The sequence below is a fragment of the Nerophis lumbriciformis genome, linkage group LG24, assembly GCF_033978685.3.
Source record: "Nerophis lumbriciformis linkage group LG24, RoL_Nlum_v2.1, whole genome shotgun sequence".
Taxonomy (NCBI): domain Eukaryota; kingdom Metazoa; phylum Chordata; class Actinopteri; order Syngnathiformes; family Syngnathidae; genus Nerophis; species Nerophis lumbriciformis.
Window position 1 is genome coordinate 20435001 of NC_084571.2, and position 132500 is coordinate 20567500.

The 132500-nt window shown below is 39.4% G+C and overlaps 5 protein-coding genes and 1 long non-coding RNA gene across 10 annotated transcripts in view; 2 read left to right on the forward strand and 4 right to left on the reverse strand.

Annotated features, from left to right (window-relative positions):
* Window positions 1–10791, reverse strand: part of LOC133620617 (3-oxoacyl-[acyl-carrier-protein] reductase FabG) — a 12832-nt gene extending 2041 nt beyond the window's left edge. The window contains exons 1-4 of the mRNA XM_061982213.1: window positions 10596–10791; window positions 4421–4594; window positions 788–966; window positions 625–718 (exon numbers count right to left, since the gene is read on the reverse strand). Of these exons, the coding sequence (XP_061838197.1) occupies window positions 625–718; window positions 788–966; window positions 4421–4594; window positions 10596–10619 (471 nt within the window). The 5' untranslated portion in view covers window positions 10620–10791. The remainder of the gene's footprint in view (window positions 1–624; window positions 719–787; window positions 967–4420; window positions 4595–10595) is intronic.
* A 520-nt stretch (window positions 10792–11311) lies between these two features.
* ppil3 (peptidylprolyl isomerase (cyclophilin)-like 3) lies at window positions 11312–19514 on the reverse strand. Its single transcript, XM_061982214.1, has 6 exons — window positions 19388–19514; window positions 19125–19199; window positions 14544–14637; window positions 13494–13561; window positions 13301–13419; window positions 11312–11537 (listed from the first exon to the last, which is right to left on the reverse strand). The coding sequence occupies exons 1-6, from the start codon at window positions 19445–19447 to the stop codon at window positions 11411–11413; spliced, it is 543 nt and encodes a 180-aa protein (XP_061838198.1). The 5' UTR covers window positions 19448–19514; the 3' UTR covers window positions 11312–11410.
* A 6381-nt stretch (window positions 19515–25895) lies between these two features.
* On the reverse strand, window positions 25896–64430 carry lrrc8ab (leucine rich repeat containing 8 VRAC subunit Ab). 2 transcript variants are annotated; one of them, XM_061981795.1, is made up of 5 exons: window positions 64288–64430; window positions 60434–60558; window positions 40781–42899; window positions 29679–30224; window positions 25896–26729 (listed from the first exon to the last, which is right to left on the reverse strand). In XM_061981795.1, exons 3-4 carry the CDS (start codon window positions 42890–42892, stop codon window positions 29949–29951), a joined length of 2388 nt encoding a protein of 795 aa, XP_061837779.1. In that variant the 5' UTR covers window positions 42893–42899; window positions 60434–60558; window positions 64288–64430; the 3' UTR covers window positions 25896–26729; window positions 29679–29948. The 2 variants fall into 2 exon arrangements, with proteins under 2 accessions (XP_061837779.1, XP_061837780.1); XM_061981796.1 differs by lacking the exons at window positions 60434–60558; window positions 64288–64430 and adding an exon at window positions 53171–53268.
* Window positions 64431–72747: 8317 nt separating this feature from the next.
* Window positions 72748–101050, forward strand: hscb (HscB mitochondrial iron-sulfur cluster cochaperone). Of its 2 annotated transcripts, none has more exons than XM_061981798.1 (6): window positions 72748–73245; window positions 73323–73419; window positions 90998–91087; window positions 91160–91304; window positions 96082–96129; window positions 96208–96346. In XM_061981798.1, the coding sequence occupies exons 1-6, from the start codon at window positions 72905–72907 to the stop codon at window positions 96216–96218; spliced, it is 732 nt and encodes a 243-aa protein (XP_061837782.1). In that variant the 5' UTR covers window positions 72748–72904; the 3' UTR covers window positions 96219–96346. The 2 variants fall into 2 exon arrangements, with proteins under 2 accessions (XP_061837782.1, XP_061837781.1); XM_061981797.1 differs by having other exon boundaries at window positions 72756–73245; window positions 96275–101050.
* Window positions 91299–95392, reverse strand: LOC133620355 (uncharacterized). The gene is made up of 3 exons (XR_009817512.1): window positions 95296–95392; window positions 91793–91873; window positions 91299–91668 (listed from the first exon to the last, which is right to left on the reverse strand). It is a non-coding gene; the product is annotated as an uncharacterized lncRNA (long non-coding RNA).
* A 10132-nt stretch (window positions 101051–111182) lies between the features above and the next one.
* LOC133620619 (E3 SUMO-protein ligase ZBED1-like) lies at window positions 111183–114407 on the forward strand. Of its 3 annotated transcripts, none has more exons than XM_061982215.1 (3): window positions 111183–112927; window positions 113078–113188; window positions 113496–114407. In XM_061982215.1, exons 1-3 carry the CDS (start codon window positions 112754–112756, stop codon window positions 113892–113894), a joined length of 684 nt encoding a protein of 227 aa, XP_061838199.1. In that variant the 5' UTR covers window positions 111183–112753; the 3' UTR covers window positions 113895–114407. The 3 variants fall into 2 exon arrangements, 1 of the variants encoding a protein (XP_061838199.1); XR_009817537.1 differs by having other exon boundaries at window positions 111183–113188.
* Window positions 114408–132500: the final 18093 nt, after the last annotated feature.

The following is a 132500-nucleotide window of genomic DNA, read 5'->3' on the forward strand; positions in this document are numbered from 1 at the left end:
TTATAATGTTGGTCATTGATGGTGGTACTTGGAGCGCCAAGTTTGAGAACTACTGATATAAATCAACACAATCACTTAGCATTTTATCATTTAAGCAAGGTGTTTTGATGCTAGGCGATGGAGCAACTTTATGGATGTTTATATTATTTTATGTTTCACTTTTTTTCATATTGGTCTGTGGATTACTGGATCACTAGGAAGACGGTTGACAAAGCGCACCAACTCTTTTTAGCGTGGGACTTTTCAGGAGGAAATATAGTTGCGTTACCAACTTTTGTTGCTTCCTTATTTGTCATTATTAGTCTTTTCTCATGCATAGCAGCTGCAAGTGACTGTGACAGCTTGTAATAATTACGACTGTCAACTGGTTAAAAGTACCGATAGCTGTATCATTTGTCCAGAATCAGTCCTCCTGGACCCACCCACCCTATTAGGAACGGTACCTAAAAGTGCCGGTACTCAGACTACTCAGACAGTGCATTAAAAGTGATTTCTACTAAATGTGTGTGATTTGAAGAGGTTTTGAAGATGCTCCATGTCTTTGTGGAGCTCTACACTCTACAAACCCTTGAGTGGTCACCAGGTGTACCTGAGTAAATACTGGTAATGAGATGGTACCCATACCGATCTCTGTCCGTTGACGCTGGATACGTTGACGATGGAGCCTTTGGTTTTGATCAAGTGAGGCACACAGAGTTGAGTCAGGTGGTACACGGATCTGCAAAGCGGGAACAATAATACCTGACTTGACAACGTGGCATGGGCACGTCGCCATGGTGACACCGACCTGACGTTGATGTTCATGACCCTGTCGTACGTCGCCAAGTCCGAGGTCTCGATGCCGCCCATGGCCAAGACACCGGCGCTGTTCACCAGGACATCCAGTCGGCCGAAACGTGCGATAACGTCCTCCACCGTCCTCTTCACCGTGTACTCGTCAGTCAGGTCGCCTGGCACCAGCAGGGGCTGCATGGTGAAGGAGATGAACGAATCGAGTCTTTTGAACGGCTCTTTAAAGAGACCAATGAGAACCGTTTTTATGCACATGCAAATTCAGCCTCAGCGATTTCCCAACCTGCACGTGCTAACTGGACCAGAAAATGAGTCAGAGTTCAGAAAAAAATTGCAGCATTATACATGTATATACATATATGTACACATATATACATATACACAAATATACATATATACACATGTATATATATATATATATATATATATATATATATATATATATATATATATACACACACATGTATATATACATACACTGTATATATATATATATATATATATATATATATATATATATATATATATATATATATATATATATATATATATATATATACACATATATACAGGTAAAAGCCAGTAAATTAGAATATTTTGAAAAACTTGATTTATTTCAGTAATTGCATTCAAAAGGTGTAACTTGTACATTATATTTATTCATTGCACACAGACTGATGCATTCAAATGTTTATTTCATTTAATTTTGATGATTTGAAGTGGCAACAAATGAAAATCCAAAATTCCGTGTGTCACAAAATTAGATTACTACTTAAGGCTAATACAAAAAAGGGATTTTTAGAAATGTTGGCCAACTGAAAAGTATGAAAATGAAAAATATGAGCATGTACAATACTCAATACTTGGTTGGAGCTCCTTTTGCCTCAATTACTGCGTTAATGCGGCGTGGCATGGAGTCGATGAGTTTCTGGCACTGCTCAGGTGTTATGAGAGCCCAGGTTGCTCTGATAGTGGCCTTCAACTCTTCTGCGTTTTTGGGTCTGGCATTCTGCATCTTCCTTTTCACAATACCCCACAGATTTTCTATGGGGCTAAGGTCAGGGGAGTTGGCGGGCCAATTTAGAACAGAAATACCATAGTCCGTAAACCAGGCACGGGTAGATTTTGCGCTGTGTGCAGGCGCCAAGTCCTGTTGGAACTTGAAATCTCCATCTCCATAGAGCAGGTCAGCAGCAGGAAGCATGAAGTGCTCTAAAACTTGCTGGTAGACGGCTGCGTTGACCCTGGATCTCAGGAAACAGAGTGGACCGACACCAGCAGATGACATGGCACCCCAAACCATCACTGATGGTGGAAACTTTACACTAGACTTCAGGCAACGTGGATCCTGTGCCTCTCCTGTCTTCCTCCAGACTCTGGGACCTCGATTTCCAAAGGAAATGCAAAATTTGCATGGTTGGGTGATGGTTTGGGGTGCCATTGAATGCAATTACTGAAATAAATCAAGTTTTTCAAAATATTCTAATTTACTGGCTTTTACCTGTATATATAAATATATATTATTTTACACATAAAATATATAAATATAAATGTTTTAATCATAATTTCTAATTTAATTTTTTTCTAAAGAGTAGTAGTTCAAGCGTACAGACATTGGGTATGTACAAACCCCGTTTCCATATGAGTTGGGAAATTGTGTTAGATGTAAATATAAACTGATTACAATGATTTGCAAATCATTTTCAACCCATATTCAGTTGAATATGCTATAAAGACAACATATTTGATGTTCAAACTGATAAACTTTTTTTTTTTTGCAAATAATCATTAACTTTAGAAATTGATGTCAGCAACACGTGACAAAGAAGTTGGGAAAGGTGGCAATAAAAACTGATAAAGTTGAGGAATGATCATCAAACACTTATTTTGGAACATCCCACAGGTGAACAGGCAAATTGGGAACAGGTGGGTGCCATGATTGGGTATAAAAGTAGATTCCATGAAATGCTCAGTCATTCACAAACAAGGATGGGGCGAGGGTCAGCACTTTGTCAACAAATGCGTGAGCAAATTGTTGAACAGTTTAAGAAAAACCTTTCCCAACCAGCTATTGCAAGGAATTTAGGGATTTCACCATCTACGGTCCGTAATATCATCAAAGGGTTCAGAGAATCTGGAGAAATCACTGCACGTAAGCAGCTAAGCCCGTGACCTTCGATCCCTCAGGCTGTACTGCATCAACAAGTGACATCAGTGTGTAAAAGATATCACCACATGGGCTCAGGAACACTTCAGAAACCCACTGTCGGTAACTACAGTTGGTCGCTACATCTGTAAGTGCAAGTTAAAACTCTCCTATGCAAAACGAAAACCGTTTATCAACAACACCCAGAAACGCCGTTGGCTTTGCTGGGCCTGAGCTCATCTAAGATGGACTGATACAAAGTGGAAAAGTGTTCTGTGGTCTGACGAGTCCACATTTCAAATTGTTTTCCTAAGAGGAAAAGAACCATCCGGATTGTTATAGGCGCAAAGTTGAAAAGGCAGCATCTGTGATGGTATGGTGGTGTATTAGTGCCCAAGACATGGGTAACTTACACATCTGTGAAGGCGCCATTAATGCTGAAAGATACATACAGGTTTTGGAGCAACATATGTTGCCATCCAAGCAACGTTACCATGGACACCCCTGCTTATTTCAGCAAGACAATGCCAAGCCATGTGTTACATCAACGTGGCTTCATAGTAAAAGAGTGCGGGTACTAGACTGGCCTGCTTGTAGTCCAGACCTGTTTCCCATTGAAAATGTGTGGCGCATTATGAAGCCTAAAATACCACAACAGAGACCCTTGGACTGTTGAACAACTTAAGCTGTACATCAAGCAAGAATGGGAAAGAATTCCACCTGAGAAGCTTAAAAAATGTGTCTCCTCAGTTCCCAATTGTTTACTGAGTGTTGTTAAAAGAAAAGGTGATGTAACATAGTGGTGAACATGCCCTTTCCCAACTACTTTGGCACGTGTTGCAGCCATGAAATTTTAAGTTAATTATTATTTGCAAAAAAAAAAAAAAAGTTTATGAGTTTGAACATCAAATATTGTAGTGCATTCAATTGAATATGGGTTGAAAAGGATTTGCAAATCATTGTATTCCGTTTACATTTACATCTAACACAATTTCCCAACTCATATGGAAACGGGGTTTGTATAATAGTATAATGTTTTCTTATTTTTATTGTAGTTGTATTTATATTTTTTGTATCCATCGATGCATTTTATTCGTATACATTGTGTGTTGCTTCCTACATTGTTAAAATGCTACATATTTGTTGAGGTGAGGGAAAATTCAAACTGATGATGTCACTGCCAAACATGGATACGTGGCACCACCTTATGGAACGTTTACCATAAAAACACAACAACAAATGTTATTTTAGCCAATGTCTCTGAATAGTTCCCACCAAAACAGTAAAAAATTATTCTGTTCTACATTTTATCGTATAACCGATGATTGTTTCATTGATGAAAAGTTGCTTTCAAAACAACAACAAGGAAAGGCCCCTCAGGAACCAGCTCCCATCAAAGAGCCATAAGTCCCATCCTTATGGTAAATATGCATCAACTGGAAATAGAACACATCACACAGACCATCAGTGGATTGTCAATACCTCAGCTCCAGCGCCACATTCGGCACAGTCCTTGGCGACTTTCTTCAGACTTTCCAGGTCTCTGCCATTAAGCGCGAGCTCCGCGCCCATCTTAGCGAACAGGACAGACGTACCTGCACCGATGCCGGAGCTGGCACCTGTGATAAGGCACACCTTTCCCTTCAGGGAGGACACCTGCAACAACACCTGCATGCTAACTTTTGGCACCAATACAAAGCATGCAGACACAATTTTAAAACCAATCACAGACACGCTGACAGCCGATCAGGTGACAGTATCAACTTTTAAGTTTGGTTGCGACATCTTGTTGTCTCGTGCTTGATTCTTTGCGTGGAATGAAAAGAGAAAGTAAAAATGAAATAATAAAATAAAATAAATAAATAAAACAGGAAGTCTGGCACTTTTTGGATATTTGTAAACAGACCGTAGTCAGACCAATATGGTCTGTAAATGATGCAAGGCGCTCGTCCCCACCAAAGACTGAGAATACCACACCACCTTAGGTCACCATTTAGAGCACAGCTGTAACTTCCTGGCACTAAACCTGCAGAAAATAGTTCTTCTCAGGTTTCTCCATGTTTACATTTTCACACTTTGCACTATTTTCTTACATAATCCTTATTTTTGTACCTGCATTTTAACAGTTTATTGCTCAGTGTTCAATGTGATTTTTTATTTTGTTTACATTGTTTGATTGTTTTTGTTGACATTTCCTTTCTGCCTTGATAGCTGAGGGCATTCTAATCAGAGTTAGGTTACAATATAAATTAGAATGTTCACATTTCATATATTTTTCTCATGCTCCTTATTTGCAATTAGAAATATCAAAATGTATTGATATCGACCGATATAAAACACTTACATCGTGATACAGTTTCGCCCTTGTCCAAGTCTATTAAAGTCTATTAAATCACGTCTATTAAAGTCTATTACAAGTCTATTAAATCCGATAACGGAGCCCTGCATGTTGGCCAATACTGATATTGATCCGATGAATCATACAAACTTTTATCATTTTGTATTGAGGAATGTTAAAAAGTGAAATGAGTCAAACAGAACAATGCTCGGTATGAAAAAGGCTAACCTATTTATTATTAGGTGTCTGGAATGGACTTAGGCTGTCTTTCAGTTAAAGTGGAGAGGTAAGTGATTTTTGGCGACACAATAATTCCTTTAGTACTGCCCCTGAGGCAGTAAGTTAATATACGGACACATTTGTTATTGGATCATTTCTAATACACTTCTGCCTTGGAGACTGTGTAAGTAATATGGAATGGACTTAAGCTGTCTTTTAAGGTGAAGTGGAGCTGTAATTGTTTTTTTGGCGGCCACAATATTTCATGAAGTTAAGCTTATGACGCTGTAATTTGAATGATGCGGACACGTTTGTTGGTTTCTAATATGCTTCTGCCTTGGAGACTTTGTGTGTGTAAAGTAATATGCAATTATGATTATTTGATACTTGTACATATTGACAAATGTCACGTTTTACACTGCAATGTTGTTTAATTAAGGCAGTGCTTCTTCATTATATTCTGTTACGTATCATTTGTCAATAAAATTGTTATAAGTACACATCTGCATAACATTGTATCCTTATTAACATTAAATAAAACAAAAGAGAAAGACATAGATCAACTTACAACAAATAATAAAAATATTAACATTGCCTTTAGGTGCATCAATTTGCCTGAAATGAAAACAAATCTTATATAACAAAAACATTTTGTTGACCGCCTTCAGCCATATGATACTGAGAAATACAATTAAACAGACCCAATAAATAATAATGCATTCAAATTGATCAGCAACATTAACTCAGGAGCATAAAATATAAAACACTTTGACCTATGAAACTAAAACGAATAAAACTATTTGTGACGATTTTTCTTTTTAACAAATCAAAATGAGGAAGTCAGGATTCATGGCTACAATGAGCATGTTTTGTAGTGCTCAGCTTTTTTTGAAGCGTGATACTTCCTGATACTGATAAAGCATGTTCCCCGGGTCACACGCACCCTAACTATTTGAGAAGGTCTGAATTAAGGACACTTATTATGTATGTCTAGCTTGTGCGCTATTGTGTGCTGAGCTGCTGTGTAGCTGCTAGCTCCCTATAGCCTAGCACATACCTGGGCAAAATACGGACCACGGGCCACAAGCGGCCCATTAAGATTTCCAATCCGGCCCGCCAGACGTTCTATATCATTCTTTTAGACCTTTAACGTCAAAACTGTAGTCACCATTATGATGTGCAGTGATGTTTTTAATGACCGTAAGTCTTGAACTACAGAAAGTATTTCAATGGTCGAAATCTGCACTTTTGAGTGTTATAGGAATTATTACGGTAATCTTGGTCACAGCAGCTCAGACCAGGAACAAAGCAGAGTGGGCGGGGTTTGTTTTCAGAGCAGCCAGCCCCAAACACATGTGTCAGGAACAGATGTGGAAGCACATTTTTACAACAAAGATCTGCATACAAGTGATAATATAAGTGATAATATGGTAGGTGTTTATTACACTTTGCATTCATATTTTGTTACATTTTTGTTGTGTTTTGCTTCATTGTAAAAGATGTCTATGGGGGAGCTGGTCTGAGAAGTAAAATATGTTCATATGTTGTTAATATTCAGTGTTTTATTGTTTTTAGTTAATATTGTAAATCCCACTTTCTTTATTTTCATGTACATTTTGGGTGTCCCATTCAGTAAAAAACTGTAAAATTCCATTCCAGTTTTTTGAGGTGGTCTGTCATAACTTTTTTAGAACTCTATCGGACATTGTGACTTTTGGTATTAGTGTTCCTGAAAAAAAGGGAACCAAACACACATACTGTACAGCAGCTTTTTACAGCTAAATGTGTATATATAATTTATACACACATCCACATTTTTGATTGATTGATTGATTGATTTAAACTTTTATTAGTAGATTGCACAATACAGTACAACCATCCATCCATCCATTTTCTACCGCTTATTCCCTTCGAGGTCGCGGGGGGCGCTGGAGCCTATCTCAGCTACAATCGGGCGGAAGGCGGGGTACACGCTGGACAAGTCGCCACCTCATCGCAGGGCCAACACAGATAGACAGACAACACTCACACTCACATTCACACACTAGGGCCAATTTAGTGTTGCCAATCAACCTATCCCCAGGTGCATGTCTTTGGAGGTGGGAGGAAGCCGGAGTACCCGGAGGGAACCCACGCAGTCATATTCCGTACAATTCACCACTAAATGGTTAACACCCCAATAAGTTTTTCAACTTGTTTAAGTTGGGGTCCACGTTAATCAATTCATGGTACATTGGCCCCCCAGACACATTTTTTCTCTCAATGTGGCCCCCCCGAGTCAAAAAAATTGGCCAGCTCTGGCCTCGCATGTTTATTTTTTAGTAAATAACTTAACTAAAATGGAAGACTGGAGCAACTGTCCATGAAATATCATCCGATACTTTTTTTTTTTTTTTTTAACTGATCTCAGGTCGATGTAGATATTGGATTGGGACACCACTAGAATGAAGCCACGTAGAATGAAATGTGACAAGTCTTTGTTTTCTTTTTATCAAATAACTTATTTTAAGCGGTGGATATTTATATAATGTCAACTAGTACTTCAGTAAATGTTGTTAGATAGTTTTAATGTAATTGCTATAATTACATTTCAAATGTAGTCGTACACATAGACATCTTATAAGTAGATGCTGCTGTGACGCAAGAAATTCAGCCGCCATCTTGAAGTGGTGATGAGGAGCCGGCGGGTAGCCTAAACTGACAGTTGATTGGTAGAAAACAAAGATGCCGGGCTGGTGTTCAGCGTTTTCCTGCTCAAATGAGCAGACTGTTGAAAATAGGAATCGGTGGATTACTTTTCACAAGTAAGATTTAACATTAACGTACTATTGGTTGTAAGGCTGGGCGATATATCGAATATACTCGATATATCGCGGGTTTGTCTCTGTGCGATATAGAAAATTACTATATCGTGATATTCGAGTATACCTTCTCACGCAGTTGCTTTTAGCTGCAGGCATTACACTACAGGCTGTTCTCACTTTCTTGTGTCTCCTCACAGAGACGTAAAACAAGCACACCTTACATACGTCACATAGTGTCGCGCGTGCAACGTCATACGCCCTCGCCGAGCAGAGAGGTAGCGGCGTGAGTAACGTTAGCTGTGATGCTAGCAGTGCGGTGCGAGTGGTAATACGAGAGAAAGAAGGTGCCAATCTGGTAACAAATGGAGGAATAATTAATTCCCAAGAAAAACAGCACGGGGTCCATCGTCTGGCGGTGGTTTGGCTTCAAGCGGGAAGATGTCGAACAGACAACCGTAATATGTCAAGTATGCGGCCAAAGCGTTGCTACAAAAAGTATCAGCACTACTAATGCAGCATAATTTGAAAAGTCACCCGCTAGAGAATGAAGAGTGCTTGAAACTCCGCATGTCAACGTCTCCGTTCGGTGCCACACCAACAAAATGCAGAAGCAACCATTTCCACATCAACACCGTATGAAAAAATAGTCAACAACAGAAGGAGATAACGTCCGCAGGAACCTACCACATAGCGAAGGACATACACTATTTGATTTCCTAGTATGTAGCTCATTTTTATTTGACAATTATTGAAATATTTTGTGTGCCATCATGCACAAAAGTGCACTTTATTTGCTTTAAAATATTGTAGTGGTGTTCTGTACAAAAAGTGCACTTTAATTTAGTGTTGTTTTGATATTTCATCTTAGTGACATCATGCACAAAAGTGAACTAATAGCTTGTTTTAAAATGTCTCTGACAATCTTGCACTTTCTGTTTGGTAATGACATGAATGTTTGTGCCACTGCTTAATAACTGTTTAATAAATACACTTTTGGTAAATTGACTAAGTTGTGGTTTTCCTCTCTGCATGAAAGTTTAAAATGAGCATATATTAATGCAGTATGAACAAGAATGTTTTAATGTAGACACATATAATCATCATACTGCTGTGATTATATGCATCAAGTGTTTATTCAAGGGTAAGGCAAAATATCGATATATATCGTGTATCGTGACATGGCCTAAAAATATCCAGATATTAATAAAAGGCCATATCCCCCAGCCCTATGCGGAAGCACATTTTTACAACAAATATCTGCATAAAAGTGATAATATATTATATTGTAGGTGTTTATTACACTTTGCATTCATATTTTGTTACATTTTTGTTGTTTTGCTTTGTTGGAAAAAACGTCTATGGAGGAGCTGGTCTGAGAAGCAAAATATGTTCATATGTTGTTAATATTCAGTGTTTTATTGTTCATAATTCATATTGTAAATCCCACTTTCTTTATTTTCATGTACATTTTGGGTGTCCCAATCAGTAAAAAACTGTAAAATTCCCTTCCGTTTTTTTTAGGTGGTCTGTCATAACTTTTTTAGAACTCTATCGGACATTGTGACTTTTGGTATTAGTGTTCCTGAATAAAAGGGAACCAAACACACATACTGTACAGCAGATATTTACAGCTAAATGTGTATATATCATTTATACACACATACACATTTTTGATTGATTGATTGATTCAAACTTTTATTAGTAGATTGCACAGTACAGTACATATTCCGTACAATTGACCACTAAATGGTTAACACCCGAATACGTTTTTCAACTTGTTTAAGTCGGGGTCCACGTTAATCAATTCATGGTACATTGGCCCCCCAGACCCATTTTTTCTCTCAATGTGGCCCCCCGAGTCAAAATATTTGCATGTTTATTTTTTGTAAATAACTTGACTAAAATGGAAGAAAAGAGCAACTGTCCAGCATTTTTTCTTTTAGATGAAATAAAATCCGATAATTTGTTTTTGTTTTAACTGATCTCAGGTCAATATCGATATTGGATTGGGACACCACTAGAATGAAGCCAAGTCGAATGAAATGTGACAAGTCTTTGTTTTGTTTTTATCAAATAACTTCTTTTAAGCGGTGGATATGTATATAATGTCAACTAGTACTTCAGTAAATGTTGTTAGATAGTTTTAATGTACTAACTGCTATAGTAGAATTACATTTCAAATGTAGTCGTACACTAACAGTGAGCTCGGCTTCTTCCTACTACTTTTCCAACATGTTGAATCAAGCAAAACGTGTTATTTCTTATTACGCGTGTCTGGGAGCGAACAGTTACTTACTTTAAACGCGTCGCTGAAAGCCATTTGTGATGTTTTAATGTGTCCGAGCCAACGTGGTCACGTCGCTCTCGTGTCAGCACTTCTGGGGTGAGCTCAGCGTCGAGCTCTGATTGGATTATATTATGTGACGTTTATGTGAAACATGACCGAAGGTCACGTGCTGTATTGTTTCTCCTGACTGTCGACAAGCTTACAATTCGCTCGGTAAGCACAATAAATCATTGTTTTATTGACCTAATTATATCAAATTTGTAATTGACTTATAGGTCCTTTTAGGATATGTTGAAGTGCATGTGTTGTGGAATATATATTATAAAATAACAATCCATCCATCCATCCGCTTGTCCCCTCTGGGGTCGCGCGAGGGGGGGGGGACTCTTCTTATAGAATATGGGAACTCATTTGTGCACAAAACGTAAGTTAGTTTTAGATCATCCGATACTGTACACATGAATTATGTCTAACAACACGTAACCGACAAAGCCTTTAAGGTCTTAATAACAAATATTGTTATTTTAAAGTATGTTATATTTAATTCAAGCACATTCTCTGCATTTGACATTAACGCACACACAAAACAATGCCTAATGAAATTTCACACAACAAAAGCAGGGTACGCTTTTATTATGAATACTATATAATATATTTGTGTTAAATTTTATATTAAAACTTGAAACTGTGATTTAAATGATAAAAAGATGGCAAAAAATGACACATTTTCAAATGTACAGTTTATCAATAACAATTAAAATAATACAACCTATTTACTTTTAACTGAACATTATCTTCCTGTTGCTTTCTTCACGTGGTCAAATCTACCCAGCAAAGGGGTTGGCGTGGATCGTTACGTCTTTAATCCGACTTTCCGTCAACGGCCGGAATGTCTTTTCGTGTACAGGAAGTTTCTCCAGCTCATCCAGCGATTCCATGCCGTCGATGATCCTGAAATTGAACATGTGACATTTTCGTGAAAGGTATAACCTTGAGATGTGACACCTGCGAATGAATCGAGTCTTTTGGGAGCCGTTTTTTTATGCACGTGCAAATTTAGCGTCAACAATTGCTCACTCTTTTAAATAATATACAAAACCCAAAAGCAGTGACATTGTCACGTTGTGTAAATGGTAAATAAAAAGAGAATACAATGATTAGCAAATCCTTTTCAACTTATATTCAATTGAATAGACTGCAAAGACAAGATATTAAACATCCATACTGGAAAACTGTTATTTTTTGAAAATATTAGCTCATTTGGAATTTGATGCCTGCAACGTGTTTCAAAAAATCTGGCACAAGGGGCAAAAAAGACTGAGAAAGTTGAGTAATGCTCATCAAACACTTATTTGGAACATCCCACAGGTGAACAGGCTAAATGGGAACAGGTGGGTGCCATGATTGGGTATAAAAGCAGTTTCCATGAAATGCTCAGTCATTCACAAACAAGGACGGGGCAAGGGTCACCACTTTGTCAACAAATGCCTGAGCAAATTGTCCAACAGTTTAAGAACAACATTTCTCAACCAGCTATTGCAATGAATTTAGGGATTTCACCATCTACGGTCTGTAATATCATCAAAAGGTTCAGAGAATTTGGTGAAATCACTGCACGTAAGCGATGATATTACGGACCTTCGATCCCTCAGGCGGTACTGCATCAAATAGAGACATCAGTGTGTAAAGGATATCACCACATGGGCTCAGGAACACTTCAGAAAACCACTGTCAGTAACTAGATTTGGTCGCTACATCTGTAAGTGCAAGTTAAAACTGTACTATGCAAAGCAAAAGCCAATTATCAACAACACCCAGAAACGCTGCCGGCTTTGCTGGGCCCGAGCTCATCTAAGATGGACTGATGCAAAATGGATAAGTGTTCTGTGGTCTGACGAGTCCACATTTCAAATTGTTTTTGGAAACTGCGGACGTTGTGTCCTCCGGACCAAAGAGGAAAAGAACCATCCGGATTGTTATAGGCGCAAAGTTGAAAAGCCAGCATCTGTGATGGTATGGGATTGTATTAGTGCCCAAGGCATGGGTAACTTACACATCAGTGAAGGCACAATTAATGCTGAAAGGTACATACAGATTTTGGAGCAACATATGTTGTCATCCAAGCAACGTTATCATGGAAGCCCCTGCTTATTTCAGCAAGACAATGCCAAGCCACGTGTTACAACAGTGTGGCTTCGTAGTAAAAGAGTGCAGGTACTAGACTGGCCTGCCTGTAGTCCAGACCTGTCTCCCATTGAAAATGTGTGGTGCAATATGAAGGCTAAAATATCAGAAGGGAGACTGTTGAACAACTTAAGCTGTACACCAAGCAAGAATGGGAAATAATTCCACTTCAAAAATGTGTCTCCTCAGTTCCCAAACCTTTACTGAGTGTTGTTAAAAGGAAAGGCCATGTAACACAGTGGTAAAAATGCCCCTGTGACAACTTTTTTGTAATGTGTTGCTGCCATTAAATTCTAAGTTAATGATTATTTGCAAAAAAAAAAAAAGTTTCTCAGTTGGAACGTTAAATATATTGTCTTTGCAGTCTATTCAATTGAATATAAATTGAAAAAGATTTGCAAATTATTGTATTCGGTTGTTATTTACCATTTACACAACGTGACAACTTCATTGGTTTTGGGTTTTGTAATTATTTATATGGATTCATTTTTCAGGTTCATAATTGTGATGGGTGCCAACAATGCACATACTTTCCAAACACGGTGTACTTCATGTCCAGATGTGGCTGTTTGGCATAGGTGAAGAAAAACTGGGAGCCGTTTGTGTTGGGACCGTTGTTTGCCATGGAGACCACGCCTCTAACGTTATGCTGGGTGGGGGAAAAAACACAATTTTACACCCGCAAAGCAGGCAAAAAGTGAAATCAGCAAAAATCCCACAAACTTTTAAATGCTCGCTGAACTCATCTTCAAACTTGCGTCCCCAAATACTTGTCCCTCCTTTGCCAGTGCCTGCAAGATTTCACACACATGGATGGAGGGAATATCATATTAAATATTGTGAGTCACAGCATTTCCCACCTAGGCCTTCAGTGATGTCCTTCTTAGTCCGACTTCAATAAATCCCTCTCAAAATACAATCATTTATGTCGCCACATGACCATGGCTTGAAAAATACAACACACGTGTGCACTACTGTCCATTGAATCACCTCAATGTGTCACCAGTGTACAAAACGGGCTATTTTTTTGCGCATTTAAAAATCAATAAACCCGCATCCGACGTGGTACTGTCAAAACTAAAATAATTGTAAAAAACATTGAATGTGAAAAAATATATTTGAACTCACAATACCGCTCGTAGTTGGTTGATTCGAGTGGAAGTGGCAGGCAAACCATTTCACCGCCAGGACAGCTTAACTCGTTTCCGGGGTCGGCAGACCTCATCTCACAAGATCTAGTCTCTCTTTAAACATCCTTCTTGAAAATGCCCTTCCAAATATATATCTGCCACCTAATCAACATTTTGCTCTGCTTCTTTGTTGGTTAAAAAAGTGAGTGCCGCTGATTTCTCCGCTGGCCGGGTATGGCTCCGGTGCCACTTACTGCTTTCGTAAATCGCAACTTGTGATTGGATACTTGGGAGTGATAAGTGAGTATCCAACCACAGCCGCATTCCACGTAAGGCTACCTAGATGGGCTACTGTCAACAACTCGTGATCTGATCGCTACTGTCTGTTAATTACACTAATGTTGGTTCAGAAGGTCTCCGGCAGAATTCATACAGCGCTGGCAACAAGCTAGCTGAATTCTGATTGGATAAAAGCTTTAACTTAAAAAACAGCAACACTGGAGCCTAATATGACATGAAGACAATATGATGAATACTTGTATATATTTATGAAAAAGTAAATAAAAAATAAAACGGATTTTTATTAATTTATGATCATGATTTATGTTCGGCCTGACTGCACACTACTGGTGTATTCTCCTACCTGTCGGGTCTCCGGTTTGCACCATGAAGCCTTTAATGTTGCGGTGGAAGATGCAACCTTTGTAGAAGCCGCTGGCACACAGAGCCAGGAAGTTCTTTCAAAATAAAATAGTGAAAACATTAGGATGCTTTTACTAATTAAAGCTACTACGGTTGTCAAGAAATATCCATACTTTGATAGCAACAAGCAAGAACAAGGTTGTTTTATGGTACATTGCAAACATACAATGAACAAAAAAACCAGCACAAATGGAAAAACAAAGCAAAAAGGCATACAATGTTGATTTGAATAAAAACAAAACGCCTTTTTATTAGCCTCTTTCAATACAAATGACATGACGTTCATATTGAAATAATATTTGTTTTAAAGAGGCTCCACGCCACTGCTGTTCTTTTTACAATACAATTTACTATTATTTATGACCATATCTATAAGGACAATATTTTCTATTTAGGTATGCTGGGAGAATATAGAACACTACTGTTCTTTTTGTAGAGTCGCTTGGCAGCTGAGACTACAATTTCAATTATGTGTAAAAAGATGTTGATCTTAAATATTTGACACTTATTTCAAACAATTTTCAGAAATTTTGCCACACCTAGTGTGTGTGTGACAATCATTGGTACTGTAACTTAACTTAACTTAAAAGTAGTTAATTCAAAAGTACTTGGGTTTAGTTTTTTTGTTTGTTTTATCGTGGTATTGGATAAGTATTGGAAATCATTGAAACTCATAGGTTTTGACTACTCTAGCTTTTCATTTTGCCCGCCGAACATCAGCCAAATAGGCTTGACGAAACCATTCAAACTCGGGTTGATCGTGTATGCAGTACTCCCGCAATCCCCCAGGGGGCAACGGCGAGGCATATGCGTCACAGTGAAGCGTCAGTGGGGTGAGTAGAAGAAGACTACTCAATCAACCCTGGCAAAAAATCTAAATAAATTGCAAAAATCTGACTTTTAACAGCGACTGGACAGCAAAGTATGAATGCTCGAGTCATTGTTTCCTGTGGGACCTTTTAAGTGACGGACACATTGATCCAGACAAGCAGCTACAATGGTAGAAGTTTCATCACCAAACTTGGTCAAACATTATTATGTATCCATCCATCCATCCATCTATTTTCTACCGCTTGTCCCTTTCGGGCTCGCGGGGGGGTGCTGGAGCCTATCTCAGCTCGCAGGGCCAGCACAGATAGACAGACAACATTCACACTCACATTCACACACTAGGGACCATTTTAGTGTTGCCAATCAACCTATCATTTGTGCATAAACATATTTAGTTTGTTTTGTATTGAAATTGCCAACTTTGTGCTGTTTTTGTCAGAGTGTAACAATCAAACCTCCTTTAATACATGTAGTTCTAAATTTGAACAGTAGAGGGCAACAACGCGAATAGTGATAAGTCACATACAATGTTCGGTGTGTGAATGTTGTGTAATTCCTATACGTGTAAACATTTGTAGTTTACTGTGTGAATATATTTACACTAAACCTTCTATTTTATTTATGAAAAATACACAGGGGACGTTGAACTTTTGTTATGTTTATATTTGCAGTGTTATAAACCTAAACGAGGGAAGAAGTGTAAAGAAATAAAACGGAGGAAGGAAAATAATTCAAAAGAAGGAACATCAATCCTCAAGAACTGGAGGTTATTTTTCTTCGCACTGTTAACTAGCTGCGTACGCTGGAAACGTGTAGCGAGGGCAGAATAATGAACGTGTTGACAGTGCAGCGTGAAAGCCGATGGGTTTACTTTGCAATTAAGTCAACAGTCTTAAAGAAATATAACCTGCGGGAGGGAATTTTTGACGAAATATCCACATTTCACAGATGTCAAACTCAAGGCCCGGGGGCCAGATCTGGCCGGCGACATTATTTTATCTGGCCCGAAACACTTGGAAATGATGTGTCAATAGAGTACTTCATATTTTCTCACTAAATGAATTTTTTTTTTTCATTTTGACAGAAAAAAATAAATGTACTGCTTGAAATTGCATACATTTTATACTTTAATAGTATTCAATATTGCAACCAATATTACAGCATATTATTATACTTTCCAAACATATTTTTGTCTAAATAAAAACAAGTATTTTTATTTAACTTTACAGCAAACTACCCATCAAATTAATAAAAATGACAATACATTTTACGTTGTTCTTACAGCATATTACTGTAAATAAAATAAAAACTACCATTTTTTTGCGTTAAAATTCTGTTGACTGAGCTGCCATATTTTTACTGTCAAATCTTGTTTTTAACAGTGTATTACTGTAGAAAAACTGACAGCTAAGTTGCCACAATAAAAAAGGAACTGGTACTGTTTTTCCATGAACAATAAAATGGTGTAAAAATTCTGGCAAGTAAGTTGCCAACTTTTTCCGTAAAAAAAACAAAAAGCAAAACAGTGGTACTGTTTCTGTATTTACCATAAAATGTTGTAAAAAATAAAGAAAATAATGAAATCCAGAGGCATATTCATACAGTATTCACTGTTCCAAGCGGCCCTCTGATGGCAGCCATAACTGCCATGTGGCCCTCAATGAAAACCACTCGGACATCCCTGATGTACAAACCCCGTTTCCATATGAGTTGGGAAATTGTGTTAGATGTAAATATAAACGGAATACAATGATTTGCAAATCATTTTCAACCCATATTCAGTTGAATATGCTACAAAGACAACATATTTGATGTTCAAACTGATAAATTTTATTTTTTTGCAAATAGTCATTAACTTTAGAATTTGATGCCAGCAACACGTGACAAAGAAGTTGGGAAAGGTGGCAATAAATACTGATAAAGTTGAGGAATGCTCATCAAACACTTATTTGGAACATCCCGCAGGTGAACAGGCAAATTGGGAACAGGTGGGTGCCATGATTGGGTATAAAAGTAGATTCCATGAAATGCTCAGTCATTCACAAACAAAGATGGGGCGAGGGTCACAACTTTGTCAACAAATGCGTGAGCAAATTGTTGAACAGTTTAAGAAAAACCTTTCTCAACAAGCTATTGCAAGGAATTTAGGGATTTCACCATCTACGGTCCGTAATATCATCAAAGGGTTCAGAGAATCTGGAGAAATCACTGCACGTAAGCAGCTAAGTCCGTGACCTTCGATCCCTCAGGCTGTACTGAATCAACAAGTGACATCAGTGTGTAAAGGATATCACCACATGGGCTCAGGAACACTTCAGAAACCCACTGTCAGTAACTACAGTTGGTCGCTACATCTGTAAGTGCAAGTTAAAACTCTCCTATGCAAGGCGAAAACCGTTTATCAACAACACCCAGAAATGCCGTCGGCTTCCCTGGGCCTCAACTCATCTAAGATGGACTGATACAAAGTGGAAAAGTGTTCTGTGGTCTAACGAGTCCACATTTCAAATTGTTTTTGGAAACTGTGGACGTCGTGTCCTCTGGACCAAAGAGGAAAAGAACCATCCGGATTGTTATAGGCGCAAAGTTGACAAGCCAGCATCTGTGATGGTATGGGGGTGTATTAGTGCCCAAGACATGAGTAACTTACACATCTGTGAAGGCGCCATTAATGCTGAAAGGTACATACAGGTTTTGGAGCAACATATGTTGCCATCCAAGCAACGTTATCATGGACGCCCCTGCTTATTTCAGAAAGACAATGCCAAGCCACGTGTTACATCAACGTGGCTTCATAGTAAAAGAGTGCGGGTACTAGACTGGCCTGCCTGTAGTCCAGACCTGTCTCCCATTGAAAATGTGTGGCGCATTATGAAGCCTAAAATACCACAACGGAGACTCCCGGACTGTTGAACAACTTAAGCTGTACATCAAGCAAGAATGGGAAAGAATTCCACCTGAGAAGTTTAAAAAATGTGTCTCCTCAGTTCCCAAACGTTTACTGAGTGTTGTTAAAAGGAAAGGCCATGTAACACAGTGGTGAACATGCCCTTTCCCAACTACTTTGGCACGTGTTGCAGCCATGAAATTCTAAGTTAATTATTATTTGCAAAAAAAAAAATAAAGTTTATGAGTTTAAACATCAAATATCTTGTCTTTGTAATGCATTCAACTGAATATGGGTTGAAAAGGATTTGCAAATCATTGTATTCCGTTTATATTTACATCCAACACAATTTCCCAACTCATATGGAAACGGGGTTTGTAGTTGAATAGCCCGGATTACTGAAATGACTTTACTGTGATAACTTTTAAAATCTACAATTAAATTAAATGTTGATATTGTGCCAGATGAGTAAGTCCATTCTTGCTCTTTTGCTGTTAGATTTGAATAATACATATCAGCTTTTTTGTGATTATATTCAGCGATATCATCACAGAGCATTCCAATAATATTTCCCTGGCAGTAGCAATCAGTACTTAGCATGATTATCTTTATTAATATTTCATCAATGTTGTGGACTTTGATTATTAAACATGCATGAAGGAACTCTTCCGGTTGGCGGATTTAACCACCAGGAAGTACCGGTAAATGAATACAAAGTGTCGTGATTGGTGAATGAGTTCCTTCACAAGTAGTTGTATGTGGCCTTAAAGTAAACGTCAACAATGGCTGAATAATTGCACTCACCTCGCACGACTTCGGTGCACGTTCACAAAATAATTCAATCTTGAAGTCTCCTAGATCCGAGTGAAGAGTAACAGCCTGCACAAAGAACGACATAAGACATGCACTTTAAGCAGCAATATTACGAGTCAATCTTGTTGATTAACGCCAAACAACCCGTGCGGTACTTCTACACATCCTAACTAACAACCGAAAACGAGCATATACATTCACGAAAAGTAATGTCGCTAGTTTTGGTTATGAAATATTACATTCCAGCAAGTTACCATTTTCAACTGAGTGAGGTTGTGCGAGTGCGTCGGCGAAACGTGTCCGTGTGACAGCATCTACGGTTGATGCTTGGTTCCGGTTATATTAACACATCTTTTAAATGGCCAAAATAAATAACACCTAATTATAACATCCATCCATCCATTTTCTACCGCTTATTCCCTTTTGGGGTCGCGGGGGGCGCTGGAGCCTATCTCAGCTACAATCGGGCGGAAGGCGGGGTACACCCTGGACAAGTCGCCACCTCATCGCAGGGCCAACACAGATAGACAGACAACATTCACACTCACATTCACACACTAGGGCCAATTTAGTGTTGCCAATCAACCTATCCCCAGGTGCATGTCTTTGGAGGTGGGAGGAAGGCGGAGTACCCGGAGGGAACCCACGCAGTCACGGGGAGAACATGCAAACTCCACACAGAAAGATCCCGAGCCCGGGATTGAACCCAAGACTACTCAGGACCTTCGTATTGTGAGGCAGATGCACTAACCCCTCTGCCACCCATTCATAAATCATTTAAAGAGTAATTTGACATAGAGTACGTGAACTAAACACGTATTTTTTAACCTGTTTTATTGAATGTACTCAATAACAAGAATGAAATATTCATGTGTAAAAAAAAAACGATTCTAATAATTATTATCAAATGGGTAACATGGCTAAGAAATAATGCAAAGAAACAAGACAAAAACACTAACATCACTCACTCATGCACACACACGCTTTTTTGTGCTAATCACAAATAGTAATACTTTAACAATAAAGTAAAAAACAACTCATCCTAATGAAACACAATTTAATAAATCTATAAATAAGTACTTAAATGTATCGATATTTGATTTAATGCAAAGTGGACGGCGTGGCGAAGTTGGTAGAGTGGACGTGCCAGCAATCGGAGGGTTGCTGGTTACTGGGGTTCAATCCCCACCTACTACCATCCTAGTAACGTCCGTTGTGTCCTTGGGCAAGACACTTCACCCCTTGCTCCTGATGGCTGCTGGTTAGCGCCTTGCATGGCAGCTCCCGCCATCAGTGTGTGAATGTGTGTGTGAATGGGTGAATGTGGAAATACTGCCAAAGCGCTTTGAGTACCTTAAAGGTAGAAAAGCGCTATACAAGTATAACCCATTCATCATTTATTTATTTACATGTATTTATTTAATAATAATATAATAATTAGATGTATTTTCTCATGAACCTGTGTCTTTGCCTCATTAATTTATTTTATCCTTAAAACTCAGCAAAATGATTAATTAAATCATGAAATCAATAATTTAAATGTTCTGTTGAAATAATCAAATGCACTTTTACATTAACTCAATTATTGACACACTTAATAACACATGTATTTAATTCCAATGATTATTAATGACAGATATAATTAAATATCCTCAGTTTAATTATTTTTGTCCAACTTGATCCTGGCAGTCATTATTCAGAGCACTAAAGATGTAGAACAAATACACAATAGTATATAGATAAGAAAACAAAATATGCTTTCGAAAAACATTAAAAAAAGTGAAAAAAAAGATGTACAGGCATACAACAAAAACAGACTGTCAATTATTAAAGTATGTGCTTTAAAAAAAAACATTTTTAATTTATTAATATATACAAACAATGAATTTGAAAATAAAATTGTCCTGCACCCGAGCTTCTCCATTAAAAATAACTGCACATTGTCTGCGAATCAAGGGAATCCAGGCATTTTATTTCATCTCTTTTTGATTTCACTTTATTGGTAAATAGAAAAAAAGAAAATCTGAAGAAAAAAAACAACTTATATCCATCAAGCTGCTACATCAACAGACATGTTTGATTGGTTAAGCAATTATGTTGGTTAAGTTGAATTAATTTGACATAGTCCAGGAGTAACATCAGTAATATCAGCGCCCATCACAGAATATTAGTAACAAATAAAACATAAACATTGATTTTATTTGCACATCAATTCAAGCTTGGCTTTGGCTGAATGCAATAGTCATGTTTAGTATTGCTTCGTTTCATTGAATATTTGTGTATTATAGTAAGTGTGTGCATTTTTTTTGTACAAAATTTGATCTCGATTTAACTTTTCATTTCATACACTCTCTCTTTACCAAATGTGATTAAATCGTTGCGTCTAGCAACGGCGTGTTAGCCAATGACTTTGGCTCGGGGGGGGGCGGGACTTCCGGGGAAAGATGGGAACGTGACGTTGTTTACAAAAAGTAAAGCGTTCCAGTTTTGCTGAATGTGTTTGTATCGCATCTTGTGCAATAAAGACAAGACAAACAAAGAAGTTGTATGAGCTGACATTCCTGGAATATTACAATATTAACAAATATCCAAACGAAGCTTTTTCTGATTAATATCAACGGGAAAAAAACAACCAATCACGACATCAACAAAGCCATCACGTGACCGCTGATCAACGTAGTAGAAAAAGAGAAACTTTGCCGCGTTTCGGGGCCAAAAACGTCAATAAGTGTACATGAAACATCAACAGCACGTGGAAACAGAAGGAGTTAAGGCAAACTGGCCAACTATTAGACTGTACCTACTCGTCTTTTTCTCACCACGACTACAGATACTTCACTTCTTGTGCTTCTGGTGAGCGTCCAACACTAATGTACAAAAGTGTCTTCATTTCCGCTTTTTTTCCCCTCAACGATGGACGTGTTTCTACACTTTTATAAAACAGGCTGGCCAAAAAAAAGTGTGCGATTTTACAAGGAATTAGCCAAAGCCTTCAGGTGACTGCGCATACACCTCTACGCGGGTCCCGTCTTATCGCGCACGTCTTCATTTTTTGTAAACACACTGTAAAGTAAACATCTGCAGATTCGACAGGAAATATAAATAAACTGGCAGCTTTCTCATCAGAATTCTACCGTAAAATCTACGTTTTTTTTTCTACAAATAGCAAATTGGTACAAAGCTTTTTTTTTTTATAGAGAATTACTGTAAATGGAAACACACTGTTATTTGTCAATAAAATACCATATTACTGTGAAATGTATTTTACTGTGCATTACTGCAAGGAGAAAAATGCTACCAGTTTTACAGGTAAAATTCTGGCAACTTAGCGACCATTTTTTACCGTAAAATCTCCGGTCATTGTTTTTACAGCGAATCACTGTAAATTGAAAAACGGTACCGCTGTTACTTTTACGGTAAAACCTACCAATTTACAGAAAAATACAGTTAATGGAAAACCGGTACTACTGTTATTTATACGGTAGTATGTTTATTACCATAAAATACCCAGTTGTAGTTTTGACAATAAATTATTGTAAATAGAAACATGACGCCACGGTTATTTTAACGATAAAATTCTGGCAACTGAGATACCAGTTGGTTTTTTTTACTGTAAAATAAATAAAAAAATTCAGTGAACTACTGTAAATGGCAAAACGGTACCACTGCTTTTTAGGGTAACATTCTGGCGACTGAGGTACCATTTTTTTCTTTTTTTTACTATAGATATTTTTTTCAGTGAATTAAGGTTAAATTCTGGTGACTGAGCTATGTTTTTTTTTTAACCGTAAAATCTACAGTAAATATTTATCCAGTGAATTACTGTAAATGAAAAAACGGTACCACTGTTATTTTTCAATAAAATAGCTTTTTACTGTAAAATCTATGGTTGCTTTTGCTGTGCATTACTGTAAGTGGAAATATGCTACCACTGTTTTCCTGGTAAAATTCCGGCAACTTATATACCAGTTTTTACCGTAAAATCCCCAGTCGTTTTTACAGTAAATGGAAAATCGGTACCACTGTTATTTTTACGGTTGAATTTTGGCAATTCAACTGCCAATTTTTTTTTTACCATAAAATCTAGAGTCACCGTTCTTTTATAGTGAATCACTGTAAATTGAAAAACGGTACCGCTGTTACTTTTACGGTAAAATCTACCGATTTACAGAAAATACAGTAAATGGAAAACCGGTACTACTGTTATTTATATGGTAGTTTGTTTTTTTACCGTAAAATCCCCAGTTGTAGATTTGACAATGAACTATTGTAAATAGAAACACAACACCATGGTTATTTCAACGATAAAATTCTGGCGACTGAGCAACCAGTTTTTTCTTTTTTTTTACCGTAAATAATTTTTTTCCCCCAGTGACTTACTGTAAATGGCAAAACGGTACCACTATTTTTTAAGGTAAAATTCTGGCGACTGAGCTACCATTTTTTTTAACGGTAGAATCTACAGTAAATGTTTTTCTAGTGAATTACTGTAAATTAAAAAATGGTACCACTGTTTTACTGGTAACATTCTGGCAACTTAGCAACCAGTTTTTACCGTAAAATCTACGATCATCGTTTTTACTGTGAATTACTGTAAATGGAAAATCTGTACCACTGTCATTTTTACAGTAAAACTCTGGCAATTGAACTGCCACATTTTTTTAACCATAAAATCTACAGTAGCCGTTCTTTTATAGTGAATCACTGTAAATTGAAAAACGGTACCGCTGTTACTTTTACGGTAAAATCCACCAATTTACAGAAAAATACAGTAAATGGAAAACCGGTACTACTGTTATTTATACAGTGGTTGTTGTTTTTTTACCGTAAAATCCCCAGTTGTAGTTTTGACAATGAATTATTGTAAATAGAAGCACGACACCACTGTTATTTTAACGATAAAATTCTGGCGACTGAGCTACCAGTTGTTGTTTTTTTACCGTAAAATTAAAAAAAAATTCAGTGAATTACTGTAAATGGCAAAACAGTACAACTGTTTTTTAGGGTAAAATTCTGGCGACTGAGCTACCAGTTTTTTCTTGTTTTACTATAAAATAAAAAACATTTTTCAGTGAATTAAGGTTAAATTCTTGTGACTGAGCTACGTTTTTTTTAACCGTAAAATCTACAGTAAATATTTCCCCAGTGAATTACTGTAAATGAAAAAAACGGTACCACTGTTGTTTTTCAATAAAATAGCTTTTTACTGTAAAATCTATGGTTGCTTTTGCTGTGCATTACTGTAAGTGGAAAAATGCTACCACTGTTTTACTGGTAAAATTCTGGCAACTTAGATACCAGTTTTTACCGTAAAATCCTCAGTCGTTTTTTATCCCCAGTTGTAGTTTTGACAATGAATTATTGTAAATAGAAACACGACACCGCGGTTATTTTAACGATAACATTCTGGTGACTGAGCTACCAGTTTTGTTTGTTTTTTATAGTCAAATTAAAAAAAATTCTATGAATTACTGCAAATGGCAAAACAGTACCACTGTTATTTTTACGGTAAAATTCTGGCGACTGAGCTGCCAATTTTTTTTTTATCGTACAATCTACTGTAAATGTTATTCTAGTGAATTAGTGTAAATGAAAAAATGGCACCACTGTTATTTTTCAATAAAATACCATATTACTGTAAAATTGTTTTTTTTGCTCTGCATTACTGTAAGTGGAAAAATGGTGCCACTGTTTTACCGGTAAAATTCCGGCAACTTAGCGACCAGTTTTTACCGTAAAATCTCCGGATGTCGTTTTTACAGTGAATTATTGTAAATGGAAAAATAACACCACTGTTATTTTAACGATACAATTCTGGTGACTGAGCTACCAGTTTTTTACCGTAAAATTCAGTCGTCGTTTTTACAGAGCATTACCGTAAATAGAAAAACGGTACAACTGTTATTTCAACATTAATATCTGACGACTGAGCTGCCAAACATCTACAGAGTTTTGTTTTTACAGTGTACTTTTCATATTTTTCTGAATGATGTAAAGCTCCCTGGACGGCAGAAACAATGAACAAATACTAATGGCATCCTCACTGGGAACACTAACTACAGTACAAACCTAGGTGACACACCATGGTTTTTAGACCGCTTAACTGAAATGATTGTCAATATGACAGTGTAAGCATACTCAACATATAACATGATATCATGAAATCAAATATTGTGATCTGCTTAATAATGCCCTTCAAAAATAATCCACTCGTCATCCACCCCAGGAATATAAATCCACTTCTTACTGGGACGCATTAGGAAATGACATTAATATGAAGACCATGCAGGGTCATCGTGGCATCTCATTGGTTCCCTGACATAACATTTCAAAGAATACAGAAGAATGTCCCATTTTAGCACGCATGAATTGTAGAAACTGCCCTTATCTATGTGTGTATGTGTGCGTGTGTGTGTGTGTGTGTGTATATATATATATATATATATATATATATATATATATATATACACACACATATATAAACATATATACAAATATGTATATATACATATAAACATATACATACATACATATACACTATATTGCCAAAAGTATTTGGCCACCCAAACAAATGATGAGAATCAGGTGTCCTAATCACTTGGCCCGGCCACAGGTGTATAAAATCAAGCACTTGGGCATGGAGACGGTTTCTACAAACATTTGTGTAAGAATGGGCCGCTCTCAGTGATTTCCAGCGTGGAACTGTCATAGGATGCCACCTGTGCAACAAATCCAGTCGTGAAATTTCCTTGCTCCTAAATATTCCAAAGTCAACTGTGGGCTTTATTTCAAGAAAATGAAAGAGTTCGGAAACAACAGCAACTCAGCCACCAAGTGGTAGGCCACGTAAACTGACAGAGAGGGGTCAGTGGATGCTGAAGCGCATAGTGCAAAGACTTTCTGCACAGTCAGTTGCTACAGAGCTCCAAAATTCATGTGAACTTCCAATTAGCCCACGTACAGTACGCAGAGAGCTTCATGGAATGGGTTTCCATGGCCGAGCAGCTGTGTCTAAGCCATATATCACCAAGTCCAATGCAAAGCGTGGGATGCAGTGGTGTAAAGCACTATACTCTAGAGCAGTGGAGACACGTTCTCTGGAGTGATGAATCACGCTTTCCACCTGGCAATCTGATGGACTGACTGGACTGCATTGTGCCGAGTGTGAAAATTGGTAGAGGAGGAATTATGGTGTGGGGTTGTTTTTCAGGAGTTGTGCTTGGCCTCTTAGTTCCAGTGAAAGGAACTTTGAATGATCCAGGATACCAAAACATTTTGGACAATTCCATGCTCCCAACCTTGTGGGCCCCTTCCTTTTGCAACGTGACTGTGCACCAGTGCACAAAGCAAGGTCCATAAAGACATGGATGACAGAGTCTGGTGTGGATGAACTTGACTGGCCTGCAAAGAGTCCTGACCTGAACCCGATAGAACACCTTTGGGATGAATTAGAACGGAGATGGAGAGCAAGGCCTTCTCCACCAAAATCAGTGTGTGACCTCACCAATGAGCTTTTGGAAGAATGGTGGACAATTGCTATAAACACACTCCGCAAACTTGTGGACAGCCTTCCCAGAAGAGTTGAAGCTGTAATAGCTGCAAAAGGTGGACAGAAATCATATTGAACCCTATGGGTTAGGAATGGGATGGCACTTCAAGTTCATATGTGAGTCAAGGCAGGAGACCAAATACTTTTGGCAATATAGTGTATATATATATATATATATATATATATATATATATATATACATACATACACGTGCATACCCGTATCCACATACATATACATTATATATATATATATATACACGTGTGTATATATAAAATGTATGTGTGTGTATATATTAATATATGTAGATATATATATGTGTGTGTATATATATTTATACACACACACATATATATACATATATTAATATATACACACATATATACACACACACACATACATGTACACATACACACATACATGTATATACACACATACATTTTATATATACACATATACAGTACATATAATGCACATATACATATAATGTATATGTATGTGGATACGGGTATGTACGTATAAATATATATATATATAATGTGTGTATATGCGTGTGTGTATGTGTATATATATATATATATATATACACACACACATACATCCATTTTATACACACATATAGATACATATATATTTATATACACACATACATATATACACACATACATATATTCACATATATTAATATATATACACATATACATATACACACACACATACATACATATACACACATGTATATACACACACATTTTATATATACACAAATCTAATGTATATGTATGTGGATACGGGTATGTACGTATATAAATATATAATGTGCGTATATACTAATATATAATATATATATATATATACACACACATAATGTATATGTATGTGGATACGGGTATGTACGTATATATATATATGTACTATATACATTGTGTATATATATATATATATATATATATACATATATATATATATATATACATACACACATCCAATTATCCATCCATTTTTTACACACATATGTATACACATATATTAATATATATATACACACACACATTAATATGTATATACACATACATTTTATATATACACATATAATGTATATGTACCGTATGTGGATACGGTGTGTACGTACAGTGGGGCAAAAAAGTATTTAGTCAGCCACCGATTGTGCAAGTTCTGCCACTTAAAATGATGACAGAGGTCTGTAATTTTCATCATAGGTACACTTCAACTGTGAGAGACAGAATGTGAAAAAAAAATCCAGGAATTCACATTGTAGGAATTTTAAAGAATTTATTTGTAAATCATGGTGGAAAATAAGTATTTGGTCACTTCAAACAAGGAAGATCTCTGGCTCTCACAGACCTGTAACTTCTTCTTTAAGAAGCTCTTCTGTTCTCCACTTGTTACTTGTATTAATGGCACCTGTTTGAACTTGTTATCTGTATAAAAGACACCTGTCCACAGCCTCAAACAGTCAGACTCCAAACTCCACTATGGCCAAGACCAAAGAGCTGTCAAAGGACACTAGGAAAATAATTGTAGACCTGCACCAGACTGTGAAGAGTGAATCTACAATAGGCAAGCAGCTTGGTGTGAAAAAATCAACTGTGGGAGCAATTATCAGAAAATGGAAGACATAGAAGACCACTGATAATCTCCCTCGATCTGGGGCTCCACGCAAGATCTCATCCCGTGGGTTCAAAATGATCATGAGAACGGTGAGCAAAAATCCCAGAACCACACGGGGGGACCTGGTGAATGACCTGCAGAGAGCTGGGACCAAAGTAACAAAGGTTACCATCAGTAACACACTACGCCGACAGGGAATCAAATCCTGCAGTGCCAGACGTGTCCCCCTGCTTAAGCCAGTGCATGTCCAGGCCCGTCTGAAGTTTGCCAGAGAGCACATGGACGATACAGCAGAGGATTGGGAGAATGTCATGTGGTCAGATGAAACCAAAATATAACTTTTTGGTATAAACTCAACTCGTCGTGTTTGGAGGAAGAAGAATACTGAGTTGGATCCCAAGAACACCACACCTACTGTGAAGCATGGGGGTGGAAACATCATGCTTTGGGGCTGTTTTTCTGCTAAGGGGACAGGCCGACTGATCCGTGTTAAGGAAAGAATGAATGGGGCCATGTATCGTGAGATTTTGAGCCAAAACCTCCTTCCATCAGTGAGAGCTTTGAAGATTAAACGTGGCTGGGTCTTCCAGCATGACAATGATCCCAAACACACCGCCCGGGCAACGAAGGAGTGACTCCGTAAGAAGCATTTGAAAGTCCTGGAGTGGCCTAGACAGTCTCCAGACCTCAACCCCATAGAAAATCTGTGGAGGGAGTTGAAAGTCCGTGTTGCTCGGCGACAGCCCCAAAACATCACTGCTCTCGAGAAGATCTGCATGGAGGAATGGGCCAAAATACCAGCTACTGTGTGTGCAAACCTGGTAAAGACCTATAGTAATTGTTTGACCTCTGTAATATAACCTTTGTTGGCAATAAAGTATTGAGTTGAATTTTTGTTATTGACCAAATACTTATTTTCCACCATAATTTACAAATAAATTCTTTAAAAATCCTACAATGTGAATTCCTGGATTTTTTTTTCACATTCTGTCTCTCACAGTTTAAGTGTACCTATGATGAAAATTACAGACCTCTGTCATCATTTTAAGTGGGAGAACTTGCACAATTGGTGGCTGACTAAATACTTTTTTGCCCCACTGTACATAAATATATAATGTGTGTATATACTAATATATATATATACACTGTGTGTGTATATATATATATATATATATATATATATATATATATACACACACACACACACACACACACACACACACACACACACACACACACACACACACACACACACACACACACACACACACACACACACACACACACACACACACACACACACACACACACACACACACACACACACACCTTGAGTGTGTTGGCATATAAGGTTGCATACTTACTTCAATGGTCCATCATAGCGATGCATGACATGTAAACAAATGGCCCAACCTGTCAAATGTTCCTTTGGGATTATTAGAGTATTATTGCTAAAAAGCCTCATTAGTGACTTTGTGTACAACCTTACACATTAGAAAAACAACAGCGGGGAAGCTATGAGGCGATGAAAACAAAACTGGTGACCTTTTCCAGGCTCCACTGACACCATCCGGTCTGAGTGTTGGCATGGACTTGTCTCGAGTCAGCGAGTATTGATTAACTGACAGCCGTGCTTAAATGGCCTCCTTGTCCGTTCTCCACAGCTGTTCTTTGACCTCGGTGGGCAGGGTGTTGAATAGGTCCTCCTCCACCACCAGACCAGTTCTCTTCAGCTGCCGGCACTCGGCCAGCTCCACGGGCAGACACTCCAGACGGTTGCCTCTCAGCTCCAGTTGTGTCAGGGCCGTCAGTTCTCCGAAGCGTGACGGCAGAGACTGCAGGCAGTTGTTCCCCAGGTTCAAAGTGCGCAGTTTCTTGCACTGGAACAGCTCATTTGGAAGGCTCTCGATCTAGGAGATGGTGGATGGGGGCGGAAGTAAAATGAGAAGGGTTACACAAGTAGAAATGCACAAGCACAAAGTATCCCCCTGGACATCCTAGATCTTACAATAACAAAGTATCAACGCCTCATTTTTTATCATAGGACAGATATTATTTCACGCCCCCCCTGAAGCCAATGTTTATTTATCTATATGTGTCAAGATATACACTATTAGTAGTGATAGCGATACCACCAATTTTCTTTCCGATCTGATACCGAATACAATTCCGGCTGGTATCAGTGATACTGATCCGATACCTATACTTCATACCGTATTTTTCGGACTATAAGGCGCACTTAAAATCCTTTAATTTTCTCAAAAATCAACAGTGCGCCTTATAACCCGGTGCCCCTAATGTACGGAATAATTCTGGTTGTGCTTACTGACCTCGAAGCAATGTTATTTGGTACATGGTGTAATGATAAGTGTGACCAGTAGATGGAAGTCACACATAATATATACGTGTAGACTGCAAAATGATGGCAGTAAACACCACCAAAACTGTAAATGTTCCATTGAGAATATACAACATTACACACGGCGCTCAAAAATCTGTCAAAAATGTTTTTAGTACAACTTTGGTAAGCTATGAAGCCGCACAGCTTGATGGATTGTCGGCGCATTAAACATACGAGTATTATTATGGTGTGTGTGTGTATAAGGCCACAAAATGGCACCTATTAGCAGACATTATCTGGCGTTTTGTTTCGCAATTTTATGCAAAACCAACTTTTCTTACTTTCTGGTACCTGCTGATCTGTACTTGGAATCTGCATAAGTCCTGAAAATTGTAGTCAGTACTGACACGGTAATCATAGCTTCTTCTTTTTCTCTACCTTCTTATGTGGCATTCATGTTCCACTGTTGCCATTTCTAATATAAAGTAGTGTTAAGTTCTTACTTATACCTGTCAGTAAACTCGCCATGAAAGCGCTAAAACATACCGGTATAGTGAGTTTATATTATTCACCCAAGGAACTTTCGTTATTAGTTCCGGTCAGACGTTTTTTCACGGGACACATTTCCGGTGTGGTTGTTTCCGGATGAGGAGATGCTGCTCCATTATTGATTGAAGTAGTCTGAATGTCATTAAAACAGCTAGCTCCATCTTTTGACACTTCTTCCACTCCCATCCTTGCACGCTACACCGCTACAACAAAGATGACGGGGAGAAGACGCTGTTCAAGGTGAGCCACGTAAACAAAACGGTGCATCCTGAAGCGACCGTCAGAAAGCGACTTGAAGATGATCTGTAAAACATCATTTATGTAACATTTTGACCAAAGAACCACCATTACATGTTATGTAGACCACAAGGAAGTCTTTTACATTTAGAAAAAAAATCATAATATAACCCCTTTAATGCGCCTTATAATCCGGTGCGCCTATTGTATGAAAAAAGACCTGAATAGACCCGCTCATCGGCAGTGCGCCTTTTAATCCGGTGCGCCCTATGGTCCTCAAAATTCGGAACTTTCTTATACTGTGTTCCATTTAATGATACACATGATCTCAAATAAAGAAAGTATCGATATTGTGACTTGAAAATCGATATTTCAGCATCGATCAAGCTATTACCCTATTGACTCTCATGCCCTCCCCTCACGTATCATGGCGCACCCATGACCCCAATATAATACACTACTCTTTTCTTTAATTCTCAAAGAGATGTGTCAACTTCTATTCGGGGTCAAGATACCTTTCATTGGCGGACTGGGGGCCAAATCCGGCTTTGGAATAACACCATATCGGCCCCCCAGTTCAGTTCAAAACTTAGGCGATTAACATTTTTGTAGCAAATTCCTAAAAACAGGAGTGTGGTCCTGTTGTACAGAGGAACTTGGACCACATTGTCAGATCATTGCATTGACATTTTGACGCTGCTAGCAAACACAGAACACTGCAATCCAAACTTGTGATTTACATAACTGAGGCGTTCCTCAGGGCAAAGTCCTCCCTCTTTTGGCAGTTACACATTTTTTTGGTAATATGATTTATGTAGGGATGTAACAATATGAAAATGTCATATCATGGTTATTGTGACCAAAATGTTCAGTTATTAACCCGGTACTGTTGAATGTGCTCAAAAAGTACTTATACACACTGAAATCTTTTAACAAAGTTGTATTTTAAGCATTTGATAAAATAAAAAGTGGTATAGCTCGGTTGGTAGAGTGGCCGTGCCAGCAACTTGAGGGTTCCAGGTTCGATCCCCGCTTACGCCATCCTAGTCACTGCCGTTGTGTCCTTGGGCAAGACACTTTACCCACCTGCTCCCAGTGCCACCCACACTGGTTTAAATTTAACTTAGATATTGGGTTTCACTATGTAAAGCGCTTTGAGTCACTAGAGAAAAAGCGCTATATAAACATAATTCATTTCATAAAAAGACACAATAGACCACAGGTGTCAAACTCAAACTCAAGGACTCCAGATGTGGCCCGCCACTTCATTTTATTTGACCCTCGAAAGCCTGGAAATAGTATGCATCAATAAAGTACTGTAACTTCTCTTACTAAATGTATTCTTTCTTTCTATTTTGGGAGAAAAAAAAACGTACTCCATGTAATCGCAAATGATGTTAACTTAAATATTGTCTAATTATGCAAAAATATATGATCAAACATTCAAACCATTTTTTTATTAAAAATAAATACTAATAGTAATGATTTCAAAGCAAGTTATTCATCAAATTGTGCGATGTAAAAGTAGCAATAGATTTCATGGTAAAATTGTAAAACAGCATTTTTCTCTAAATTAAAAAAACAGTACTTTTTTTAATGTAATAAACTGTGGTGCCGTTTTGGCATTTACAGTAATACATCGAAAAATCTACACTTGTTGATTTGCGGTAAAAACAAAAACAAACTGCCAGCTCAGATGCCAAAATTGTACTGTAAAATTGCAGTTTTGTTTATTTACAGTAAAAAAACAAATGAACATTTTACAGTTAAATTCTGGCAACTGAGCTGCCTTTTTTTTACCGTAAAAACAGCAGTACTGTTTTTCCATATACAGTAATATACACTACATTTTGAGGTGAAATTATTGCAACTTGCCATGTTTAAAAAAAATCTATTAATAAAATGCAGAAAAAAATAGTGTAATAATAGAATTCACTGTTAGAAGCGGCCCTATGGGGACAAACATGACTGCGATGTGGCCTTCAGTGAAAACCACTTTGACACCTCTGCAACAGACAATATTTGTAGAATGAACATTCAATATTATTCTGGCTTCTTAAGAGACAATAATATTTTCATTTAAGTGTTTGGATATGTTTATCTTCTTCTGTTTTAATTTGTAAAGTTTACTTTTTTTAATGACAAAGAAAAAACAGGTCTTGGGGCGCTAACCTTCCAGTTTATGTGACGTCACACGAGTTCACTTCCTGTTATTATTATTCCTTTAAGTACACAGTACAGGCCAAAAGTTTGGACATACCTTCTTATTTCAATGAGTATAATATATCAGTATATATCATATATTGTACATATATTATGTAAATATTACGTATATATATTATATTTTATATTGCTACTACGGTACATTTTTAGTCTATTTTATACCTGCATTGTCCTTTCCATCCTTACACTTTCCATCCTTTGTAACTGAGCTACTGTGTGGAACAATTTCCCTTGTGGATCATTAAAGTTTGTCTAAGTCTAAGTCTAAGTCAATGCGTTTTCTTTATTTACATTGTAGATTGTCACTGAAGGCATCAAAACTACGACACCTGTGAAGTGAAAACCATTTCAGGTGACTACCTCTTGAAGCTCATTGAGAGAATGCCAAGAGTGTGCAAAGCAGTAATCAGAGCAAAGGGTGGCTATTTTGAAGAAACTAGAATATAAAACATGTTTTCAGTTATTTCACCTTTTTTTGTTAAGTACATAACTCCACATGTGTTCATTCATAGTTTTGATGTGACAATCTACAATGTAAATAGTCATGAAAATAAAGAAAACACATTGAATGAGGAGAAGGTGTGTCCAAACTTTCGGCCTGTACTGTGTATCGATCACTTTGTGCGAAAAGAGCACACCGTGTCGGTTTAATATACCGTATTTTCCGCACTATAAGGCGCACCTAAAAACCACAAATTTTCTCAAAAGCTAACAGTGCGCCTTATAACCCGGTGCGCTTTATTACGATTCATTTTCATAAAGTTTCGATCTCGCAACTTCGGTAAACAGCCGCCATCTTTTTTCCCGGTAGAACAGGAAGCGCTTCTTCTTCTACGCAAGCAACCGCCAAGGTAAGCACCCGCCCCCATAGAACAGGAAGCGCTTCTTCTTCTACTGTAAGCTACCGCCCGCCCCCGGAAGAAGAAGAAAAAACGCGCGGATATCACCGTACGTTTCATTTCCTGTTTACATCTGTAAAGACCACAAAATGGCTCCTACTAAGCGAAAAGGATCCGGTTCATAAAAAGACGCAATCTCTCCATCCGCACACGGATTACTACCGTATTTCACAGCAACTGATATTCCTGTGAACCGCACTGTGGAACGGGAGCACGTACGGTGAATATTCGCACCACAGGGAATGAGAAGTCATCCTTCACTGTGGTTCTAGCTTGCCATGCTAACTTCCACCCATGGTGATATTCAAAAGGAAGACCTTGCCAAAAGAGACCTTTCCAGCCGGCGTCATCATAAAAGCTAACTCGAAGGGATGGATGGATGAAGAAAAGATGAGCGAGTGGTTAAGGGAAGTTTACGCGAAGAGGCCGGGTGGCTTTTTTCACACAGCTCCGAAGGCGAACACACCTTCACTAAGACGGGCAGACAGCGCCGGACGACATACGCCAACATTTGCCAGTGGATCGTAAATGCCTGGGCAGATATTTCGGTCACAACTGTGGTCCGAGCTTTCCGGAAGGCAGGATTCACAGAACAACAGCGACACTGACTCCCGATGACTTCGACGAGACGGAACCGGCCATTTTGGATACCACGCTTGCGCAACTTTTCAATTCGGACACCGAAGACGAAGAATTCGAAGGATTTACGAATGAAGAATAACTTCAGAAGGTGAGCGCTATGTTTATTTTGTGTGTTGTGACATTAACGTTCGAGCAACATTATGTTACTATTGCTCTACACCATTTTGAATTTTACTATGTTTGTGATTGCACATTTGCGTACATTTTGGGACAGAGTTGTTAGAACGCTGGTTTTCAATATATTATTAAAGTTTGACTGAACTATCTGACTGTTTTTTTGACATTCACTTTAGCGCAGCGTTTTTTTGACATTCACTTTAGCGCAGCGTAGGCGCGGCTTATAGTCCGGGGCGGCTTATTGGTGGACAAAATTATGAAATATGTAATTCATAGAAGGTGCGGCTAATAATCCGGTGCGCCTTATAGTGCGGAAAATACGGTACACCATTTATTATATTAGTTGCTCAAACAGTACCGCAATGTGTTTTTTTAACTTTAGATTGGGGTGTGGAGTTTCTTAATGGGGAAAGACTTTGACATCTCCCGTATTCATGTTAGCATTTATGCTAACTAGCGAGCTAGCGCTAGCTTGCTTCTCCAGTTAATGAGCAGTGTCAATCGGTGAGTATATCAAAGTGTGGTTATCAATCACTGTTTTACAATAATTTTACTTCAAAACGGTACTAACCACCGTTTATGTTATATCCCTAGATCAGTGGTTCTCAACCCTGTTGGAGGTACCGAACCCCATTAGTTTCATTTGCGCATTCACCGAACCCTTCTTTAGTTTCAAATTCAAGACAAAGTTATATGTTTTTGGTAACACTTTAGTATGGGGAACATATTCAAAGTAACAAATATTTAATTTAGAGTTTTTTGGTTAGGGTTAGAGGGTTATAATGAGGCCATGCCGAATAAGGCATTAATAAGTACTTAATAATGACTAGTTAAGAGCCAATATGTTACTAATTTGCATGTTAATAAGCAACTAATTAATGGTGAATATGTTCCCCATACTAAAGTGTTACCATGTTTTTTTGTACTGGTGCACAAAATTAACTGTGCATGAACATCACCTTGTTCAAAGAAAAAAAACAACACAGTGCATAAACTCACAATAAATTACACACCTGCAAATCAGTGTGACTTCTGCTGTTGCCGTATCCGTAATACGCCGATAGGGAGAAGTTTTTATTTACACGATGAGTCGGGTGTGTTTTGACCTCCGCCGAACCCCTAAGGCCGACTCACCGATCCCCTAGGGTTCGATCGAACCCAGGTTAAGAACCACTTCCCTAGATGTATGTAACTAAGGTGTTGCTGTAGCTTGTTTACTTCAGCTGCAGTCAGTAGCCATTTGTTCAACTTCTTTAGCTATACTAGTGGTGTTCCTCAAGTTTCCATTTTAGGTCCTCTCTTTTTCATCATTTAGGCTATTCAACTGGTGGCAGAAGAGTTCAGTTAAAAAAACTTGTGAAAGACTCGCAGTTTTGTAGACTGTCCTTAAAAACAGCAAAGCGCTCCTGTAAAACTGACTAAATGAATAGACCTAGAACGCGGGTCGGCAACCCGCGGCTCTAGTGCTAGAGCTTGTTCAAAAATGTATGAAAATTAAAAAAGATGGGGGGGGGGGGGGTCTATTTTTCGTTTTAATATGGTCTCTGTAGGAGGACAAAAATGCCACAAACCTTCCTAACTGTTACAAATCCCACTGTTTATATTACACATGCTTCAATGATGAGATTATTTGACGAGCGCTGCTTTGTCCTTCTAATTTCGGCGGTCCTTGAACTCACCGGAGTTTGTTTAAATGTCCAACTTTCTCCGTCGCTGCCACAGAAAGACATGTTTGAAGCCACTCCTTTTTTGTCTCATTTTGTCCACCAAACGTTTTATGCTGAGCGTGAATGCACAAAGGTGAACTTAGTTGACTTGTTGGAGTGCTAACCAGGCATATTTGGTCACTGAATGACTGCAAGCTAAGCGATGCTAACATGCTATTTAGGCTAGCTGTATGTACCTAATGCATCGTTATGCCTCGTTTGTAGGTATATTTGACCTCATATAATTTCCTTTACTTATGTTCTCTGTGCATTTAATTTATATTTGCACATCTTATGGCACATTATCTGTATGTAATATTGGCTGCATTTCTGATAGTTGTTTGTGTGCCATGTTGTTCCAGACCACATCAAACGTTACCATGTTGTTCCAGACCACAGCAAACATTACCCAGTTTGCATATATTGTAATAAATCCATCAAAAGAAAACAGCCTGTAGTTTCCTTTAACTTGGACACACACATCTATACCTTTGGCCATTTTAAACCAGTAATTTCCAGGAGTTATCTTACCCTCTTAGCCTCTGTTTTACTAATGTTTTCCAATGTTGTAAATATGTGTAGAATAAATATTACATTTCAACATTTCTGTCAACAATTTTTTGCATCAGTCTCTGACACATAGCCATTATTGTAGGCTAAACTAGCTAATATATACATTTACATCAGGTGTTGCCTTCATTTTAACACTTATATGAGACTTTAATTTTTTTGTGGCTCGAGACATATTTTTTTATTTTTGGTCCAATATGGCTCTTTTAACATTTTGGGTTGCCGACCCCAAATCAAATGTCTAGTGTAGAGGATGCTGGTTCTGGGTGATATACAAATCTACTTGCCAACCCTCCAGAATTTTTCGGGAGACTCCCGAATTTCAGTGCCTCTCCCGAAAACCTCCCGGGACAACCATTCTCCCGAATTCCTCCCGATTTCCAGCCGGACTTAAGGCACCCCCACTCCAGGTCCGTGCGGACCTGAGTGAGGACAGCCTGTCGTCACGTCAGCTTTTCCTTCATATAAACAACGTGCCGGCCCAGTCACGTTGTAACATCTACGGCTTTTGGCGAGTGCACAACTGCACACACAACAAGAAGGAGACACAGTCATGGCGACGACGAGTGACAGAGAATAGAACGAGGACAATTCAACCCTAAACTCACTCCTTTCCTGCAAATTAAATTTCACAGACGCTGCCTGTAATAGAGTGATCTAAGTTGTTTGTTGCCATCTCCTGGTGAATGTTGGGTATAGTGTTCTGTGGTTACTTTTTGGTTGGCCAACGGTTTACGTTGTATTGCGCACCCTGACGGCAAGTGTGGGAGTCGGTTCTGAAGTATGAAGTAAAGAGACGTAACTTCATCACCTCGCCTGGTTATTGACTCCAACCAAGAATATTACACTGCCCCTAAGCTCCTTCAAAGGCTGTGCTACTGGCTGCAAAGCATTGCACTTTCCAAATACCGGTACAACAATGAGTAGAGGAGTGTTATGTGTGTATATGTGTAAATAAATGAACACTGAAATTCAAGTATTTATTTTATTTATATGTATACATATATATAATGTATACATATACATATATATATATATACATATATATATATAGCTAGAATTCACTGAAAGTATTTATATATATATATATATATATATATATATATATATATATATATATATATATATATATATATATATATATATATATATATATATAAATAAATAAATTAGGGCTGCAACAACTAATCGATTAAATCGATTAAAATCAATTATAAAAATAGTTGGTAATTAATTTAGTCATCGATTCGTTGGATCTATGCTATGCGCATGCGCAAAGGCTACGTTTTTTTGTTTTTTTGTTAACCTTTATTTATAAACTGACATTTACAAACAGCTGAGGAACAATAATCAAAATAATAGGGGTGTAACGGTACGTGTATTTGTATCGAACCGTTTCGGTACGGGGGTTTCGTTTCGGTGCGGAAGTGTACTGAACAAATTTCCACACGGACATATTAAGTAGCGTACTGCACGTTGTGTAAACAGTACTCAAAATGCCGGACATTTGAGGCATTTATCAGAATAAGAATGAAACTCCGCCCTGACAGCTCCGCAAAAGAGGACATGTCCGGTGAAAAGAGGACGTATGGTCAGTCTATCCAAGCCCGTTAGCTGCTAGCATGCTAGCACAAGAGGACTAGCAGCGATCGGTTTCACCGGACGTGAAACCGATTGCTGCTAGCATGCTAGGTCCTGACCATATGTCCTCTTTTCACCGGGCATGTCCTCTTTTGCGGGGCTGTCGGGCGGTGTTTCTTAAATGCCTCAAATGTCCGGCATTTTGAGTTAGGGTTGCGTGTATTTTCAATATACGTTCAGGGTTAAGAAGGTTAAAAACACAACAAAATGTGCGTGCAGCAGCATTCGTGAGGGAGGGGGAGAGACAGAGAGAGCGAGAGATTTATGATAAACGTGCATGCGTCGTCAGGCTCTGCTTTTTATCGATACATTTATCAGATTTATTTTTTTATTATCTATAGCAGGGGTGTCAAAAGTGTGCATTTTTGTAACATTTTCCTTGTTTTATTTGGCAAGTTGAAAGAACATGGCGCCAGTATGCTGGTTTTTTTTCAATAAAATACTGGAAAGGATAGAAATGTAGTTTGTCTCTTTTATCCGATTATTAATCGATTAATCGAAGTAATAATCGACAGATTAATCAATTATCAAATTAATCGTTAGTTGCAGCCCTAATATATATATATATATATATATATATATATATATATATATATATATACACAGTATATATAAGAAATACTTGAATTTCAGTGAATTCTAGCTATAAATATACTCCTCCCCCCTTAACCCCGGCCCCGCCCACCCCGACCACCTCAACACCCCCCCTCCCACCCCCCAAATCTCCCGAATTTGGAGGTCTCAAGGTTGGCAAGTCTGTATACAGAATAAGAATAACAATGAAGGGAGAAGTCCGGGCTCCCTCACCCCCCGGTCATTAGCTTTCCCGAAATGTGGCCCCCAACACAATTTAGAAAAACATCCCAGCAGTAAAAGATGACCCAAAGATTGAGGAACCCGGTTTTAAAATAAGGGATTTGCTTCCCCTTTTACTGCATATTTGGCAAATACATAAACTATGTATTTGTATACAACATTTTTGCTTTCACGGATTCATGTCCATTGGTCCAATACCTTCATCTATGAAACACAAGGATTTGACTTTAGTATGGAACAGATTAGTAACTCGGTTTCTGTTGCGTAAATAGTTTGCATTTCCAACAGGAAGCATGAAGGCTGAGAGATAGTGTGCGCTACCCAAATAGTGGGATATTTTGATATTGGCCAATAACTTTAACAAAGAAAAAGTGACCTGGTTCAGTGCTTTTGTCTGACATTATTCATAAATAAGCAAGACATCGCATTAAATCCTCTTTGTCGTAAACTGTGGTATTTCAAAATGTCACTGTTTGTTTCATTTTTATCAAGATAACAGCGAAGGAGCGACATTTTTTGTGTATGTCGACACAATGAATCATGTTTATCCCCGTTCTATTCATAAAATTCCACCGACCGTGTAACAAATTGCAGCCTGTCTCGTTCCAATCTACAGGGTTCAGGACAGATATTTTAGTTGCCTTAAAATGGAAATGACAAAATATGTTTACCATCTGAAACTTGGTGCAAACTGCACTTAAAAAGATAACTCATCAGATACTCACTCTATTGGCTGTCACTGCAAGGTACTGAAGGTTCTGCAGGGATCCAATGTCAGCCGGGATGTTGGTTAGGTTGTTATGGCTAAGGTCTAGGAAGCGGAGCTTGCGGCAGTAAAACAACTGTCCGGGGATCTTCTCAATTTTGTTCCGGTTCAGGTACAGTTTCTCCAAGTTGATCAGTGTGCCGATCTGAATGGGAATGTAGGCGATTTGATTATACCAGAGCTTAAGGCAGACCAGCCTGTGAAGGTGCTGGAAACTGATGATCTCCTCGATGGTCTTTAGGTTGTTGTCCTTCAAGTCGATCTCCTGCAAGTTGTGCAAGCTGAAGATGGAGTGCGGTATGCGCTCCAGATCGCAGCGGATCAGCTCCAGCTCCGTCAGATTGACCATTTTCTTCAGGCTATTCAGCACCATGAGCTTGGTGCCTTCGTTGTTGATTGACAGCTTCTGGAGATGCATACCCACGTCGGTCACAACTTGAGGCAGCTTGGTGAGGTTGCTCTTGAGACGAAGAACCTTGAGCCTCTTGAGTTCCCGCAGCCCGTCGATGACAATGTAGCGGTTGTTCTCAGCGCTCAGATTCCCGGTAAGATGGAGCTCACTTAGATTCTTCAAACTGTAAATCCACAAAGGAATTTCTTTGATGTCTGTAAATTTGATGTGAAGGGACTTCAAATTCTCACGCAAGAACGCCAACGCCGGGGCCTCAATCTTAGCTGGGGTGTGGTAAAGCCACATCTCTCGCAGGTTTACGAGCTGAGCAATGATCGGCGGGATGGTCACGTCCGGTATCAGCTCCAGTTTGAGAACCTCCAGCTCCATCAGGTCAAATACTGTGTCGGGAATGCCGCTGAGCATGAAAAGGTGCAGCTCCAGCTTCTCCTGGGAGTTCTTGGTTATCCTCTGCCTGAGCTTGTCTAGAGTCCACTCGTTGTTGAGGTTGAGCTGCCTCAGTTTATTTTCACTTACTTCCGAGAGGAACACAGCAAAGCGCTTGGAGTAAAGAGGGTCATACTGATCTATCATGTGCAACATGAAGGCAAAGTCGTTCTTGACATCGGGTATGTCGCTGTAGCTGCTCTCTTCCCGTATTGACTCAAAGGAATACTTCTTGAGGGAGCGTCGCAGCATCCAGCACAGAGTGTACATGCAGATCAGCCCATAGACCACCACTAAGCTAATGTAGAAACAGGCCAAAATTTTAAAAAGGGTAGCCAACGGATGAGCACAGCGATAAACACTGTAACCTGTCAGACTCTCGATATCGACATTACAGTCGACGCTGAACTTGATGTCATTCACATAATACCCTGTGTAGCATATTATCAAAATGAATTTGATGACCTTGATAATAGTCTGACGGATGTACAGTCGGTACACGATGTCTCCTTCTTCCACGTGTATTCTGAACTTTTTCACCTTTTCAAACAACGCTTTAGCCTGCTCGCCTTCTTTCTTGTCCAAAACTCCAGTGTCGGTACGGTCCACAATGCCCTGCTCCAGGCGTGTCTTTGTCCTTTGGAGCATCGGAACACTCGCCTCCACATCTTCACTGATGACGGACTCTTTGTGCTCCATTGAGCCGTTCATTTTCATTGGTTTCGGATCGCTTTCTTCGACCACCGTCTCTGACAGAGCCCTAGTGGTCCACGGTGAATCAAAGCACTTCAGTAAGATGGACACAAAATGTTCGAGTTTGGAGCTCGTCCGAGGGAACTTGAACCAGAAGTTGCTACATGCTAGGAAAATAAGGGTGTGGAGTAACACTAGATAAGGGAAATACTTGGCGAACCAGTGCAACCTGGTTTCGTAGCACACAGCGTCTACATAGTTGTACTGGTGGCGGTCCAAATCATACTGGATTCCTTTGGGCTCCAATGAAAACGATGGGCCAAACGTAGAATTTACGTTCTTCTTGCAGGTCTGATCCACCACCCATTTGCAGGGCAAGCAGATCATCTTGTCTTGGGTGACCTGCAGGGTCCCCCCAAACACCGAGATCATGAGCATGACGATGGAGATGTAGTCGGTGAACACATCCCACCATGGTTTCAGGATACGGTAGGCCGGTTGTGTGTCCACAAAGTACCGCAGTTCAGTGATGGGGATCATGGTTTATCTGGGAGGAAAAACACACATTTCAGTACAAAGAAATGCTAAGTCCACCTGAATGCTAATTTGCTATTCACCACGACAGTTTTCTTAAAAATGAGTGCAGAACGCCAAACTAACAAACATCTAAAGACTCCAGATGGTTCATTTGAAGAATGTATAAAGGATGAACACTGAAACTGAGATTCCAGGTTTTCCTGGCAAAGTGTTCATTCATAGACTTAATGGACAAGATACTGTTGCTCTAACAGGTCTAATTAATCTCTGAAATGTGGTGTCACACTGGCTTTCAAGCCTAAAATCATTAGTCAATTAAATATGAAGTGTAATTTTCTGTAACTTGGTGGTGTCTTTAATCATATAGATAAGAATAAAAGGAATTGTCCCCATAAATAAACAACAGAGTTCCAGTACAACATTCATCAGTTGTAGTGCTGATGAAAAACGGAGTCACGGCTGTACACATTTCCATGCTTAAGTTTGGGGAAAAGTAATGAACAAATACCGGTAATGCATTTTTAAATACCGGTATTACTTTTAGGGCAGGGTAAACTTATTTTTTCAAGCCAGTGTTGTATTAAACAAAATAGTTCAGCTTAAACTATCAATTTTACAAATGTACTCATGAAAAAGTCAGAGAAAAACACATTACAATGTACTTCAAAAATGGGATGCAACAAAGATTGCAATTTATCATTTACATTGAAAGTTTGGGGAGGAATAAGCCTCAAATGTCACTAAACTATAGTAAAGATCAAGAGACTGATGCTACTTTTAAATCTACAACATTGGAGGTGTTAAAGGGGCCCTCTTATACCAAAATACTTGTTTTTGTGTATCTAGAATCCCAATAAGTCCCCAAAATTTCAAATCAAACCATGGAATAATCGCGGTCAATATATAAAAAAAATCAATCTTGCCTCAAATGACCCGTTTACATCAGCGGATAGCTCCATATATGGTAAATGTTCACCCAAACAGCTTTGCGCGAGTCCGCCATTTTCATTCAATTGGAATCCAAAGTTGTAGCCGATATGTTCCTTATTTGTCTCTATCCTTTTGTTGGGCAGCAGACTGGTTCGTACATGCACATGTATGCTAAATTCCTTCGATGTAGCGTACAGTTCTAACTATACCTGGGCCAATATCAATCAATCAATCAATCAATCAAGCAAATACGGAATAAATAATTACAATATGACATTACAACAACTTGTCATCTTGCAGAAAAAAGCCATACCGATTATACACGGAGCAGGTTACAGAGATCACACAAACTTAATTTGAGCAGAATCTAGGTTAAAATGAGCGTCACTGTAGTGTGTACCACTGTAACCAGTAAAGGTGAAATGACCATGGGGTGGGAATTTACACGTTTTTCTTCTTCCTACTCCTTTTCGGGCTGATCAGTAGCAAAAATGTTTTATTAATACCGTATTTTTCGGACTATAAGTCGCAGGTTTTTTTTTTTATAGTTTGGCCGGGGGTGCGACTTATACTCAGGAGCAGAGGTGGGTAGAGTAGCCAGAAATTGTACTCAAGTAAGAGTACTGTTACTTTAGAGATTTATTACTCAAGTAAAAGTAAGGAGTAGTCACCCAAATATTTACTTGAGTAAAAGTAAAAAGTATGTTGTGAAAAAACTACTCAAGTACTGAGTAACTGACACATACACACTCATATCATATATATATATATATATATATATATATATATATATATATATATATATATATATACATACATACATACATACATACATATACATTGATATATACAGTATATAATTTATAAGTATTTATTTTGCTGTTTTTGTTTACATGTTAAAGGTGTTTTAATGAATATACATGCATGTTTAACATATAGATTCCTTTCTTTAATGAAGACTAGAATATAAGTTGGTGTATTACCTGATTCTGATGACTTGCGTTGATTGTAATCAGACAGTCGTGATGATAACGTCCACGTTTTCAAATGGAGGAGAAGAAAAGTTCCTCCTTTCTGTCTAATACCACATGAAAGTGGTGGGTTTTTGGCATCCTATTTGTCCAGCTTCCATATTCGTTTTTATACACTTTACAAGAAATATATTGGTGTCAAACTCCGTAGCTTGCTAGCTTGTTTACGCTGGCTTTCGGAGACTCTTGTTTTGAAAGCGCAGGCGCGATGGCGCGGCACTTTTATTGTGAAGACAGGAACGTCCGTGCGGTCAGTCTTGAGGCTTTTGACGGTACGGTTGAAATAAAACAAGTATCTTTTTTCCTTCACACTTTTGATTGATTGATTTGAACTTTTATAATTAGATTGCACAGTACAGTACATATTCCGTACAATTGACCACTAAATGGTAACACCCCAATAAGTTTTTCAACTTGTTTAAGTCAGGTCATGTGACCACCTGGCTCTGTTTGATTGGTCCACCGTCTCCAGTGACTGCATCTGATTGGTGGAACGAAGTGAAACGTCACCAGTAAGGCAGGCACTTTGAAGGTCTGTCTGACAGACCAAAACAAACAAAGCGTGCATTAACAGATCGATAAAAATTAGTAGCGAGTAGCGAGCTGAATGTAGATAAAAGTAGCGGAGTAAAAGTAGCGTTCCTTCTCTATAAATATACTTAAGTAAAAGTAAAAGTATGTTGCATTAAAACTACTCTTAGAAGTACAATTTATCCCAAAAGTTACTCAAGTAGATGTAACGGAGTAAATGTAGCGCGTTACTACCCACCTCTGCTCAGGAGCGACTTATGTGTGAAATTATTAACACATTACCGAAAAATATCAAATAATAATATTTAGCTCATTCACGTAAGAGATTAGACGTATAAGATTTCATGGGATTTAGCGATTAGGAGTGACAGATTGGTAAACGTATAGCATGTGCTATATGTTATAGTTATTTGAATGACTCTTACCATAATATGTTACGTTAACATACCAGGCACGTTCTCAGTTGGTTATTTATGCGTCATATAACGTACACTTATTCAGCCTGTTGTTCACTATTCTTTATTTATTTTAAATTGCCTTTGAAATGTTTATTCTTGGTGTTGGGTTTTATCAAATACATTTCCCCAAAAAATGCGACTTATACTCCAGTGAGACTTATATATGTTTTTTTCCTTCTTTATTATGCATTTTCTGTCGGTGCGACTTATACTCTGAAGCGACTTATACTCCGAAAAATACGGTATGTGTATTCATTTTAAGAAGAATATGGATGTTGCACATGTGTTGTAAATATTGTATACAGTGTATCGGCACAAAACAAACAAAACTATAAAACAATTAATTAAATGATAAATAAAAGTGAACTTGATAACTTTGCCAGCCTCGATAATTGCCATGTGCAAGCATTGTTACGGGCTGCAGGAGCTGGCATTCTTTGCATCGGTTTCAGCAGCTGCGAGTGTTTTGTACAACATGCACATAAACAGTAGTTAGTATTACCGTAATACAAACCCCGTTTCCATATGAGTTGGGAAATTGTGTTGGATGTAAATATAAACGAAATACAATGATTTCTCGCCCGGAAAAGGGTGGAGTGCCATCTCTGGGTTGGTGAGGAGATCTTGCCCCAAGTGGAGGAGTTCAAGTACCTCGGAGTCTTGTTCACGAGTGAGGGAAGAGTGGATCGTGAGATCGACAGGCGGATCGGTGCGGCGTCTTCAGTAATGCGGACGCTGTATCGATCCGTTGTGGTGAAGAAGGAGCTGAGCCGGAAGGCAAAGCTCTCAATTTACCGGTCGATCTACGTTCCCATCCTCACCTATGGTCATGAGCTTTGGGTTATGACCGAAAGGACAAGATCACGGGTACAAGCGGACGAAATGAGTTTCCTCCGCCGGGTGGCGGGGCTCTCCCTTAGAGATAGGGTGAGAAGCTCTGCCATCCGGGAGGAGCTCAAAGTAAAGCCGCTGCTCCTCCACATCGAGAGGAGCCAGATGAGGTGGTTCGGGCATCTGGTCAGGATGCCACCCGAACGCCTCCCTAGGGAGGTGTTTAGGGCACGTCCGACCGGTAGGAGGCCGCGGGGAAGACCCAGGACACGTTGGGAAGACTATGTCTCCCGGCTGGCCTGGGAACGCCTCGGGGTCCCACAGGAAGAGCTGGACGAAGTGGCTGGGGAGAGGGAAGTCTGGGCTTCCCTGCTTAGGCTGCTGCCCCCGCGACCCGACCTCGGATAAGCGGAAGAAGATGGATGGACAATGATTTGCAAATCCTTTTCAACCCATATTCAATTGAATGCACTACAAAGACAAGATATTTGATGTTCAAACTCATAAACTTTTTTTTTTTTTTGCAAATAATAATTAACTTAGAATTTCATGGCTGCAACACGTGCCAAAGTAGTTGGGAAAGGGCATGTTCACCACTGTGTTACATCACCTTTTCTTTTAACAACACTCAATAAACGATTGGGAACTGAGGAAACTAAGTGTTGAAGCTTTGAAAGTGGAATTCTTTCCCATTCTTGTTTTATGTAGAGCTTCAGTCGTTCAACAGTCCGGGGTCTCCGCTGTCGTATTTTACGTTTCATAATGCCCCACACATTTTCGATGGGAGACAGATCTGGACTGCAGGCGAGCCAGGAAAGTACCCGCACTCTTTTTTTACAAAGCCACGCTGTTGTAACACGTGCTGAATGTGGCTTGGCATTGTCTTGCTGAAATAAGCAGGGGCGTCCATGAAAAAGACGGCGCTTAAATGGCAGCATATGTTGTTCCAAAACCTGTATGTACCTTTCAGCATTAATGGTGCCTTCACAGATGTGTAAGTTACCCATGACTTGGGCACTAATGCACCCCCATACCATCACAGATGCTGGCTTTTGAACTTTGCGTCGATAACAGTCTGGATGGTTCGCTTCCCCTTTGGTCCGGGACATGATGTCGAATATTTCCAAAAACAATTTGAAATGTGGACTCGTCAGACCACAGAACACTTTTCCACTTTGCATGAGTCCATCTTAGATGATCTCGGGCCCAGAGAAGCCGGCGGCATTTCTGGATATTGTTGATAAATGGCTTTCGCTTTGCATAGTAGAGCTTTAACTTGCACTTACAGATGTAGCGACGAACTGTATTTAGTGACAGTGGTTTTCTGAAGTGTTCCTGAGCCCATGTGGTGATATTCTTTAGAGATTGATGTCGGTTTTTGATACAGTGCCGTCTAAAGGAACAAAGGTAACGGTCATTCAATGTTGGCTTCCGGCCATGCCGCTTACGTGGAGTGATTTCTCCAGATTCTCTGAACCTTTTGATGATATTATGGACCGTAGATGTTGAAATCCCTAAATTTCTTGCAATTGCACTTTGAGAAACATTGTTCTTAAACTGTTTGACTATTTGCTTATGCAGTTGTGGACAAAGAGGTGTACCTCGCCCCATCCTTTCTTGTGAAAGACTGAGCATTTTTTGGGAAGCTGTTTTTATACCCAATCATGGCACCCACCTGTTCCCAATTATCCTGCACACCTGTGGGATGTTCCAAATAAGTGTTTGATGAGCATTCCTCAACTTTATCAGTATTTATTGCCACCTTTCCCAACTTCTTTGTCATGTGTTGCTGGCATCAAATTCTAAAGTTGATTATTTGCACACACAAAAAAAAGTTTATCAGTTTGAACATTAAATAGGTTGTCTTTGTAGCATATTCAACTGAATATGGGTTGAAAATTATTTGCAAATCATTGTATTCCGTTTATATTTACATCTAACACAATTTCCCAACTCATATGGAAACAGGGTTTGTAAATTAAAATGATCGACAAACCGTGATTGCTAACCACACACTGATAAGATTATGGACCGACTAGCGTTAGCTTGCCAGCTAGCTGAAATACTAACATGAAAACAAGAGCCACTAATGTCTTTCCTCATTAAGAAACGTCATACAAAACACTCCTCTACTCATTGTTGTATTTGGAAACTTATACAAACACATTATTACCGTCTAAACAACTAAGATACAGTTTGCACATTGAACATAAAAACAGCGCTGTGCTTGCACAAAGTGATCGATAAAATAATATGAATAATATTAGTGATTGATACAAATAAAATCCATAAATTGTCATATTTATTGCAGCAATACAGAGGACATACACAATGTGCAAAAAACGGCTTGCTTGGTTAATGTTTGATGCTTGTAAATGCGGGGTTGCATAATGAGGAAGTGCTGTGTTTTTGTTGTGGCGACTGGCTAGCTGTGTTATGCTGTTGGCGTGTCGAGGTCAGCAATAAAGTTTAAAACCACAGACTTCTGTCAGGACGCTACATCACTTACGGTACTTTAAACCAGTGTTTTTCAACCACTGTGCCGCGGCACACTAGTGTGCCTTGAGATACTGTTTGGTGTGCCGTGGGAGATTATCTAATTTCACCTATTTGGGTTAAAAATATTTTTTGCAAACCAGTAATTATAATCTGCAAATGATGTGTTGTTGTTGAATATCTGTGCTGTCTGGAGCTCACCAGAGTAACTCTTCCATATCAGTAGGTGGCAGCCGGTTCTAATTGCTTTGTAGATGTCGGAAACAGCCAGTGTTGGGACTAACGTGTTACGTTATTTTCGGTGGTAACTAGTAGTCTATAGCGTTATTTTTTTATATTCAGTAACTCAGTAACTGTTACTACATGATGCGTTACTGCGTTATTTTACGTTAATTTTTATATAGTAGAAATTGAGAAGATCTGAGTGTGTTTTATTGCTGCGGTGTCGTCCTTCTGAATGTTCCTGTGTCATAAGGAAGAGCGCCTCTGTGTGGGTGTGTGTGTGTGGGGCAGGGGGGCGTGTCTGTGTTTACTAACAAGACATGGCGGAGCCGAAGCAGAGTTTCTTAACATGGAGATATTCTCACTATTTTTCTTTTGTCGAGCACAAAGAAAATAACATTTTAGTTAAATGTAAGTTCTGTCTTGGATCAAAGATCCTATCTACTGCCCAAAACAGTAATTCAAATCTGCTGAAACACCTACAAAAGCAACATGGTTTGACGAAGCTAGTAAAGAGAGACACACAGCGGCTGGATTTAAACGGAGGGACTGCTAGCCAGGACAACATTGATAGAGCCATTGCAGCGTGTGTGCTAGAAGACATGCAGGCTATTTCTACAGTGGAGTCACCCGCTTTCAGGCAGCTGGACACAGTGAACAGTGAGTACATAAACATGGAAAGCAAGCTAAAGAAAACACTCAAAACTCTGCCTATGCTCATCATTCATCACTGAAGGTACACACACTCTGTAAATTCTTTTATATACTCTTTCATTCTAGACTTCTAGAGTGTTTGATTATCACATCACTAAATGTATAGACTATAAAGTTCACAAACATAAAGAGGGATCCTAGTGGGCCAGGCCGATCTTTCCTTTTCTCTAAACTAAAACTAGGGAAATGCGTAGAGTGTTCTGGGCTTTAGTACAATGTTGATCTCATGCAGACATGATTTTATTTCACAATTCCTTAAGAGAAAAAAACGCCTGGTTAGGCGTGTGTATAGCAGTAGGTGTGCTGTATATAGTGACATGACATATAATCATGTCATGTGTGTCTTCCTTGGGTGAAGCCAGGTTTACAGCTATGTTGTGACATGTGACATGTTATTATGCGGTTTGTTACTTATGTATGTTATGTTGCAGCTATTTAAAATAGTTTTGTTAATTTGTTCTGGCCCAAAATAAATTGGCCCTTTGAAACATATTGTTGTCTTTGTGTGTTGAATGTAGACCACATTGCTTAGCAGAGTTCTAGTGATGCAAATGCATGTCAAGTTGATCAACAGATTGTATTATTCTCCAGTGCAATAACAGTACTGAAATTAAGGCTAAAAGGGCATTAATGGGAGCCTTAATTTTATTTTATTTTTTAAAAGAACTAACTAAATAGTTACTTTTCACAGTAACACATTACTTTTTGGTGTAAGTAACTGAGTTACTTTTGAAATAAAGTAACTACTAACTGTAACTAGTTACTGGTTTTCAGTAACTAACCCAACACTGGAAACAGCGGGAGGCAGTGTGCAGGTAAAAAGGTGTCGAATGCTTAAACAAAAAAGTGAGTGCCCCTAAGAAAAGGCATTGAAGCTTAGGGAAGGCTATGCAGAACAAGACTAAAACTGTACTGGCTACAAAGTAAACAAAAACAGAATGCTGGACGACAGCAAAGACTTACTGTGTAGCAAAGACGGCGTCAACAAAGTACATCCGAACATGACATGACAATCAACAATGTCCCCACAGGAAAATACCCCCCAAAAAAGAAAAAGCTACCAAGGTAGAAACGCAAAACAAGAACTAAAACACTAGAGCTATATTTATGCATGCTTGGTTATGGTTTAAAGTAATCTCCAACAATTGCGACAATGACTTGTTACTGTCAACTGAGTTTCGTTTTTGAATAATTTCTGCTGGTGGTGTGCCTCTGCATTTTTTCAATGCAAAAAATGTGCCTTGGCTCAAAAAAGGTTGAAAAACACTGCTTTAAAACACAGAGCACTTGTTGCAGGTGGCTAAGTCTGCATTCTTTTAGCATTGAAACAATGCTAGCTTCTTTTTTTTTTGTTACTGGTTGTTCATCGGCACCGGTGCTATTGTAGACCTGAGTTGAAAATGTATTGTCAAAATTTAACACGTCAACAACACCGCTAATGCTGCAGTGCTAGGCACTTCTTCATTATGCACCAATGATGGTTAACGCAAGTTGTCAGGTTCAAACACTGATGACATCTATTAGACAAAACAAGAAGCAAAGGAAATCAAACAGAGACAGGATTCAATTTAGCTCATGAGGAGTGTGCCGGTGTGCCTGCACCCTTGTACAGCGTCACCACATCGCTCTGACAAGGGAGTTCCATGCTTCCCTTTATTTGGGCTTTTTCTGATTACATAGCATTACTTTACATTACGCAGCTGCTCCTAAGGGTAGGTGGTCATAAACAGCTGTTGCACTCTGTCATAAACAGTTCAAAGAAAAGGTGCCTGGAGCTGCGTCAGGTCTGCTCCCTCTCCGCCTTGTAGATCTCTTCCTGTGGCTGTCAATAGATCAAAGAAACCGACACCTCCATGTCGCATCCCATCGCACACAGTGGAGTTTTACAAGCCTTTTGCTTGATCAGATGAAAGACAGCTTTTGTCTTCTCGCAGGGGACCTGAACTCAATAGAACACAAAGTTGTGTGATAACTTATATATAATTATTCTGACAGAAGTGAGGTTGCATTCATGAACCCCTGTAATTATGAAGATTTAATCTTAATCCTCAAGAAGGGTAAAAAAAAAAGTGTCAATGAAGAGCGTCTTTTCATGTCTTTCTTACCATCTCCGGGTATAAATTCAAAGTTGACCAACTTCTCGGTTTATGGCCACATTCTTATACGATCCAGAGGCATGATTTATAATCTAGAATTAACTTTCACTAGTTCAAAGGCGATGCAGCAGCTCACCATGTCAACATAGCAAAATAAGCTAGTTAGCTAATAGTTGCATGACGGCAGTCAGCGAAGACAAATCCATAAATTATCCGCACCGTTTTACAAGCTGTAGGGTTCAAGACAGAGGAAAAAGTAACGGCTCGTAGTCCGAAATTTACGGTAATTACAATCCTCACCCAGGTAAAAAAATATATATATAATTTTTTAATGAAACCAGAGTCGTTTTGTGTGACTGTCAAAGTTGACCAACTTCTCAGTTCATGGCCACAACCTTCTACTAAACAGATGAGAGGCATGATTTATAATCTAGAATTACAGCATCTTAGTATGTCAACAGCTGCATAAACTAGTTAGCTTTCTGTGATCTCTGCGCTACAAAAAGTAGTTCCATGGCGTTAGCACTGGTAATAACTATATTATAATTGCCAATACTTGGTCAATATGGAGGTCACGAGAATGGCGTATTACTGGCGTTTTTTTCAGGCATTGTGGGGCACAATGGAGTACACCCATTCGCTGCCACCTCATACTTGCAGTCTATTACGATTTAGAATGCATTAAATAAAGAAAAACGTGTGTTCTTGTCTTACATAGAGATTGTGAATGATAGGCAAAAGCAGGACAAAAGCATGTGGACCAGAAGCCAAAATGCAAACTGTATTTTGCCCCAAATGCTTCAATGTGTTTTTTAAATTATTAATCATTTTAATTATCATTTAGAGATTGATTTTAATGCCGAGACCCAGTTTTCTTGCATGAAACATCCACCTACACCTATCACGCACACAAAGGTAATACATTTATACTTAATATCGCTAACATTAGAAAAGGAAAAGGGTTCTACTTACACATTTTTTGCCGTTTTTGTGCGTCAGCACTCAATAAAATCATTGGAATCGACTTCCAGCCGAGCATGTTATGCGACACGGCACGCCAAGCTTCTTGAGAAGTGACTCCTCTAAAGATGATGTTCCGTTTTGGCACGTTTAACCCAAACAAGACCACGGCCAGAGGAGCCACCTTGTTCGCGAGCTCTCTATTCTTAGCCATTTCCTTGAATAATACCCAGAGTATTGTCTGTGGGGGCCTTGAGAAGCACCTCCCTCGGCTTTCAGGAGGAGATCCTGTTTACCTTGTAGAAAGTGCTGTCTCCAACCAGTTGTCTCTCTGGAATACTCCACTGTCACCTCCTCAACACACCTACCCTTAGACAATAAGAGTCAGGCGCCGACGTGAACTTTGTTAGGAAACTATAAAGACATGGACGCCAAGTATGGAAGTATTATTGGAGCAAAAGTATTTGCGCATCTCGATCTGTGTGTAAGTAATCAGATCCGCGTGTGCAAATGTTGTTTGTCCATACTTCAACCTGTGTGTGTCTGTGTATTTTGATTCGTGTGAAGAAGGAACCCTGACTGGTTGTCTTTTTATGCCTGACTTTTGCGACACTTTCTCCGTGCAAGTCTGAACGTGTAAAAAGACTTGTCTGTCTGCAACTTCCTTCTTTCCTTTCCCTATACCGGGGGTGTCAAACTCTTTTTCATTGAGGGCCACATCGCAGTAATGGCTGCTTTCAGAGGGCCGCTTTTTTTAAATTAATTTACAATATGCATGCGGGTAATAACCTGTGATTAATCATGATTAATCGAAATGCATATGCATTTGATTTTTTTAATGTATAATTTGCTTTAAAATCATAAATTAGCATTAACATAAATTAACGGCGTGGCGCAGTTGGGAGAGTGGCCGTGCCAGTAACCTGAGGGTTCCTGGTTCGATCCCCACCTTCCATCAACCTTGTCACATCCGTTGTGTCCTTGAGCAAGACACTTCACCCTTGCTCCTGATGGGTCGTGGTTAGGGCCTTGCATGGCAGCTCCCGCCATCAGTGTGTGAATGTGTGTGTGAATGGGTGAATGTGGAAATAGTGTCAAAGCGCTTTGAGTACCTTGAAGGTAGAAAACCGCTATACAAGTATAACCCATTATAAATAAAGGTGACAAGCAGATATTTAACTATTTGTTTTTATCTCACAAAAATAGTTTTGCAATACAGTATATAATAATTGGCATGATCAGATAATATTACAGTTTAAAATATGGATTTTTTTCTGTCAAAATTTAAAAAAGGAATGCATTTAGTAAAAAAAATAAAAAAATAAAATTTATTTTATTGAAACCCTATTTTCCCAGGCTTTTGAGGGCCACATATAATGATGTGGCAGGCCAGAACTGGCCCCCGGGCCTTGAGTTTGACACCTGTGCCCTATATGCACCGCTAGTCGGGGCCTTGCCTCATGTTATTCTGTGCTGAAGCCACCACATTCATAAAAAACCTCATGTTTTAGCAGTACCCTATTTTCCGGACCATAGGGCGCACCGGATTAAAAGGTGCACTGCCGATGCATGCTCTATTTTTATCTTTTTTCATATATAAGGAGCACCGGATTATAAGGCGCAATAAAGGAGTCATATTATTATTATTTTTTCTAAATGTAAAAGACTTCCTTGTGGTCTACATAACATGTAATGGTGGTTCTTTGGTCAAAATGTTGCATAGATGATGTTTTACAGATCATCTTCAAGTCGCTTTCTCACAGTCGCTTCAGGATGTGCCGTTTTGTGGGCAGTCTTATTTACGTGGCTCACCTTCGACAGCGTCTTCTCCCCGTCATCTTTGTTGTAGCAGTGTTGCGTGCAAGGACGGGGGTGGAAGAAGGGACAAAAGATGGAGCTAACTGTTTTAATGACATTCAGACTTTACTTCAATCAATAACGGAGCAGCATCTCCTTATCTGGAAACAACAACAAGGCCGGAAATGTGTCCCGTGAAAAACCGTCCGACCGGAACTCTCTAATAACTAAAAATCCTTGAGTGAATAATGTAAACTCACTACACCGGTATGTTTTAGGGCTTTCATGGCGAGTTTACTGACAGATATAAGTAAGTACTTTACACTACTTTATATTAGAAATGGCAACAGTGGAGGATGGATGTCACATAACAAGAAGATAGAAAAAAAGAAGAAGCTTATCGACTACGGTGTCAACACAGACTACAAAGGCGGAGACGCGCAATTTTTCAAGATTTATGCAGATCCCAAATACAGATCAGTAGGTACCAGAAGGTAAGAAGAATTGCTTTTGCATAATATTGTGAAACAAAACGCCAGATAATATGTCTTACATTATACACACACCACAATAATACTCGTATGTTGAAGCACAGTACAATCCATAAAGCGGTGTGGCTTATAGCTTACCAAAGTCGTACTAAAACATTTTGATAGATTTTTGAGAGACGTGTGTAATGTTCTATATTTTTAATGGAATGTATAAAATGTTGGCGTTGTTTACTTGAGTCATATTGCAGTCCACACATATATCTTATGTTTGACACCTACTCAGTGGCCTAGTGGTTAGAGTGTCCGCCCTGAGATCGGTAGGTTGTGACTTCAAACCCCGGCCGAGTCATACCAAAGACTATAAAAATGGGACCCATTACCTCCCTGCTTGGCACTCAGCATCAAGGGTTGGAATTGGGGTTTAAATCACCAAAAATGATTCCCAGGCGCAGCACCGCTGCTGCCCAATGCTCCCCTCACCTCCCAGGGGGTGATCAAAGGGGATGGGTAAAATGCAGAGGACACATTTCACCACACCTAGTGTGTGTGTGACAATCATTGGTAATTTAACTTTAACTTTGACTGCCGTCTACTAGTCACACTTATCATGACACCAGGTACCAAATAAAATAGCTTCGAGGTCGCTAAGCACAACCAGAATTATTCCGTACATTAGGCGCACCGGGTTATAAGGCGCTCTGTCGAGTTTTGAGGGGAAAAAAGGATTTTAAGTGCGCCTTATAGTCCAGAGAATACGATAACTTTTAAACTCAGGCCTCGTTCACAATACAGCTTGATTCCGAATGTTTTTCCCCATGCGACCTGTATTGGATTTTTTCATGTCAGTGTGAACAGTGCAATTCAAAATTCGAATGTGGAAATAAATAATGATAAATGGGTTGTACTTGTATAGCGCTTTTCTACCTTCAAGGTACTCAAAGCGCTTTGACACTACTTCCACATTTACCCATTCACACACACATTCACACACTGATGGAGGGAGCTGCCATGCAAGGCGCTAACCAGCACCCATCAGGAGCAAGGGTGAAGTGTCTTGCTCAGGACACAACGGACATGACGAGGTTGGTACTAGGTGGGGATTGAACCAGGGACCCTTGGGTTGCGCACGGCCACTCTTCCACTGCGCCACGCCGATATATATATATATGCCGGAACGCCATCAAAATAAGATGTGCGTCATAATTCTTCGATGGTTACAAAATAAATGGTTGACAGTGGAGAAGAAAACAGGAGAAAATAAAATGTTTTAGGATCTCACGTGAAAGTTCTACCACTCTTGTCTTTCTACTGCTCGCCCACAGACACGCTCTTCAAGCAGACATACAAGCAAAGTATCCTGTAAAACTGCCAGAGCCAAAATACTCTTCCTTCTTAGTCCTCTACGAGCAATAATTTGGATCAGAAAATGTTGACTTTGATTGCACAAAACACTTGACATTGCCACAAATGCGCTAGGGCCGAGACAGACGAGAGTTGAAGCCATGTTTACTTCTGTAAACACTGCAGTGCATGCAACGTTATGTCCACATTAGGGTCAGGTTGCACTCACATTAGAAATCTCATTTTTTGTAATGTGAACGGCCACTAAAAAGATCGGATTTGACAAAAAGCCCGAATTGCAGTGTGAACCTCAATTGTCAGAAGAATTTTGGTCATCTTCAAATAAGTTATCACAGGGTTACCCCTACATGTGCAAAATAAAAACCTGCACACCCTAATACATAAAAATGTTTTACATGAAAACAAATTAAAGCAGTATATTGTATGATTGGCTATACTATAAATAATCTATTTTGTACGTACTATTGGCCATGATAAGTTTGAAAAACATCTCAAATAGCATAAAAATGTCCCTTTATGCTTTATTTAAAAAATAAAAAAAACATGCATCGGAATCGCCTGTCAGCAGCGCTACAGCTGGTCACGCACCTAAACAAAGTTGGCACCCGGCAAAAGTAAGATGAGAAAGTTAAAGAGAAAAGGTATTTTAAGTTAAATAAGGCATTTCTTGTTCAAGCCTGTGTAATATATGTACATGTAAAAGATGCATGTTAGGTTTATCGGAGACTGTAAATTGTCCATAGATATGAATGTGAGTGTGAAAGATTATTTTTCTATGTATGTGCCCTGCGATTGGCCATGCTAATTTTGGCTAGCCTGTCAATGAGCTGATCCATCATATGTTAGCAATAAGCTAGCGGCATTAGAGCCAACCTTCCATCCATCCATCCATTTTCTACCGCTTAATCCTACATAATTGTTCCTGCATTTTTTCTGTTTATTCCAAACTATATTATTTTAACGTGATTCTTACATGTATGTGCACTTCATGTGTATACTGTAATATTATATATATATATATATATATATATATATATATATATATATATATATATATATATAGTACGTTTCTTAGTGTGCTTAGTTTAAAATGACTTTATTGTGGAGAATATTAATAAACCACCAAGTAATTATTTCATCTCGAATTCAAAAGGACTGTTTTTATATTTGCCAAATTGAATTCCAACATTCAGCGAGGGCAGAATATAGTGTAGTCTGTATTACCTTTTACAATAAGCAGCATCAATTGAAACATAAAGAACAATACAACAGATTATTTTTTTAATATACAGAAAACATTTGTTTAGCCTTTTTAAAGAAAATATATGCATCATTGCCATCAAAACTATCATGACGTCACATTGACCACGCCCCTAGTCACAGGTTTACATGATTTACATGACATCACGTCTGGCTCATTAAATATGCATGGTGGTCAAGTCAGCTATGTTCTCAATGGGTACCAGTCATCATTTAGCCTTTCTCAAAAAAAATGTCCTATGCTTGCGCTCTTTTCCACTATATGAACCCTTCAAATCGCGAAAAGTATAATTGTTTCTTCAGAGTTCCTCGAGAGATAATAAGAAGGGGGCGGAAGAGTGCAAGATTTTAGGAAACAATAACAAACGTGGCTCTGGAAGAAAACACTTGAGTCCAAGGGAGTAGAATAGTGACCACTTTGATAAAGGTTTGGTTGATATATTTTCTATATACTTTACAAGTTCAGCATTTCCCATGGAAGTATTATCTTGATATTGTTTGTATAGTTATTTTTAACAAACAGAAACCAGAAAGTTAGGATCAATGATACCTTGTCAGGTACTTCTACGCTTGTCAGAGTACATATGACGACAGGACAAGATCAAATATGGTCATGATTCAGTAATCATTACTTTGCTAAATGGATAGCCGTCAGGTACTAGTCGTCGCAGTTTGTTTACATGGACGTGCCCTTGTAAGACGCAACGTTGAATCATAAAATGTGACTTTATCCGAGCAAAAACGATGCATATTTATCCAGGAGAGTCGTGATACCAATTGCCTTGACCCAGCCACACACAAATAAGTTGTCGACTTCCATGCTTTTCCAAGTTTTCATCTGTTTAGTCGTGTAGAATGACGTCTGGAGCTCAAGATAGTTCGACATAGGGTTGTACGGTTCTAGTAATGAATCATATTCGGTACTATACCGCCTCTAAAAAGTACAGGTCCCCCACAACCCCGTCGTCGTCACGTCATGACATTGCTGGTTTTGCGAGCAGAGGAGCACGTTCGGCAGTGCACACACACCGAGTACTTGCAAGCAGACACAGAGTGTAGACAGAAAAGGGAGAACGGACGCATTTTGGCTTAAAAACCAACGATAAAGAAGAAGTTATAACACTGAAACGCCCTCAGGAAGAGGTGCTTTAAGACATGGCTAGCTAGCTAGCAGCTAACATCCATCCACAGTCGGCAACGTCTTAGGTTCTTCTAAATCACTAATCCTTGTCTCCATGGCGACAAAGTACGTTTCTTACAGGTATCATCCATGCAGGACGAGGAATAGCTAAACATGCTTCACTACACACTGAAGCTCACCGGCATCACAATGTAAACGAACACCATCTACACCTAACATCCACTGTAATGATACCAAGCACAGGAGCGTATCTAGTTGATACTACTATGATTACATCGATATTTTTAGCATCACAAAATATCTTTTTAAATGTATATTATGTTTATAAACTCAGGAAATATGTCCCTGGACACATGAGGACTTTGAATATGACCAATGTATGATCCTGTAACTACTTGGTATCGGATTGATACCCAAATTTGTGGTATCATCCAAAACCAATGCAAAGTATCAAACAACAGAAGAATAACTGATTATTAAATTTTAACAGAAGTGTAGATAGAACATGTTAAAACAGAAAATAAGCATATATTAACAGTAAATGAACAAGTGGATTAATAATCCATTTTTACAGCTTGTCCTTTATAATGTTGACAACATAATAGAATGGAAAATGACAATATGTTCCTGCATACGTCAGCAGACTAATTAGGAGCCTTTGTTTGCTTACTTACTAATAAAAGAAACGTTGTCTTGAATGTTCACTATTTTATTTAAGGACTAAATTGCAATAAGAATCATATGTTTAATGTACCCTAAGATTTTTGGTTAAAATAAAGCCAATAATGAACTTTTTTGTGGTCCCCTTTATTTAGAAAAGTACCGAAAAGTATTGAAATACATTTTGGTGCCGGTACCAAAATACTGGTATCGGGACAACCCTAATTCGACATGTCTGTGAACTTCACTGACTGTTAATCATTGTTTTGATAAAAGTATATGGCTCTATTCCATTGCATAATTTGATTTTTTTGCATGAAGATCTCTGCCCTTTGGTACTCAAGAGAGTTTGCGCGCTAATTGCTGCACAACAGCCATCTAGGCTTGGTTGACCACCACTTCCGGGAGGAAGTCACGTGACGGAACACAAGCAATGTATAGCGGCAATCTACGGAAATCCCTGTACCAGTGAAGAAGTTAGGTTTTCTCAGTGCGTTTATCACCGAGAGTCTAACATGGTCGCTTGGGCACAAAATAACACATACAAAAAATGTCATAACTCACCGGTTTCACTGTTATCTGGGCTCCAGTACTTGGTGTTGTTGCTGGTGGACTAGCCACTTTCTGTGCGTCCATGAAGGTTCATGGACCATCGCCCCTCTCGTTGCCATGGGCTTGGGGTGTGGAAGCTTGAGAACAAACAGGTATTTTACTCACTTGGCAGTCCTTGAAACATTGATTAAGTAAAATAAATCAAGTTGAAAATACAATGTGAGAGGCAGCATGTTTTAACGAGGAGTGCGCAATGAGTAGGACAAATCCATCCAACATCGGTTGTTGGATGGATTTGCCGCTGCCTGACCAGGGCTCATAAAATCAGTAGAGACTCCTCCCACCCCCACCAAGGACTGTTTTCACTGCTGGACTCCAGAAAGAGGTTCCGTAGCCTCCGTAGCAGAACCTCCAGGTTCTGTAACAGCTTCTTCCCTCAGGCCGCAAGACTCTTGATCGCATTAAAATAATCCCCTCAATTCCCTCCAAAAATGGATTAACTGGCTGGAATATAAAGACAATATAACATACATCCATAAACGTGGATGCATATGCAAAAGTGCAATATATTTATCTGTACAGTAATCTATTTATTTATACTTGCACCTTATTGCTCTTTTATCCTGCATTACCATGAGCTAATGTAACGAAATTTCGTTCTTATTTGTACTGCAAAGTTCAAATTTGAATGACAATAAAAGGAAGTCTAAGTCTAAGTCTTGTTAATGGAAAAAAAGCGTGGACGGTCTAGCTTAGGGGTGTCAATCGTACGGAACAGGAATTATCCGGCCCGCGGGATGCGTATAAAAATGAGCTGAAATTTTGCAATGAAAGAAACCGCTGTTCAAAATGTGTCCACTAGATGTCGCAATAGCAATTATTTGTATCTTTGTAGATCAGGGGTCACCAACCTTTTTGAAACCAAGAGCTACTTCTTGGGTACTGATTAATGCAAAGGGCTACCAGTTTGATACACACTTAAATAAATTGCCAGAAATAGCCAATTTGCTCAATTTACCTTTAACTCTATGTTATTATTAATAATTAATGATATTTATCTTTGTGAAAACACTGATCATCTTAATGATTTCTCACAATAAATATATATAGAAACAGATGAATATCAATATGCAACACTTTATTTTTATATTTTCTCGAAGTGCACATTTTTCAAATTGAACATTTTCAAATGATCACTTCTAAGACAGTCTTGTGAAATCACAATATCCCATTTTAACTAGCTAGCCACTAACATTTTTTAACAAATCATGAATTACTTTGCATCATGTTTGTACAAATAATAACTCATGTAAAATGCAAAAGTCAACTCTCAAATTTTTAAATAAATCATGTCACACTTTGAACTGGACACCAAATCTGTTATCTGTTTATTTGTCAATTAGTGGGAAGCCTGTCATTGCATGCTGTTAACGAGTGTGTTGTACTCTGGTGTGTAACTTATTTGACACTGCAACTCTGAGTGAGTCTTGCAGATGTGCATCAGTGAGGCGTGTTCTGTGTTTATTCTTGATGAAGTTCATGTCAGAAAAGGCTGATTCACAAAGATAAGGTGAATCAAACAGGCTTGCAACCTTCATAGCTGCTGCACATACACCACTGTACTTTTCTGTGTCAACAAGGCACCAAAAGTTTGGTGCAGCCTGGTGGGCTTTGAGGTGGAGGTCATTTTGCAGTGTTACAATTTCAATCTCCACCTGTTCAGCATCCAGGCTGAATGTTGCACTTAACTGCTCAGCAATGCATGATATGTCCACGTTCATGAAAGGATTAGAAATGAACGACACACATGGCTCAAGCTGATCCAGGTCACAAAACCTGTTCTCAAACTCTTGCCCAACTCTGTTTATGACCTGAGAGTACTTTTCTGCAACTTTGTCAAAAGCCTCAGATTTTACAGATTTTCTAGATTTGTCAGAATTTTTTTTTTGAATTTTAATCATAATAAGTTTGAAGAAATATTTCACAAATATTCTTCGTCGAAAAAACAGAAGCTAAAATGAAGAATTCAATTAAAATGTGTTTATTATTATTTACAATAAAAAAAATACATTTACTTGAACATTGATTTAAATTGTCAGGAAAGAAGAGGATGGAATTTAAAAGGTAAAAAGGTATACCGGTATGTGTTTAAAAATCCTAAAATCATTTTAAAGGTTGTATTTTTTCTCTAAAATTGTCTTTCTGAAAGTTATAAGAAGCAAAGTAATAAAATAAATGAATTTATTTAAACAAGTGAAGACCAAGTCTTTAAAATATTTTCTTGGATTTTCAAATTCTATTTGAGTTTCATCTCTTTTAGAATTAAAAATGTTGAGCAAAGCGAGACCAACTTGCTAGTAAATAAATACATTTTTAAAAATAGAGGCAGCTCACTGGTAAGTGCTGCTATTTGAGCTATTTTTAGAACAGGCCAGCGGGCTACTCATCTGGTCCTTACAGGCTACCTGGTGACCGCGGGCACCGCGTTGGTGACCCCTGTTGTAGATGATGCTACATATGTAAAACAAATAGGGTTAGGGTTAGAAACAAACAGTTGTACATTCAAAAATTGAAAATGTTGCAGACCGAAAGGGTTTAGGCTGAAGTTGAACACTTATTGCACCTAACCCTATAAACAATGTCAAATACACGATGAGCTTCCTAAAAATATGAAATTTACTTTGCACAACATATTATAAATACACAACATAAACACTGTTCAATTATATACACAGTAAATACATGTGAAATATCCTTGTACACGTGTTAGTTAAACCTTTGTACCAATTATATACTATATACAAACAATTATACTTCCATTATTATTTGTATCCCACATTTAGTTTTTAATTAACATTGATCATAGTATTAACTACTGTGTTGATTCACGAGTGACATATTTTTCCAAGACATTGGTCTTAAAGTGTTTTTTTTAAATGTGTGAATGGAACTGGAACATTTGAAGGAATGATCCAAGCTATTCCACAGATGAACACACCCGACATCTACTTTTTAAGGTCTTTCTTATGTTTTCTTTCTGAAAGACAGCTGAACCTATTTTTTTTAAAGGAATATCAGACCAACTGTAGGGACGGCATGGCGCAGTGGGAGAGTGGCCGTGCGCAACCCGAGGGTCCCTGGTTCAATCCCCACCTAGTACCAACCTCGCCATGTCCGTTGTGTCCTGAGCAAGACACTTCACCCTTGCTCCTGATGGGTGCTGGTTAGCGCCTTGCATGGCAGCTCCCTCCATCAGTGTGTGAATGTGTGTGAATGGGTAAATGTGGAAGTAGTGTCAAAGCGCTTTGAGTACCTTGAAGGTAGAAAAGCGCTATACAAGTACAACCCATTTATCATTTATTTATCATTTGAGTACCTTGAAGGTAGAAAAGCACTATACAAGTACAACCCATTTATTTATCATTTAACTACAAACACACACTACTTCCAATCATATCAGAACATTATACCCGATGTAATCAACCGCATTCTATTTTCAAACAAAGAAAACGATCTGAAGTTGTCTTTATTTTTAAGTTATCGTGCCGTGATTTTAACCAGTTCGACCCTCTCGGGATTTTTCTCCATGTGCCCCCTCATCTAAAATGAGTTCGACACTCCTGGTCTAACTGAAACCAAATATAATCCATGTATTTGATTAAATAATGTATTTAAATACAAATAGGCGCACACAGTATCAACAAGAGCGCGTCAAGGCGACCATCTTAGCCAGGGCGAGCTAACTAGCTAACATGCTACATGTTCTCCGCCCGGCTCTTTGTGTCCCCTGGACCCGCATCCTCGCCAGCGCTTAATCACCATGACAAGACGTGTGTGTGTGAAACCCCCTCGAAGTGTCGACTTACCGTGTTAAAATTATTTTTCTTTAAATCCAGCGCCGCGGGAAGCGTATATTCGCCTATTAGTTGCGTCCTCTTGTAGCTAGCGGCTAGTAGCGATAGCCGCTGTTTTCCCCGAACCCAGCACCCGCCCATCCGGTAGGTGGCGGTGTCCTGCCTGATAATAAGCGTAGAGGAAGAAGCCACTTCCGGTCATGCCCTATGCATTGTTATGATTGCAAAACAGCCAACAATCCCCACTTTATTTAGAAAAACTAAATTCATTATATTTAGAAATCTGTTATAATGAACAATTACAATCAGGCAGAGGTGGGACCAAGTCATTGTTTTGCAAGTCTAAAGTCAAGTCCCAAGTCCTGCATTTTGAGTTTCGAGTCATTTCAAGTCTTTTTAAACACAGACTAATATATTTACACAGATTGTGTATGCTTTTAAAACGCTGTATTTATTTATTAAAACAAGTGCATTTGAAATTGCAGGAAAAAAAATAGTGCTGACATTGCACTTCATAATAGCACTATTAACCAGTCATTTTAAACATTTAACTCATTCTTTTACAGAATAAACACATTTGAAAATAAAAGTGCAACTGTACTTATTTGCACTAAAGTGTTAACATTGTATTTCCATGGCATATTGCATTGTAACTAGTTCCACAGCAGTTTCTATCCTGTTCTTACCTTATCTCATTGATCTCATCTCATACTGTATGTGTGTTGATGTGTGCGTACACATGAAAAACATAGCAAATACATGAACATAACAATGAACAGAGTTGTACTTTTTAGATGTCAGGGCCCTATGCAATATGTACACATATTCTTAATATAGTAAACATTTTAACTAACCTTTATTTGACTATGTTTGTCTTTTTGTAGGTGGCTAAAATATGCGGTGCTGCTGACTGCATCTAACGTCACGTTACTGTGTGTGATACATTGACTAATGTAACATTATGTGTACCTCATGCAACCCTGCTTGAAAAAACTCACTTGACAAAAAGTATGAATAAGGTAGCAAACCATAGACATCTTATAAGTAGACGCAGCATTGGCTGCTGTGACGCGAGAAATTGGGCCGCCATCTAGAAGTTGTGATGAGGAGCCGGCGAGCAGCCTAAACTGACAGTTGACAGGTAGAAAACAAAGATGCCGGGCTGGTGTTCAGCGTTTTCCTGCTCAAATGAGCGGACTGTTGAAAATAGGAATTGGGGGATTACTTTTCACAAGTAAGATTTTGTGAAAAGAATATTACTGCAGAGTTGAGAAGGAGCAAAGATCTTCAATATTTGTATTTGAAAATCACAAAGAAATCTTCTGGGGGAGGATGACCCCCTACAGGGGTTTGGTTTACAAACTTTCAGCCCCACCTAAAACAAAATTCACCAGCCGCCACTGATTATGATGCATTCTCATTTTAAGCAAAGTATAAGACAATACTTTCTTAACAGTATAATTGTAACCAGGAATAAGCCTTCAAGTAACAATATTCAAACACTAACATTGTTGGGTAAGACAGAATTTGGTTTTATTCTGAATCCAGTGAAACAGATTGGTGGTTTTAGCTGATATAAAGACTTTCAGGTGTTCATATATGTTTATGTTGAAGTATTTGGCAGATGCTTTTATCCAAAGCGACATACATAAAAAATACATAGAAAACAATCAATGTAAACATTATCATTTACGGGAAGAATGTAATACAAAATATCAATACAAAGTGTCAAGACAGAATAAACTCTCTGCTGCTGCAGCAACAGAGATACAGTCTATAAGATATATAGATATCTAATGTATTCTTTCATTGTTTATGTAGGATATACGCATGTGTATATATAACCTAATCATATTGTTTCTTGAATTTAAAAATAGCTGACCGTTTTTTTCCCCCTTCTCTGGGATTATATTCCCAGTATTGATCTCGGACGTCTGGTAATTTATAGCATATCAATCAATCAATGTTTATTTATATAGCCCTAAATCACAAGTTTCTCAAAGGGCTGATATAAGAATATTCTATTACTATTAAGCAAACTATGAATAATAAAACATGTGTCCTTTTTCATAGCTACACGTATGACAAAAAAACACGTGAAAATCAGTGGTGTTCAGTGAGGTAAGATGAATTAAATGCGCTGACAGGTCATTGCTCCTGCCGTATGAATTGCACTAAGTGGAGCGGATCACCACTCCAAGATGGCGGCCCCGCGTCTCGTCAGCGCCAGTAGGCAGTAGCGGTCGATGCTGCGTCTACTTATAAGATGTCTATGATCCCCTCTTTATTTGGAAAAACTAAATTCATTATATTAAGAAATCTGTTATAATGAACAATTACAATCAGGGTGGTCTAAACTTTCTCGATTTCACTACACTAAACAACACCTTCAAGATAAATTGGATAAGACACTATTTGAAAGGTCCTACCTCAATTTGGAACTTCATCTCTCATCACGTATTTTCTAATCTTGGAGGCCTGAAATGTTTGTTATTGTGTAACTACAACATTGATAGGATTCCTGTTGCTCTTTCAAACTTCCACAAACAAGCCCTTCTGGCATGCTCTCTTCTGTGAATTGTGAAGTGAATTTTATTTATATAGCGCTTTTCTCTACTGACTCAAAGCGCTTTACATTGTGAAACCCAATATCTAAGTTACATTTTTAAACCAGTGTGGGTGACACTGGGAGCAGGTGGGTAAAGTGTCTTGCCTAAGGACACAACGGCAGTGACTAGGATGGCAGAAGTGGGGATCGAACCTGGAACCCTCAAGTTGCTGACACGGCCACTCTACCAACCGAGCTATACCGCCCCAAGTATTCTCTACAAGCACCATTTCTCACCTACCAAATACTTCATCTGGAACAATAAAGACATATGTTACAAAAGGAAATCTTTTTTCCTCAACAATTGGTTCAAGAATGGTATTATTTCAGTGAGTCAGCTTTTCAATAAGGAAGGTAAACTTTTTAATTACCAAGAATTTCTCAACCATTTTAAGATCCCTGTGACTCCCAAATAATTTGCCATTGTAGTTGATGCCATTCCATCAGGTGTTGTTATGTTGTACATTTCCTCTTTCTGTTGGAACAATTGTCAATGATCCACTTGACACTCCTGTAGGGAAACTATGTTTTAATCAGAAAAATAACAAAAATCTGCAGCTTATTCCAAAATGATTGTGTGTCTGTCTCCTATGTAATTGCGCTCTGGAATAATGTTATGAATGACATCTGCTGAGTCAAAACATGCGCTCTTCCTAACAGGTATTTACTTACCAACAAAGTCAAAGAGATTTCTTTCAAAATCCTTCATGATTATTACCCTGTAAAGACTGTGATGGTTAGATACAAGAAGGACATTGATGATACCTGCACCTTATGTAACATGCATGTTGCACCTTATGTAACATGCATCCAGAGACTGTCTAGCACATGTTTTGGACTTGGGAAAGCACTCCATCACTATGGCAGGGCATCTGTCCTTTCATCCTGGACAATATTCATGGAAAATTTGTGCTTTTGTCACAGTATGCTGGTGACGAACCCCAATATGCAGAGATGGCGGCAGGCATTGAGCAGGAAAACATGATTTAATGTTCATAAAATAAAAGTAAAAACACAAACCAGGAACTATGAATAGCCAAAATTGAAAACAGGAACCAGCAAACAAAAAAAACTGGAAACAGCTAATGGCTAACAAGAAAACACGAAACAAAAGAGCTAGGAGAAAGCAAACTACAAATAGCTAACAGGAACAGCTTACCGCTACGACGACAGGTACAAGGACAAGTAGTAGCACGACAGGTAGTAGCTGTAATGATATCGACAGGTAGAAATGACATCAACAAGTATTCGTGACATTGACAGGTAGACACTACAATAATCCAGCCCTGACTGGAGGGGAAGGCAGGTTTAAATAGCAGCTGGCTGATTGACACCAGGTGTGGCCAGGTGCCAATCAGCGGCAGCTGAGGGGAAGCAGCACTCAGGGAGACAATCAGGAAATAACTAAAATAAGAGCGCTGACAGGAAATGACAGAGGAAAAACCAAAACATAACTAAACTGTCAGGGACAAGCCTGACAGCCCCCTTCCCATAATGGATACCAGACGTTCTAGAAAATCCCCCCCCCCCAAAAAAAACAGTCCAAAGTCACGGGAGGGTGGAGGGAGGACAAGGAGGTGGGCCGCCAGGCCAAGTGTCCCCGCAACCAGCGGGGAAGAGTCAGGTGGCGACGGTGATTTGAACGCCGCTGCAATTGGCGAGGCGGTCGCCCATGTAACGACCACATCTGCTGGCCTACCGGAGACGAGGATGGTGGCGCCCTCTGCTGGCCCACCGGAGACGAGGATGGCGGCGCCCTCTTCTGCTGGCTCACCGGAGATGATGGCGCCGTCGGTTGCAGACCCACCGGAGATGATGGCGCTGTCGGTTGCAGATCCACCGGAGATGATGGCGTCGGCGTCTGCCGGCCCACCGGAGTTCATGGTGGCTTCTGCCAGCCCACCGGAGTGCATGGTGGCGTCTGCCAGCCCACCGGAGTGCATGGTGGCGTCTGCCGGCCCACCGGAGTGCATGGTGGCGTCTGCCGGCCCACCGTAGTGCATGGTGGCGTCTGCCGGCCCACCAGAGTGCATGTTGGCGTCTGCCGGCCCACCGGAGTGCATGGTGGCGTCTGCTGGCCCACCGGAGCGCATGGTGCCGTCTGTTGCAGACCCACTGGGGTGAGGAGTAGCTGTGCCTCCCCAGCTGCACAGTTACTCATAGCCCCCCCCCCCCTCAAGGGACGGATCCAAGACGTCCCACGAGAAGCCAACACAGGACAGGGATGGATGGGAGGGATTACAAAACGAGGCAAAGCATTTCCTCGATTCGGCCATCAATTTTAAAGCTTTGTTAAGCCTCTCTGCCATAGAAATGTCCGCAAGGTTCGTGTTAGGGGGCTGGATTATTCTGTCACAGTATGCTGGTGACGAACCCCAAGATGCAGAGATGGCGGCAGGCATTGAGCTCGAAAACATGATTTAATGTTCATAAAATAAAAGTAAAAAGGGATCGAAGGTCACGGGCTTAGCTGCTTACGTGCAGTGATTTCTCCAGATTCTCTGAACCCTTTGATGATATTACGGACCGTAGATGGTGAAATCCCTAAATTCCTTGCAATAGCTGGTTGAGAAAGGTATTTCTTAAACTGTTCAACAATTTGCTCACGCATTTGTTGACAAAGTGGTGACCCTCGCCCCATCCTTGTTTGTAAATGACTGAGCATTTCATGGAATCTACTTTTATACCCAATCATGGCACCCACCTGTTCCCAATTTGCCTGTTCACATGTGGGATGTTCCAAATAAGTGTTTGATGAGCATTCCTCAACTTTATCAGTATTTATTGCCACCTTTCCCAACTTCTTTGTCACGTGTTGCTGGCATCAAATTCTAAAGTTAATGATTATTTGCAAAAAAAAAAATGTTTATCAGTTTGAACATCAAATATGTTGTCTTTGTAGCATATTCAACTGAATATGGGTTGAAAATGATTTGCAAATCATTATATTCCGTTTATATTTACATATAACACAATTTCCCAACTCATATGGAAACGGGTTTTGTATATTTTGCACTCTATTTATTTATATTTATATCTAATAGTTAGAGTGTCCGCCCTGAGGTCGGACACTCAGGGCGGACAACAGTTCAGTGATTTTTATAGTCATACCAAAGACTATCAAAATGGGACCCGTGATGGGTCAAATGCAGAGGATAATTTCGCCACACCTAGTGTGTGTGTGACCATCGTTGGCACTTTAACCTTAACTTTAATACATTGTAGGAAATACAATAGAGAAAGGTAAGTACTGGGAAATAAGTTAGCAAAAGAGAAGGTTAGGTTAGCAGTGGAATATATTTTAGGATTGCACTCAGAACACATAGAATAGAATAGAATAGAAAGTACTGTATTGATCCCTGGGGGAAATTCAGCACCACAGTTCGCTCACAATAGACAATAAACATTTAGGTATTTTTACATGTGAATAATATAAATACAGTCTATTATACAGCATTATTCACATGTTAATAACATAAATACAGTCTATTATACAGCATTATGCTTCACGGTGGCAGAGGGGTTAGTGCGTCTGCCTCACAATACGAAGGTCCTGAGTAGTCTTGGGTTCAATCCCGGGCTCGGGATCTTTCTGTGTGGAGTTTGCATGTTCTCCCCGTGACTGCGTGGGTTCCCTCCGGGTACTCCGGCTTCCTCCCACTTCCAAAGACATGCACCTGGGGATAAGTTGATTGGCAACACTAAAAAATTGGCCCTAGTGTGTGAATGTGAGTGTGAATGTTGTCCGTCTATCTGTGTTGGCCCTGCGATGAGGTGGCGACTTGTCCAGGGTGTACCCCGCCTTCCGCCCGATTGTAGCTGAGATAGGCTCCAGCACCCCCCGCGACCCCAAAGGGAATAAGCGGTAGAAAATGGATGGATGGATTCACATGTCCATCCATCCATTTTCTACCGCTTATTCCCTCCGGGGTGGCGGGGGGCGCTAGAGAATAATATAAATACAGTCTATTATACAGCATTATTCACATGTGAATAATATAAATACAGTCTGATATACAGCATTATTCACATGTGAATAACATAAATACAGTCTATTATACAGCATTATTCACATGTGAATAACAAATACAGTCTATTATACAGCATTATTCACATGTGAATAACAAAAATACAGTCTATTATACAGCATTATTCACATGTGAATAATACAAATACAGTCTGATATACAGCATTATTCACATGTGAATAACATAAATACAGTCTATTATACAGCATTATTTACATGTGAATAATATAAATACAGTCTATTATACAGCATTATTCACATATGAATAACTTAAATGCAGTCTATTATACAGCATTATTCACATGTGAATAATATAAATACAGTATATTATACAACATTATTCACATGTGAATAACATAAATACAGTCTATTATACAGCATTATTCACACGTGAATAACAAATACAGTCTATTATACAGCATTATTCACATGTGAATATTATAAATAAAGTTTGTTATACAGCATCATTCACATGTGAATAACATAAATACAGTCTATTATACAGCATTATTCACATGTGGATAACAAATACAGTCTATTATACAGCATTATTCACATGTGAATAACAAAAATACAGTCTATTATACAGCATTATTTACATGTGAATAATATAAATACAGTCTTTTATGCAGCATTATTCACATGTGAATAACATAATTACAGTCTATTATACAGCATTATTCACATGTGAATAATATAAATACAGTCTATTATACAGCATTATTCACATGTGAATAACATAAATACAGTCTATTATACAGCACTATTCACATGTGAATAACAAATACAGTCTATTATACAGCATTATTCACATGTGAATAACAAAAATACAGTCTAATATACAGCATTATTTACATGTGAATAATATAAATACAGTCTATTATACAGCATTATTCACATGTCCATCCATCCATTTTCTACCGCTTATTCCCTTCGGGGTCACGGGGGGCGCTGGAGCCTATCTCAGCTACAATCGGGCGGAAGACGGGGTACACCCTGGACAGGTCGCCACCTCATCGCAGGGCCAACACAGATAGACAGACAACATTCACACTCACATTCACACACTAGGGCCAATTTAGTGTTGCCAATCAACCTATCCCCAGGTGCATGTCTTTGGAGGTGGGAGGAAGTCGGAGTACCCGGAGGGAACCCATGCAGTCACAGGGAGAACATGCAAACTCCACACAGAAAGATCCCGAGCCCGGGATTGAACTCAGGACTACTCAGGACATTCGTATTGTGAGGCAGATGCACTAACCCCTCTATCACCGTGCTGCCGCATTATTCACATGTGAATAACATCAATACAGTCTATTATATAGCATTATAATGCTGCTCCTCCACATCGAGAGGAACCAGATGATGGTGGTTCGGGCATCTGCTCAGGATGCCACCCGAACCCCTCCCTAGGGAGATGTTTGGGGCACGTCCGACCGGCAGGAGGCCAAGGAGAAGACCCAGGACACACGTTGGGAAGACTGTGTCTCCCGGCTGGCCTGGAAATGGCTCGGGATGCCCTGGGAGGAGCTGGACGAAGTGGCTGGGGAGAGGGAAGTCTGAGCTTCTCTACTTAGGCTGCTGCCCCCGCGACCCGACCTCGGATAAGCAGAAGAAAATGGATGGATGGATAATATAAATACAGTCTATTACACAGCATTATTCACATGTGAATAGCATAAATACAGTCTATTATACCGCATTATTCACATGTGAATTACATAAATACAGTCTATTATACATTTAAGTACAGTCAAAAAGGATAGGTTTGAAAACCTAGGTTACAAAGCATCATATACATATTTAAAAAAAAGACGGTTAAATAAAATAATATAGAGTAGGGTTCCATTTCAGTAGGTGGCGCTAATGCGCACCAGAAGGTTGCTTGGCAACCGCCATTAAACCAAAGAACAAGAAAAAGCCACTTCCGGTCATGTCTTACGTGTTGTTTTGATTGCAAAACAGCCGGTAAGTAACCTGTTTTATATTCCAAAATGAGGATATTAGGCTTCTTGAGAACGTCGGGTCTCACCCGGACAAGCTGGATCCGACAAACAAGTCCAGTGGGCGGCGTGGAAGCTGTTCAATGTATGCGCTCAGCAAGGAAGGACTCATGCCGCCGCAACGCCAACTTTGTAGGTTTTGGAGTAAAGTCAGAGAGGATGTGCGACTTGAAGAAAGTCAGGTCGTATAGAAGTTGCTCCACGCAGGCAGTGCGAGTGAAGTGTTGGAGTTGTAAATATCCTCTTCATGACTCACCTGTGTTCTTCTGCTCGGCCTGTAAAGTAGTTCAGCCTCCTGGTGACGACGCGTCCTTCTTCAACATCATGTCCTGGTGAGCATCTTCCCTTCACACCCTGCGTGACATGTCTCCTTTCTCTCTCAATTATTATTATAATAACTTTCTTTTAGTGACGTCTCATTCGCAGTGGACACTAAAGCACTGCAGAGAAGATACTTGCAGCTGCAACGCTCCCTACATCCTGACAACTTCAGCCAGAAATCTGTGGTAGGTTTAGTTTTTATAGCTATCATTTCTAAAAGTGATTCCCACCGCAGCTCTTCTTCTTCTTCTTGTAGTTTTCTGGCAGCACATAGTCCTTCTTGTAGTTTTCTCACAGCACATAGTTCTTCTTCTTCTTCTTCAGTTTTCTGTGAGCTTTCTGGCAGCACATAGCTCTTCTTCTTCTTCTTCTTCTTCTTGTAGTTTTCTGGCAGCACATAGTTCTTCTTCTTGTAGTTTTCTGGCAGCACATAGTTCTTCTTCTTCTTCTTCTTCTAGTTTTCTGGCAGCACATAGTTCTTCTTCTTGTAGTTTTCTCGCAGCACATAGTTCTTCTTCTTGTAGTTTTCTGGCAGCACATAGTTCTTCTTCTTCTTCTTGTGGTTTTCTGGCAGCACATAGTTCTTCTTCTTCTTGTAGTTTTCTGGCAGCACATACAGTAGTTCTTCTTCTTCTTCTAGTTTTCTGGCAGCACATAGTTCTTCTTCTTGTAGTTTTCTGGCAGCACATAGTTCTTCTTCTTCTTCTTCTTCTAGTTTTCTGGCAGCACATAGTTCTTCTTCTTGTAGTTTTCTCGCAGCACATAGTTCTTCTTCTTGTAGTTTTCTGGCAGCACATAGTTCTTCTTCTTCTTCTTGTGGTTTTCTGGCAGCACATAGTTCTTCTTCTTCTTGTAGTTTTCTGGCAGCACATACAGTAGTTCTTCTTCTTCTTCTAGTTTTCTGGCAGCACATAGTTCTTCTTCTAGTTTTCTGGCAGCACATAGTTCTTCTTCTTGTAGTTTTCTGGCAGCACATAGCTCTTCTTCTTCTTCTTCTTCTTGTAGTTTTCTGGCAGCACATAGTTCTTCTTCTTCTTCTTCTTGTAGTTTTCTGGCAGCACATAGTTCTTCTTCTTCTTCTTGTAGTTTTCTGTCAGCACATAGTTCTTCTTCTTCTTCTTCTTCTAGTTTTCTGGCAGCACATAGTTCTTCTTCTTGTAGTTTTCTCGCAGCACATAGTTCTTCTTCTTCTTGTAGTTTTCTGGCAGCACATAGTTCTTCTTCTTCTTGTGGTTTTCTGGCAGCACATAGTTCTTCTTCTTCTTCTTGTAGTTTACTGGCAGCACATACAATAGTTCTTCTTCTTCTTCTAGTTTTCTGGCAGCACATAGTTCTTCTTCTTCTTCTTCTAGTTTTCTGGCAGCACATAGTTCTTGTAGTTTTCTGGCAGCACATAGTTCTTCTACTTCTTCTTCTTCTTCTTCTAGCTTTCTGGCAGCACATAGTTCTTCTTCTTGTAGTTTTCTGGCAGCACATAGTTCTTTTTCTTGTAGTTTTCTGGCAGCACATAGTTCTTCTTGTAGTTTTCTGGCAGCACATAGTTCTTCTACTTCTTCTTCTTGTAGTTTTCTGGCAGCACATAGTTCTACTTCTTCTTGTAGTTTGCTGGCAGCACAATTCTTCTTCTTCTTCTTCTTGTAGTTTTCTGGCAGCACATAGTCCTTCTTCTTCTTGTAGTTTTCTGGCAGCACACAGTCCTTCTTCTTCTTTTTCTTCTTCAGTTTTCTGGCAGCACATAGGTCTTCTTCTTCATCTTCTCCAGATTTTGGCGCGCTCTACCTTCCACATTTTTAACCCGATTCAAACCGTTCCAACTTCAAACTGTTCAGCCTATTCGGGAATCGCAGGCTTTCCCCTGACAAATTACCCAAATTCTCAGATTTCCAAGAATTCCAGGTTTTCCGGGACATGTTTCCCATTCAAAATGAATTGGCCATTTATCAAACTTCCACCATTTCCAGATTTTCAACCGATTCAAACCATTCCACCTTCCACTCATCCTGAAAATTCAAACTATAATTTTTCCAAGTTCAACAAAATTCCAGGAATTCCCTTTATTTCAAACCCTTCTTTGACCCTTTTTCCTGGCGACTACTCCTTCCACATTTTTTAACCCACTTTAATCGTTCCACCGTCAAATCATTCCTCTTAATCAGGACAAAAAAGTTGTTTTTTTAACTGGAAAAATTCCCGGTTTTCCCGAAATTCCAGGAATTCCGTAATACCATTTCTCAATTAAAGTGGTTACTACTTCAACATTTCCTCACCGATTAGAAAAATGTCAACACCAACCATTTCAACTCAATCAGACCATTGAAGTCTTTTAACATTTAAAAAAAAATCCCGCTTTTGCCCAACATTCCCAAATTTCCATGAAATTCCCATTGAAATGAATGGGACATTTTTCAAAGTTCCACAACTCCCACATTTTTTATCCAAATCAAACCGTTCCAACTCCAAAATATGCAGCCTGTATCATTTCTGTATTATTTTTTCAAAATTATGAGAGATAAGCAGCACAAAATTGATTATTAATCTGCTTCTTCATTTATATCAGAATCAGAAATACTTTATTAATCCCTGAGGGGAATCTAAGATGTTCAGCACAATCCCACTCAAAATCAGACAAATATTACAGGGAGACAGAACAGGATCACTGACAGGTCTGCCAACTTCCGGCGCCCCTTACAAAAAAGGTAAGAAACAGGTAAATGCTGGGGGGGAATAGATATTCAGTCTAAGCCTGGGCCCCTGGAGAGGGGGTCCAGACTGAGGCCAATGATAAAAAAAACTAATAGCCATAGCACACATAAGCATGTGTGTAAGAGAGAAAGATCAAAGAACACAAAGGACATTAAAGACATTAAAAGAGCAGAGCTGATGCAACCATGCACTTCTACACACAGCCACTAAAGTAAAACAACAACAACAAAAACATATACACTGTGGTGGCCTCTGCGGTGGTGGGGGGAGCATGGCCAGAGACAGGAGCAGACCCAACAAAGCAACCAAGAGAGCTGACTCCACCCTCAACCGGCCACCAACTCTTGGCCAGTGTCCAGCGAGGATGTGTCTAAAGAGACCGAGGTGTCCGATACCTGCTCATTCAGCCAAGACACTGTGAAGCTTGACCGTCCTGGCGCTCAGCTCAGTGTCTCTTCATCCGCATCTTCTCCAGGCTCTCCACACGTACTCTGGTGTGGCAGAGACCCAGCAGCTGGTCTCCATGGCCGAAAGGCTCCCGAGAGGCAGATCCAGAAGTTCACAAAAAAGCACCGCAGAAGTCACGAAAGTGCCACCCCTTGTCACACAGTCCCAAAGGCAAAAAACCCCACATGACAACAAGAGGGAAACATCAGGAACACAAAAGGATGACGCAAGAGCACAGAGCTCCTGCAACCAGCAGCCACTACAGCGCTGGCAGCACGAAGGTCTTCTTCTTCTTCGCCAGATTTTGGCGCACTCTACCTTCCACATTTTTCATCCGGTTCAAACCGTTCCAACTTCAAACTGTTCAGCCTATTCGGGAATCGCGGGCTTTCCCTTGATAAATTTCCAAAATTCCCGGAATTCCAGGTTTTCCCAAGACATTTTTGTTCATTCAAAATTAATTGGCCATTTTTTTTCAAACTTCCACCATTTCCACATTTTTCAACCGATTCAAACCATTCCACCTTCAACATATTCCACTCATCCTGGAAATTCAAATTATAATTTTTACAAGTTCAACAAAATTCCAAGAATTCCCAGAATTCTCTTTTTTTCCAACCCTTTTTTGACCCTTTTTTCTGGCGACTACTCCTTCCACATTTTTCAACCCACTTTAACCGTTCCACCGTCAAATCATTCCTCTTAATCAGGATAAAAAAACAAAGTTGTTTTTTGAACTAGAAAAATTCCCGGTTTTCCCGAAATTCCTGGAATTTCCTTAATACCAATTCTCAATTAAAAATTTTACTACTTCAACATTTATTGACCCATTAAAAAAATTCCAACATCTACCACTCATTCAGAACATTCAAATTATTTTGCATTTTCCAAAAAATTCCCTCTTTTCCCGAAATTCCCAAATTTCTATGAAATTCCCCCCGAAATGAATAGGACATTTTTCAAAGTTCCACAACCCCCACATTGTTTATCCGATTCAAACCGTTCCAACTTCAAATTATTCAGTCTGTTCAGGAATTGTGTTCTCCCTTTCAAAAATTGGGAATTTTTTTCCATATTTCCTAGAATTCTCCGTTTTTAGGGATATTTTCCCCATTCAAAATCAATTATGCATTTTTCACACTTCCACAATTCCCACATTTTTCAACCTATTCAAACCATTCCAACATTCAAACTATTCTTAAATTCATACTACATTCTGTCAGCATTTCAGTTCAACTTCAGCATTGGAGCATTCACACGCACTTCCTTCAGGAATTGCCTCATCTAGTATTATTGTGTGAATGCGCCAAAGCATTCACACATATGGTTTTCTTTCTTCTTCTTCTTCCCCAGATTTTGGCGCGCTCTACCTTCCACATTTTTTACCCGATTCAAACCGTTTTAACTTCAAACTGTTCAGCCTATTCTGGAGTTGCGGGCTTTCCGTTGACAAATTCAAAAAATTCCCAGATTTCCCTTTTTTTCAAACACTTTTTCAACCTTCTTTCTGTCAACTACTCCTTCCACAGGACAAAAAATGAAGTTGTTTTTTGAACTGGAAAAATTCCCAGTTTTCCCGAAATTCCTGGAATACCATTCTTAATACCATTTCTCAATTAAAAATGTTGCTACTTCAACATTTCTCGACCGATTCGAAAAATTCCAACACCAACCATTTCACCTCATTCAGAACATTCAAGTCTTTTAACATTTTCCAAAAATGTCCACCTTTTCCCGAAATTCCAAAATGTCCATGAAATTCCCAATGAAATGAATGGGATATTTTTCAAAGTTCCACAACTCCCACATTTTTCATCTGATTCAAACCGTTCCAACTACAAAATATTCAACTTGTTCAAAATTTCGTGCTCTCCTTCAACAAATAAAAAAAAAAATCCCGGATTTCCAAGTTTTCAGGGACATTTTCCCCATTCAAAATGAATTGTCCGTTTTTTAAACTTCCACAATTCCCACATTTTTCAAACTACTCAAAACATTCCGACATCAACACATTGCACTCATCAAACTAACACTTTCCCAAGTTCTAAACTAAATTCCAGTTTTCCTGGAAATTCAAACTCTTCAACATTCAAACCATTCCAACATTCAAACTATCCTTACATTCATACTACCGTATTTTCCGCACTATAAGGCGCACCGGATTATTAGCCGCACCTTCTATGAATTACATATTTCATAATTTTGTCCACCAATAAGCCGCCCCGGACTATAAGCCGCGCCTACGCTGCGCTAAAGTGAATGTCAAAAAAACGCTGCGCTAAAGTGAATGTCAAAAAAACAGTCAGATAGTTCAGTCAAACTTTAATAATATATTGAAAACCAGCGTTCTAACAACTCTGTCCCAAAATGTACGCAAATGTGCAATCACAAACATAGTAAAATTCAAAATGGTGTAGAGCAATAAATAGCAACATAATGTTGCTCGAACGTTAATGTCACAACACACAAAATAAACATAGCGCTCACCTTCTGAAGTTATTCTTCATTCGTAAATCCTTCGAATTCTTCGTCTTCGGTGTCCGAATTGAAAAGTTGCGCAAGCGTGGGATCCAAAAATGGCCGGCTCCGCCTCGTCGAAGTCATCGGATTCAGTGTCGCTGTTGTTGTGCAGCAGTTCTGTGAATCCTGCCTTCCGGAAAGCTCGGACCACAGTTGTGACCGAAACTATCTGCCCAGGCATTTACGATCCACTGGCAGATGTTGGCGTATGTCGACCGGCGCTATCTGCCCGTCTTAGTGAAGGTGTGTTCGCCTTCGGAGCTGTGTGAAAAAAGCCACCCGGCCTCTTCGCGTAAACTTCCCTTAACCACTCGCTCATCTTTTCTTCATCCATCCATCCCTTCGAGTTAGCTTTTATGATGACGCCGGCTGGAAAGGTCTCTTTTGGCAAGGTCTTCCTTTTGAATATCACCATGGGTGGAAGTTAGCATGGCAAGCTAGAACCACAGTGAAGGATGACTTCTCATTCCCTGTGGTGCGAATATTCACCGTACGTGCTCCCGTTCCACAGTGCGGTTCACAGGAATATCAGTTGCTGTGAAATACGGTAGTAATCCGTGTGCGGATGGAGAGATTGCGTCTTTTTATGAACCGGATCCTTGTCGCGTAGTAGGAGCCATTTTGTGGTCTTTACAGATGTAAACAGGAAATGAAACGTACGGTGATATCCGCGCGTTTTTTCTTCTTCTTCCGGGGGCGGGTGAAGCGCTTCCTGTTCTATGGGGGCGGGTGCTTTCCTTGGCGGTTGCTTGCGTAGAAGAAGAAGCGCTTCCTGTTCTACCGGGAAAAAAGATGGCGGCTGTTTACCGAAGTTGCGAGACCGAAACTTTATGAAAATGAATCGTAATAAAGCGCACCGGGTTATAAGGCGCACTGTCAGCTTTTGAGAAAAATTGTGGTTTTTAGGTGCGCCTTATAGTGCGGAAAATACGGTACATTTTGTCAGTTCAACTTCAGCATTGGAGCATTCACACACAATTCCATCAGGAATTGCCTCATATAGTTAAAGATGCACTGCTGTCCACAACTGATTACTACATGGAAGACAAACGCTTATATTTGTGGCTATAGGAAGGATATGTGTTTAAAATTATTTAAGCTTTTAATCTGTCCGGATAAATTAAGGAGATTGTAAAGGACTGTTAAAGTGACGTGCTAAAACCGCTATCTTGTTTAGAAGCTACATGCAATATTAACTGTTGTTTGTTCATGCACATAATAAATATTTACAAAATGTTTGGATGTATTCATTAATTCATTGTATTTGTTGCCAAAAAGTGATTCAAAGTAATATTTTGATATTGCCACATGTCATCTGTGCACACTATTGGCGTTTAAGTAGTAAACATATAGTAAGTATGCAAACATGTTATAAAAGCTCCTAATTTGGCTGATGAGCTATTTTGTATCATTTCTGTATTATTTTGTCAAAATTATGAGAAACAAGCGCCAGAAAATTGAGTATTAATTTACTTCTTCATTTAATATCTGTGGTTACTTTCTCTTTAATATGTTCTAATATCTACACTATCTAGTTAAAATGTAACAAGCACTTATTCTTCTGATGTTAGGATACTTTACATATTTTTGGGTGATACCACACATTTGGGTATGGGTCCAATACCAAGTAGTTACAGAATCATACATTGGTCATAATATCACGATCACGATATATATATATATATATATATATATATATATATATATATATATATATATATATATATATATATATATATATATATATATGTGTGTATATATACAGGTATATATATATATATATATGTACATATACATGTGTGTATGTATATATATATACTGTATATATATGTATATACATATATATATATATATATATATATATATATATATATATATATGTACATATATATGTGTATATATACAGGTATATATATATATGTACATATATATGTGTGTATATATATATATATATGTATATACATGTATATGTATATATATATATATATGTGTGTATATATATATATATGTGTGTGTATATATATATGTATATATATATATATATATATATATATATATATATATATATATATATATATATATATATATTAGGGATGTACCGATCCAGGTTTTTGCACTTCCGATCCGATACCGATATTGTTTTTGCACTTCCGATCCGATACCGATACTGACCGATACTGGCCTATCCGAGCATGTATTAAAGTTTAAAGTTATGTAGCCTACTTAGTTGTCAGAATCATGTTGAAAAGGGTTTTAGTACTCTTGATAACAACTAGCCAGCTGAATTAGGGGAGTTTGTATAATACACAATGGTTGGTAACAAGAAACTGACCTGTTTATTCAAGGATAAACACAAAATAGACAAAATTATACATGACAAACAGAAATGGCATCATTGAGCTAGGGCTGGGCGATATGGCCTTTTTTTAATATTGCGATATTTTAAGGCCATATTGCGATACACAATATATATCTCGATATTTTGCCTTAGCCTTGAATGAACACATGATGCATATAATCACAGCAGTATGATGATTCTATGTGTCTACATTAAAACATTCTTCTTCATACTGCATTAATATATGCTACTTTTAAACTTTCATGCAGAGAAGGAAATCACAACAAAAAAAATCACTATTTGTTTCATACGGTGTTGATCTGGAAATGTTTGCCTCGGCATTTTGATGGTGTGGACGTGTGGCACCGAATGGAGATACGCGTCTCGACAGACGTTACAATTTTTGAACTATGATGACGAAAACTATTTTCGCTGTTGTGTCCGTGTGTCGAAAATTGTTATGCGCTTGTTTTTTTATTTGATTTTGTGCGTGGCATAGATTTGCCGTGCGCAGAGCGCAATTGCACAGGCGCGCACCTTAGCGGCTGCGCTAGCATCACAGCTAACGTTAGCCATGCTGCTACCTCTCTGCTCGGGGAGGACGTATACGTATGTGACGTATGACGTGACAGTATGTGACGTGTGTAAGAAGGTGCGCTTGCTGTCTGTGAGAGGGAGACACAGGAAAGAGTGAGAAGAGCCTGTCGTGTAATGCCCGCAGCTAAAAGCAACTGCGTGAGAATCCACAGACCTGTGGATGTGTTGAAGGTGTGCTGGAAAATGCGGAACGGAAATTAGGGAGCAACAGAAAAGTGGAATGTATTATTTAAATCGGTGCGTTGGAAAACACGGACCGGAGTTTATTTTTTTAAACTGGATCGGCATTTTCCCATGCCTTGCCGATACGCATTTCTTTGCAAATATCGGCGGCCGATTCGATCCAAATATCGGATCGGGACATCCCTAATATATATATATATATGTATATATATATATATATATATATATATATATATATATATATATATATACACACACACACATATATGTACATACATACATATATATATATATATACATATATATGTATGTACATATACACACATATATATGTGTATATATATATGTACATATATACAGGCGGATCGGTGCGGCGTCTTCAGTAATGCGGACGCTGTATCGATCCGTTGTGGTGAAGAAGGAGCTGAGCCGGAAGGCAAAGCTCTCAATTTACCGGTCGATCTACGTTCCTATCCTCACCTATGATTCATGAGCTTTGGGTTATGACCGAAAGGACAAGATCACGGGTACAAGCGGCCGAAATGAGTTTCCTCCGCCGGGTGGCGGGGCTCTCCCTTAGAGATGGTATGGGTATGTAAACTTATGAACACAACTGTGTATATACTGTGTATATACATATGTATACATACTTATATATATATATACACAGTATATATATATATATAAGTATGTGTACATATGTATATATGTGTATATACAGTGTGTATATATATAAGTATGTGTACATATGTATATATGTGTATATACAGTGTGTATATATATAAGTATGTGTACATATGTATATATGTGTATATACAGTGTATATATATATATATATACACATGTATATGTGTGTCTATATATATGTATATGTATGTGTATATATATATGTATATATATATATACATATATATGTATACATATATAATATATATATATATATATATATATATATATATAATATATATATATACTGTATATATATATATATATATATATATATATATCACACACACACACACACACACACATTTTTAAAATATAGAATATATATATTATTTTAGGAGTGGGTAATTGTCGACGATTAATTTGCATGCGCATAAAAAAGATCTCCCATAGAAAGGACTCACAACTGGGACTTGGTTCTAATCGTTCACTTAAAGAGACATTTTATCAAAGACATTTTTTATTGATATCGATTATGTTTCAGTCGCAATATATTTTGATATCCTTTTATCGCCCAGCCCTAATCGAAACCCGACTTTTTCAAAAAGGCTGTGACGGCAGTTTGAAGTTTGTGTAACTTTAGAGGAATACAATCTGAGGTTTTATTGATACCGGTGATCAGTTGAGTAGCGTTGTGATTGTGAAGGTTTTCATGTTGGTTACTCGCCTCAGGCCATGATTTGTTCCTGACCAAAATATTGTGTGACATTACATGTGTGTGCTAACTCATCAGGCGCGCCAAATATGAAGGAAGTGTTCAAAGAGCTGAAAATATATGCTTAAACTCCTACTTTTACTTACAATGCAGAGACAGCTGCTGCAGATATAAAAGCAAATCCCAAAGGCGAGCTCAAAGATTTCACTGAATAAAATACGCCTTGTCCCAAAGTACCAAGCAGTTAAAATGTTTAAATGTCTTTTTTTTGTTTTTTTTTTTTTTCTTTCTACAGAATGGTAAATAGACGTCCAAATGTGCCCTTGTGGATCATTAAAGGGAAATTGCTTGAGTTTAGCAGAATATGCAGAAGGAGGAGCAGAGGTGTGCTGCTTTGCACAATTCTTTACTGTGAGCACAACATATAGACAGACAAGACCAGGGAACTGAAATGCTTTCTTCACTCTGATATTGTATGGGCAATTTTATTCATACACCCTTCTGGCCATTTCTTTTAATTAGACATCTTCCAACCCCAGGGGTCTGCATGGCATAAAAAAGGCATTACTTATACAAGGCAGCCACACTACTGCATTGCTTGTTATTACAGAAACAGCTGAAAACCACTTGCTCAGTGCTGAGACTATTGATTTTCACAAACTGATGGACTGCATATGCCTGCAAAATGCATTTACACCTGCCCAAGACACATTCTCCATTAAGTCTGTTTTTTTTAAGTACTGTACCTCTGTGTATCTTTCACAATGTATTTCAAACAAATACTTCTACTTCACTCTCCTAATTGTCAATACTTGGCTGGCATTTGTAAACATTTTACTGTACAAAGGATTACGTCTAGATCAGGGTCGTCAAAATGAATGGGATTCATCTGATTAATCCATCATTGTTGATAATAGGATTACAATTTTTAAAGTGCAAAATGACAGCTATGAATCCAAATAAACATTGACGATACAGCACATGAACAACACTGACAGGTCTAGAACTGCTGAGTTTCAAGGGCAAATGATCGACTAATTTAGCACTCCATTTAAACAATGAAATGAACCTACCCGAAGAAAGTTGTATAGCTTGCTACATTTTTTCCCAACAGCCTGTAATTGTTTGTGTTTTCTTTTTTTGATTCGTTCCTTACTCGGCATTTTGAGAGCTGCTCGACCTAAATTCACCGAACACCTGACGTCCTTCCAGACCCTGATGCAACTAGTGTATTTCTCGGAAAATACCGGAACAACTCGGCTGTTCTCGTTGTCGGTTTACCTTTGACACGTGCTTAGGGATGATGTTTGATAAGAAATTATTGAGTTCGAGCCCATTATCGAATCCTCTTATCGACCCGATTCCTTATCGATTCTCTTATCGATTCCAGATAGGTTGTTGTATATGGAAAAAAACACAATATTTGGTTTAACAAAAGCTCACTTTTATTTTATAAGAAAAAAAATTAATTAAATAAATAAATAAACATTGACTGTTACCCCCCAAGAGCTGGACGAAGTGGCTGGGGAGAGGGAAGTCTGGGCTTCCCTGCTTAGGCTGCTGCCCCCGCGACCCGACCTCGGATAAGCGGAAGAAGATGGATGGATGGATGGATGTTGTTACCCAAAGTATATTAAGTGGGATGTTTCAGAAAAACAAATATATACAGGAACACAAAAACAACCTGTGTCTGTGGTCACTATAGGTGTATAAATAATAATATAGTGTTAAATAAAATCAGTCCCTTGGGCACAAAACTGAAAATAATACAGCTCTCCAAAAAGTGCACTTCTGCTGCTATTGGAACATACTAACTACACACACTATGACACTAAGAACACCACAGTCATCAATTCTTCCCCCCTTACATGAGAGCGAAGCCTGGCAATATTTGCATATTGCCTGTCCTGCCCTCACTATACGTGTTGAGGTTATACAGCTTGGCAGACAGCTAACAAACAATCCAAGACGTCTAATAAAGTTCCAAAGCAGATTAATCCATTTAGGCTCTTTATTGTTGTTGATCTTGCTTTTGTCTTTTCCTATCTTTACTTTTGTCTTGCACTGGACTGTTATTTTTTTAAACTGAAATACACACAATGACAAATGTATAAGCTATGTGATTCAATTAACATACTGAAATGTAATACACAATATGTAAATATTAGCTTCACACAAATATAAAGTACTATCATCAAACAAATACTTCTGAGTGTTGAAACTATTTCGATGGTGGAAATACACGACTGGCAGCCATTTTAAGTCCTCAAAACATCCATTGAAACAGTGCGCAAAAATCGTTTTTCAATAAACATCTTAGTATCAAATTTAACCACTTTCCACCTTAATATTGAGTTACATAAACAAGTTAAACAGTTTACTTACAGACTTATCTTTTCCAAGGCTTGTAAGAGCTAACACAACTTGTCTACTTCGCAATTGTGTCATGAATTGAACTGACGTCGCCAACCCGGAAGTGCCCAAACTAATGACGCGTAGTATTTTCCTATCGCCACAAGGTGTCAGTAAGAGTCTACAATCAAATGGGTATAACATTGCCGTCCCACAGGGCATTTCCTGTGGGAAGGGATTCGTTCTCAGGGATTCGAATAAAGAACCAACTCTTTTTCTTTACTATAGTGGCCTCGATAATGGGAACCGGTTCTCAAAAAGGGATTCGAGTCCATGGAATCGGTTCTTTTCTTATCGAACAACCGGGAGAACCAGTTTCCAACATCATCCCTACACGTGCTTCCAAAATGTTTATACCGATTAACGTTAAATATGCCATGTCTTAAACAGTTGAAAATGTCCAAAAAAAAAGTCATGTCGGGGTGTTTTTATCAATTTATTAGACGAAACAATTACGTTACCATTGTCCATTAACAAGTAAAAAAATCAAAGGCGGTCACGGCATGTTCTTGTTGTCGATGCTGCTCAATTTTTTAGGTCCTTACGGCAAGTGACAAGGGCGGTCACAGCACTTGTCGCGGTTGCTGTGGTTAAATTTGAACCCTGTACAGTGGTAACTCTGCTTACGGGCGCCTTGGCTTACGAGTTTTTAAGGATATGAGCTGTCTCCCGGGTAACTGTTATTCTTTAGGCTACGGAGAAATTGAGTTACAAGCCTCCCCACTGCTACTTTGTGTGGCGAATGCTACATTGAAGCTCCGACCACAACATCCAGTGTCTTACTTGCTAGCATTGGCTAGTAGCTAGGGATCAACTCTGAACGGAGAAAGTGAGTGGGGAGGACACTGCTGAGAAGAAGAAGTGGATGACATTCATTGAAATAAACAAAGAAATCATCAAAAACATGATTTGGCAAACAGTTTGAGCTTAGTTTGAGTGTTTTTGGATGTTTTTTTAAAATGCTTTATTGGTGGAATGGTGTACTCCGATTAACTGCATTGTTAGCCACCTCATACTTGCTGTAGTTTACGACTTACAAACCCCAAAACCAGTGAAGTTGCCACATTGTGTAAATGGTAAATACAAACAGAATACAATGATTTGCAAATCCTTTTCAACTTATATTCAATTGAATAGACTGCAAAAACAAGACATTTTTTTTAATGTTCAAACTGGAAAACTTTTTTTTTTGCAAATATTAGCTCTTTTGGAATTTGATGCCTGCAGCATGTTTCAAAGAAGCTGGCACAAGTGGCAACAAAGACTGAGAAAGTTGAGGAATGCTCATCAAAGACTTATTTGGAACATCCCACAGGTGAACAGGCTAATTGGGGACAGGTGGGTGCCATGATTGGGTATAAAAGCAGCTTCCATGAAATTCTCAGTCATTCACAAACAAGGATGGGGTGAGGGTCACCACTTTGTCAACAAATGCCTGAGCAAATTGTTTAAGAACAACATTTCTCAACCAGCTATTGCAAGGAATTTAGGGATTTCACCCTCTACGGTCCGTAATATCATCAAAAGGTTCAGAGAATCTGGAGAAATCACTGCACGTAAGCGATGATATTATGGACCTTCGATTCTTCAGGCGGTACTGCATCAAAAAGCGACATCAATGTGTAAAGGATATCACCACATGGGCTCAGGAACACTTCAGAAAACAACTGTCAGTAATTACAGTTGGTCGCTACATCGTTAAAGTTAAAACTCTACTCTGCAAAGCGAATGCCATTTATCAACAACGCCCAGAAACGCTGCCGGCTTTGCTGGGCCCGAGCTCATCTAAAATGGACTGATGCAAAGTGGAAAAGTGTTCTGATGAATCTAAGGCTGCAGCTAACGATTATTTTTCTATCGATTAATCTATAGATTATTTTTTCGATTAATCGGTTAATCTAAAGATTATTCTTTCGATTAATCTATAGATTATTTTTCCTTTTACCGATTATTTTTTTAATTTAAAACGAAGATGAAAAAATAAATGTAGGCCAGTTTTTTCAAAAGGCATGGCTTTTATTTACAAAAAAAAAAAGGATGGCCACTCAGTCAACATTGACAACAACATGACAAAATATTCTGTAACAATGTAAACATTTAAAACTTTTAACATTTAACAAAATTAAAAGTAGCTTATTTGCTTTTTAATGTGCAAATATAAAAGTAAACACCCAGTGCAAATCTTAATATTCTGCAATAGTATAAGCATTTCAAAAGTAAAAGTATTGCTTATTTTGCTTTAAAATTTGCAAAAATAAAGATAAAGATCCAATACAAAAAAGTGCAAAACGGAAATATTCTGTAACAGTGTAAACATTTCAACAAAAGTAAAAGTATTGCTTATTTGCTAAAATGTGCAAAAATAAAGATAAACATCCAATACAAAAAAGTGCAAAACGAAATATTCTGTAACAACAGTGTAAACATTTCAACAAAAGTAAAAGTATTGCTTATTTTGCTTAATAACACAACAATGATAGTATGATTAAAGTGAAAGTTAATTGTTCGTTTGTACATAGTATATGTAACTGTTAATGTTGTAAAAGGTATTTGCACAACTACTTAACGTTAGCGTTAAAGAGGAGCACGTCTTTGTAAACACTGAACAGGCACGCCAAACGCACCTCTCAGAGCGAAACAGTGTTTTAGTTTATTAATTTACAACGCAGATACAAATGACACATTCATGTTTTTGTGTAATGATGACAACGTATACTCACGCGGACGATTGACTAGTTGATGGTGATGGCAAGAACGCTGTCGGGTGTTTTCTTTTCAAATGTTTGTTCATAGCCGTTGTGCATACAACAACATTATTAGCAGAGGTGGGTAGAGTAGCCAGAAATTGTACTCAAGTAAGAGTACTGTTACTTTAGAGATTTATTACTCAAGTAAAAGTAAGGAGTAGTCACCCAAATATTTACTTGAGTAAAAGTAAAAAGTATGTTGTGAAAAAACTACTCAAAAAACTACTCAAGTACTGAGTAACTGATGAGTAACATACACACACATATCATATATGTATATATACATACACACACACACACACATATATATATATATATATATATATATATATATATATATATATATATATATATATATATACACACACACATATATATATATATATATATATACACATATATATACATACATTGATGTATACAGTATATAATTTATATTTATTTATTTTGACGTTTTTGTTTACATGTTAAAGGTGTTTTAATGAATATACATGCATGTTTAACACATATAGATTCCTTTCTTTCATGAAGACAAGAATATAAGTTGGTGCATTACCTGATTCTGATGACTTGCATTGATTGTAAACAGACAGTATTGCTTATAACGTCCACGTTTTCAAATGGAGGAGAAAAAAAGTTCCTCATTTCTGTCTAATACCACATGAAAGTGGTTGGTTTTTGGCATCTTATTTGTCCATCTTCCATATTCGTTTTTATACACTTTACAAGAAATAAATAGGCGGCAAACTCCGTAGCTTGCTAGCTTGTTTGCGCTGGCTTTCGCAGACTCTTATTTTGAAAGCGCGGTGCGATGGAGCGGCACCTTTATTGTGAAGACAGGAACTGTGCAGTCAGTCTTTAGGCTTTTGACGGGATGTACGATTGAAATAAAAAATAGTCTTTTTTCCTTCACACTTTTGATTGATTGATTGAAACTTTTATTAGTAGATTGCACAGTACAGTACATATTCCGTACAATTGACCACTAAATGGCAACACCCCAATACGTTTTTCAACTCAGGTCATGTGACCGCCTGGCTCTGTTTGATTGGTCCAACGTCACCAGTGACTGCATCTGATTGGTGGAACGGAGTGAAACGTCACCAGTAAGGCAGGCACTTTGAAGGTCTGTCTGACAGACCAAAACAAACAAAGTGTGCATTAACAGATCGATAAAAATTAGTAGCGAGTAGCGAGCTGAATGTAGATAAAAGTAGCGTTTCTTCTTAGGCCGTTTATTGAAATACTCCCACACTTTTGACGACTTTTGGCGTGCTTTTTTCCCCCTCGCTCGCACCGCTCGCATCGTCTGCTTTGCGCTCCGCCATGACGGTAGTGTGACGTAAATATGCGACACGTCGAAGCACAAAAACGGCGTCGACGTATTTACGTAACCGATGACGTCGACTACGTCGACGCGTCGTTTCAGCCCTAGATGAATCCACATTTCAAATTGTTTTTGGAAACTGTGGACGTTGTGTCCTCGGACCAAAGAGGAAAACAACCATCCGGATTGTTCTAGGCACGAAGTTGAAAATGCCCAAGACATGGGTAACTTAAACATCTGTGAAGGCACCATTAATGCTGAAAGATACATACAGGTTTTGGAGCAACATATTTTGCCATCCAAGCAGCGTTATCATGGACGCCCCTGCTTATTTCAGCAAGACAATGCCAAGCCACGTGTTACAACAGCTTGGCTTCATAGTAAAAGAGTGCGGGTACTAGACTGGCCTGCCTGTCTGTAGTCCAGACCTGTCTCCCATTGAAAATGTGTGGTGCAATATGAAGCTTAAAATAGCAGAAGGGAGACTGTTGAACAACTTAAGCTGTACATCAAGCAAGAATGGGAAAGAATTCCACTTCAAAAATGTGTCTCCTCAGTTCCCAAACCTTTACTGAGTGTTGATTGATTGAAACTTTTATTAGTAGATTGCACAGTTCAGTACATATTCCGTACAATTGACCACTAAATGGTAACACCCGAATAAGTTTTTCAACTTGTTTAAGTCGGGGTCCACGTATATCAATTCATGGTAAATGGAAAGGCCATGTAACACAGTAGTAAAAATGCCCCTGTGACAACTTTTTTGCAATGTATCGATGCCATTAAATTCTAAGTTAATGATTTGCAAAAAAAAATTAAGTTTCTCAGTTAAAACATTAAATATCTTGTCTTAGCAGTCTATTCAATTAAATATAAGTTGAAAAAGGATTTGCAAATCATTGTATTCTGTTTTTATTTACCATTTACACAACGTGACAACTTCACTGGTTTTGTAGAATAAAACGGAGTGATTAGTATCCAAGGATTTGTGGTGGATTCAGGAGGTTCCTCCATATCTAAAATGGAAACTTATATCCATAAATGTCTCACTGAATGTGAGTACTTATGAACTTCAAATAGACTTGAAATGTTTTGGGTTTTTTTGCAGGAAGAACAAGAGTATTCCCAACACCAGTCGGCCCTGGTCAACAAGGCCTACAAGACACTGCTGAAGCCTTTGAGTCGTGGCCTCTACATGGTGCGTTCAAGCTCCCAGATCAGTGTCTGTCTGGAAGGCGTCACCGTGTCACCCTCACTGTCTGTGTTCCAGCTGGAGCTGGAGGGGATGCGCATCGACGAGGGCACGGATTCCGGGGCGGATGCTGACTTGCTGATGGAGCTGATGGAGATCAATGAAGCGCTGGCAGAGGCGCGGACGGCAGAAGAAGCCGATAAGATCAGCCGAGACACAAAAGGTAAACAAATTAAGTCTTGTCTGCACAGTTTATTGAGTCTCTCGCACAAACGTGATCTTTGGTCCTCAGTTAGGACAGGTAATGCATTAAAGATGTCTGTTGGTACGGGTGTTCACACACATCCTGAGGAGCCCAAACAGACGAGCAGGACAAGGCAATTATTATAAAAATCAGCTAAAACATTGTGTTCCGAAACTAAAAAGACACATATTTATGGGAAAAAGCTCTGTCCTAGTTGAGGTGTGCGGATGTTGTCCTTCATCCAGGTTATTGTCTTCTCCGAGCATTCAGTCGATCAGGGATCAGGGGTATTTTGTTGGCACGATTAACCTCCATCACCTGGTACTTCCTGGTCTGCCACACCCTGCAGCATGTATCTCTATTCGTCACTTCATAACACACTATCCGTATTTCTCTTCTATTGTGCAAGGTGGTGATTATCTTTATAAAAGAATGTTTCTTTAATTCAGCCATCTTGTTTACATAACCTGTGATGAAGTGGCGACTTGTCCAGGGTGTACCTTCCGCCCGAATGCAGCTGAGATAGGCTCCAGCACCCCCCGCGACCCCTAAAGGAGACAAGTGATAGAAAATGGATGGATGGATGTTTACATAACATGTGCTCGTGCATGAGTCAGCATAACTCGAGGCTTTAAACTTGTGGCCCATTTTGAGTCTTTGTTGTTGTTTTCAATGCGCTGTAATCATTCATAACTGGCGGGAGGAGCACATTGATTCAGCACCACTGAATCTTAATTAGCAATTTGGAATGGGAAGGCATCAGTCCTGACCTGGGTAGGGAAGTAGGGATGGCTACCGTTCACATTTGACCAATTCCCGGTAACTGGGAATCCACTCAACGGTGGCAATTTTCATTATTTCTGTGTGTTAATACAAAACCCCAAACAAGTGAGGTTGGCATGTTGTGTAAATGGTAAATAAAAAGAGAATACAATCATTTTCAACCTATATTCAATTGAATAGACTGCAAAGACAATATATTTAATGTTCCAACTGGTAAACTTAGTTTTTTTGTTTTTAAATATTAGCTCATTTAGAATTTGATGCCTGCAACATGTTTTCAAAAAAGCTGGCACAAGTGTCAAAAAAGACTGAGAAAGTTGAGGAATGCTCATCAAACACTTATTTGGAACATCCCACAGGTGAACAGGCTAATTGGGAACAGGTGGGTGCCATGATTGGGTATAAAAGCAGCTTCCATGAAATGCTCAGTCATTCACAAACAAGGATGGGGCGAGGGTCACCACTTTGTCAACAAATGCCTGAACAAATTGTCCAACAGTTTAAGAACAACATTTCTCAACCAGCTATTGCAAGAAATTTAGGGATTTCACCATCTATGGTCTGTAATATCATCAAAAGGTTCTTATTTACCATTTACACAACGTGCCAACTTCACTGGTTTTGGGGTTTGTAAATATCAATTGTTTTTGATGATAAAATTAATTGTATTTTACTTGAGTTTATGATAACCAAGGTTAAATAATGTTATATATTATTTTATTTGAACATTTCTGAGTCTCAATTACAGTTGCATGTCCAAGATATTAAATGGCAGTAGTGTATAGTCTATGGTGTGTTAGCGAGTTAGGTCAGTCTTGCCTGTCTCGTCTTTTATTGCGCCCTAAAAAGTGTTAATACTGTAAGCATTGTACTTATTAAGCACCGTCTATTTTATTGTAACATGCATCTTTAATTCACCGATGTACCCAGAACCGCCCATATCACCCCCATTTTATCCAGTCTTCATTGGCTTCCAGTCAAATTCAGTTTAGGATTTTAGTCCTAGCTTTCCGTGCGTTGCACGGTGGGGCCCCTCAGTATATCACTGACTTGTTATGCCCCTACTCTTCAGTTGCATGGTGTGGCCCCTCAATAACATCACTGACTTGTTATTGCCCTACACTCCGGTCTTCAGACCAAGGTCTTCTAAAGATCCCAAAAACTAATTTTAAAACCCGTGGAGACCTGGCATTCCAGGCTATAGCTCCCAGACTCCAGAACAACTTGCACCAGTCCCTCCAGGATCTTGACTGTGTAGACACTTAAGAAACATTTGAAAACTTCTCTTTTTAGTAAAGCTTTTAGTTAATGCACCTTTTAACTATCAGGGACGGCGTGGCGCAGTGGGAGAGTAGCCGTGCGCAACCCGAGGGTCCCTGGTTCAATCCCCACCTAGTACCAACCTCGTCATGTCCGTTGTGTCCTGAGCAAGACACTTCACCCTTGCTCCTGATGGGTGCTGGTTAGCGCCTTGCATGGCAGCTCCCTCCATCAGTGTGTGAATGTGTGTGTGAATGGGTAAATGTGGAAGTAGTGTCAAAGCGCTTTGAGTACCTTGAAGGTAGAAAAGCGCTATACAAGTACAACCCATTTATCATTTATTTATTTATTTTTAATCCACTTTTTATGATGTTGCCCCTGTTGTTTTAATTGATCTGTTGTTTTACTTCACCTATGTTTTGTACAGCGCTTTGTGATTTTATCTGTGAAAAGCGCTTTATAAATAAAATGTACTTTCATTGACACTTTTGGAGGTGTTGCAATCGCCATGTAATATCGCTAATGCCAATCAGCAGCATGCCAATAGCAACCCAGGTGCCGTTACATGACACCGCTGGTTTTATGTGAATTAGGGTTGTACAATATAGCGGTACTAGTATAGCATCACGATACTAATGAATCAAAAACGGGACTATACTCTGAAAAGTAACAGTTCCTGGGCATGACAGCGCATCGTCATGTCGTGACATTGCTGGTTTTACGAGCAGAGGAGCATGTTCGGCAGCGCACACACACACACACACACACACACACACACACACACACACACACACACACACACACACACACACACACACACACACACAGAGTACTTACAAGCAGACACAGTGTGTAGACAGAAAAGGGCGAATTGACGCATTTTGGTGTAAAGATAAAGGTGAAGTTATAACACTGAAACACCGTCAGGAAGAGGTGCTTTAAGACATGGCTAGCTAGCTAGCTGCTAACATCCATCCACAGTCAGCAGTGTTTTAGCTACTTCTAAATCACTAATCCTAGCCTCAGTAGCGATAAATAAAGTAAGTTTCGTACAAGTAGCATTGGCACTGGAGGACGCGGAATAGCTGAACATGCTTCACTACACATACTAGGAGGATACAATAGCTCACCGGCGTCACCGCTAACAAAAGCTAGCGCGCTTGAATGTAAAAAAATGCCATGGGTGGATCTACACATGACTACCACTGTAATGATACCAAGTACCTAGTCAATACTACTATGATTACGATATTCTTATCGTCACAAAATTATTTTTTTGTTTTTATTCATATCATGTTATAAAGTCAGGAAATATGTCCCTGGACACATGAGGACTTTGAATATAACCAATGTATGATCTTGTAACTACTTGGTATCAGATCGATACCTAAATGTGTGGTATCATCCAAAACTAATGTAAAGTAGCAAAAAAGAGAAGAATAAGTGATTATTACATTTTAACAGAAGTGTAGATAGAACTTGTTGAAACAGAAAATAAGCAGATATTAACAGTAAATGAACAAGTGGATTAATAATCAATTTTTACAGTTTGTCCCTCACAATGTTGACAAAATAATAAGTAGATAAACGACACAATATGTTACTGCATACGTCAGCAGACTAATTAGGAGCCTTTGTTTGTTTACTTACTACTAAAAGACAAGTTGTCTAGTATGTTCACTATTTTATTTAAGGACTAAATTACAATAATAAACATATGTTTAATGTACCCTAAGATTTTTTGCTACAATAAAGACAATGACATTTTTTTGTGGTGCCCTTTATTTAGAAAAGTATCAAAATACATTTTGGTATCGAGACTGTCAAAGTGTGTAGGGGACGAACCTCAAGATGCAGAGATGGCAGCAGGCTTGGTACAGGAAAACATGGTTTTAATGTTCAAAAATAAGAAAAGGAAAACACGAACCAGAAACCAGGAAGCAGGAACAGGAGTCAGGATCCAGGGAATAGCTTAACGCACACAGCTAGCAACGACAGCATACAGCAAACGACGACACGACAATACTCCAACACCGAGTGGAGGACAAAGCAGGTTTAGATAGTAGCTGGCTGATTGACACCAGGTGTGGCCCGGTGCCAATCAGCCACAGCTGAGGGGAAAAAGCACTCAGGGAGACAATCAGGAAATAACCAAAATAAGAGCGCTGACAGGAAACAAAGACAAACGCAGAGGAAAAACTAAGACATAGTCAAACTGTCAGGGACAAGCCTGACAGAGACAACCCTATCTTGAACCTTATTGAAAAATGAGATGTTTTTATTACATGTTAATCTCATTCGGTGAATCACAACTATATATTTATGAGAACTCTGTTGAGTATATATTTATTAATTATTTAATATTAATAACCTGAAAAAAGGGTGTTTCTTTATTTTTATTTTGAAAACACTGATATTTTGCACTTTCAGAGTAATTTTTTTAATAATAATGATACCTGGGATTTATATAGCGCTTTTCTAAGTACCCAAAGTCGCTTTACATGTAGAACCCATCATTCAATCACACCTTTTTAAAACACAAAACTTTAGGCCCTAATTTAGCTCTGCAAAAGCCTGGATTTATGTTCACCTTTTGAGTATTTTTCATGGAAAAACACTTGCTCCATAGGCAGACGCCCTCTGATGCAATTTTAGCTTCCCTAGAAAAGAATGGGTCCATTTCATGAACTTGTCGCATCCTCCTCGCTTGCAGGGAAACTCTCCGTTTTGACGGAGAAGATAGACGCCGCCCTCCGTGCAGGTAAGACATCAAGGAGTCCTTTTGAAAGCTCCTCCACATTCCTCCCACTTACCGCCTGCTACTTTTGTCATCTTTCAGTGTCTCAATGAGTCACCAGTTCAACCATCTTGTCTTTTCTTTCTTTTTTTGCATTTAATCCTGGCAGGAGAGCTCCACGCTGCCAAAGCACTGCTCGTCCAAATGAAATACTTCTCAAACATTGAGGACAAAGTTAAGGACAAACTTTCTGACTTGATGTAATTGCTTTTTTTGTGTGTCACTTTGTATTTCTATCCACTAAATTATTCATAATATGATTTTTTTCGACATTTAAAAGACTTCCTTGTGGTCTACATAACATGCAATGGTGGTTCTTTCGTCAAAATGTTGCATAGATTATGTATTACAGACCGATTTCAAGCCGCAATTTACCGAAAATTCCGTACAACAAGCTGCTACTTTTTTCCTACACTTTGAATCCTACGGCTTACAAAACAGTGCAGCTAATTAATGGGTTTTTTTCTGTGAATTACCATAATGTTTTTTGTTCAATAGTTTTTATTAAACCCACGGAGAGGACTGAAATGGTGTGTTATTGTTTGTGTTACGATGCCATCTTTTGGACAAGTTTGCTCACTGCTCAAAATGCACTTCTTTTTTTAATGCCTTAAGCCGGAAGTAAAATCGTCTATAGCGTTCTGCTTGAAAGAATTCTTCATTTATTACTCCAAGCAACGTTTGTACGATTGACGACATATGTACCGTATTTTCCGGACTATAGAGCGCACCGGGATATAAAGTTAAAGTTAAAAGTTAAAGTACCAATGATTGTCACACACACACTAGGTGTGGCGAGATTATTCTCTGCATTTGACCCATCACCCTTGATCACCCCCTGGGAGGTGAGGGGAGCAGTGGGCAGCAGCGGTGGCCGCGCCCGGGAATCATTTTGGTGATTTAACCCCCCAATTCCAACCCTAAGATGCACCAACGAAATTTTAGAAAGAAAAAATATGTTTCCATATATTGGCCGCACCGGACTATAAGCCGCAGGTATATACGTTGTAAAATTACTTATTTACACAGTAAAATTCTGTAAATGTTTCCAAACGGTGTCTGTTACACAGCAGTAAAATGGCTGATCAAACAAAACAGAGGTCATCGTCATGGACCCACTAGCTGCGGAAGCTAGCTCTCCAATCAGTTAAACAGACTCAATAACTCTACGATGGACGTTTTGGTGAATTTACTGAGGAATTTATGAAACTGAAACAACACAAAAAGAATGCAGTTGTAAGTTAATACTAACACAGACACTCGTAAGCTTGTTAGCATATTAACTAATGCTAACAACGCTAGCGTCAGTTCTTTAAAAAAGCACGTACAAATATGCATGGAAACATTCCTTCAGACATCACGCATGAGACGGTTTAGTAAGTATAAACAGTTTTAGTTATATTGTAAAACTTATAAACGTTGCTTGGAGTGATAAATGAAGAATCTTTACGAGTAAGAACGTTACAGACGGCGAGAAGACTAAACAACACTTTGATTAAAAGAAATAAAAGCCCTGCACGGTAAATAGAACACTGCAGCACCATATTTTCATTATAGCCGCCAGCGAAGAAAAATCCATAAATTAGCCGCTATGTCTTATAAACCGCAGGGTTCAAAGTGTAGGAAAACATAGCGGCTTATAAACAATTCTTACCTTCTAAACCGTGGCATGTGTGATGTCTGTAGGAGTGTTTTCATGCATAGTTATCTATTGTAATGTAATGTGGCTAGCGTCGTTAGCATGAGCTAATATGCCAACACGTCCACAAGTGTCTGTGTTAGTATTATTAACTTACAATTTTATTGTTTTTGTGTTGTTTCAGTTTCACAAATTCCTCAGTAAATTCACCAAAACGTCAGTGTGGAGTTATTGAGTCTGTTTAGCTGATTGGAGAGCTAGCTTGCCCAGCTAGCGGTCAGGCCGGTCAAAGCGACGTAAAATCAGAAAACTCACAAAATTGTAACAAACATCCCAGTCCTCTACATGTCACAACTACCAGTAATGTTAATATGAGCAGACTATCGTTAAAAACGGCTGTGCTAGGTCGTGGTATCATGCGACGTATGTATATATATCCATATATACAAGTCTCTGGCTTGTGCCTTCATTACTGAAGGAAACACAACTCGACTTTTATTCACAGATTACGTGCATTACTTGCAAAAACTTGCAAAATGGCCGAAATCTGTAGTTTTTCTCACAGAGATCTCTATGATGAATAGCGGATGAATACACAATACATTTATTTTAAATTGTAATCCTGCTAGTAAGTGGCATCTTTACAGTACAGTTTTCTGTAACTGTACAGGATTAGTTTTATTTTTGCATCCTGATTACAGAAACCTGATTTAATGATAATAGCCGAGTCATGTACCTATTGGGTGTTATTGTGGCCTATATAAACCTAACCAGTGGTTTTCAGTGGCCTAGTGGTTAGAGTGTGCGCCCTGAGATCGGTAGGTCGTGAGTTCCAACCCCGGCCGAGTCATACCAAAGACTATAAAAATGGGACCCATTACCTCCCTGCTTGGCACTCAGCAACAAGGGTTGGAATTGGGGGTTAAATCACCAAAAATGATTCCCAGACGCGGCCACCGCTGCTGCTCACTGCTCCCCTCACCTCCCAGAGGGTGAACATGGGGATGGGTCAAATGCAGAAGACAGATTGCACCACACCGAGTGTGTGTGTGACAATCGTTGGTACTTTAACATTAACTTTAACTTCTTTAACTGGGAGTGGCCCTAAATCCTAACATTCATGCAGGCATGGTCATATCGCTTTTCTTCACTGAAGGCCTTCCGACATCCATGTTAGGATCAGTTCTAAGCCGCCTACAAGTTAGCTGGGAGGATGTTTCAAAGTCTTTCAACCATTTGTGTACCTCATCTTCATTTCATTTGGGCCTTAAATGTACCCTTTCCACATGGGTGCATACCAAATGGTGGTAGAAATAAATAAATAAATAAAAATAAATAATAGAGAAAGAATGAAATAAAGAAAAATAAATAATAGAAAAAGAAAGAAATAAAAGAAATGAAGAAATTAAAATAATAGAAAAAGAGAGAGAGAAAGAAAGAAACATAATAGATAATAGAAATAAAAAGAAAGAAAGAAAGAAAAAGAATAAATAATAGAAAAAGAAAGAGAAAGAAAGAAAGAAAAATAAATAATAGAAAAAAGGAAAAAATTAAGAAAGAAAATAGAGAAAAATAATAGAAAAATAAATAAAGAATGATAGAGAGAAAAAAAGAAAGAAAGAACAATAATAAATAATAGAAAAAGAGAGAAATAGAAGAAAGAAAGAAGGAAAAATAATAATAGAAAAAGAAAGAAAGAGAGAGAGAGAGAGAGAGAGAGAGAGAAAAGAAAAATAATAAATAGAAAAAGAAAGAAAGAAATACAAATAATAAATAATAGGGAAAAAAAGAAAGAAAGAATAATAAAGAAAGAGAAATCTTAGTGAATGTCTAATGTTGAGTACCTACATTGTTTAACAACATATCAAGTGCAATCATCAGGTTCCTAATAGTTTGTGAAGAAAACATTACATCTTGTGAAGAAGTACATTTGTCATGATGACGACTGTCAGTGTGTACATTCATAGACATCTTATAAGTATAAGTTGGCTGCTATGACGCGAGAAATTGGGCCGCCATCTTGAAGTGGGGATGAGGAGCCGGCGAGCAGCCTAAACTGACAGTTGACAGGTAGAAAACAAAGATGGTGTTCAGCGTTTTCCTGCTCAAATGAGCGGACTGTTGAAAATAGGAATCGGGGGATTACTTTTCACAAGTAAGATTTAACATTAACGTACTATTGGTTGTATTTTGTGAAAAGAATATTACCACAGAGTTGAGAAGGAGCAAAGATCTTCAATAGTACTGAAATTGTAGCCGCTAGCAAACAAGAGTATGACCATAATAGAATTGCTTGTCAATGAAATTAATTACATTTTAAAATGTCATACTTGAATAACATAAAGTTGAAATAAATGATGAAGATAAAGATTGTAAAAGCCAACAGGGTTAAAAGTTAGGACCACAGTCCAGATTGTGTAGGGGGGGTTGGGGTTTATACAAGTCTAAATTTAGTCTAGCTTTCCAACCCAATTTTGTAAAATTAAAACAATCACTGTAAATATTATCATGTAAGGGAAAAATGTAATACAAAATATCAATACAAAGTGTCAAGACAGAATAAACTCTCTGCTGCTGTCTATAGGTCCCTAAGATATATAGATATCTAATGTATTCATACATTGTTTATGTAGGATATATGCATGTGTATATAACCTAATCATATTGTTTCTTCAACTTAAAAATAGCTGACCGTTTTTTTCCCCCTTCTCTGGGATTATATTCCCAGTTTTGATCTCGGACGTCTGGTCATTTATAGCATATAAGAATATTATATTACTGTTAAGAAAACTATGAATAATAAAACATGTGTCCTTTATCATAGCTACACGTATGACAAAAAAAACGTGTGAAAATCAGTGGTATTCAGTGAGGTAAGATGAATTAAATGCGCTGACAGTTCATTGCTCCTGCCATATGAATTGCACTGAGTGGAGCGGATCACCACTCCAAGATGGCGGCCCCGCGTCTTGTCAGCGCCAGTAGGCAGTAGCGCTCGATGCTGCGTCTACTTATAAGATGTCTATGTGTACATTTGTCATGATGATGACTGTCAGTGTGTACAATTGTCATGATGACTGTCAGTGTGTACATTTGTTAGAGTAGGCTAACCCATGTGGTTCCTGTGGATGTGAACACAAGTTGTAATTACTGTAGTAACTAAATAACACAGTGACTAAAACAGACATAGTGATTCATTTGGATGATTGTATTTATGTCAACTCTGTTGAACATTTTTCAATTATTCAAACACTAAAACATCTTTAAATGGTGTATTTTTTGTGTGCAGATTTTTGCATGTTCAATTGCTAAGCTGGAGCTTCGGGGATCAGGACCTGGCTGGGGGACCCCGGGCTTGTTTTCAGTATTTTTCATGAAGTTCAAATCACATGCCTGTAATAATCGGTATTGGCCCTGAAAAAATCAATAATCTCTTATTTTGAGCGCTTCCATATGGAGTATATCCAAATAAATCGAACTGTACGCTACTTTGTACTAAAAAAACGGCAACAGCGTAAGATCCATGTGCATGTATGAGCCAGTCTGCCCCACATCAAGAGGATAGAGAAAAGGAAGGAACTTATTGACCACAATGACGGACGACGCAAATCAAAAGCACTGTGGATCGATTTGTACCATATATAGAGATGCAGTGATTTTATAACCATAGGGCCACGGCCAAAGTTGGGCCACCAGCGCCACCTGGAGGGCCGTAAATAAAGTAAGTTTACCTTTTTTAAAAATGAAAAAATGACGATGAACGTCGTGAAGACACCCTCAAGAGAAAATAAACTTTTTGCACAGGATTCATCAAATCCAGCTTTGTAAACCGAGGTAGCAAAGTAGTGCCGAGAGCTTAGTTGTACAGTACACCGGTACTAATAAAGTACCGCAATACTAATTAATTTAAAACGGTACGATACGGCCTCTGAAATATACCGATACTTTTTTTTTTTTTTTACGGACATGATGGCGCGCCGTTGTCACTTTGCTAGTTTTACGAGCAGAGGGGCATGTTCGGCAGCGCACAGACACAGAGTACTTACAAGCAGACAGTGTGTAGACAGAAAAGAGAGAATGGACGCATTTTGGTGTAAAAACTAACTATAAAGGTAAAGTTATAACACCAAAGCGCTGTTCAATAAAAGGTGCTTTAAACATAGCTAGCTAGCTAGCAGCTAACATCCATCCGCAGTCGCCAGTGTTTTAGCTACTTGTAAATCACTAATCCTGGCCTCCTTGGCGACACATAAAGTAAGTTTCTTACAAGTACCATTTTCACTGCAGGACGAGGAATAGCTAAACATGCTTCACTACACACCCTAGGAGGATACAATAGCTCACCGCTAACAGCAAGCTAGCTGCCATGGCTGATCTACAGTCATCAAGGACAAGAGCCGTATAAAGTCAATACTACAATGATTTTGAAGCTAGCGGTGCTTCTGACGAGTTTATTTCCACAATTGTCGTACCTTGTGCCGGTCAGACCTGTGTCAGCCGGTCTTGCGTGATCAGAAACACTAGAATGTGTCCAAACTCTCACAACCTCGCTGTATCGCCTCGGGTCGCTTGACAACCACTGAGCTAGCATTTTAGCTATGAAGTTAGCCTACGGCACTTTCACTACGAGGATTTTATTAGCGAGGGTGGATTTGTTCCTTAGCAAGTCTTAAATTGTGACAAGACCGAAACAGATGCCAGAGTGGACCTTTATTACTACAAAGGAGCAGGCACTACCGGGACACAAGCCGACGAAGTTTGGGCTAATGCTAGCGGCAAAGATGTAAAGCCACTGCCTGTTTATAACTCGAAAAAGCCCGGAATGTTCAACAATGCCACAAATATTATTTTTTGTTTCTGATGTTGTGTTTGGATAAAAAAAGATTGTTGAGCTATTACTCCCAGTTTTAACCAAATTAGGGATTATGTTTACACTGATTCTTATGACCAAATGAGGGATTATGATGTATGTTTACACTGATTAAGGATTAAGATGTATGTTTACACTGATTCTTATGACCAAATTAAGGATTAAGATGTATGTTTACTCTGATTCTTATAACCAAATTAGGGATTAAAATGTATGTTTGCACTGATTATTTTAACCAAATTAAGGATTATGATGTATATTTACATTGATTCTTATGACCAAATGAGGGATCAAGATGTACGTTTACACTGATTATTATGACCAAATGAGGGATTATGATGTATGTTTACACTGATTAAGGATCAAGATGTATGTTTACACTGATTCTTATGACCAAATTAGGGATTAAGATATATGTTTACACTGATTCTTATGACCAAATTAAGGATTAAGATGTATGTTTACACTGATTCTTATAACCAAATTAAGGATTAAGATGTATGTTTACTCTGATTCTTATAACCAAATTAGGGATTAAGATGTATGTTTGCACTGATTATTTTAACCAAATTAAGGATTATGATGTATATTTACATTGATTCTTATGACCAAATGAGGGATCAAGATGTACGTTTACACTGATTATTATGACCAAATGAGGGATTATGATGTATGTTTACACTGATTAAGGATCAAGATGTATGTTTACACTGATTCTTCTGACCAAATTAAGGATTAAGATGTATGTTTACACTGATTCTTATGACCAAATTAAGGATTATGATGTATGTTTCACTGATGTTTATGACCAAATGAGGGATTAAGATGTATGTTTACACTGATTCTTATGACCAAATTAAGGATTGTGATGTATGTTTACACTGATTCTTATGACCAAATGAGGGATTATGATATATGTTTACACTGATGCTTATGACCAAATGAGGGATTAAGATGTATGTTTACACTGATTTTTATGACCAAATTAAGGATTATGATGTATGTTTACACTGATTCTTATGACCAAATTAAGGATTAAGATGTATGTTTACACTGATTAAGGATTAAAATGTATGTTTACACTGATTCTTATGACCAAATTAAGGATTAAGATGTATGTTTACACTGATTCTTATGACCAAATTAAGGATTAAGATGTATGTTTACACTGATTCTTATGACCAAATTAGGGATTAAGATGTATGTTTTCATTGATTCTTATGACCAAATGAGGGATTAAGATGTATGTTTACACTGATTATTATGACCAAATGAGGGATTATGATGTATGTTTACACTGATTCCTATGACCAAATGAGGGATCAAGATGTATGTTTACACTGATTATTATGACCAAATGAGGGATTATGATGTATGTTTACACTGATTAAGGATCAAGATGTATGTTTACACTGATTCTTATGACCAAATTAGGGATTAAGATGTATGTTTACACTGATTCTTATGACCAAATTAAGGATTATTATGTATGTTTACACTGATTCTTATGACCAAATTAGGGATTAAGATGTATGTTTACACTGATTTTTATGACCAAATTAAGGATTAAGATGTATGTTTACACTGATTAAGGATTAAGATGTATGTTTACACTGATTCTTATGACCAAATTAAGGATTAAGATGTATGTTTACACTGATTCTTATGACCAAATTAAGGATTATGATGTATGTTTCACTGATTCTTATGACCAAATGAGGGATTAAGATGTATGTTTACACTGATTTTTATGACCAAATTAAGGATTGTGATGTATGTTTACACTGATTCTTATGACCAAATGAGGGATTATGATGTATGTTTACACTGATTCTTATGACCAAATTAAGGATTATGATATATGTTTACACTGATGCTTATGACCAAATGAGGGATTAAGATGTATGTTTACACTGATTTGTATGACCAAATTAAGGATTATGATGTATGTTTACACTGATTCTTATGACCAAATTAAGGATTAAGATGTATGTTTACACTGATTAAGGATTAAAATGTATGTTTACACTGATTCTTATGACCAAATTAAGGATTATGATGTATTTTTACACTGATTCCTATGACCAAATTAAGGATTAAGATGTATGTTTACACTGATTCTTATGACCAAATTAGGGATTAAGATGTATGTTTACATTGATTCTTATGACCAAATGAGGGATTAAGATGTATGTTTACACTGATTATTATGACCAAATGAGGGATTATGATGTATGTTTAAACTGATTCCTATGACCAAATGAGGGATCAAGATATATGTTTACACTGATTATTATGACCAAATGAGGGATTATGATGTATGTTTACATTGATTAAGGATTAAGATGTATGTTTACACGGATTTTTATGACCAAATTAGGGATTAAGATGTATGTTTACACTGATTAAGGATTAAGATGTATGTTTACACTGATTCTTATAACCAAATTAAGGATTATGATGTATGTTTACACTGATTCTTATGACCAAATGAGGGATTAAGATGTATGTTTACACTGATTCTTATGACCAAATTAAGGATTATGATATATGTTTACACTGATGTTTATGACCAAATGAGGGATTAAGATGTATGTTTACACTGATTTTTATGACCAAATTAAGGATTATGATGTATGTTTACACTGATTCTTATGACAAAATTAGGGATTATGATAGGTTGATTGGCAACACTAAATGGTCCCTAGTGTGTGAATGTGAGTGTGAGTGTGAATGTTGTCTGTCTATCTGTGTTGGCCCTGTGATGAGGTGGCGACTTGTCCAGGGTGTACCCCGCCTTCCGCCCGAATGCAGCTGAGATAGGCTCCAGCACCCCCCGCGACCCCGAATGGGACGAGCGGTAGAAAATGGATGGATGGGTGGATGTATGTTTACACTGATTCTTATGACCAAATGAGGGATTATGATGTATGTTTACACTGATTCTTATGACCAAATTAAGGATTAAAATGTATGTTAACACTGATTCTTATGGGGAACTCTGCTTCACTATACGAACGTTTAGTCTGGCCAACCGTGTTCACGAACCGATTAAATTCATAGATCGAGGTTCCAATGAACGTTGGAAATTGTGTGCGTTTCTCTGAGTCAGCTTCTAGGAAAAAAGTTCAATATAAAATAAAACAGAAAAAAGACAAAAATGTACAAAGTAAAAATAAACAAGTTGAATGAAATTTCAACTAGACTGTAGTGGGAACAGACTGAGAGCCAGCTTGTCTCCCATTCCACCAAGACTGCATCTCATTATGGCCCAGATGCAGGCCCAAGTGTCTCACTAAGAGGGAAAGATAACAAGGAAGTGACTGTTGTTTATTGTTATTGTTGTTGTTGTTGTTGTTGTTGCTGATGATTTGTCTAATAAGTGGAAATATATATAGATGTAAATATTAATATTCCTCTGGTTCTATCACATAAGGCTATAGTTTGATTTGCACTTTAAATTGTATTTGTAGTTACATTTAAAAATGTCATCACCACCTTATATACAAACTCTGTTTCCATATGAGTTCGGAAATTGTGTTAGATGTAAATATAAACGGAATACAATGATTTGCAAATCCTTTTCAACTCATAATCAATTGAATGCACTACAAAGACAAGATATTTGATGTTCAAACTCATAATCTTTATTTTATTTTTTTCAAATAATAATTAACTAAGAATTTCATGGCTGCAACACGTGCCAAAGTAGTTGGGAAAGGGCATGTTCACCACTGTGTTACATCACCTTTTCTTTTAACAACACTCAATAAACGATTGGGAACTGAGGGAACTAATTGTTGAAGCTTTGAAAGTGGAATTCTTTCCCATTCTTGTTTTATGTCGACACGCACCTGGGGATAGGTTGATTGGCAACACTAAATTGGCCCTAGTGTGTGAATGTGAGTGTAAATGTTGTCTGTCTATCTGTGTTGGCCCTGCGATGAGGTGGTGACTTGTCCAGGGTGTACCCCGCCTTCCGCCCGATTGTAGCTGAGATAGGCTCCAGCGCCCCTTGCGACCCCGAAGGGAATAAGTGGTAGAAAATGGATGGATGGATAATGCGCCACACATTTTCAATGTGAGACAGGTCTGGACTGCAGGCGAGCCAGGAAAGTACCCACACTCTTTTTTTACGAAGCCACGCTGTTGTAACACGTGCTGAATGTGGCTTGACATTGTCTTGCTGAAATAAGCAGGGGCGTCCATGAAAAAGACGGCGCTTAGATGGCAGCATATGTTGTTCCAAAACCTGTATGTACCAAATATAAACGGAATACAATGATTTGCAAATCATTTTCAACCCATATTCAGTTGAATATGCTACATAGACAACATATTTGATGTTCAAACTGATAAACATTTTTTTTTGTGCAAATAATCATTAACTTTAGAATTTGATACCAGCAACACGTGACAAAGAAGTTGGGAAAGGTGGCAATAAATACTGATAAAGTTGAGGAATGCTCATCAAACACTTATTTGGAACATCCCACAGGTGTGCAAGCTAATTGGGAACAGGTGGGTGCCATGATTGGCTATAAAAACAGCTTCCCAAAAAATGCTCAGTCTTTCACAAGAAAGGATGGGGCGAGGTACACCCCTTTGTCCACAACTGCGTGAGAAAATAGTTAAACAGTTTAAGAACAACATTTCTCAAAGTGCAATTTCAAGAAATTTAGGGATTTCAACATCTACGGTCCATAATATCATCAAAAAGTTCAGAGAATCTGGAGAAATCACTCCACGTTAGCGGCATGGCCGGAAACCAACATTGAATGACTGTGACCTTAGATTCCTCAGACGGCACTGTATCAAAAACCGACATCAATCTCTAAAGGATATCACCACATGGGCTCAGGAACACTTCAGAAAACCACTGTCACTAAATACAGTTCGTCGCTAGATCTGTAAGTGCAAGTTAAAGCTCTACTATGCAAAGCGAAAGCCATTTATCAACAACATCCAGAAACGCCGCCGGCTTCTCTGGGCCCGAGATCATCTACGATGGACTGATGCAAAGTGGAAAAGTGTTCTGTGGTCTGAGGAGTCCACATTTTAAATTATTTTTGGAAATATTCGACATCGTGTCATCCGGACCAAAGGGGAAGCGAACCATCCAGACTGTTATCGACGCAAAGTTCAAAAGCCAGCATCTGTGATGGTATGGGGATGCATTAGTGCCCAAGGCATGGGTAACTTACACATCTGTGAAGGCACCATTAATACTGAAAGGTACATACAGGTTTTGGAACAACATATGCTGCCATCTAAGCGCCGTCTTTTTCATGGACGCCCCTGTTTATTTCAGCAAGACAATGCCAAGCCACATTCAGCACGTGTTACAACAGCGTGGCTTCGTAAAAAAAGAGTGCGGGTACTTTCCTGGCTCGCCTGCAGTCCAGACCTGTCTCCCATCGAAAATGTGTGGCGCATTATGAAGCGTAAAATACGACAGTGGAGACCCCGGACTGTTGAACGACTGAAGCTCTACATAAAACAAGAATGGGAAAGAATTCCACTTTCAAAGCTTCAACAATTAGTTTCCTCAGTTCCCAATCGTTTATTTAGTGTTGTTAAAAGAAAAGGTGATGTATCACAGTGGTGAACATGCCCTTTCCCAACTGCTTTGGCACGTGTTGCAGCCATGAAATTCTAAGTTAATTATTATTTGCAAAAAAAAAAATTAAGTTTATGAGTTTGAACATCAACTATCTTGTCTTTGTAGTGCATTCAATTGAATATGGGTTGAAAAGGATTTGCAAATCATTGTATTCCGTTTATATTTACATCTTACACAATTTCCCAACTCATATGGAAACGGGGTTTGTATATATATATATATATATATATATATATATATATATGTATGTATATGTATATATATATGTATGTATGTATGTATGTATGTATATATGTATATATATATATATATATATATATATATATAAATGTATATATATATATATATATACACACACACGTGTATATTTGTGCATATATATGGGCATATATGTGTATGTATGTATAGTATTATTTATATATTTCACAATACTTTGTACCTGTATATGCCATTAATTAACAGATGTGTAATGACATGTTAATACAATGAACATGTAACTGATCATTGACAGCAGGTCTAAGTGCCAGTTCCTCAGGGTTCCTGTGGGTGGCGACATGACACCTGTGCAGCCACACAGTCAGTACATGTTGTACAGACTGCATGCCAGGCCGGTGGGAAGTCCTTTATTGCTGCAGACAACCTTTTGAATAATTCATGGCAGGCTCGCATGTGGCATTAACGCTATGATAATCAGCAAGACCCTCTGAATGACAATTACTGCAGGATCCACGCATCTGTGGGAGTTCCGCCCCACCAAAAGTGCATCATAATGGAAATTGATAGTCTTTTTGCAGGAGAATGTTCACAGCCTGTAATCACTTTGCAAATGGCGGTTCAGATCGCACCAAAGTGGCTAATATGAGGGCTGTGGGATAATGAACTTGTTAGGTAATATGTGTGGGCTTCTCTACACACCTTCTTAGTTGGACTAGACCGCAGCGCAGTTTCCTCTAACATGCTAACATGCCCACTGGAAGGTGACGTCTGCAACACGCTAACATGTCCACTGGAAGGTGACGTCTGCAACATCAGTCTGACTTCTGATGGACAACAAGACCTTCAACACACACGACAGGACAAAGAATTTAATAGGGAGTCTCTGTACGCGCCATGTATTATTCATGTGGTCATCACAAGTCACCCTCGCCATCTTTGAATGAAGTAACATGTGACTGACCAACACTGACTTCTCTCACAACTCTTGGAAAATGGAATGAAAGACTTGCTTTATAGCAGCGATGTGCGATACTACCAATTTTCATTCCGATCCGACATCAATACTACATACATATACACATATATATACACATTTGTATATACAGTATGTATGTATATATATATATATATATATATATATATATATATATATATATATATATATATATATAAAGGGTGTAATGGTACACAAACATTTCGGTTTGGTACGTACCTCGGTTTAGAGGTCACGATTCGGTTCATTTTCGGTACAGTAAGAAAACAACAAAATATACATTTTTTGGTTATTTATTTACCAAATTTGTAAACAATGGCTTTATCCTTTTAACATTGAGAACACTATAATAATTCTGCCCAAAAATAGAAATAGCTCTGTGTGTGATGGATGTGAGCCACCACTAGGCTGATCAGTGCAACAGCAGGCAGTCATGAATGCTAAGCATAACAATAACAAAAATATACACACAGGGTCGATTGCCAGGGTTAATGTGGTCAACATATATCAAATAAAAACTAAATAAGATAAGGCTCAGAATAGTTTCTTAACAAAACCTTTCTACATATAAAGTGCTTTTTTTGATTGATTGATTGAGACTTTTATTAGTAGATTGCACAGTACAGTACATATTCCGTACAATTGACCACTAAATGGTAACACCCGAATAAGTTTTTAAACTTGTTTAAGTCGGGCTCCACGTTAATCAACATTAAACTGCCTCAAGTTGTTGCTCAGATTAAATAAAATGACAAAGCTTTTTTTCTACATATAAAAAGTGCAACATTAAACAGTTTCAAGTCAACTTAACCCCCCCCCCCCCCCCCCCCCCCCCAGGTATGGCGAGGTAGTGCCGCTAACTTGGCAGTAAGAGGATATATGGGCTCATTGTTCTTCCACCATAGAAGTGGGTCAAAATCTAGTTTTTAATGCAATATGGTTATAAATCTGCTGCTATAAAAACATTTGTTATTGCTTTAGCCCTGCCTGACTCGCCGAGGACAGGCTGCTTGAATGCGGTGGGGAGCTGTTTGTTGGTCTTTCTCTTCGTTGAAGCGATATTCACTTGGGGGTGGTGCCGCTTCTAAATGGGTTAGCATGTTTGACGTGTTGGCAGAAGCATACCCTACCGCTGCTGAACAATGTCGGCAAACCGCTTTCGCTTTGTCCGCCACTCGTCGTCCATTGTTGTATCGCACAGCGAAGCCAAAATGTTCCAAAACGGGAGATCTTAACGAGGCAAGAGGGTCTTCCAGCTCTGGCTTTTGCATGTTGTCGTAGCCCGATCGCTGCTAGCATGCCGTGTGTTGTGCCTCGGTGTGCATTGTTTACACAACGTACATTACGCTACTTAACATGTCCGTGTGCAAACTCGTTCGGTACACCTCCAAAACGAACCGAAACCCCCGTACCGAAACGGTTCAATACAAATACTCGTACCGTTACACCCTTAATATATATATATATATATATATATATATATATATATATATATACGTATATATGTGTATATATATTTATATATGTATACATACATATATATATATATATGTATACATATATATATATATATATATATATATATATATATATATATATATATATATATATATATACATATATATATACACATATACATTTATATACACATACACATTAGGGTTGTGAACGATAAACCGATGCGACCGAGTATTCGATTCAACAAGTGAGCGATTAGGCTGCATTGGTAGCAGACTCCTCAATCAATGCGAATAATCCATGAATTCCTAGCTGAATCGGTTATAGAGTCATGGATCGGTTATCGCGAGACTTTGCATGGGTTGGCTAGATTACAATATGCGCCAGCGTCTCTAAAACAACGCGAGAGCTGAAGCTACTCGCCAAACGCGGTAGCCGCCTAGCTGGTAATAGCACGAGTGATAAACAAGAGACAACACGGAAAATGAAGGAGGAAGAGAACGAAAGCGTCAGTCTGACCGAAGGTGATAATGGACCGAGAAAGATTTTCAACGCATCGGGGAGACAGAAATCCAAAGTGTGGAAAGTTTTTGGGTTTTATAAGAAGGAAGGGAAGCTCGACAGAAGCCATGCTATTTGTAAATTGTGTCGAGCATCGTTGACGTACACTGGCAGCACTACAAATCTCGACCAGCATGCAAAGAGGAAACACGGCCAAGAGTACGGTGAGTTAAAACCCCGTGCCAACGAGCAGGAGTGTGCAGCAAGCAGTAGCACACAGCCAGGGAGCACCATTCCTAACTTATTCGGGCAACTTGGTCACAATTCAGCACGCGCTAAGGAAATCACAGCGTCAATTACGCGTTTTATCGCCAAGGGATTATGTCCTTACAACATTGTTGAGTGGGAAGGATTTCAGGATTTGATTCATACGTTAGAGCCCAGGTATAAGATACCGTCCCGAAATCATACGACCAACACGTGCATGCCAGCGTTGTATGCCCAAGTTAAGAGCCAAGTAGAAAAAGAGCTGGCAAATGCCGAGCGAGTGGCAATAACAACAGACGCTTGGACGTCATGTGCGACCGAGTCTTATGTGACGATCACGGCCCACCACATCTCTCCGGATTGGAAGTTAAATGTTCATGTGTTACAGACCAGGGCATTCAAAGGATCCCACACTGGGAAGAATGTGGGTGCTCTGCTGAAGCAGGCATGTGCTGACTGGAACCTTCTTGATAAAGAGCCAGCCCTAGTAACTGACAATGCCACAAACATGATCTTAGCTGGGGCAGAAGCAGAGATGAGCCCTCACGTCGTGTGCTTTGCACACACAATAAATCTGGCCACACAGAAAGCCTTCAAAGTGGACACAGTAGCAAGGATGCTGGGGAGGGTGAGGAGAGTGGTTGGCTTTTTTCACCGCAGTGTCAGGGCAGCAGAAATTCTACAAGACAAACAGAAACAACTGGCCTTGCCTATCCACAAACTCATCCAAGACGTGTCCACCCGGTGGAACAGTACCCAGAATATGCTTGAACGTGTACTGGAACAACAGCCTGCCATTTCTGCTGCACTTATGTCCAGGGATCTCAGAAGAGGAGAAGAGATTAACACTCTTTAGGACAAAGACTTTTGCGATATTGAAGACATTGTCAAGCTGATGGCACCGGTCAAACTTGTGACCACTACCATGTGTGAAGACAAGCGGCCCACACTCTCAATGATTTCCCCTGTCAGAGCAAAGCTTAAAAAGAACTTTGAAGCATCAGATGAAGACTCAAAGATATGAAACAAGCATTCAGAAATGACTTGGAGAAGCACTACACCGGCCTGGATGATCTCTTCTACACTGCAGCAGCTCTGGACCCCCGGTTCAAATCTCTGCCCTTCCTGACGGACCATGATGCTGAGCGGATGTTCACAAGCATAACAGCAGAAGCTACATCCCTGCATAACAAGGTAAATCCCCCAACACAAAATCATTTAATCAACACAAATTACATATTTCAATGCATTCTCAAGTCTACTGTCATTAGATTTATTCTGACTGCTGTTACTGTCTGTTTGTTGTTTTGTGTTTGTCTTTTATATTTTATTTCTACGCAACAGGGGATCCAGTCCAGAGAGGTCCACTGCAGACAAATCCATGTCAGACTGAACCTGCCCTTGGAGATCTGGACATCAGCATTGATGTACCCCAGAACCAAGAAGAGCCAGATGGTTTGTGTATTTTATAACTAGTAATCAAGAAAGAGTTAAACTTATGCTGCAGCTATAAAATATTAGCATACAACAACAACAACAACAACAACAACACATTCAATATTATGAGAGAATCGGCATGTAAACAAAAACAGTTTAATAATGATGATGATAATAATACAACTTTTACAAATGTGCACAAAAATTTGATTATTTCTGAACATCAGGTGACAATAGATGAAATGGTGAAGTCAGGTACAAAAAAAGCACCACTGAGGCATGGCAAACAAAGCCTGTAATATACGGTAATTGTTTTCTATTTCAGATGATGACCCTCCTGTCAAAAAAGAAGAAAATGTCAGCGTTGGACCAGCTGTTGGGAAAAGACGTTGAAGTGAGGATGGCAGCTACATCTGTAAGAGACAAGGCCAGTGAAGAAGTCAAGAGGTACAGAGAGCGTGATCCGTTGCCCCTGCAAAAAAAACCACTACAGTGGTGGAAAGAGCTGCAGGACTTGCCACTGCTGTCATCTCTCGCTAAAAGATACCTCTGCATCCCGGCCACCAGTGTGGCATCTGAACGTGTGTTCAGTACTGCGGGAGACATTGTTTCCACAAAACGTAGTCTGCTCAAACATCAGCATGTGGATCAGTTGATTTTCCTTAAAAAAAATCTGCCCTCCAAAAAAACAGAGGACAGTGATGATGAAAATGCACAGGCATAGTGTAAGTGAAATACTGCTTTTTGACCTGGGAAACGGTACCTCACACACAGTAGTTTGATTGTTCTTTTTACATATATATTTATTTTCTCTATTCTTTTACACAAAGCACTTGTCACTGTGCTCATTGTTGCCACATTTTGAGATGTGTTATAGGTGTATAACTTGTTTACATTGTAATGTTGCACCTTTGTTACCTACCTCTAGTGTTCAAAACACTATATGCTCAGGCTGAAATATTGAATCTTTGTTGTTACTATTCTGTGCTACTTTTACCTCTGGAGTTCCCATCCTACAATTCAGCCAGACTTTTTTTGGTCCATGTCTAAAAATAAATACGTTGACATGTGATTTTGTTGTTCTGTTTTTTTTGCCAGTGCCATAAAGCCACAATGCTTGGGGATTTGGAATCTTGAATATTAACCGTCAAATCGAATCGTATCGTTTGGAATCGAATCCGATTGAATCGGTCTGTAATAAAAGGATATCGTTTTTGAATCGAATCGTAACCTGTTTATCTAGATGCATATCGAATCGTTTATCAGAGAGAGATGTGCAACCCTAATACACATATATACATACATACATATATACATACATACATATACATACAAATACATGTATATATCTATGTATATATATATATATACATATACACATATATACATACACACATATATATATATATACATACACACACAAATATATATATATATATATATATATATATCAGTGACGTGCAGTCACTAGAGGCAGGTGAGGTGGGGCCTCACCTGCCATCATGGAAAGAAAAAAAATGTAAAAAGAAAAAAAATTTAATTAAATTGTTATATGTATGCAATGATTATACTATAAAGTTATTTTCCATTTAACTTCACCAGTTTTAGATTATTTTTATTCAAAATCGCTGAATTTTCACATTTGCCGTTCAAATACTGAGAAGAGACGGTGCGGTGATCAGCAGCCAGTTGAGGCACGTCACTCAGTGCCTCAACATGGACGGACTCGGCTAACTGCTGGCCTGCTGTGCAGTGAGACTGTATTGCTATATGAATTATATTATACATTTCCATAGTTTAGTTAGCTGAGGTATATAATGTACAGTGTATTTTGTCAACAACTGTATGTGTGTAACGTATTTCTTGTGCTGAGCGATCATAAAACGGCTGCAAAAGACACACTGGCTGAGGCTCCAGTAGCCCCGCCTCCTGCACCCCCGCCGTAGAATTGTTATATCAATTAAAGCCCACACTTAAACTTTCCACGTGCAAGATTGAATCTATTTAAAAAAGTTATTTAATAAGAAGCCAAAAAGTGCAAAAACAATAATGTTCGTGTTGGAGGAGTTGTGAATGACTGCAGGGCCACAACATTAGGTACACCTGCAGACTGCAGGTGTACTTAATTCACAACTCCTCCAACACGAACATTATTGTTTTTGCACTTTTTGGCTTCTTATTAAATAACTTTTGTAACCTATTTTTATGGGCTTTCCTCTTTGTGATGTTAAGTTCCTGTTATGCGCTGTTATACAGTATATGCCTTGAGCTCTTATTTTGAAGGCGCCAAGAGCGGAAGTGATGACATGTTGTAGTGGAGCGGAGGTTTTTGAAAGAATGTAAATAAAGTGGTCCTCGTGTAAACTGGAGCCTCCGTGTTTGTTATTTTGTAGTTTCATACAGTATAGGCGACATTTATAAACCCTCGGTTACACTTTTTTAAATAGATTCAATCTTGCACGTGGAAAGTTTAAGTGAGGACTTTAGTTGATATAACACACCCGTCAGGGGGTTCATTAATCCAGCACAACAGCGGCGAATGGACTTTATTTATAAGTAAAGGTAAGACCATAATAACGTTTTTTTTATTAAATGTGCTTTTTTGTGTGCTACAGTCTGTATGTGTAAAGTTAAAGTTAAGTTAAAGTAGCAATGATACACTAGGTGTAATGAAATTTGTCCTCTGCATTTGACCCATTCCTTGATCACCCCCTGGGAGGTGAGGGGAGCAGTGGGCAGCAGCGGCGCCGCGCCCGGGAATCATTTTTGGTGATTTAACCCCCAATTCCAACCCTTGATGCTGAGTGCCAAGCAGGGAAAAATGCTGGTATGAGCTTTTAAACATAACCCGTTAACTGCTGCCAATCAAATGGTGAATAAGATACTCTTTAGGGTTCATATGTTTGTAAATCTGACTGTGATGAAGTCAGTGCCTCACCAGCCATCAACCTCACCGCACGTCACTGATATATATATATACATACATATATATATATACACATATACATATATATACACACACACACACACACACACACACACACACACACACACACACACACACACACACACACACACACACACATATATATACATATACACTCACACACACACATATATATATATATTTGTATATATCTCCATCCATCCATCCATTTTCTACCGCTTATTCCCTTCGGGGTCGCGGGGGTTGCTGGAGCCTATCTCAGCTACAATCGGGCGGAAGGCGGGGTACACCCTGGACAAGTCGCCACCTCATCGCAGGGCCAACACAGATAGACAGAAACATTCACACTCACATTCACACACTAGGGCCAATTTAGTGTTGCCAATCAACTAGAGATGCGCGGATAGGCAATTATTTCATCCGCAACCGCATCAGAAAGTCGTCAACCATCCGCCATCCACCCGATGTAACATTTGATCAGAACCGCACCCGCCCGCACCCGCCCGTTGTTATATATCTAATATAGACGATGCAAGGCATTAGTGAGGTTATAAAGCTTTTGCCTGTTAAAGAAAGGAGACTGATCCAATGCAGTACAGACATTCGCGTGCCACGCTGTCACGACCCAGACGCACACCAGTGCGCAATCATATGGGAGCCGCGCTGAGCGCACCTCCAAGCGCGTCTCGCTGCCGGCGACGGCCGGGTATGGGCCCGACGCTCCAGCGCCATCCATTTTCAGGGCTAGTTGATTCGGCAGGTGGGTTGTTACACACTCCTTAGCGGGTTCCGACTTCCATGGCCACCGTCCTGCTGTCTATATCAACCAGGGTGAGCCCCACCCCTTTCGTGAGCGCACTGCGCGCGGAGTGACCCCTGTTACGCGCCCCCCGCAGGTAAGCTGCGCGGGCGGAGCGCGCGGAGTGACCCCTGTTACGAGCCCCCGGCCACGGGGGTGGCGGGCAGGTAAGCTGCTTACCTGCTGCGCGTGACGCCGGCCGCGGCGAAGGCGGACGAGGCGGGGTGTCGGTGCGGTGGGCGCGGTGGTGACCCTGGACATGCGTCGGGCCCTTCTCGCGGATCGCCTCAGCTACGGCTCCCGGTGGGGCCCTCTCGGGGGAAGGGGCCTCGGTCCCGGACCCCGGCGAGGCGTCCCTTCTCCGCTCCGTAAAAGTGTCCATCTCTTTTTTTTTTTTTCTTCTGTTGTGGCATATGCAGCAGGTGGCTGCTCGTTTTTCGTATGTGGGTAACAACATTTAACTATGTATATATATTTCCGAATTGGTTTAACTGCCACCCGCCTGAATCTATTTAAAATCTAATTTTTTTTTATTTCAACCGCCCGACCCGACCCGACCCGCGGATAAAATCTAATTTTTTTAAATTTCATCCGCCCGACCCGCGGATAATCCGCGGACTCCGCGGTTGTGCCTGCAAACCGCGCATCTCTACAATCAACCTATCCCCAGGTGCATGTTTTTGGAGGTGGGAGGAAGCCGGAGTACCCGGAGGGAACCCACGCAGTCACGGGGAGAACATGCAAACTCCACACAGAAAGATCCCGAGCCCGGGATTGAACCCAAAACTACTCAGGACCATCGTATTGTGAGGCAGACGCACTAACCCCTCTTCCACCGTGCTGCCCATGTGTATATATATATATATATATATATATATATATATATATATATACTGTATATACATATATACACACACATATATACATATATGCTATATGCACACACACACACACACACACACACACACACACACACACACACACACACACACACACACACACACACACACATATATATATATGTATATATACATCTACATACACATATGTATACATATGTATATATCTACATACACATAAACATACACATATAGATATACATATACTGTATACATACACATATATATACATACTAGTGTTGTAACGATACCAATATTTTGGTACCTGTACTAAAATGATTTCGGTACTTTTCTGTACTTTTCTAATTAAAGGGGACCACAAAAAATTGCATTATTGTTTTTATTTTAACAAAACATCTTAGGGTACATTAAACATTAGTTTATTATTGCATTCGAAGAACAATTTTGCCCCAAAAAAAAAAATACCACTACACTTCAACTTAGACATTATACATCCATTCCAAACAGTTAATAAAAAATAGGTTAGTGTTTTTTATACCTACAATTGATCTCTGTTTGACTCATTCTGCTACTATCGCAATAGATCAATATCAGTATCGGCCAATACTCAAGGCTCCAATATCCAAATCGTATCAGAAGTGAAAAAATTGGGCATCCCTGCTATAGAGTAGTGATGTGCGGATCGATACTGAAATATCGGTACTGCTGATACCAGTTCCTTGTGCTTTAATATTGATTTTCAAACCAAGATATCGATACTTTTGATACTTTTGTTATTTGAGATAATGTATATCATAGTGCGTGAGGTAACTAAATCATATAGATCGTGTCTAAATCAGCGTTTCTTAACCACAGCGCCCCCTAGAGAAGTGCCAAAAAAGATATGTTTCCCAGGAGTGGTCCACATGGGCCGCGGCGGGACTCGGTTGCAATACACTTTCTCAACACTTGTGGCAGTAATGACAATATTATATTAGCACTAGGGTTGTACGGTATACCGGTACTAGTATAGTATCGCGGTACTAATGAATCAAAAACGGTACTATACTCTGTTTGAAAAGTGCCGGTTGCCCATTTTTTTCTTTTCTTTTTTTTAACGGGCATGACGGCGCGTCGCCACATCGTGACATTGCTGGTTTTACAAGCAGAGGAGCATGTTCGGCAGCGCTCAATCACCGGGTACTTACAAGCAGACACAGTGTGTAGACAGAAAAGGGAGAATGGATGCATTTTGGTGTAAAAAGTAAAGATAAAGGTGAATTTATAACACTGAAACACCCTCAGGAAGAGGTGCTTTAAGACATGGCTAGCTAGCATCCATCCATCCATCCGCAGTCAGCAACATTTGAGCTACTTCTAATTCACTAATCCTGGCCTCCAAGGCAACAAATATAGTAAGTTTCTTACATGTAGCATTATCACTGCAGGACCAGGAATAGCTAAACATGCTTCACTACACACCCTAGGAGGATATAATAGCTCACCGCTAACAGGTTAGCACCCCTGAACAAGTCAATGACATGTTTAGTCAATGACTTGACTAAACTAGAATTACTTGTGTTTATTGGAGGACATCCAGATTTTAACTTTGCACAAGCAAATGCGCTGCAGATATCGGATATGATATCGGAAAATTTTGAGGCGGGCTGATACAACCGGAACTTGTTTTGCTGGTATCGACTGATATCCGACGTCAATATCGGATCAGGATAGCCCGAGTGAGCTTGAAAGAAGATCAGTTTGATGCTATATTACATTTAGGAAGCCACCTTTTAGAGGGCCAAACCCAACGATTTGAAAGGCCAAATTTGGCCCCCGGCCCCCACTTTGGGCACCCCTGCTCTGTAGTCAGTGTGAAGGATTGATTTGAATAAAAAGCTGAAATGAGTTCTGCATACATAGTTTGATTAGTACGCAGCTCGGTGGCTCTGCATCACAATTATCTGTATTATATAATGATATATTTACAATATGCTGCAGAGTAGATTGATATTTATTATTTTGAAACCAATTAAAATAAATAAAAAAACCAGACACATGTTCTGTTTGTCACATTCATTATGTAAAAGCATTTTGCCCATCAAGAAAAGCCTTGAATGCTTTTTTGTCACTCTTCATATAAAATGTTTAAAGAAGAATTATGGCTATACTAGAAAGAAAAACAGAACAATTAGATGTGTGAATGCTCCAATGCTGAATTTGAACTGAAAATGCTGACAGAATGTACAAACCCCATTTCCATATGAGTTGGGAAATTGTGTTAGATGTAAATATAAACGGAATACAATGATTTGCAAATCATTTTCAACCCATATTCAGTTGAATATGCTACAAAGACAACATATTTGATGTTCAAACTGATAAACTTTTTTTTTTTTTGCAAATAATCATTAACTTTAGAATTTGATGCCAGCAACACGTGACAAAGAAGTTGGGAAAGGTGGCAATAAATACTGATAAAGTTGAGGAATGCTCATCAAACACTTATTTGGAACATCCCACAGGTGTGCAGGCTAATTGGGAACAGGTGGGTGCCATGATTGGGTATAAAAACAGCTTCCCAAAAAATGCTCAGTCTTTCACAAGAAAGGATGGGGCGAGGTACACCCCTTTGTCCACAACTGCGTGAGCAAATAGTCAAACAGTTTAAGAACAACGTTTCTCAAAGTGCAATTGCAAGAAATTTAGGGATTTCAACATCTACGGTCCATAATATCATCAAAAGGTTCAGAGAATCTGGAGAAATCACTCCACGTTAGCGGCATGGCCGGAAACCAACATTGAATGACCGTGACCTTCGATCCCTCAGGCGGCACTGTATCAAAAACCGACATCAATCTCTAAAGGATATCACCACATGTGCTCAGGAACACTACAGAAAACCACTGTCACTAAATACAGTTTGTCGCTACATCTGTAAGTGCAAGTTAAAGCTCTACTATGCAAAGCGAAAGCCATTTATCAACAACATCCAGAAATGCCGCCGGCTTCTCTGGGCCCGAGATCATCTAAGATGGACTCATGCAAAGTGGAAAAGTGTTCTGTGGTCTGACGAGTCCACATTTTAAATTGTTTTTGGAAATATTCGACATCGTGTCATCCGGACCAAAGGGGAAGCGAACCATCCAGACTGTTATCGACGCAAAGTTCAAAAGCCAGAATCTGTGATGGTATGGGGGTGCATTAGTGCCCAAGGCATGGGTAACTTACACATCTGTGAAGGCACCATTAATGCTGAAAGGTACATACAGGTTTTGGAACAACATATGCTGCCATCTAAGCGCCGTCATTTTCATGGACGCCCCTGCTTATTTCAGCAAGACAATGCCAAGCCACATTCAGCACAACAGCGTGGCTTCGTAAAAAAAGAGTGCGGGTACTTTCCTGGCCCGCCTGCAGTCCAGACCTGTCTCCCATCGAAAATGTGTGGCGCATTATGAAGCGTAAAATACGACAGTGGAGACCCCGGACTGTTGAACGACTGAAGCGCTACATAAAACAAGAATGGGAAAGAATTCCACTTTCAAAGCTTCAACGATTAGTTTCCTCAGTTCCCAATCGTTTATTGAGTGTTGTTAAAATAAAAGGTGATGTAACACAGTGGTGAACATGCCCTTTCCCAACTACTTTGGCACGTGTTGCAGCCATGAAATTCTAAGTTAATTATTATTTGCAAAAAAAAAATTAAAGTTTATGAGTTTGAACATCAAATATCTTGTCTTTGTAGTGCATTCAATGAAATATGGGTTGAAAAGGATTTGCAAATCATTGTATTCCGTTTATATTTACATCTAACACAATTTCCCAACTCATATGGAAACGGGGTTTGCAGTATGAATGCGCGAATAGTTGGAATGCTGGAGTGGTTTGAATTTCCAAGAAAAATCGACTTTGGTTTGGAACTTGGGAAAGTGTTAGTTTCAATGACCAGGATGAGTGGAATGTGTTGATAATGTATTGCTTTGAATAAGTTGAAAAATGTGGGAATTGTGCAACTTGGAAAAATGTCCCATTCATTTCAATGGGAACTTCCTGGAAATCTGGGAATTTGGGGAAAAGTGAGATTTAAAAAAAAAACACGATTAGGAACATGAATGTCCTGAATGAGCTGAAATGGTTGGTGTTGGAATTGTTACATATTTTGTGTCTGTCATAAAAAAACAAGGTTTTGATAAGAGCATAAAACATGAAAAAAAAACAGATATACCTGAAAAAACACAAATGCAGAAACACACATTTTTACATTGGAGTTGAGGGTGCGCATCAACCAACTGCAAGCGCCGAAAGGAACTCTAACTACAAAGACTTAAGTCTTTGCATCTTAACGTTTAGTTATTTTATGCATTGAGTGGATAATTATTGACCAATTATTTTACATCAAATAATCCACTTTGACATCTTTTGGGTGGAAAATATAGCATATTTTGTGTCTTTGTCATTAAAAAAACAAGGTTTTGATAAAAAGAGCAAAAAACATGAAAAAAAAAACGGGGTGTCAAACTCATTTAAGCTCTTAAAAGACTTAAAAATAAAGGCAACTTCAGCTTGTTTTTTTGTATTATTTTGGCCAAAATAGAACAAACACATTCTGAAAATGTACACATTACAAATAATATAATATATATTATAATAGTAATATAAACACTTCAGGTTAGTTGAAAATTCTGAGGAAAAAATGAAACAGAACAGTGTATTTACAAAGCCATTCAACTTTAAGCATTTCCTGTTTAGCATTCTCATGTTGGCAGTTTATTAAAAGCGTTTGGAAAAGCAATCCAGTATTTCCTCAAACCGCCACATTGGTGAAATCCACAACTGCCACAACACATTAATTTATCACCGTTCAAATATTACATTTATAATATAAACAAAGCAATCATTAAAATAACACCGCAGCCGAAATCAAGGTAACATAACTACACACTTAACCAATGTGAACATAGTTGATTTAAGTATGAAATAAAATAGAACAAACAAAAAATGTAGAAACACACATTTTTACAATGGAGTTCAGGGTGCGCATCAACCAATTGCTGACTGCTCTCACCTGCGCTGATTGGAGTCACGGCAGCCAATCCAGAGGAACTCTTTAAACACTGTCATGTGTGACGTGGGTTACACTTGAATTGCTATTGCTACATCCAGTGGACACATTTAGTACCGATTCTTTCATTAAAAAAATGCAGCTCATTTTTATATTTAGTAGACTGATCTTGCGGGCCTCGAACATTTATCTAGATTGAAGCGTTGAGTAATAATAACATAACAAAACAGTACCTGACTTATTTTGAACATTTTATGACTGAGACCAAACTTGAAGGGATCCCTAAAGGTTAAAAAAAACCATCTCTAAACTAGGGTTGTACAGTATACCGGTACGAGCATAGTACAGCGATACTAATGAATCATATTCGGTACTATACTGCCTCGAAAAAGTACCAGTCCCCGCCCCCCCTTTTTTTTTTTAACGGGCATGACGGCGTGTCGTCACGTCATGACATTGCTGGTTTTACGAGCAGAGGAGCATGTTCGGCAGCGCACACACACAGAGTACTTACAAGCAGACACAGTGTGTAGACAGAAAAGGGAGAATGGACGCATTTTGGTGTAAAAAGTAAAGATAAAGGTTAAGTTATAACACTGAAAGACCCTCAGGAAGAGGTGCTTTTAGACATGGCTAGCTAGGTAGCGGCGAACGTCCATCAGTTTGCAGTGTTTTAGCTACTTCTAAATCACTAATCCTGGCCTCCATGGCGACAAATAAAGTAAGTTTCTTACATGTATCATTATCACTGGAGAACGAGGAATAGCTAAACATGCTTCACTACACACCCTAGGAGGATACAATACCTCACCGGCATCACAATGTACACAAACGCCATGGGTGGATCTACACCTGACATCCACTGTAATGATACCAAGTACAGGAGCGTATCTAGTCGATACTACTATGATTACATCAATATTTTTTATTGTCACAAAATATATATATATTTTTAAAATTCATTTTATGTTTATAAAGTCAGTAAATACGTGAGGACTTTGAATATGACCAATGTATGATCCTGTAACTACTTGGTATCAAATCGATACCTAAATGTGTGGTATCAACCAAAACTAATGTAACGTATCAAAGAAGAGAAGAATAAGTGATTATTACATTTTAACAGAAGTGTAGATAGAATATGTTAAAACAGAAAATAAGCAGATATTAACAGTAAATTAACAACTGGATTAATAATCAATTTTTATAGTTTGTCCCTCATAATGATGACAAAATAATAGGTAGATAAATGACACAATATGTTACTGCATACGTCAGCAGACTAATTAGGAGCCTTTGTTTGTTTACTTACTACTAAAAGACAAGTTGTCTAGTATGTTCACTATTTTATTCAAGGACTAAATTACAATAATAAACATATGTTTCATGTACCCTAACATTTTTTGTTCAAATAAAGCCAATAATGCCTTTTTTTGTGGTCTAAAAGTATCGAATTACATTTTGGTACCGGTACCAGAATATTGGTATCAGGACAACACTAGTCTACACTGTTTTGGTTTTGACAACGCTTTGATTTTTCAGTGTGCGGCCTGCAATGGAAAAAGTTAGGACACCCCTGGTACATTCTCTTCATCTATATTAATAACAGAACGCATGGTGGAGCGGGGAAATGAACTTATTCAAGCTAAATGGGGCGAAGCATGACTTAAATAACGGCTGCACCATCACTTGTACGCACTTGCTGTTTCAAGTTCCAGCAGTTTGGTTAACGGCGCAGGGTAATGATGGCGGTGTGAACAATATGGACTCAACATATTGAGACTAATGTGTTCACACATGACAAGTCTGCCAGTCACCCGCTGAAGACGATGCCTGCGATACAAAGTCTCTGGCTTGTGCCTTGAACACAACTCTACTTTTAGTCATAGATTACGTGCATAACTTGCAAAAACTTGCAAAATGGCCGAAATCTGTAGATTTTCTCACAGAAAGAAAGAAATCTTAGTGAATGTCTAACCTTATATTGTTTAAGCACCGTCTAGCTCAGGGGTGTCACCGCCTGCTGCCACCTGGTGGTTTGTATGCTCAGTTTTCCCTTGGTGCAGCAGACCTGGCTCTTACTTTTTGTCTTCCTCAGAGTTCCTGTGTCTTCCTGTGGGCGGAGCTGCAAGACGTGCACAGCTGTGTCTAATCTCACCAGCACTACTTAAGCAGCACCTGGCCAGCTGGATGGCACTCGGCTATTCCACTTCTTGACTCTGTTCGTATGAAGACGCCTATGCTCCTTGTATTTTTTGCTACATTCCATCTTGGCTATTTCCAGTGCCATCCAGCTTGGTATGTTCGTTGATAGTTTGCACGTCTTGCAACTTCGACCCAAAGCTTAGTTAGTTTGTATATTAGCTTTTGTTCTTTTTGTCACGGTGCTCTTTTTGTGGGGTTTTTTTTCGCACCGTCGCTTTTTGTTATATTATATTTTTGGATCATTGTTGTGATCGCTTCTTTGTTTAAGTAAAGAACTATTTACTCACAAATCCATCTGCATCCTTGGGTTCCTCTGTTCCACATCTAAGTAAATTGTGACAGAATAGCCGAGTCAATTATGGAACCCGCAGATGAGAATCAGATTCAGCTGGCCCTCAGGGCTCATGGCCAGCGAATAAGTGATCACGAACAAGCTTTGTTAAACCTGACCACACTTGTGCAGGAGATGCATACACGCCTGTTTTTCCCTCACCCGCTCCCAGACTCTGAGGCTGCTCAACCTGCAGCTTCTTCTTACCCCATGCCCTCAACATCGGGTTTTCCTATCCGGGAGCCCAGCATACCACATTCGCCCAGGTATGAGGGGGACTTTGGACAATGCAGATTTTTTTTATATCAATGCTCTTTAGTTTTTGCACAGCAGCCTCACACATACACAACAGACTCCGCCCGTGTGGCATATGTACTAAGTTTACTGGCTGGAAGAGCAGCTAGCTGGGCTATGGAGGTGTGTGAGAGTAAACCCAGACTTCGTTCCAGCTTACCCCTATTTTCCGCTGAATTGCGCAGCGTCTTTGATCACCCCGTGAGGGAACGGGAGGCAGGCAGCCGCCTCCTCGCTACACGCCAGGGGTCCTCCTCTGTCGCGGACCACTCAATCTCCTTCCGAATCCTGGGGGCGGAGAGTGGCTGGGGGGAGAGAGCTTTGCGGGGAATATTCCTGGCTAGCCTTAGCTCCCAGATCCAAGACGAGCTGGCTGTCCGCGACGAGACCCAGACCCTCGAGGAGCTCATCTCACTCGCCATCCGATTGGACAACCGCCTACGAGAGCGACACGCCCAGAAGGGTGTGGATCCTCCGTCCACCAGATGGCAGTCATCTACCTGGTCTACACGATCAACATCCAAGCCTCAGGTTTCGTCACTTCCGCCTTCTGACTGCAGTGCTCCGGAGGAGGGGCTAGAGGGGGCCATACCTATGCAGCTGGGTGGCAGTCGCCTGTCGTCTGCAGAGAGGAGTCGTCGGCTGAGATTGCGGCTGTGCCTGTACTGCGGAGCTGCGGACCATGTCGTTGTTCGCTGTCCTGCGCGGCCTACTGGGGGCCGTTCCGCTTCCACCCGAGACCTTCCGCAGGGAAGATTACCAACTTCGCCGCCTGCTCCTGTGGTGACGTCTGCTTCCTCACTCGTGGGAAGACTTCAAGTCGAAGGTACTCTGTCATGGGCGGGGGGTTCTTGTCCTATTAAGGCACTTATTGACTCAGGGGCTGATGAAAACATTATTGACAGTGGTCTTGTGGAATCTCTAAAGATTCCTACTGTGGGGATTGATCGTATTAAGAATGTTAGCTCACTTGACGGGCGTCACCTGGCTAATATTACTCATCAGACACATGCCACATCCCTCCTTATTTCTGGTAATCACCGTGAGGAGGTTAAATTGTTTATAATGCCTTCTCGTTCGGCGCCCTTAGTTCTTGGACTTCCATGGTTGCGACGTCACAGTCCAAGCATTGATTGGACCACTTGTAAAATTACCAATTGGAGTATTTTTTGTCATAGCCACTGTTTGCGCTCCGCTTCGTCTCCGGCTAACCTTGTCACTCTTCCTACTCTTCAGCCCCCTGATCTCGCGCTGATTCCTGAGGAATATCATTCCTTTAGTGAGGTTTTTTGTAAAGATCGGGCTACGACGCTACCCCCCCACCGCCCGTATGACTGTGCCATTGACCTTCTTCCAGGGTCGCCACTACCTTCTTCGCGGCTGTATAATATTTCGCGTCCCGAACAGCAGGCTATGGAGGAATACATTTCCTCTTCTCTCACCGCCGGACACATTCGTCCCTCTTCCGCTCCTGTGGCGGCGGGGTTTTTCTTTGTCAAAAAGAAGGATGGTGGGTTACGACCCTGTATTGACTACCGAGCTCTGAACAAAATTACAATTAAAAATAAATACCCTCTTCCACTACTGGATTCTTCGTTTGCTCCTTTGCATGGGGCAGTAGTATTTACTAAATTGGATCTACGCAATGCGTATCACCTCGTGCGAATTCGTGAAGGTGATGAATGGAAGACTGCTTTTAACACCCCTCTTGGCCACTTTGAGTATTGCGTCATGCCGTTCGGCCTCACTAATGCTCCTGGGGTGTTCCAGTGTTTAATTAATGATGTGCTCCGTGATATGATAGGCCGTTTCATGGTAGTCTACTTGGATGATATACTTATTTTTTCACGCTCCATTGATTTACATCCTCAGCATGTCCGTTTGGTTTTGCAGAGACTTTTGGAGAACCGATTATTTGTCAAACTCCAAAAGTGCACCTTTCATTCTCCCACAGTGTCGTTTTTGGGGTTGATTGTGGAGAGGGGGCAGGTTAAGCCAGACCCAGCTAAGATCCAAGCGGTTGTAGACTGGCCTACGCCGTCCTCCAGGAAGCTGCTGCAAAGGTTTTTGGGGTTTGCTAATTTTTACCGACGTTTTATTAGAGATTTCAGCAAAGTAGCCCAACCTTTAAATAAATTAACGTCCTCCAAGGTTCTTTTCGTGTGGTCTTCGGAGGCTGACCAGGCTTTTCGACGCCTTAAATGCCTCTTTACCTCAGCTCCTGTGCTAGTTCACGCTAATCATGATCTCCCATTTTTTGTTGAGGTGGACGCATCTGACACTGGGGTAGGGGCTGTTTTGTCCCAGCACTCCAGTTCTGATCAGAAGCTGCACCCCTGCGCCTTCTTCTCCAAACGCCTTTCGCCTGCAGAGAAGAACTATGACATCGGGAACCGAGAGCTTCTTGCAGTGGTCCTCGCCCTTCAAGAATGGAGGCACTGGCTTGAGGGTGCCAAACACCCCTTTATCATTTATACCGATCATCGTAACCTAGCCTACCTCCGCTCTGCCCAACGCCTCAATCCCCGCCAGGCTCGGTGGTCCCTGTTCCTTACAAGGTTTGACTTTTGTATGACTTTTCGCCCGGGCTCACTCAATGGTAAACCTGATGCCTTGTCGAGGATGTTCTCTCCTCCTACAGAAGACACTCCCCCAGAGACTATCCTTCCTCAGTCCCGGATTCTGGGCGCAGTACAGTGGGAGGTGGAGAGACGGGTGTCGGAGGCTATCAAGGACTCCCCATCCCCTGCTGGATGTCCTCCTGGTCGCCTTTTTGTACCGAGAACCCTCCGTCCAGAGGTCTTGTCGTGGGCTCACACTTCCAAGATTGCTTGCCACCCAGGTGCCAGACGCACTGAGTTCCTGCTTACTCAGCGGTTCTGGTGGCCTACCGTTCACACTGATACTAAGAAGTTTGTGGCTGCATGCCCCGTCTGCGCCAGAAGCAAAGCTTCCCATCAAGCTCCTGCGGGGTTGCTGCAGCCCCTTCCCATCCCCTCTCGCCCATGGTCGCACATTGCTCTGGACTTTGTCACAGGTCTACCCATTTCCAGGGGGTTTTCTGTCATCCTCACCATAGTTGACAGATTTTCTAAATTCACGCATTTTATCCCCCTCCGTAGACTTCCCTCCTCCCTGGAGACCGCCAAGCTTCTAGTAAACCATGTGGTTCGACTTCATGGGATCCCCATCGATGTGGTGTCAGACAGAGGTCCTCAATTTTCATCCGCTACATGGAAAGCTTTCTGCAACTTGTTAGGAGCCACTGTCAGTTTGTCATCAGGTTACCACCCACAATCGAATGGACAATCGGAAAGAGCCAATCAGGACCTAGGGGCGGCCCTGAGATGCGTGTGTCACCAGCATCCATCATTGTGGTCTACCTATCTCCCATGGGTGGAGTATGCCCGTAACACCCTAATCTGTTCATCTACCGGCTTGTCCCCTTTCTATGTGGTGCATGGCTTCCAACCTCCTATCTTCTCCTCTCAAGAGATCGAGTCCACTGTTCCCTCCGTGACTGCCTTCCTGCGCCGTGTGCACCATGTGTGGCGTGATACACGCGCTGCCTTGTCGCGGACAGCCAAACGGAACCAGACCATGGCTAATCGCCATCGCAGACCATCTCCCGACTACAAACCTGGCCAGAGGGTTTGGCTATCATCAAAAGACATTACATTACCAGGAGAGTCGAAGAAACTGGCACCTAAATCATCGGACCATATGAGGTGGAGCGGATGATAACTCCCGTCACAGCTCGACTCAAGGTACCCAAGTCCTTCAAATCATATCCTGTTTACCATGTTTCCCGCCTAAAGCCCGTCGAGTCGAGCGACCTTTGTCCTCCATCCGTGTCTCCCCCTGCTCCTCAGCAGGTGGAGGGTCATCCAGCCTTCACTGTCAACACCATTCTGGACGCTAGGAGACGAGGCAGGGGTGTGCAGTTTCTGATCGACTGGGAGGGTTACCCCCCAGAGGATCGCTCCTGGATTTCACGTTCCCTTATAATTGATAAATCCCTTATTTCTGATTTTTATCATAGATTTCCCGGTAAACCAGGAGGTCCGCCAGGTGGCGTCCGTTGATTAGGGGGGGGATACTGTCACCGCCTGCTGCCACCTGGTGGTTTGTATGCTCAGTTTTCCCTTGGTGCAGCAGACCTGGCTCTTACTTTTTGTCTTCCTCAGAGTTCCTGTGTCTTCCTGTGGGCGGAGCTGCAAGACGTGCACAGCTGTGTCTAATCTCACCAGCACTACTTAAGCAGCACCTGGCCAGCTGGATGGCACTCGGCTATTCCACTTCTTGACTCTGTTCGTATGAAGACGCCTATGCTCCTTGTATTTTTTGCTACATTCCATCTTGGCTATTTCCAGTGCCATCCAGCTTGGTATGTTCGTTGATAGTTTGCACGTCTTGCAACTTCGACCGAAAGCTTAGTTAGTTTGTATATTAGCTTTTGTTCTTTTTGTCACGGTGCTCTTTTTGTGTTCTTTTTTTTCGCACCGTCGCTTTTTGTTATATTATATTTTTGGATCATTGTTGTGATCGCTTCTTTGTTTAAGTAAAGAACTATTTACTCACAAATCCATCTGCATCCTTGGGTTCCTCTGTTCCACATCTAAGTAAATTGTGACAAGGGGTCCCCAAACTTTTTGACTCGGGGGACGCATTGGGTTAAAACTATTTAGCCGGGGGCCGGGCTGTGTATATATATATGTATATATATATATATATACATTTATATATATATATATATATATTGTTATGGTTGGACTAAGGGGAGGTGACGGCAAACAGACACCAGGGGGCAGTATATACAATTATTTATTATATATATATATATTCTGTATATATATAAATAATAATAAACAATACTACTGAACTAAGGAAATGGAGTGTGAACTAAAATACAAAAGTGTGTAGTGTAAGACTATGTGTGTAATTTAACTGAAGTGAGTGTTACCAACGTGTTGAACGAGATACGAGGAAGTCCAGGGGGCAGGCAGATGATCCGGGGCGAGAGCGAGGCGTCAGAATCCAGGGGCGAGAGAAAGGTCGAGGAACGAAGGAGGCGGTCAGAGTCCAGAGGGAGATCCAGGGGAAAGTGAGACGCACAGCTCACTTTCCAGGCGACGGAGGGTACTGCGGGGACACGGGAGAAGACAAGGGACAAATCAAGGCACGGAGAGGAAACATGAATCGAGCATAAAGCTTGTTGCTTACGGTACACCATGAGAAAACTAAGTTCCTGCCCTGATCCTAGGGTCCACTGGTCTTTTAACCAGCTCGCCCTCATCAGTTTCAGGTGTGATGATTGCCGGTGAGTGATTGCAGCTGGTGGCTTCTGCAGGGCGGGGACGCGCGCGGCGCGTCCCTGGATGTGCGCACCCGTGGGCGTGTCCCGAGGTGCGCACAGACGGATGAGCGGCGTTGGCAGGAGCTGCGAGCCGTAACATATATATGTATATGGCATTCGACCGTGTACCCCGGGAAGTCCTGTGGGGAGTGCTCAGAGAGTATGGGGTAACGGACTGTCTTATTGTGGCAGTTCGCTCCCTGTATAATCAGTGTCAGAGCTTGGTCCGCATTGCCGGCAGTAAGTCGAACACGTTTCCAGTGAGGGTTGGACTCCGCCAAGGCTGCCCTTTGTCACCGATTCTGTTCATAACCTTTATGGACAGAATTTCTAGGCGCAGTCAGGGTGTTAAGGGTATCTGGTTTGGTGGCTGCAGGATTAGGTCTCTGCTATTTGCAGATGATGTGGTCCTGATGGCTTCCTCCGGCCAAGATCTTCAGCTCTCACTGGATCGGTTCGCAGCCGAATGTGAAGCAACTGGGATGGGAATCAGCACCTCCAAGTCCGAGTCCATGGTTCTCTCCCGGAAAAGGGTGGAGTGCCATCTCCGGGTTGGGGAGGAGATCTTGCCCCAAGTGGAGGAGTTCAAGTACCTCGGAGTCTTGTTCACAAGTGGGGGAAGAGTGGATCATGAGATCGACAGGCGGATCGGTGCGGCGTCTTCAGTAATGCGGACGCTGTATCGATCCGTTGTGGTGAAGAAGGAGCTGAGCCGGAAGGCAAAGCTCTCGATTTACCGGTCGATCTACGTTCCCATCCTCACCTATGGTCATGAGCTTTGGGTCATGACCGAAAGGACAAGATCACGGGTACAAGCAGCCGAAATGAGTTTCCTCCGCCGGGTGGCGGGGCTCTCCCTTAGAGATAGGGTGAGAAGCTCTGTCATTCGGGGGGAGCTCAAAGTAAAGCCGCTGCTCCTCCACATCGAGAGCAGCCAGATGAGGTGGTTCGGGCATCTGGTCAGGATGCCACCCGAACGCCTCCCTAGGAAGGTGTTTCGGGCACGTCCGACCGGTAGGAGGCCACGGGGAAGACCCAGGACACGCTGGGAAGACTATCTCTCCCGGCTGGCCTGGGAACGCCTCGGGATCCCCCGGGAGGAGCTGGACGAAGTGGCTGGGGAGAGGGAAGTCTGGGCTTCCCTGCTTAAGCTGCTGCCCCCGCGACCCGACCTCGGATAAGTGGAAGAAGATGGATGGATGGATATATATATATATATATATATATATATATACATAAACGCATATATATATGCACATATATATATATACACGCATATATATATACACATACAAACCCTGTTTCCATATGAGTTGGGTAATTGTGTTAGGTGTAAATATAAACGGAATACAATGATTTGCAAATCCTTTTCAACCCATATTCAATTGAATGCACTACAAAGACAAGATATTTGATGTACAAACTCATAAACATTATTTTTTTTTGCAAATAATAATTAACTTAGAATTTCATGGCTGCAACACGTGCCAAAGT

Bases quoted from the DNA above. Each gene is read 5' to 3' on its own strand.
- LOC133620619 (XM_061982215.1), top strand. From the start codon at position 112,754: ATGAAACAAGCATTCAGAAATGACTTGGAGAAGCACTACACCGGCCTG. The intron at 112,928-113,077 runs GTAAATCCCCCA...TCTACGCAACAG, and splicing joins CTACATCCCTGCATAACAAG to GGGATCCAGTCCAGAGAGGT. The intron at 113,189-113,495 runs GTTTGTGTATTT...TTTCTATTTCAG, and splicing joins GAACCAAGAAGAGCCAGATG to ATGATGACCCTCCTGTCAAA.
- lrrc8ab (XM_061981795.1), bottom strand. From the start codon at position 42,892: ATGATCCCCATCACTGAACTGCGGTACTTTGTGGACACACAACCGGCC. The intron at 30,225-40,780 runs GTGAGTATCTGA...ACCATCTCCTAG, and splicing joins TTGCAGTGACAGCCAATAGA to ATCGAGAGCCTTCCAAATGA.
- hscb (XM_061981797.1), top strand. From the start codon at position 72,905: ATGAGGATATTAGGCTTCTTGAGAACGTCGGGTCTCACCCGGACAAGC. The intron at 73,246-73,322 runs GTGAGCATCTTC...ACTTTCTTTTAG, and splicing joins TTCTTCAACATCATGTCCTG to TGACGTCTCATTCGCAGTGG. The intron at 73,420-90,997 runs GTAGGTTTAGTT...GTTTTTTTGCAG, and splicing joins ACTTCAGCCAGAAATCTGTG to GAAGAACAAGAGTATTCCCA.
- ppil3 (XM_061982214.1), bottom strand. From the start codon at position 19,447: ATGCTGTCACACGGACACGTTTCGCCGACGCACTCGCACAACCTCACT. The intron at 19,200-19,387 runs GTAACTTGCTGG...TTCTTTGTGCAG, and splicing joins ACCTCACTCAGTTGAAAATG to GCTGTTACTCTTCACTCGGA. The intron at 13,420-13,493 runs GTTTGTGGGATT...TCCCCCACCCAG, and splicing joins AGTTCAGCGAGCATTTAAAA to CATAACGTTAGAGGCGTGGT.